General features: G+C 39.5%; 4 protein-coding genes and 1 long non-coding RNA gene across 7 annotated transcripts; 3 read left to right on the forward strand and 2 right to left on the reverse strand.

Moving 5' to 3' along the window:
- Positions 1-3,471: 3,471 nt before the first annotated feature.
- LOC143748885 (globoside alpha-1,3-N-acetylgalactosaminyltransferase 1-like) lies at positions 3,472-27,884 on the reverse strand. 3 transcript variants are annotated; one of them, XM_077241147.1, is made up of 8 exons: positions 27,810-27,884; positions 27,508-27,604; positions 21,240-21,281; positions 20,724-20,750; positions 15,340-15,387; positions 8,669-8,698; positions 8,422-8,559; positions 3,472-5,570 (listed from the first exon to the last, which is right to left on the reverse strand). In XM_077241147.1, exons 2-8 carry the CDS (start codon positions 27,567-27,569, stop codon positions 4,880-4,882), a joined length of 1,038 nt encoding a protein of 345 aa, XP_077097262.1. In that variant the 5' UTR covers positions 27,570-27,604; positions 27,810-27,884; the 3' UTR covers positions 3,472-4,879. The 3 variants fall into 3 exon arrangements, with proteins under 3 accessions (XP_077097262.1, XP_077097261.1, XP_077097263.1); XM_077241146.1 differs by lacking the exon at positions 27,810-27,884 and having other exon boundaries at positions 27,508-27,635; XM_077241148.1 differs by lacking the exons at positions 15,340-15,387; positions 27,810-27,884 and having other exon boundaries at positions 27,508-27,615.
- Positions 27,885-28,124: 240 nt separating this feature from the next.
- On the forward strand, positions 28,125-43,129 carry LOC143748888 (uncharacterized). Its single transcript, XR_013206846.1, has 2 exons — positions 28,125-28,244; positions 39,467-43,129. It is a non-coding gene; the product is annotated as an uncharacterized LOC143748888 (long non-coding RNA).
- Positions 32,713-33,626, forward strand: LOC143748529 (uncharacterized). Its single transcript, XM_077240546.1, has 6 exons — positions 32,713-32,813; positions 32,880-32,941; positions 33,025-33,078; positions 33,163-33,231; positions 33,360-33,501; positions 33,596-33,626. The coding sequence occupies exons 1-6, from the start codon at positions 32,747-32,749 to the stop codon at positions 33,601-33,603; spliced, it is 402 nt and encodes a 133-aa protein (XP_077096661.1). The 5' UTR covers positions 32,713-32,746; the 3' UTR covers positions 33,604-33,626.
- On the reverse strand, positions 40,386-54,534 carry LOC143748887 (globoside alpha-1,3-N-acetylgalactosaminyltransferase 1-like). The gene is made up of 7 exons (XM_077241149.1): positions 54,424-54,534; positions 49,331-49,366; positions 48,944-48,970; positions 48,144-48,191; positions 43,854-43,883; positions 43,610-43,747; positions 40,386-42,038 (listed from the first exon to the last, which is right to left on the reverse strand). The coding sequence occupies exons 1-7, from the start codon at positions 54,483-54,485 to the stop codon at positions 41,348-41,350; spliced, it is 1,032 nt and encodes a 343-aa protein (XP_077097264.1). The 5' UTR covers positions 54,486-54,534; the 3' UTR covers positions 40,386-41,347.
- A 47,618-nt stretch (positions 54,535-102,152) lies between these two features.
- gbgt1l1 (globoside alpha-1,3-N-acetylgalactosaminyltransferase 1, like 1) lies at positions 102,153-105,260 on the forward strand. Its single transcript, XM_077241150.1, has 3 exons — positions 102,153-102,170; positions 102,349-102,483; positions 103,017-105,260. Exons 2-3 carry the CDS (start codon positions 102,368-102,370, stop codon positions 103,705-103,707), a joined length of 807 nt encoding a protein of 268 aa, XP_077097265.1. The 5' UTR covers positions 102,153-102,170; positions 102,349-102,367; the 3' UTR covers positions 103,708-105,260.
- The last annotated feature ends 6,384 nt before the right edge of the window (positions 105,261-111,644 follow it).

A 111,644-nucleotide genomic window follows, 5' to 3' on the forward strand; every position in this document is an offset into this window, starting at 1 on the left:
GAGAAGAATAGGTTTCCTCTTTCTTCTATTCTTTGTGTTTGTGGCAGGAAGTAGATGGTGGCGATCCTGTTGCAAAGCGTAGGTGTAATCCGTGAGAAGTTTCTTCCGGGTGGTAAGTGATTGTGTGGCTCGCAGCTATGGAAGATGAATTGGTAGCACAATTAAAAGCAGGTAATGAAAAGCTTCAGCAAGAGGTAAGGGGGGAGATTCGGTATTGGTCGGAGGATGAGAGGGGGGACCCAAATAGAATTAAGGCGTTTCGTGATCTGTATGGTGTACAGGGGCAACAGCATACAGGGGCTAATGGTGTTCTAGTGACCTCAGAGCTGAATGAACTGCGGGACATGTTAATCAAATTATTTACAGACGGTGTCAGTGGCCTGGCCATTTTGCCAGGGATTGTGAAGGGGAGCGTAGACCTTCTCGGGTTTCGCCGGCTCGTGCAGATTTAGCTCCATTAAGGGGTGGGCAGTTTCAGTTTGAACAACCGTCGGAAAAGTTCTGCCCGCTAAGCTGCAGGGCCGCAGCTTGGTCGTGGAATGGACAGTCTCATTCGTTTTTCGTTGTATAGCCGTCAAGGCAGAGAACTTGTGCATCACTCGTTTCTCGTTGTATAGCCGTCAAGGCAGAGAACTTGTAGCAAGTGTCTCATTTGTTTCTTGTTATGTAGCCGTCATGTCAGAGAACTTGTGCATCACTCGTTTCTCGTTGTAAAGCCGTCAAGGCAGAGAACTTGAATTAAGTGTTTCATTTATTTCTTGTTGTGTAGCCGTCATGGCAGAGAACTTGTGCATCACTCGTTTCTCGTTGTATAGCCGTCAAGGCAGAGAACTTGTAGCAAGTGTTTCATTTATTTCTTGTTGTGTAGCCGTCATGGCAGAGAACTTGTGCATCACTCGTTTCTCGTTGTATAGCCGTCAAGGCAGAGAACTTGTAGCAAGTGTCTCATTTGTTTCTTGTTATGTAGCCGTCATGGCAGAGAACTTGTGCATCACCCGTTTCTCGTTGTATAGCCGTCAAGGCAGAGAACTTGCATTAAGTGTTTCATTTATTTCTTGTTGTGTAGCCGTCATGGCAGAGAACTTGTGCATCACTCGTTTCTCATTGTATAGCCGTCAAGGCAGAGAACTTGTAGCAAGTGTTTCATTTATTTCTTGTTGTGTAGCCGTCATGGCAGAGAACTTGTGCATCACTCGTTTCTCGTTATATAGCCGTCAAGGCAGAGAACTTGTAGCAAGTGTCTCATTTGTTTCTTGTTATGTAGCCGTCATGGCAGAGAACTTGTGCATCACTCGTTTCTCGTTGTATAGCCGTCAAGGCAGAGAACTTGTAGCAAGTGTCTCATTTGTTTCTTGTTATGTAGCCGTCATGACAGAGAACTTGTGCATCACTCATTTCTCGTTGTATAGCCGTCAAGGCAGAGAACTTGTAGCAAGTGTCTCATTTGTTTCTTGTTGTGTAGCCGTCATGGCAGAGAACTTGTGCATCTCTCGTTGTATAGCCGTCAAGGCAGAAAACTTGTAGCAAGTGTCTCATTTGTTTCTTGTTGTGTAGCCGTCATGGCAGAGAACTTGTGCATTTTTCGTTGTATAGCCGTCAAGGCAGAGAACTTGTAGCAAGTGTCTCCTCTGTTTCTTGTTGTATAGCCGTCAGGGCAGAGGACTTGTGTATCACTTGTTTCTCATTGTGTAGCCGTCATGGGCTAGTGGCCTATCGTCGGGACGACGATACAAAAGGCTGGGGTGGATTGTGACATAATCAGTTAAGTGATTGACAGTTGTGGTGTCCTATCAGGGGACAGTATGATCTATTTAATACGGGTTGGCTGTATCCGGAGATACGTCACGTCTTTGCTCCGCCCCGCGTGCGTCATTCACTCGAGTCTTAGCTGTCCATCAGCACTTTTCCGACGGTGCACGTTTTCAGTTCGGAGTGAGTGTCTGTTCACCCTTCAGTTAATCGGCGGTCTTGATGATTGGTGTAAACAGTAGCCAGAGGGAATTATATGTGAGGAATATTCTCTTGTGGTGTGGGTCTTCTCTCTCATTCTCCAGACCCTTCTTCGCTCTCGTCTTCAGCACAAGCTTCCTCCTGTTTTTGCAGTGAATTGCGCTTAGTATAACCTGAGTGCATTTGAGAACCACGTGTTTATGCTGCGATCGCGCCGTGGGCCAGCAGCAGGATTTGTATCGTCTACTTCCTTTCCTTTGAGAGTAATCGCAAAGTTATAACCTGACTGTCATTTGGATGAGAGCCAGTATGTGGGTGTGTGTGCTGCTGCATAAGCTCGATTTTTCTGTACGTCTTTTCTTTAGTTCTATCGTGTAGCTATTGTTTAGATTTTGCGTTATCTAAGGGTCTGTCGTCATCGACCTTGATGATTGTATATTTTTATTTTCTCTTGTTTGTGATATTTTCTGTGGTTATTTTGGGTTTTTTTACTAAACTCAGTGTATTTGTTTTCTCAGGAACTGAGGTGGCCAGGCGGAAGGACCTTCTTGTGCATGGTGATAGTGGTGTTGCAGTGGGTGACACTTTTTGAGGTGCCTGTGTGTGATCTAGTGCACGGTGACGTGTGTGTGCGTGAGTAGGATTGCGCTTTTGGAAAAGCCATTAAGTGGTCCTTCCGCCGGCAGACTCAGCCTGGTGGATTGGTATAATTGTTTGTTTGTTTGTATAACCTGTGAATTAAGATTTGTAGATCTTTTTGCTGCTCCTCCTACCCTCGTGGGTAGAGGACTGCTGATGTGGTCATTATATATTGCCCGCTGTGATTACCTCTCTTGTTAATTGCCATTATTTGTGCATGTAGCGTTGTGTGCTCCTTTTTTTAAACAAGAACATACTATTTTTAACTATCTTTTATACGTTAATAAAAACTATTTTTGTAAATTGTTTTGTACATGTCTCTGACCTTCCTGACACACACGAACCTGTGTGACCTAGTTCAAACTGCTGGGTTATTTTGATATTCCCTGATTTATTCAGGGTGGCGTAGTCGACAATTATCAAGATAAGATAAAGTACATCCTATACCGCCTATTGCCACATATAGTTTGTTCTTCCTTCCTTACAATGAATGTTCAGAATGTGGAAGGTGGGACTGTGTGGTCAGACAGTTGGCAAATACAGCTGTCCTGCATGCATGTACATTTGCCTATTTTTGTTTTGTTTTGCTGTTCTTGCTTTCAAACCTCTTAGCGAATGAATATGTTTGTTGAACATTCCCCTAAATAATTGCTGTTGGTAATTCACTGGATCCATAAGCTACGGGTTATCAATTTTCACCTCTATTTAGGAACGTTTATGGAGTGTACTGTATGCTTGTTGCTGCAACTCATTACTCAGCAAGATTAAAATAAAAAAAATAATAAATAAACGTTTGACTTCCCATTAACCGCAGTATTGCTGCTCAATTTAAATAAAGCCACAAATTGGCATCATAACAATAATCTGTGAATATAGACGCACTGCAAAGACTGCAAACAGCATAATTTATTTAATCTACTTGTCATCAGATACAAATTTCATTGAAACGAAAGTAACAAAATAATGTGGGCGTGGTCTGTGTGTGTCGCGAAATGAAAACACATTAAATCTTCCCTTAAAGGGCATCTGAAACATACAGCGGAGCTGCGACAGAGTAAACAACAGAGCCCTAATATGATACAAACATTTATAAATAACGTGGAAAGCATTTAAATCTGCTTAGTGAAAAATTCGATGTGACGAATCTGTCGCCGTTAACATCTGCTAGAAATCCAGGTAAAACTATCTGCGTGCACGCGCGTTCCCCCAGTTAACATGATCCCCAGTTGATCCGTAGAACAGCTGTTCTGACCTGGTTCTGACGGAACACCATACCCATCAGAATGGGATACCTTCGGTTAATGCGCATGCGCAGCAGTGAAATTTGTGGAATTGTGCATGCGTTAAATTTAAACCATCATTTCAGCGTACCTAAGATTACAAGCGGTAAATGTTGGTGTATTATATCGCATTTTATAATATCATATTATAACTGTATTTTTTTATTATTATACCTGGGGCTATCAAAACAGCATACCCCTGTAGAAACCTTTGTTTATTAACTGAAAGTAACTGTATAATTTAACGTATTAATTATAAAAAGGAATTAATTAAAGAGTTGTTAAAATAATAAACTAACCAGAAATTAGCAAAAAGTGTAAGAAAAATTATAAAATCAAAAAGAAATGCATTTCAGTGATGATTGACATTTTAATGATTGTCCAATTACGGGAGGTATGTTGAAGTCCCCGCAGCAGTACAACTTTGTGTAAAAATTAAGATCGTCATAGAGGATTGAAAAAGAGACATTTATATGATCTATTTTCTTTGAATTTGGTGAGTAGCCTATCCCTTTGCCCCGGGTGCTTTCTACCTTCACCCACTAAAAAAAGACTAACAGCTACTGAACAGTCAAGCACTGGTAAAAGGGGTCTAGCAACGCCCCTGCACATACATCAGAGACCGAACACATATACAGACATGTATGACATAACTCAAACCCAGAGTGATAAAAATGAAAATAAATGTGAAGCAATCTCCTGCAAGGTACATATATTTGTAATTTGTTATACACAATAAGAATTACATCAGCTTTTTTTATATAAATAGAATAAATAGAAAACAAAAATTTCACCATTTTTTTTTTTAGATGTAAAGTGCCTTCTTTGCCGCCTCCTTCACCTATGCAAGTGCTAATAACTGAGTTTTAACCAGCATTTGAGATTAGTAGACTGCTCTTTATGGCACTTTAGTGAAGAAAAAATAAGTCTGATAATATATATTTCAATCAAAAATGTTGTGTAGCTGATGGAAAAATATGTTGCTTTTTGCATGTTTCAGTTAACAGCTGCTATGGGTTTGGTCGAACAGCAGCGTAGTTCTTAATAACTTGAGAAAAGCGAATGATTTTGACCTCGTTTGTGTGTGGTTTAAAGTCCTGCCAAAGATATTCGGGTGAGAGCACCTTGCTGGGTTTGTTATAAAGGAAGTACTTGTTCAAATGAGACTCCTCCTGCCATGCTGCCTCGATGGATTTAGATGCATCAATGTCCAGCTGCTCCCGGCAGGTTTTAGCAATCTCATGTACGTCTTTCACTAAGCCACCGATCACAGCCCCACCATAATAATAATCACCCTCAGCAGAAGGAATAAAAGCTTGAGACTCTGGTCTGCGCTCATATGGGTATTGTTCACGAGGTGTTTGATAATAACCAGGATGTATCACACCTACCAGACGACCCAAAGTCTCCACCCCCCAGTGACCATAGAACTTCGTATCCACATCAAGGCTGAAAACATAGTCGGCTTCATTGAACAATCGACTTTCAATCAGTTTCTCCAGTCTTGCCATCCTGCTCAAAGTGATCTCCTGCCATCTGTTAGAACTAGGCACTGTCAACACAGTCAGATGATGTTCTTCACTCAGTTTCACTGCAGGAACCTGTTCTGGTTGATCAGTGAACACATAATAATGCACACGAAATCCAACAAAGTAATTCTGCTCTGCAGTCTCAAGGAAATCTTTAAGAAACTTGGTGTATCTGAAAAAGAGAGAGGGAGAGTGACAAAAATGTAAAGTAATAAACTGGCAAAATGTTTGAATTTGTTAACCCCTTTTGGTAATTTATTAACAAAGACCATAAGATGAACTCAAATATACTGTACATTCAGAACCATACAAAACATTAGTTAAGAGGTCTCCAATCCTGCTCCCGGATGGCCACTTTCCTGCAGAGTTAAAGGACAATTCCGGCCAAAAATGAACCTATATGGCTAAATAACACATGGGTACCGAGTCGACCGTTTTCTGGGATGCGTTTTCATGATAATCGAATGTACCCAGTTTTAACGTTAGTTTCAGTTTAACCACAGATTAGCTTATAACGCTAGTGTATGGGGCATCGAATAAGTAAAAATAAAAATCGTGAACGCCGTGCTACGTGAGCTGAACAGTGACTATCGACCAGTACCTAGCACGGCGTTCGTGCCTTGTTAGTGGTATTAACTAGCGATTTTTCTTTTTACTTATTCAATGCCTCATGCACTAGCATTATAAGCTTATAGTGCTACAGATATAAGTCGACCAACATTACTTCTCTTATAATAGCTTTGGATTGGCCATGCCGTGGTTTCCCACGTACACTTATTTTAAGTAACATTAAATTAAAACAGAGGTAAGACACAGCCTTTGAGGAGTTTGAGGTCCTTCAACATTATGGGCTGATCTGAGTTACAGAATCGCCCTGAGCCTCTCGCTGCATTTCTATTAGTACCATTAGTACTATTAGTAGCATTTCTCAGACCAAGACATAAACTTCTTTCACATGGAAACATTTGCTAACAATGGGAATTTGCATTTGTAGTTTACACATTTTGAGAGCATGAGGCCATTTGCCTGGAAGACACACCCTCCTCTGTAAGCAAGATATTTCTAAACTCAACATGTATAGAGTTGTATTATAATTCATTAATTATAATATTTAATATTTATAATATTTATTAATTATAATAATATAAAATTATAATTCATTATAATTCGTTCACATTAAAGCAACACTATGTAGTTTTTCAACATTCATAATATATTTCCAAGACCCTTGAGATGGTACATCGACTAACAATAGGTTGAATAACACGTCTGCCATAGCCTGTCAGTGTCTGTATCGCTTTTACTGGCACTACATTACTTCGGGGTTCGGGTAGAAACCCGAGCACAAAAAGAACTACAAAATTCGACTGCTTTATGGCATACCTCACTTCCCCCACCACCCCCCACTTCCTCAAATTCTGACGTGAGAGCCTAACTAGCGTTATTTTGCCGTCTGTATGTTGTTGTCATGGCCGAAGCAGCAACTAAAACGAAGAAGGCAAAGGTTTTGTCGGAGGAGACTAGAAGGAGAAAAAGGGAGAGTGACAAAATAAAAGGCTGGACGTGGATCAATATTGGTCCAGCGTTCGCTCGCTGGCGTGAGCTAAAGGAGGAGGAGGGGTGCCCGACCGATGCTGACCTGGTGTTATGGTACAAGTCTAACCTTTGTACAGCCTAATGTTTGAGTAGTGTATTACGATGAAGCCCCTTTTCTTAGGACAAATAAAAAAATCATAAGTAAGCCTATGTCTAAATGAAGTGTACAAGTTTGGTAGGGGCTACATTCTTGCAAGTAAATAATACATGATTAGACGGACAAAATAATCTTTCAAGATAACTATCCTAATGTCTGCAGGCTGATAGTCACGTTTGTTTATTTATTTTTCTGCTGAAAGTGTCTTGCCTCAGACTATAATGCAAATCGATTTTTAAAATTTGCAGATTCATCTATGGTAGCTTGATATTATAATATTGACGATATATGGCTATTACCTACCACACAAACATTGAATTGAATTAGCATATCCGTTATGTAAAACAGTAGACAATAGGCTACTATAATTATGCTAGCTTGTAAACGTGAGCTACGCGATCTTAAGGCGTTTGAAAAAAATAAAACCCATGAAATTATATTCATATGACTTGCTGAAATGTATGCCAATGTACCTGGGATGAAGACATTTCACACGCAATGCTGGCAGTCTGCCCAAGACGTGAGAACTCGCGAGAACTCAAGACGATATCGGCTTGTCAACAAATACACGTGTATACCCTGGTGTAACAATGACAGATTTTACGACCGTAGTAGAAGACAATACTGTTTTCCAACTGTAGGGGGACCCCGAGAGCAAAAGTTACATTAACCATATAGTGTTGCTTTAACCATATAGATTTTTGGGTGAATTTCAGGTGATCTCAGCATGAGAGAGAGAAGAAACGGGGGAATGGGGGGTCAAGGGAAAGATATCTAGATTAGGATGATGCTTAGGTGAGACTTGCGTCTCGAATGGTGAAGCTAAATTCACAAGAGAGAGTTTAAATGTTAATTTCCAGAAAGGTTCTTTGTCTTCTCTGGGAGTGGTCGTTCCTCAGCCAGACTGCCCAGCATTTTCTAATTTCTCAATTCTTACACCATGTAAGTGGTGTTTCATCTATTATTTGTCAACTTTTACATCCGTCTTTGTATTTTGCATTCAACTCCATTGGATCCTCAAACTGTCATCAAAACCTCATAACTCCGCCCTGCCTCTATCGTGAATGAAGTGCCTCATGCAGTTAGGAGTTTGGACCGTCTCTGCTTGTTTGCAATATATATAAAGGCAAAGTTTGAATTTGAGGAGCTGAGAAGAGAGTATCTTAGTCTAGCATTTGCCTTTGAGTCATAGCCAGTAGTCTTAATTAGCCCTTGTGTAGCACTATGTAATTTTGGCCAAATTACAGAAAAAATGTCTGGTTACCTAATAGCATTGCTGAAAGGGCATTCAAGTCAGTAAAGATCAGAGATAAGAGAAATATAAACTCACTTTCCAAGAGCGAAGACTGTAGTTGCTATGGTGATGTTTTGTTGTTTGTAGATTGAATCAATCAACGTGGGATCAAAAGTTCCTTCCCAAACAATTGGGGCCAACCATGGGGTCAAGGGAACAACTTTGCCATCTGGGCTGTTTTAAAGAAAGAAATTCACACACACATGCATGAAATACAAATCCAATTGTATTGTAGTATAAAAGAAACATATATGTATAAAAAAAAAACTGTTTATGTTCTTACCCCACAACACTGGGCTGATTGTATGAAAGCCTTTACAAAAAACAAACAAAAAAACAGTTGTGATGTCTTGAAAATTATCTCCTACACACAAAGCTTGTTATTCTTCATTATTTTAGACTGTGTTTTGACTCCCACCTACTTTTCAAACGTCTGTTGTAGATGTGTCTTATGGGCTGAACATGGATCTAAACATCTAAAGCTCTTAATTGACTTTATTATTGTTAAAAATCATCATGCATTACACCAAAAACAGTTCCCCTGGTTACCTGTCAACTTCTGCATTCAATTAAAAAAAATCTGACGATAACATTCAAAGCTCTTTACAGTTTTGCCCAAGTATACCTCAGCACCTTCCCACACCACCCCGATCTCATGGCAATTCGTACACATTTTTTTCAAAAAAAAGTGCCTAAATCATATGAATTCCTACGACCTCACTCATACGATTTTTTGCTAAGTCGTACATATTTTACGAGTTGCCCAATTCGTACGAATCACCTACCCCTGATCCCCCGTCAATACCTATACCATGGGGTTTAGACAAATCGTACGAATTCGTATGAATTAGCCACCTTTTACCCACTCGTACAAATTCGTACGAATTGGTGGTGAGATAATGTTGCCCTCACACTTTTGTCCTCTGTCTGTAGCCACTCATTCTGAATAGCATATTGGCGTGCGGTCCATATAAGCTGGGAATGCTCTGCATACCCAAGCCATTCATGGACTTATTAGTTATAACATTATAAATTACTATAATTTGATCCCTTTTTGTTAGGTGTATCATAAAGCATACATGATAAAATATTAGCAATGCATATGTAACTCTCAGTCATTTATTTATTTAAATACATCTGGATATAAAGCAAATAAGTACAGCAGCACCCTCACAAATAAGACCTCAATGCTAAAACGTGTAAATTACTTTACACCTCTCACATTATAAAAAATCCTGAACATTATAGAAAAGCAGAATGTATGGCTGAGCTTTGTATATATAAGGTATCATAATGCAATAAAAAATATATAAAATTATCTTTTCCATAATTTGCATAATTTGTTGGATGAGCAGAATAATCATCCAACTTCTTCCATTATGTTGCTGCGTATGAATAACAATAGTGGTTTGTATATATATATATATATTTTTTTGTTTGTTTGTATTTTTGTTGTTGTTGTTATTCTCATTTAATTTCAAGTTATGTACAGGAGTACAGAGTCAAAATAACAGAAATCATGACAAATGTCCACATAGATATTGACCTGTAGGTGTGTACTCTCACTTCTGTAATATCAACCTAATGAAAATGTTTATGAAACCTACTAAACCTGCTTTCAATGTGTATTTAATCTGTCCTCTTTCTTTACCACTACCAGTTCTCTCCAACAATAACAGGTTTTTTTTCAAGACCCGATCTCCTCTGGGGCCTATGAAACGCTCTGCTTCGGGCAGGGGAGTGCTCTCACTCAAAAATCCAAGTAACTATAGTATTACTTATAGCGTAGAGTTTGAATGCTTTTGTTATCAATGTATGGCTAAGCGCTTGATTGATTCTCGATTCACCAGCAGGTCTCCAGATCATCCTAAAGCTTCGGTGGCAGAATGTAATGGCTATTGTGAACGCTTGTATTCCTTTTCTGGCCTGCTTTCTGACATCTTTCTTTCCCTGTAGGAAGCCGAACGAGTTTCTTTGAAGAAAGAACATTCAAGGAAAACTTACCTACCCTCTCCCTAGATATAATATATAATTAAACGCTTTGTTGAATGCAATTAGCTGCCTTGTATATTTTTTACTGTTGACCAAACTTCTTTCTTGACTTAAACTGAGCAGCTTTAATTGATATTCACTTGTTGTGCAGGTTTAGGCTATGTGAATGTATTTTCACATAACATAACATTAGGATGTTAGTAATTATGACCATAGAAGCACGAGAAAAATATATACAGTAAATACTGTAAATGTATTATACCTTATGGGAGCAGCCCCCCTTCTCTACAAAATTAAACACACAAAAAATTGATTCAATTCAAAGGGCTTTATTGACAAAGTTTTGGATCTGTAAGATTTTTTATGTTTTTAAAAGAAAATTATTCTGCTCACCAAAGTTGTATTTATTTGATTAAAAAAAAACCCACAGTAATATTGTGAAATATTACAATTTAAAACAACTGTTTCTACATGAATATATATATATATATATATAGAGAGAGAGAGAGAGAGAGAGAGAGAGAGAGAGAGAGAGAGAGAGAGAGAGAGAGAGAGAGAGAGAGAGATAAAGTGGAATTTATTCTTGTGATCAAAGCTGAATTTTCAGCATAATTACTCTAGTCTTCAGTGTCACATGATCCTTCAGAAATCATTTTAATATGATCAATGTTAAAAAAAAGTTATTTACATTTTTATTTCAGGATTATTTGATGCATAGAAAGTTCAAAACAACAGCATTTATCTTAAATGGAAAGCTTTTGTAACATTAAACACTACTGTTCAAAATTGTGGGGTCACAGTAGGAATTTCTATTTTTTATTTGTTATAAATAAATATGTTATAAATATAAAAACTCCACATTAATTTTTTAACCGCTCTATGTTCATTAAGTTTCTTTGTGTGATCTGCGCTCATTTGTTTCCATTTCTCGTCATAAGGCTACGCGATCCTCAACAGCATATCCGTATTAAGGCTGATTCTGATTCTTCTGCGTCGGACCTACGCCGGCGCCTCTACGCCGTAGCCTACGCTTTGGTTTTAATTTATACTTCTGCGTCGTTGTCCTTGTTGACGCACGCAGCGGGAGCATGTGAAACCCGAGGAAGCGGTTTGAGCAAACCAATCACAGCGCTTGCGTCCGCGTAGAATTGACGCGTTGTTACATTTTTGGAGAGGTGCACGTCAGGGTACGCCGAAGGGTACGCGCGCTACGCACAGCCTACGGCGTAGCTACGGCGTTAGTTCGACGCAGAAGTATAAATTGGGCTTTACCAGTCAGCGGCTGTTACGGATAGGTTGTCACTTGGCAGTCAGAATGTCGGCAGATATTTTTTTTAACGATAATTATTTAAAAATTAAAATACATTTTAAATGTACAAATATTTTAAGTAAACAACAATAGTCCAAGTTCAGGAAACGTTTTTAATAAAACTTTAAAAAAGAATTCTGCATCTATTTTAGGTTTAGGCTACGCCAGTGATATATATATATATATATATATATATATATATATATATATATATATATATATAATGAAAGATGTAAGCAGATCTGTAACTTCCGAGGATAATACTCGTAGTCTATGCGTTTGTTAAAGTCGTCAATTTGCATTATTTTTAACTTATTTTTTAAAAATAATAATTATATTTTTATTATACTTATGTTTATTTGAATTATATTGTACTTAGCCTATATTTTATTTATAATAGGCTTCTATCATTTATTATATTATACTTATTTTTAAATTCTTTATAAAAAACAAACACTTCTGGTTTACATTTGAATTGGCGCCTGCAATAGTGTTTCTTATTTGTCGTCTCTGATTTAGATTCGTGTCCTAAGCCGATGCACCGTACCGTTAAAAGGTGAAGTATGTCATTTCATATTTTGCAAACCACCCTTTCGCGAGTCACTCAACTCGACAGCTTTTACGGGTGCTTGTGAGGCATCAACAGGTAAATGTGGCTACACAGCTAAATGTTTCCTATATTTGAGCATTTATTGAAAGTAGCCTTACTTAATAATATATAATAATATATAATATAATAAATGATAGAAGCCTATTAAAAATAAAATATAGGCCAAGTACAATATAATTCGAATAAACATAAGTATAATAAAAAAATATATATTTTTTTTAAATAAGTTAAAAATAATGCAAATTGACAACTTTAACAAACGCATAGACTAGGAGTATTATCTTCGGAAGTGGAATAATGCCAAAAATGACAAAACTCTCATAACACATGGCTACACAGCTAAATTTTTCCTATATTTGAGCATTTATTGAAAGTATGCTACTTTCAATAAATGCTCAAATATAGGAAACATGTAGCTGTGTAGCCATGTGTTATGAGAGTAAACAACTGAGCAGCTAACACCGTGTCCTAAACAGACGCGATGCCAAAAGATTCTAGCGACAAATGTAAAATTGAGGGGGAAAAAAGAGATATAAAAATTAATAAAAACCCACAGCCAATCAAAACAGCGTGTGGGCGGAGTCTCGCGGCAAGTGCACAGCACCAGAGAGTAAAGAAGGCTCGTTATACTCGTTTTGGACGACACATGGACAGTTGCAACTTGCGGACAGCACGGACGCGGACTAAGGCCGGAGACACACTGGCTGCGTGGCGTGTCCGTTTTTATTTCGGCTCCCATGTTAACAGGTTAGAGCTTGCACACTGCCTGCGTGACACGCGCGTCTCATGCCGCGCGGAAAACGCGTGCATGCTAGAAATAGAACCGACGCCTATTTTTCACGCAACACGCAAGCGTGTTGGAAGCGTTTCCAGGCAAAATAGAATAGGAAAAGATGTTTAACTGTTATTTTGTACACGAATACATATTAATAAATTACATTTTTGGCAAATTTAGATATAAATATAGGCCTAATTTAAAAATAAATAAATAAATAGGCCTAATTATCAATTTTCAAATATTGCACCTGTCAATACAGAACGACATATTCTGTAGTCTAATTTGCTGTCAATACTGCTGTGCTGGCAGTGTCTTTATCAGTAGGCTTTATATTTATGCTTAACACGAAGTATAGGGCTTGCACAAATCTCTCCCATATATGTCGAACAAGGGTGATGCGTGTCAGCAGCGCCGCGTCAGACATCGCTTCTGATGTGCAAAGACACAGAAAACGCGACGCAGCCGCCACGCAGCTGACGGTACTGATCCACTTTTGCGACATGACTGAAGCGTGGTGTCGCACACCTCTCCACATTTGTAAGTTGATGGGCGTTCCTCAAGTTTACAGTTATGAGCGTGGTTTTGACCCAGCGGCCAGTCTAGAACAAAGGCCCCTCGAGAGACTAGCCTACTTCTATTGGATAGACGCGTCGCGTTTGACGGATTCATTTGCATAAAGATGGGCATCGGCCAGCTTTTTGACGCGCAGCATTTTTCCCAAATGAAGCGCCGCCTTCCCGTGATGCTTTGTGGGCGCTTTAAAGTTGTGTGACGTCACCCATAGGAATAAAGCGGAGTGCGGTGCGACTGAAGTGTCGCACGGACAAGTGGATCAGTACCGTGACACGCAACAGAAACGCCACGCTCACGCCACGCAGCCAGTGTGTCTCCGGCCTTATTTATACCGTCTGCTGAGGTCCGCTTGGTGAATGCGTTCCACGCATGCGCAGTAGATCGGCTTTTCCAGCGCTTTCGCGGTTTCAACCTATAGTGACCGCGCATAATTAACCCTAGCTTAAAGGAGAACTCCGGCGCGAAATGAACCTGGGGTGTAATAACACATTGGTAGGCTACCGAGTCGACTGTTCTCTGGGAATTGTTTTCATGATAATCGAGTGTAAAGAGTTTTATCTCTAAAAACTGTTTAGCTTATAACGCTAGTATATGGGGCATATAATAAGTAAAAAGAGATCGCTAGTTAATACCACTAACAAGGCTCAAAATAGCCCCACACTAACACACATTCTTTATTTTTGCTGTATCAAAAACGTACCGAACCGTGACACCACTGTATCGTATCAAACGAACCGTGAATTTTGTTAACCGTTACACCCCTATTAAAAATATACAAGAACAATAAAGACTTTATTGAATAATATTTTATTATTTTAAAAAGTTTAGGAGTCTTTAAATCAATAATGTCTCATATCTTTATGTACTAGTAATTCTATACAATAATAGGTCAAATGCAGCAAGTCAAAAGACCAACTGGACCTTCTTTGCCAGTTTGCACACATTTCTTTGAAGGATTGCAAAAATATCGTCTGAATATCGATATCGAGATATTGAAAAAAAATGTAGAGATATTAATTTTGTCAATATCTCCCACCCCTAAATGCAAGTAGTCCGCGTCCGTGCTGTCCGCAGCTGTCCATGTACGCGTCCAAACTGGAGTATAACCGAGCCATAACACTGTCTAGAGCGAACACGCTTATTATAAATCCATCCAACGTGTAGCTACCAGATCCTTTTTGACATAACATGACACCCAGCAGACCAATATATATCGCCACTGATATACAGAATACAATACCATTTACATATATAATAGTAGCATAAAGTAAAACTTAAAAAGTAAAATGAAAAAACAGAATTTTGTTAACGTTAAAACAGAATTTAGGAAAAATTAAAACAGATTCCCTTGTCCTGTTTCAATTTACAAAGTGTTAAGACAATCTAGATTAATGGCTTCCTCAAATCCTAACATTTCCTCTACAACTCCCATACCCCTGATTTTGTACTTTTGTTTGTGGGCAGTTCCTTTGTAATCTTGTTTTGATGTTGCAGTTTTAAAGCGGTAGTTAAAGGAAGCCACCACATAAACAAAACTTCTGCTAAATAAAATCCAATGACTGCCATTACATACAATAAAGAAGTGTGTGAGTTGAGTGGATTGCATTTCCTGGGCTCTGAATAAAATCCTGTTTCCAACACACAAGTCACAAAAAATTAGAGCAAAACTGTAGAATGAAGTGTTTTACTCACCCATGTGGTGATTGCAACAGAGATTTTTCCATGTGCTCTTTTATTACTCTAAGAAATAGGAGATACAGCATTGAATTCTAAATTAACAGTTTGTGTGTTTTTATTAGCATGTGGATGCTTGTGTGTGCAGGCTTACTCCACAGTATGCACCATTAGCAATTGCAATAGCCTAATTCATGCATCTGCCAGATTGAAGAACATGTGTGATTTAGCTACAAACACATAACAACTAACATGTAACCTACCTCATTAAACCTCTATGGTCCAAATTCAGTGGAAAGAGTACTGAAAATTTGTATTTCAGAACAAGTACTGTTACATTGCTAAAATAATACTCAAATATAGCAGCAGCCGCAGCAATGACAGGCCCAAGCCAGTGGGGTAAAGTTACTGACTATTTAAACAGAACAGTGTAATTTTTTTTTTTTATGTTAGGTGTTAGGCTGACTATTTTATTATTATATTTTATTAAGGCTATAATGAACAGGCTGTGATGTCAAGATTGCAATGCTGGAATGCACAATATGTGTGTGTGTGTGTGTGTGTGTGTGTGTGTGTGTGTGTGTGTGTGTGTGTGTGTGGCGATCGAACAATGGAGACATAAAAACATACTCCGTTATTTTCAAACTATAAACTCTTGTCAAACTGTAACCTACAACTGTCACTCAACCAAAATCTCTCACACACACACACACACACACACACACACACACACACACACACACACACACACACACACACACACACACACACACACACACACACACACACACACACACACACACACAACACACACACACACACACACACCGTTTAAAAGCAAAAAATATTTATCCAACCCCATTTAAAAACAGTCTGTCGGTGCCTTCTTTTGGACATTCATCATATTGCATTAGTTTTCATTTCTTGTCCTCAAACAGAGCACCAATCTGTTTATTTTTTAAGTTACACATGCTACATTGATTAAAAAATAAAAATCAAATGTGTTTTTAGTGGTAGTATTATTTTATACAGAAATCAATTATTTATAATTCAGATGAGAATAAAGTTAGTGTCAGTTAAAATTGTAAGGAAAACAAATATATTGATCTGAAATATAGCACATTAATTTTAAATTTATTCAGGATCAATTACCAAACATACATTAATTTAAAGCAACCAATACATTTAAAATATATGGGTAATATGCATATTTTGTAATAAAAAAAGATTTATATCCAAAAAGACAAGGCCTTAAACTTTATCAAGGGTTAAACTCCTGTCACTGTAAAGTAAATCCCTTTCACACAGCTCGTTGATCCCGGGAAATTGCCAGAACGCCTTCTGTGTGAACGCAAACACGACCCGGGGTTGATGCCGGGATCGATGCCGGGTTGGGGACCTAGTAACATTGCCGGGATCAGTCCCGGAACGCGCGCTGTGTGAACAAAAGCCGAAATCAAGGCCGTGTTGTAATGATGACGCTGAAGTGAAGTGAAAGCAGGCTAGTGAAGCGGTACGTAATGTGCTAGTTTATGATCGAATCAGAGAAAAAAATGCACAAGCGTGGTTTCTCGAGAATGGGATTTTTACGGGTTGTGTGTGAACACACTCTCTGATTCCGGAAAATCACTGGCAGTGTGAATGAAACAAAATCAAACAAACCCAGGTCGAATCCCGTGTAGGGTCTGGACCCATCAGACACACACTAATTATTCATTATATACAAAGGTTTATGAAACCTCCAAAACTAACATCCCAAATGACAGGAACACAAGGGCAGAAACAGTGTCATGTTACAGGGCATGATAAGGAGATTTTACGACCTCCGAGGAATGTGGCCACGTGCACAAGAGAGAGACAGAAACCCTCTTTAAAACAGACTTTGCTGCATTAATCATAGACTAACTGATCTATAAATGAACATGCATAAAACTGTGAAAGAAACAGTGTAAATGGTTTACTGTCTTGTGTACTATTATGTATATATTATGGTATGTACCTTGGTATACAACCAACTAACGATCAATGTAACCTCACCTGAATCATGACTCCTACCTAATCCTCATTTAATGACTCACACTTTGATGTACATCCCCTTCTTCTAGAATGCAGTGTGGATGTGTTATATCTATCTGAGCATTAATGAAGGTATAACCACGCTTGGGACAAAGGCTCGTAAATTAACTAAATCAACCTTCCCACTCGGACATTTCACCTTGCTTATTGGTCCAGTCAACCCTTAGGGGTTGGATCTTTCTCAGGCTTTATTAGAGATAGTCCACATGTGACCTCCCTCTCTTAGTTTTTCATCCAGCCGCAACACTGTTTCTGGTGATACTGGGGAACCCCCTCCCCCTCCAAGGGGGCCCCAGGGCCCAGCAGGCCTCGATCCAACCAGATATGGGCTCATGCAGGAGAGAGAAGACTCTCTCACAAAGAACCAATGACAATCTCAGGAGTTTTGGAACAACGACTCCAACCAACAATGACTCCAATCACCCACTCTTCCGACTAACTCACTTCTCCTGGGTGCTCGGTGTGGCCTCAACAGGGCCCCAGGCCTTGACCAAACCAGCCATGTGCTCCTGGAGAAAGATAACTTTCAAACAACTTCCACTTGCCACTGCCGGAACCCTCAACGACTTCAATTTTTAACAACTTCAAGAATTGTTCACACTACAAATGCAAGTATTCAATTCAATGAAATGGGAAAATGAAATGCGGTTGGTTCTTCTCATAGTTAGATGGATTTTCTCCATCGTTACATCATTCCTTCTCTCACTCCTTTTTCCTACACCTGTATTTATGCATGTTTTTTTAGTTTATTCATGTTTATGATTTAGTTAATAAAACTTATGCACTTTATGTATTTGGTTCTGATTTACTGCTTGCAGCAAAGTCTCTTTTACGATCTTGATCTTGCTACATGCTACAAAGCGCTGTACATGCTAAGAAATAATTATTCTTCTGTGGCCTTCGGAAGATACCCTTTTCTTAGAATAAATTAATAATCAAAAGAGTTCGTTGGACGAACTGAGTAATTGATTGTAATATTAATTTAGCCATGTCAAGTGAATCCAATTAACTGACCCAAATATTCATAATTAATCATAACAAGTTATTATTGATTATTAATATTTCCTAGAGCTAAGTTCCTTATACCCGGGTCACTTTATCCGTGTATTTTCCAGAATCTCTGTGTGAAAGGGGCTTAACAGACACAATCTCACACACGCTCACACACACACATACACACACAAACACAGAGAGAGTGAGACTGGTGGAGTGAGGGGGAGGGGAAGGACAGACAGAGGGAGACAGAGACAGAAAACTTTTTTTAAAATCCTAACTGACTGAAAGTAGACTTTCATCATGTTTAAATATACATGGAAATGCAGTGTGTAATAAATTGAAATCATTGGAAATTATCAATGGAAATCATCTATGGAAAACACTTTTAACAGCGAAAAAAGATGTATCCAACCACATTTATACATAGATTGTGCCATCTAGTGTTTTATAGTATAAAACACTAGATGGCACAATATACCTACTTTTAATAAGACACATTCGGTTTACTTTTTTGACATGCCTTTAATCCCTCACCATAGCAAAACTGTTTAAGATATTCAATGTCCGTTAACAATTTAGCATCTTTAATGTATTTTCATTATGTTGAAAAAGTTTGGTGTGAATAAAATAAACCACCTAGGAGGAGTAGCTAAAAACTAATATAAAAAAATATCCATTCAAACCAAAATATCGGACTTCCTGTTGGTCGTAGCCAATGACTGTAAATTAGAAAGTTGTCCAGCTCGATGAGAACAATATACTGTACATACTGATTTTTGTTACTGTAGGTAAAACTAACCCCCCCACTTTTGTCAAAAGCATTTTGAAAGTGACACACTTCCTGCTGCCAGTTGGTGGCGCTATAACTTTGACTCACAATAGTCACATCTATGTGATCGGCCTCTTACACCGAACACACTGCTGAAGTTTCATCAAGATTAGTTAATATATGCTGAAGATATATAATACACTTCCTGTTTCTCGTTTCTCGGCATGAATTCATTTTCTCACCACGGCCAAACCTTTTGAGATCTCAAAAATCTGCCTGCAATTTAGCATCCTCAATGTCTTGACTTCATGCACACCGAGTTTGGTGGCAACCAGATGAATTCCCTAGGAGGAGGATTTAAAATTTCATAGCATGCGTTTCCAAACAACCCTAAATAGCCGACTTCCTGTTGGGCTGGCGTAAAAAGTAAGAGTACGAAAATTGTTCGGCCCAATGAGATCTATATGTGTACCGAGTTTCATATTATTGTATGCAAGCGTGTTTGATTTATGGACCAAGTTTTCGGACCCTGTTCAAGGGGGCGCTGTTGAGCCCCCCTCCCACGGGTACCAGCTTCAGCCCGGCCCTGATGGCTGCGGATTCTGAGCTGTGTGCAAAGTTTCATGAGTTTTCAAGCACGTTAAGAGCCCCAAAAGTGCCTGAAAGGTTGACAGAATAATAATAATAATAATAATAAATAATCCTTACGAAAACAATTGGTCCTGCCTCCTTTCAGGGCTTAGGCCCTAATAATCCTTACGAAAACAATTGGTCCTGCGCCCTTTCAAGGCTTGGGCCCTAATTACAAGTAAAAGTACTAGTGTCAAAAAAGTACTTAAAGGAACACGCCAATGTTTTTTGAAATAGGGGTTATTCACCGTCTCACCTACAAACGCATTTTTGCAAAACGCATTTTTTTCTCAGTGCTTGCATTGTCTTAGTTTGGCAGCGCAGACGCCATCTTAGCTTAGCAAAATGAATGGAATCCTTTGTGGCCAGATAGCATGTCGTGAGTAAAAGTGATAAAAAAACAACTAATTACTTCTTGTGGCCTGCTTATTCACAATGAGTACAAATAGCAATGTAGATTAAGACTAGGGAATTTCCTTGGCAGATATTGACTTGGGACTATATTGGGGTGAAGCATACACGAAGCACCATATGTTTTGAGGCCTGACAAAACACTTTGCTAGAATTTGTAAAACGGCATTTTTCCATCTTAAAAATATCTCTACTCTCAGTGTCAAATGCAGAAAAGTTTATTCATGCATTCATGACCCCCAAGGGTAAATTCATGTAATGCCTTACAGGTCATTTGAGTAATCAAGCAAAAGTGTTCAATAACCAGAGAGAAGCAGAGATAAAATGCGTAGTATAAAATGAGGATGTTTTTTTTTTTTAACATAGTCACTTTGCCATGTTGACAGTAAGTTTGAACTCGCACTATAGTGAAGGCCATGTGCATATAAATGTATGTATTCTTCTGAATGCGCTTTTGTATGTGTACGTTTATGATTTGAACATGTTTTTCAGTGAGTGTATAAAGAGTGGCAGTACTTACTTAACGCAGAATTTTTGCTCTTTATACCTGAAACAGATTATACATTTATACAAACAGGTTATAATGCTGAAATACTGCATGGTCACAATAAATTCCCCTATAAATCAGGAATAATGGATTACTTTTAATTATCTCTTTCATTATCATTATTATTTATTTAAGTCTCTCATGAGGATGAATGGCTGAATTACGTAATAGTATTTCAACACTGTTGTTTCCTGATGAACGGTGCTATAGAGGCTCTTTTAGGCGCTATTTATTGACTTTAAAGACTCACCAGATGGCGCCATTTATCAATTTACCGAGAATGAGAAAAAAACCAGCATCACAAAAATTATATATATTTTTTAATTAAATAAAGTAAACCGGCAAGTGTAACGTTCAAAGTTAAATTTATTTTGATTAAAACGATTGACTGCCTTTATAAAGGCTAATAACTGGTTATGTTTTAGAGGTATTTTCTAAAGATTGTTTTTATGATAGTTATCACACACAGCTTAAAAATAGGATACTTACCTGTGTGAGGTGGTGGTATAGGTGTAGACAAAATAAGTAATACTGTGAGGAAAAACAATAACAGATCATGAATGTGAAGCAGATCATAGAAATTTTCTCAATTGAATGATCAGATTTAATACACAGATACACATAATCCAGATACAAATAATACTTATTTCAATGTAACTCTAATCAATGAATGGGCAAACCCATAAAAAATAGGATGTAACTGACAAGCTAGTAATGTAACAAGTGACATTTACAACAATTACTTCATACTTTCTCTTTCACTTCCAAATCATTTCAAGATTGCTGTGATTAGCACAATATTTTTTTATAGATTTTTATAGTTTTTTTTTCACAATAAAACCGCCAAACCCCAAGTGTTAAATTAACAAGGGAGGTTTGCAGTCAGTCTAATGTTTCAGTATGCTGGAAAACATCTCATTGGCGAAATGTTCAACGCTCTACATGAGCTCATCCCTGTAAGACTGAAAAACTGGCAGAACTGTAAGGGAGGGCTACTCTCTGAGAAAACAAAGGAAATTACCATTTGAACTCACTCTCGTGCACCATTCGAGACGCAAGTCTCACCTCAGAATAATTCTAATCTACATCTCTTTCACTCCACCCCCACTCTCTCACTCTCATGATGAATAAATTTTCATTTATGGAGTCAGATGAAATAACGAGTTAATACACATGAGAAAATGTATTGAATTTAATAAAAAATACTTTGCCGCGAGAAAAGACAGTAACACGTAAAGACCTTCCGTGCTGGTCGGATGCCTGACCTTGGGCCGATCGAGCGCGAGTTTCCCTGACAACATATGATCCGTGTTTAGAGAGAATGTCATAGTATTTAGATCACAAATAATTGATCTAAATCCATTACATGAAAATTGCCTCTCAACTGGGCCATTACTTTCAGACCCAAAAAAACATTAAAAAAAAAAATGTAATTAATTACATAGCATACCCACTCAGTAAGATGCCAAGCAACACCACAAAAAAGGATTTGATCGCATTGTTTTTTAACAGTTGGGTCCTCATTCACATTAGGAGGTGAACTTAACTGTTAGAAAATTCAGCAGAAATACTTCTCTTAGGGAGAGAAGTGTGTTGCTATGGTGTTGTTTAGGTAAGGACAGTCTAAACTACCTGAGACTCAAACACCTAATCAAACTGCCTTTGACATTTCAACAGCCAATGATTATCAGAATAGCTCAGCACTTTATAATAACACACAAAGAGCCTCCACAGGTCACGGTAAGGGTCTATGGTCGGACCATAGTTTGGGGGCCCCCTAGTGGCGGCGGGGCCCTAAGCAGCCGCTTAGTTCGCGTAGGGAGGGCCGGCTCTGGCTATATATTATCCTACAGTAGGCCTACAGGGAAATTTAATGTCAGAGCGGGATTTGAGCAAACGCCGTTTTACCGGTAAACATGTGGGGGATGGGTGCGATATTCGAATAATCAACAAATATTATTTTTGCTTGAAATGCCAACCCTTAAAGGGATTGTTCACCCAGAAATTAAAATTCTGTCAGTATTTTCTCACCCTCATGTTGTTCCAACCCCGTAAGACCTTCGTTCATCTTCGGAACACAAATTAAGATATTTTTGATGAAATACTAGTCCATAGGGTTCTTCAGGGATTGAAACCTGCCAGCCCCGAAAAGTCATTAAAGACATTGTTAAAATAGTCCAAGTGACTACAGTGACTCAATCTTAAGTTTATCAAGCGACGAGAATACTATTTGTGCGCAAAAACAAACAAAAATAACGACTTTATTTCAACTATTCATTTCCTTCTGTTGTTGTACGTTGTTGCATCACCCACATGACCAGCGTCGGGCAATAGTCAGCCTACGTGTGACGTAGCTTAAAGTTTACTGACTAGAGGCCCATAGAGAAGGAAATGAATAGTTGAAATAAAGTCGTTATTTTTGTTTGTGTTTGCGCACAAATAGTATTCTCGTCGCTTAATAAACTTAAGATTGAGCCACTGTAGTCACTTCGACTATTTTAACAATGTCTTTAATAACTTTTCGGGGCTGGCAAGTTTCAATCCCTGAAGAAGCCTATGGACTAGTATGGAGGAGTGATCCAGCTCTCAGATTTCATCAAAAATATCTTAATTTGTGTTCCGAAGATGAACGAAGGTCTTACGGGTTGGAACAATATGAGGGTGAGTAAATACTGACAGAATTTTCATTTTTGGGTGAACTATCCCTTTAATATTTGGTGGTTTAAATGCCTTTTTGAGGTCTCTGTAGGCGAGTTTTCATTACAGATTTGCGCAAAACTTTTGCGATTTTTTTTCTAAATGTCGACAAAAAACTATTGCAAAATGACGGCGTTTCCATTTACCGATGTTATGCGACTAAACCGTCATTTTTTCCTCTTGCGATAATCATTCCAAAAATCATGGCGATGGATGTTGGTAGGTTTACGTATATCCCAGCCGCTGCACAGGCCATTATTATTAATGGAAGGAGACGTGTGTGTTATCCAAGCATTAGCAATGGCAAGGAAAGACTCTTATACTTTGAGAGTTTCTCCAGAAGCAGTTTTAACATTAAGTGACATGGGCATTTGACGCACAGAAGCCAATGGCACATGTCACTATGCGTATTGGCACATCCGGTCTCCATTGGCATGTGCCAGTGGATAGTGACAAGTGTCACTGACATTATTGGCATGTTCCAGTGGATAGTGACATGTGTCACTGACATTATTGGCATGTGCCAGTGGATAGTGACATGTGTCACTGACATTATTGGCATGTGCCAGTGGATAGTGACATGTGTCACTGACATTATTGGCATGTGCCAGTGGATAGTGACATGTGTCACTGACATTATTGGCATGTTCCAGTGGATAGTGACATGTGTCACTGACATTATTGGCATGTGCCAGTGGATAGTGACATGCATCACTGACATTATTGGCATGTGCCAGTGGATAGTGACATGTGTCTCTGACATTATCGCGGAACACTGACACGGAACAGGTTTCCGTCTTGTGACCCCTCAGTAGTGACTGACAGATGAGCTGAGCAGCTACTGACGTAATTGTGAAACAAATGCCTATAATATAAATAGCCTATTTTAGTGATCTTTTTTAAATAGATGTCAATTAATTATTTCATCAGTATTTTTGAAATACTGGCTTATATGCATCTCAGATAGGCTACTGATGTGTCACAAACTGTCATGTTTGGGAGAAACAAATACTGACTTTAAAACGTTTAATTGACATCTATTTAAAAAAGATCACTAAAATAGGCTATTTATATAGGCGTTTGTTTCACAATTACGTCAGTAGCTGCTCAGCTCATCTGTCAGTCACTACTGAGGGGTCACAAGACGGAAACCTGTTCCGTGTCAGTGTTCCGAGATAATGTCAGAGACACATGTCACTATTTTCTTTTACTGTCTATCAGGGGCGTCATGCAAGCCAAAATTCTGGGGGGGCACAATCTGAGGCAATAGTTTTCCGACGGTTAGACTAGGCTAGCTATCGATAACGTTACACTGACACAACTTAAGTTAATGCTCTGAATTCGCAGCTAACATCAAATCCATAGCTTTTTGATCAAGTTAAAATTTCCAGGTCAACCACAAATAATCCCACTACCTTTTAATACCATCCGATAACTAATTCAATGCCGATTTGTTGCTTTGCCCACTTACCACTTCAAAAAACATTGCCAGCTCAATGTGCGAGACGAGTGAGTTGCTTGAACATACACAGCAAAGATTCTAGAGCGCTGATTTGATATACACAGACACCATATTAGGAAAAAGGGGCAGGCTGATGCTGACCGATTTATTACACATCCAGAAGAATCAGGCATGTGATTGGCTAAGGACAAAAAAACAGGAAAATATACCGATTTTGTTTTATTAACATTAATTAATAAATGTTTTATTAACATTATTTCTCCCAATAGATAGTAAATAGATAGTTTTAATTGTCATCATTTACTCTCTCAAGTTGTTTTAAACCTGAATAAGTTTCTTTCTTCTGTTGAAGTTATTTGGAAGAATGTGGTTAACCAAACAGTTGATGTACCCCAGTGATTTCCATAGTATATTTTTTGCTATAGAAGTCAATGGGGACCAGCAACCGTCTGGTTACCCCCATTCTTCAAAATATCTTTTTTTTTTGTGTTCAGCACAAGAAATAAATTAATATAGGTTTGGAACAATATTACAGTGAATAAATAATGACAGAATTTTTATTTTTGGGTGAACGATCCCTTTAGGCCGTGTGTCCACCAAAGCGGTTTTAGCCGGCTGAAAACGCTGGACGCTCTGCTGAAAACGCCTAGCCTTGGGCGCTTGAGAGCGTTTTGGCAGCGCTGCGTTTTTCAGTTGAGACGATTCGTTGCTATGATACAGAATATCCACAGCACAGTTTACTTGTAACTGATTTCGCAGATAATTTTGTTTCATACTAAAAATTTATTTTTCATCCATTTTGTTCGGTTAGCTCTGCTGGTAGACGTCGTTGTACAGAAAGAATGTTGTGACAGTTGGTCGTGTGGTATTTGTCCCGCCCCTCCTCCACTGTGATTGGACGGCTGTGTAAAAAGTGACAGTGATGAGCGCAGCGTTTTACCCAAAGTTGAACATTTTTCAACTCTCGGCGACCAGTAAAAAACGCCGGGCGCTCAGCTCTTGAGCGTTAAATACTCGCTCAGCGCCTCGTTACGCTCATGGCGTTTAAAAAACGCGGCGCTCCCATTGAAAACAATTGGAATTTTACGCCAGCTGCGTGAAAAAACGCTTTGGTGGACACACGGCCTTAAGGTCAAGGGGCTGCATGTTTATTATTAGGGCTACTGTCTCTTTAAGACCTGTACGCGACGCGTCTAATATACACGCATTTGACAAAGAGATTTCTCTCAATTTCCTCGGTTTTCCTTCTGTTTAGACATAATCAACTTTCCTTATGTATTTGTGTGTAACCTTGTGTGTATTTGAAAGTATTAGCGAAATAAGACTCGAAAGATAACTTAATAACCAGGCGCTGTTAGACAGGCTTTTTAGTGCATGTGCGCGTAGGGTGTTTTCGCTCAATAAAGCGCATGTTAGAACAGCGCATCTGCAGTGAATGACATGTTTAACCGGCAAGGCTTTAAAGCACATGCAAATAATTAACTTTTGTGAACTCACTGAACTGATGTGTCCCGTTCCTCTGCGTTAACATTTGATGTGAGTATTTGTCGCGTTGTACACAAATGCTGTTGAGACGGAGGCGCCAGAACTGCAACTGATAGAATTCACGATATACATATTTCTACAAAAGCAGTCAGCATGTTTGGAGCAAGGATCATAGCGCAAATTTGAACTATATCGATATATCTAATATGGTCTAATTCCATATCACATTTAAAAATATATAGATATATTTTTTTATATCGATATACCCCCATAATAGTAATAAAGTTGTGACAAAAAAATTATCAGGGAGGAAAAATCTGAGGGGGCACGTGCCCCCTCACTTTGAATGGGCATGACGCCACTGCTGTCTATGGTCACTATCCACTGGCACATAATGTCAGTGACACATGTCACTGGCACATGCCAATGGAGACCGGATGTGCCAATACGCATAGTGACATGTGCCATTGCGTTTGTCTTTTATTAAAGAGATCTGTCTCGTATTCTGTCCAAACAGACCGCGTCATCTAGGTAACTGTAAATGCACAAAAACTGTTTCCATTGCAGTTTTGAGAAATATTTATTTTTCGAACTGCCTGAAAAACCACCTCATGCGAGCGTAAAAACTTCTTTTGTGACAAATGGGAGTTTTTGCGAAATTGACGTGTTTCCCTTGGCGTATTTTCAATTTGCAATTTCAATTTGGCAAGTTGAATGGTAATGTGAAAGTCTTTTAGCGCTGCTTTCCCTTTCAGAGCGGTCACATTCGTACCGGAGAACTGTCACGTCTGTAACATTGTTTTTTCCTCATAAATGCAAACACGAAAAATAAAATAAGATGAATATTTTATGTTCTGTGGAGAGCCAACCCTTCTTCATCCGGTGGGTAGTATTACTCTTGGTTTGCGCAGTAATACACAAAATTAGCCTACTAAAAAATATGTTGCCACCTGAAACTTAGAAATTATAAAATAATTTTGTTCACACATGTGTACTATTTCCCTCATCTAAATTATAAAACAGTTTCATTACTGATATGTTGTAGTTGATTCATTTAAGATCCAAACACTAAGGTAACAGCAAGCCAGCTACAAATTACTAACTACTACGTACCCAGTTATTGAGAGGACAGCCAACACGACAAGAAAGGTACTCGCATTTTGAAGGAGTTTCATTGTAGCCAGGCTTTGTGTCCTATTCACTTCAAGAACTGAATGTCCGGAAGAGAAAGCAAACAAGAGAGTGATAATGGGAGGAGTGCTGATGATTGACTAACTTCAGTTGTGTTAACAACAGAATACAATCCTGTTGTTGTAGAGCCAGGTGAGATTTATGCATTGTTGTTTTGCAGAATACATAATAATGTACATAATACATTGAGAATAAATTAGTATGCATTGCAGATAACTCTTTACCAAACACTTTTTCTCAATATCTCCAGAGAATGTCTAATATGGGGAGAGCGTTCATTCAGTAAACTTCCGGCTTCTGAACTGGTTGTAGTTCCACTCTGGTTCCATATGAGGGCGCTCACAGGACGAGTGCAGAATGAATGGAGGTCAATGGAGCTATACCCCTAAAAATCCACTTTTCTCAGGATATAATTTTTTGTCTAGTAATTTGAATGTTGTATTCGAAAGGAGATGCAAATAAATTACTCATTGTTGGGTGTTAGATTTTTTAGAGTCACTCATTTGCTTTAAAAAGTCTTTTAAAATGTCAATGACGTCATACACATCGTTCCACCAGAGATATATACAGCAATCATTCAGTCACTTTGGTAAGAGACTATTTGCTTTGGTGCGTTCGCGCTCTGCACTTTCTTTTCATCGACAACACCGCTGACACAGGTAAATACACGCGCTGGAAGAGTTTTTGCTTTGTTGTTTTTAAAGACCACGCCGAAAATACACACACACATTCTGATCCTGCTTCCGATGCCACGATGCTATCAAGCGGTATCCTTGGTCATAATCAGTCCTTAACTGATCAATCAGCGTTCATTAGCAGAATGCTAGCGTGTAATGGGGCAACAACAACTCAACCTGTAAGAAATCGAAAGGACATGAGTACTCGTTCATTCAACTTTGGACCTAACCCATGTTGAACTTGCAAAATCTACAATCAAATCTGAGATTTCTCAACGGCAATCGGATGAAAGAGACAAATTTTGCCGTCTAGCTCCATAGACTTCCGTTCATGTTGCACTCAGGGCGATTGTTTGTACATAGTATCAAGATATTAATCTCAGGATTAGGGCCTATAGTTTTTTTAATAGAATGTGATTTTTTTATTCAAAATGCATCAGAGGTTAATTACAAAGTGTGTACACAAAGGGGGTCACAATTTTAAGTTTAAACAAATTAATTTCTTAGTTCTTATAAGTCTTAGTTTCTTGAATTATACTGTATATTGATTAACCGCCTTAAATTTAGCTCATTAGCAGGTAAAATAAAGACGCAATCAGCATATGCAGTCACGAAATTACATCTAGATATTTTAAAGGTTGTAGAGAGGCAAGAAAAGACTCAAGAATGATTTAAGAATGTATGTATGTATATGTGTGTGTCATTTGTGCAATAACAAAAAGACCCCCTTTTTCATCAGTTGCTGCACAGACAAAATGGCTGTAGAGAGAGAGAGAGAGAGATTTGAATAAGAAACATTTGTTTAACATGTTCAACTGAAATATATATCTCTGATTTAACACTTATACACTGTTGGAGTTGTAGAGAGAGAAAGCCGAACAATATTCATGTTACTGGCGTCTACTCCCAAACTCCAAATTTGTAAATAGGTATGAGCAATACCCACCAATTGAATGGTCTCCCTTCTTTCCTCAATTGTTTGTCAATTTTTCTTTTAAATTCTTCCACTTCACTGATATAGTTATCAGAGAACAATCACTGTTGTGTTAACGAAATATCACTTACAAAAGGGTGCACTGGGCATTGCGCAAAAATAACCCAGATAGCATGGTGACATTGATACAATGTTGACTCAGTGTTGATGCGTCAACGATATTTGCATTAAATTAACGTTACAAAGTTATGTTGCTTTAGTATCACTCTTGCACCCTCAGTTAATGGTGAAGCAATGTTGAGGTTTCAACCAAAAATCAACTGTAATAGTATTGATTCAACATTACAAAGTGATATTTTATCAACATCATTTTTGCACCCTCATCTAATGTTGAAATAATGTTGAGATTTCAACCAAGAATCAATGGTAATAGTACTGATTCAACATTACAAAGTGATATTTTATCAACATCACTTTTGCCCCTCAGTTAATGTTGAAACTATGTTGAACAAAAAATCAATGGTAATGCTATTGAATCAACATTACTCTATGATTGATTCAACGTCACTGATGCAGAATCAATTTTGAAATTAACAAAAATAATCAATGGTAATATTGTTGAATCAACGTTGACACTATTTTATTTATAAGTGATACACTATGATGTTGAATCTACATCACTGCTGTTGAATCAGCTCTGAAATTCACAAAAATAATCAATGATAACATTGTTGAATCAACATTACACTTATGATGTTGAATCTAAATCACTGCTGTTGAATTAACACTGAAATTAACAAAAAATAATCTTTGGTAATATGGTATGATCAATGTTACAATGAGATGTTGATTCTAAATACATTTTGTTGAAACACTGAAAAGGAATGAAAAGGAATCAAACAATATTGCCATCTGATGTATACCAAGTTAATGTTGAAACAACATTAACATTTCAACTACACTTCAGTGGTGCGTCAACAAATTCCTGACCATTTCAAAATTTGGCAAAAACCTTTTAAAATATAAATGACACCTTTTCAGCAGTTGAGTCAATTTATTTTATTCAGTCAATCAATGACAAAAATATATTAAAATATTATTCTTTAAAAAAGAAATGGGGAGAAATAGGACAAAGCATTTCAACCTTTAAAAATTAAATGGGCTTCAGAAATCTGATGTCAACCTCAGGTGGTCCAACGGTTCAGGTTTTTTAAAAATGTGTCTTGCATCAGACTACTACCTCTTTTCCTTTGGGTTCTCTGAAATCTGAAAAAGAAAGCATGATGTTACTCAAGAACGAGTCAAGTCAGTTGTCATACATACAGTCACATTCAAGAATGTTAATATACTAAAGACAATACGATTCACTTTTTTTTTAAGTTGCTGAACAAAATATTCTAACTACGATTATAGTATCGTTAAATTCTGTTTATTTAAATTATTTTTCTAAAATCTATTAATGCTTCAATATCAAAAGAAAGCACTATGGCAGGGGTGTCCGATTTTATCTCCAGCCCTAATTAAACACACCTGAAGCAGCTAATCAAAGTCATTAGGATCAATGAAAACTTCCAGGCAGGTACTGGAGCTAAGGGGCTTTTACACTGGGCTCGTTTGCTGCGGGCCGAGACCGGGCGCGATGAGTTTGTTGCAAGAATAGGAAACAGTATGATGATGCTAGAGCTGTTGGGAAGTTGGTGGTTAAGGCGGAGGCTTTGGTCCCTAGAGGAAACAATCAGGGAGTCAAGGGAGTAGTATATGGAATGTTTGCTGGCTTGTCTGAGAAGGAATTCTTAGAAAATGTTAAGAGGGCCCAAGTAACTGATGTGATAAGATTTAAGCGTAGAGATGGAGCCGGGGATCCACCCATCCTCTTAACGTTTAAAGATGGTGTACTACCACAGAGAGTGTTCCTTGGGAGTATATGGTGTATCATGTGAGGGAGTACATTAACTTGCGCTGCTATAATTGTCAGAAGTTTGGACATGTTGCTGGATCGTGTCGGGGCAAAAGAAAGTGTGCAAAGTGTGGTGGAGATCATATCATACAAAATTGTAAGGCAGAGAGTGCCTCTGAATCCTAAGTGCCCTAACTGTAATGGGGATCATGCAGCAGGGTTTCATGGTTGTGAGCACTTTGTCCAAGCTAGGCGGGTGCAGGTTGTGAAGGATCAGAACAAAGTAACATATGCAGAGGCGGTTCAAAGAGTGACTAGAAAGTGGAAATGGAAGCTCTGGGGAAAGGCCGGTGCTAGGATGCCAGGTCTCTGTGCCAAATCTACCATCTGAATCTTCATCTGACATGTTCATTTTTAGTAAGGAGTCATTTCTGTCTTTTTTTTCTGATGTGTTGGTGTGAGCTAAGAAAGCAACTAACCGGTCAGATGTCATTAGGTTAGTGGTGGGTGCAGCTGAAAGGTACCTGAGTATAAAGCAGTTGCCAGAAAAGTTACATCACTACATGATGGAGAGTCAGTGTATAGACAGGTCACAGTTGTTGAAGACTAGCAGTATGGAGGACGTTAGTGAGGTGGATGATAAGGATCCTCATTAACATTTTAATGTGGTATATTCTTCAATGGAATGCCCGGAGTCTGATTGGAAATGGTCAGGAGTTCAAAAGATTTGTAGATGATTTTAAAGAAGCACCAGCTTTGATATGTATCCAAGAGACATGGATAAAGCCCTGTCTACATTTTGTAATTCCAGGTTATGAATGTTTGAGATTAGTTAGGCCTGATAGACCAGGGGCCTGTACCATGAAGGTAGCTGAACAAACTCGGGGTTACAGGATTAGTTTTGAGTTGACAAAACCGAACCGATGCAATCAGGCTTTATTGGTACCATGACGCAGCTCATCAACTTTCTCTGTCAACTCAGGCTTTGATCTTAACTTATGATTAATCCACGAGCGCGTGCACATAAAAGAGTGACGTCGGCACTGAACAACCAATCGCGTTCGAAATGGATAGAGCGAGAGCTATATATTTTTCCGCGCAGGAGCAAGAGATAATTATTCAAAAATATGAAGAATATAAAAGTGTTTTTCAAGCACGCAGTAACACTGTATCTGCTGCCAAAGCAAGAGAAGATTCTTGGAGGAAGATTGCTGATTGCGTTAATGCGTAAGTTAAACAATTAATGTACAATGATGTAATCATATTAAAAATGTATTAAATGCTAAAATAAACATGTGTGTATTCGTGTTGATATACATGCATGCATGCATACTGTACATACGTGTGTGTAGATGTATGTAAAATGTGAATGTATAGGCTATTCCTAAGAAAGATTGATATTCATATATTTTTAGATGCAACCCCAACTCCAAACGTTCTTGGCAGCAGATCAAGACAAAATATAAAAATATAATTCAAAGTGGTGAGTATTTACCACAACCTTTTATTATTTTTGTGAACATTTATTCATAAAAACTTGTTTGCAGCAAACAGAAAAAATGTGAAATCAGGAAAACTGGAGGAGGGCCACCTCCTCAAAATTACACTGTGGCCGAGGATTTGGCGCTGAGTAATAATAAGGGACGGCCGATTATGGATGGCATTGCAAGTGCTGTACAGTCTGACCCTGGTGCTGGCTCCTCGAAGCAAGTGACACTGGGTATGTGTGTGCAATGCATTACTAATGTTTTAAAAAGGGTTAAATTTGGCTGACTCTGTTCTGCAGTAGAGGGAAATACAGTGTCCCTGTTGAAGCCAGCACACATGCACACAGTCTCCCACACAGAGGTCAGTATATGCAGCAGAAAGAACACCATGAACATAGCCTGCTTTATAACAGTTATGCTTTATATTTGCCTTTTATTTATTAGGGTGAACCAAATGATGAAGACACTCTGTCTGTGTGTTCTGAGACAGTTGCTGAGGTGAATGCACTGGGCTTTTTATCACGGCACACATTTGAATGTCATAATTAAGTGACTGGCCCTTACACATCTCTTTTATTGTAGGATTTTTCACAACCTGCCCCAGAAACTGAAGCCTCTACCTCAATGGGCTACAGAAGGAATGTGAACAAGGTAATGCTTTAAACCCTTGACATAAATTACAGTCAGTCCTATGTTTGTAGATAGTCATGCCTCTTTTTGTGATTTGATCAACCTCCAGAAAACTTGTAATGATCATGTTTGTGGTGGAATTGTTTCAGGTGGAAACAGACTCAGTCAGGGCCCTTTATAAAAGGAGCCTAGAACTAGACTGTGAGCTAAAGGAGCTAGACTGTGAGCTGAGGAGGCTCCAAATTAAAAAAATTAAATTGGAGATCAAACAGCTGGAAAAAACAGATCTCCGTTTGTGAACTTTTTTTTAAACAAGTAACGCTTTAGTATGAACACTATGAATGTCTATTAATGTAATTTTCTTGCTCTCTTTCTTCCTCCCTAGCCACATGACCAATAAAACAGTTTGAGTCCTATCTGCAGTGTCAGTGTGCTTTTATTAAGTAAAATATTGTGTTGTGATCGCATCTCTGACAGCTGCCCCAGCTGGGTGGTCAAGTGTGATGGGGTCAATTTCATCAGGGAGAAGCTGGTTTTGTGGTGGTTCTCGCTCCTTTCTGATAGTGGCTATATTATGCAGAATGGCACATGCAGCCACTATCTGTGATGCCCGCTCTGGTGACACTCTTAAACGCCTAAGACAGTTGAAACGTGCCTTTAGGATGCCAAAGGTCATCTCGATCTTGACCCTGGTTTTACTGAGGGCCACATCGAAGCGGTTTTGTGGCCCTGTCTGGGGGTCAGGATAGGGCGTTAGCAAAAACCTCTGGCATGCATAACCTCTATCTCCTACCAACAGGCCATCAAAAAGCCCTGTCATAGAACAGAAAAGGGGAAAAAATTGTAAGTTTTGCCATTAAAATAAAAAATGTAAAGTGTACTGTACCAAATTTAACTTGCCTTCCTCAAAGCGCTGACACAAAATAGACTCACGGAAAATGCGTGAGTCATGCACTGAGCCAGGCCATTTGGAATCCAAGCTTGTGATCATGCATTCATTATAACAAGTCATCTGCAGATGAAATGCACAGTAAATCATTGTCCTATCTGTTAGTTACTATTTATTTAAAGATTGATCTCAATGCAAATAAAAATAATTTCACATAGGGTATAGTAGCCCTACCTGAACATTAAGGCTGTGAAAGGACTTTCTGTTCACATAATCTGCCTCATGTTCTCCTAGAGCTGTGGAGATTGCAACATGTGTGCAGTCTATTGCTCCTATGACTCTAGGGAATCCTATCATAGGAATTAAACATATATATTTAAAACATTTCTTAACAGGTAGCTACTGCAGAGTATTGTATAATAGATTTCTAAGTGTGAAATTTTTTTTTTGAAGAAAAAAAAAATTGTGTGAAAGGCTACATTTGTTCATGTGATGTCATCCTATCAATATATCTTACCGGCAATTTTATAAAAGCCCTCTTTTATGGACATGGTGGATAAATGTCCAGGGAACACAATGAAGCTATTTATGTACCCCTGCAGAGCGAGGACCACCTTGCGAATTGTTCGACAGACCGTGTTTTTCCCTAGATTCTCTGCATCACCGACCGCATACAAGTATGTACCACTTGCAAAAAACCGCAACGCAATACATACCATTTGCGGTACAGTAAGTGCATGGCTTCGACGAGTCACATTTGTTATGTGCGGCTCAAGAAGTTCGCAAAAATAAGACATTCCTTCCGCGGAAAATCTGTATCTTTCATACAAGTAAATATCAGGAAAGTCAAAGGGATTTTGTCTGTCCCTAAAAACTCTTTCTCTACGAAGTGCTCGTCTAACAATTTGCGCGGAGATGTCCACGGGGTTTGGGAGAAAGGGTGAAGCCATTGCAACAGAGAACAGACGCTGGAAATCAGTTACGTCACCTACATGTTTCTTTGCTCACAGCTGATTGGTCAAACTTCAGTCTGAGCTCTCGAATCCAGAACTTAACCTGCCCCGGAGCAGGCTAGCCGTGCAGCGTAAGATACCATGGCAACGAACACCGATTAAAGCCGAGCTGCTTTCATAGTACCTAAAACCCAGAGTTGGCGGAAACTAAGCTGAAACATAGCTGGCTAGCCACCTAAACCGGCTTCATGGTACAGGCCCCAGGTGGGGGTGGTGCAACCTTTGTTAAGACTGGGGTGCAATATAGAAAAGTTGACATTAGCTCTGATATTAAGTGTTGGCTGTGGGGGTTTGGAGCAGTCTCAGTTCAATTACTGTGATAAATTATTGTAACCCCTGTCAACCTTTGGTATTATTAGATTTTGATGAGATAATAGAGAAGGTAAGGTGTCCTGTTATATGGATTGGAGATTTTAATGCGCACAATCCAATATGGGGGAGTGACCACAGGGATAAAAATGGTGTTATAGTAGAAGAATTTTTGGACAAGTATGAGTTGGTAGTGTTAAATGATGGAAGGCCGAATAGGTATAATATTGGGAGAAATACCTGCAGCCATATAGACTTATCAATTGCATCATCAAATTTAAAATGTTTTTCTCATCTCAGGTTTTTCCATGAGAAGGAAAGCAAAAGAAAAGCTTATAATTAGAATAAATCAAGAGGAAATAGAGGAAGTCAATGATCTTAAATTCTTAGGTGTAATTTTTGACCCCAAACTTAAATTCGATAAACATGTTAAACTATGCAAAACTGTATAGACTAATTTGAACTGTTTTAGAATGATTAGACATTACATACCCCTCAAGGCAGCTCAACTGTTAATGCACGCCATGATATTTTCCCATCTTTCTTATTGTGTTACTGTATGGAGCCAGGCTTCACTGTCAACTGTTAAACCCATTATTTCACTATATAAACAAGCACTGAAAATAATGGATCAAAAACAAACAAAATGGCATCATTGTATAATACTGAAAAAGTATAATTTGATTAGTTATGATAGTTTTATTAAGTTCTCTTTTATCAAATTGATTTTTAAATGTGTGAATAATCTCTCTCCAGCTGAACTTTGTCCATATGTGACAAAAACAAATACTAATAGAATCACCACTAGGGGATCAGCAAATGGCAACTACAGGGTAGCACAGCCCAAAACCACTTTCGGTCAGTCATCTTTCTCTGTAAAAGGGATACATTTTTGGAATGTCCTACCGACAGAAATAAAAAGACAAATCAATCTGAAACCATTTAATTAAAATGTGAAACACTGGCTGAAACAAAACCAAATCTGTGATCATTGATCATGCCACTGTGCAGACGCACTTATAAATGGACATGTACTTAAGGATAGAGAAATAGATACACACACACACAGACAGACAGACAGACAGACATATATATATATGTATATAATGTAATGTTGTGTTTTTGTTGTTGTTTCTGTTGTTTGTTTCTGTTCTCTTGGTAATGGTGATGTATGTAGCCTAACCAGGGACAGGGGTTGCAAATTAGCTTCGGCTAGAAACCCTATATGCAACACATCTGTTCAAGTTACTGTAACCTGTTACAATGTGTCTCTTTTGCATTGTCCCTGACAAAAAACAAACAAACAAAAAAGACAAAATATCCATTTTGAGGGGAACTATACCTTTTAGGTAAATGAAAATTACATTTTGTCATCACTTACCCACTCTTTTAGGTTTTTCCAAATATTTATGAGCTTCTTTCTTCTGTTGAACACAAAAGAAGATATTTTAAAGAGTGTTGGTAACCAGACAGTTGACGGCACCCATTGACTTCCATGGTATTGTTGATACCATGATACACAATGGTCGTATTGTTTTACCTACTGTGGAAGTCAATGGCAACAGTCTACGGTGGCCCAGTAGTGCACAACACAACAAAATTTAAAAAGCAAACATAAGTTCAGAACACAACGAAATTAAGCCACAACACAACGAAATGAATCAACAACACAACGGAAATGAGCCACAACAAACGGAAAATGTACAACACAATGTAAATAAGCTACAACACAATGGAAAATGTACAACAGAACGAAATAAAGCCGCAACACAATGGAAATGTTCCCGACCACTAGAGGGCTCTCGGAGAGCTGTAAAGTTAGTTTTCCTTGCCATAATGACAAAAAAACCTCCTAAACCCATTTAAGGGTAAAAGTTTTATTTATGTTCAACAAATAAAAAACAGATACAATACAAATGAACAAATGATAAAGCTTGTTGCTGTAATTTATAGTAACATCTACAGATTTACTGAGAAGTCTTGTTTTAAATATTATTCTTTTGAAGTGTTGATGCTTAATGTAAATGATAAATCACTTTTGAGATTTGTGCTTGGTACTGTATACAGGCCACCAGGGCACCATAAGACTTAATCAAAGAATTTGCACCAGTACCAGATACACGTCAGCAGCGTCTTACGTCATCAGCGTCACTGCGGACTCGTGAACGCGGATCCCCAACAGAACCGGAAGACAATACAATGCTGAATAAAGTCGTAGTTTTTCTTAGGGGGGGCTCCCCCGAACCCCCCTAAAGGGACAGAGGTCCAACCACCACAGATTTACCAAAAATCCTGTGTCAAACACTGGTATAGCTTGTTTTAGGATTCATCATTGTGGAGTAGTTCGATTGTATTTTACAATTAGTAGTTATTTCATCTATTAACTCACTGATTCCTTCTCACTCATTCCATTGCATTAGTGGTTTTAATAGGAGTTGGTATACATATTCAGGGGCGTGAAAAGATCAGTTGTGTTTATGATTATATGTAGTGGACCAGTCTGGGCCGAAATGCCTGGGCCGATTTTTAGTCCCAGTCCCAGTGGCTATGATTAAACCGCTTGTTTAAAAAACGCTACTTGATCCTGCAGAATTAGTCAATTACAGGCTGATCCCGAATCTACCTTTCCTGTCAAAGATTTTTTAGAATTTTTTTTTAGAAAGAAATGGTATCTGCAAGGATTTTCAGTCAGGATTTAGACCGTTTCATAGTACTGATACAACTCTCATTAGAGTCACAAATGATTTGCTCTTATCATCCGATCGTGGTTGTATCTCTCTATTAGTGTTACTCGATCTTAGTGCTGCATTTGACTATATCGACAAGAACATTATTTTAAATAGACTCGAAAATTATGTTGGCAATAGTGGAATTGCACTAGCATGGTTTAAGTCATACTTATCTGACCGTTATCAGTTTGTAGCAGTAAATGAAGAGATGTCTTATCAGTCAAAAGTTCAGTATGATGTACCACAAGGCTCAGTAATAGGACCGTTGCCTTATCACTCTGTACATGCTACCCTTAGGAGATATCATTAGGAAGCATGGCATTAGTTCTCACTGTTATGCTGATGATACTCAGCTCTATATTTCTTCACGTCCTGACGAAACTTACCAATCCACAAAATTAACGGAATGCATAGCTGATATAAATAACTGGATGACTAGTAATTTCCTACTACTTAATTCTGAAAAAACTGAAATCCTAATTATTGGACAAAAAAATTCCACACGTAAAAACCTAGAATACTGTCTAACACTTGATGGCTGCTCTGTCAAGTCCTTGTCGTCGGTTAGGAACCTGGGTGTGCTCTTTGATACCAACCTTTCATTTGAAAGTCACGTGTCTAGTATCTGTAAAACCACATTATTTATATAATAGATCTAAATTACGTCATATGCTCTCAATTAAAAAGGCAGAACAATTAGTTCATGCGTTCATGACATCAAGAATAGATTATTGTAATGCTCTACTGGGTGGCTGCCCTGCACGTTTAATAAATAAACTACAGCTGGTCCAAAATGCAGCTGCTAGAGTTCTTACCAGAACCAGGAAGTATGACCATATTTGCCCGGTTCTGTCAACACTGCATTGGCTACCTTAAATATCGTATAAATTTTAAAATATTGCTGATTACTTACAAAGCATTAAATGGTTTAGCTCCCCAGTACTTGAAAGAGCTCTTAACGCATTATAGTCCTTCACATCTATTGCGATCTCAAAATTCTGGCCAGTTGATAATTCACAGAATATCAAAATCGACTGCTGGCGGTAGATCCTTTTCCTATTTAGCACCAAAACTTTGGAACAATCTTCCTAACATTGTCCGGTAAGCAGACATAGTCTGTCAGTTCAAATCTAGACTAAAAACACATTTCTTTGGCTTAGCATACACATAAAACATTATAGACTTCTAATTCAATGTTAGGCTGCATAGTTTAGATCAGCCGGAACTGGGAAGACTTCCCATAAATCCTGATGTACTTAGTACATCATAAGAAGGATGGCGTTTACGTTAATATTAGTCTCTCTGTTTATCCCGAGGTTTACCGCAGTCCGCCGGATCCAGGCCATATCCAGATCTGATGAAGGACCATCGCATGGACGACAACGCATCCCTGAAGTGCCAGCCTTATCAGCACTGTGAAGGCCTCATGCACACCTCATCAAACTCGTCTCCATACCGTTGTGATGACTCTCACCCCCAACCAGATGGACTGGATAAATATTGTGAAAGTTCTGATCCAATCTGACTTCTGACCTATAATACTGCCTAAATCATAATCATACACTGTTCGTTCATTGGCCAAAGGAGGACTGGCCCCCGACTGAGCCTAGGTTCTCCCAAGGTTTTTTTCTCCATTCTGTCACCTCATGGAGTTTCGGTTCTTTGCCACTGTCGCCTTTTTCACCTTTCTTTGCCTTTGTCGCCATTGGCTTTTGGCTTGCTTAGTTGGGGACATTTAATTTTATATTTAAAGCTTATATGTAAAGCTGCTTTGAAATAATCTGTATTGTAAAAAGCACTATATAAAGGAAGGTAACTTGACTTGACTTGTAGACTGTCAGTACTACTGTCATAAGACTATTAGGTTATGGTTAGGTGTTGGGGTTTGGGTTCGGGTAAGGAGAATAAGTTGACTTGTAGTTGCCAAGTTACTTATAGTCAGGAGAATATCTTTTGGGGGACCATCAAAAAAAAGTGTTATCAGATATTAAGCAGACAGTCAACTAATACTCTAATGACAGTTAGTTGACAGGCAAAGTTAATTAGTAGAATATCTAAAGTGGACTATCGTAATTACCATTTTTTTTATGTGAACTTTGATCTCTTTAATGGATCACAGTGACATTCCTTCCACATACATCCGAGACAGAACATATATGACCATACTGACATAATAGTGTAAGGGGATTTACAGTCAAAGAACCAGATATGATGAATGAATAGCCGGAGTCAGAATTATAATAAATTGAAGAAAAGTTTTACTGAAGATAGTTTGCAGTTTCATCAGGCAGAAGTCAGCTTCAAGACTCACACAGAGTTCGTAGGCCACCCCGCTTACAGGTACAAAGATCACAGCATTACCCTTCACCAAGGTCTAAGCTACATCCTTGCTTCAGGTTGAATTATTCTCATTGGCTTAGAAATAGATAAACATAGTAATTTTCCACACACATACAGATAGACTGAGGCATATCTCCATCGAATTAGGCAGCTGACACTTGGACCCTGAAGTTAGGTACGTTGCAGATTTGGGTTGCTGGGCCTGTCCAGAACAACAACTCAGTCTATTTCCAATAATGCCAGTGGTTCCTTAACCTGTTACCAAAAAGACTAACAGACACACACACCGAGACACAGCTTTGTCAAGATTAGATTTAACCAGGCTTTAACTATAAACAGGAGAGTATTCTCAAAACATCAAGATTTAACAAAGTAAAATCTCACAAGCCTAGAGAAGTCATTCAACTCATGTGATATTTAGAAGGAAAAATATGGATTAATACCTTAATTATAATCACTCATTAGATATAGATTGAATCAGCAGTGGATTTCAAAATTCATCCCCTTCAGTAGTCTAGGACAAAACCAAAACCCAGAGTGATAAAAATAAATATGGAGTAATCTCCTGCAAAGTATAAATATATGTAATGTATTATTCACAATAAGAATTACATCATTCCCAATGTAAGATAAGGTTTAAGTTTTTTTTTAAATATATAAAAAAGAAAACCATGCAAATCTTTCACCAGTTTTTTTAGATGCAAAGTGTCTTTCCTTTGCCTCCCCCTTCACCTATATACAAGTGCTGATAACTGAGTTTTAACCTGATAATATATATATTTTAATCACAAATGTTATGTAGCTGATGTAAAAATATTTGTCAGGTTTTGCTTTTTGCATGTTTCAGTTAACAGCTGCTATGGGTTTGGTCGAACAGCAGCGTAGTTCTTAATAACTTGAGAATAGCGAACGATTTTGACCTCGTTTGGGTGAGCTATAAAGTCCTGCCACAGATATTCGGGTGAGAGCAGCTTGGTGGGTTTGTTATAAAGGAAGTACTTGTTCAAATGAGACTCCTCCTGCCATGCTGCCTCGATGGATTTAGATGCATCAATGTCCAGCTGCTCCCGGCAGGTTTTAGCAATCTCGTGTACGTCTTTCACTAAGCCACCGATCACAGCCCCACCATAATAATAATCACCCTCAGCAGAAGGAATAAAAGCTTGAGACTCTGGTCTGCGCTCATATGGGAAGTGTTCACGAGGTGTTCGATAATAACCAGGATGTATCGCACCTACCAGACGACCCAAAGTCTCCACCCCCCAGTGACCATAGAACTTCGTATCCACATCAAGGCTGAAAACATAGTCGGCTTCATTGAACAATCGACTCTCAATCAGTTTCTCCAGTCTTGCCATCCTGCTCAAAGTGATCTCCTGCCATCTGTTAGAACTAGGGACTGTCAACACCGTCAGATGATGTTCTTCACTCAGTTTCACTGCAGGAACCTGTTCTGGTTGATCAGTAAACAAATAATAATGCACACGAAATCCAACAAAGTAATTCTGCTCTGCAGTCTCAAGGAAATCTTTAAGAAACTGCGTATACCTGAAAAACAGAAAGGGAGAGTGACAAAAATGTAAAGTAATAAACTGGCAAAAAAAAACACGCATCTGTCACACCACGGTCTGTCTAGCAGAGGGGCCTTCCACATCTCCCTCCTAATTCACTGCTCATTATTGGTTCAATTAAATCACCTGTTTCTAGCTTGTTATGGCGCTTTTCCACTGCATGGTACAGTACGGCACGCTTTGGCGCTTTTCCACTGCATGGTACGGTACGGCTCTTCTTGGTACGGGTCGCTTTAAATGGTACTACATCTGTTGAGGTTCCAAGCGTACTGTACCGATACTAAAATGTGACGTGAAAACACTGCAGATCCCTGGTTGGTCAGACAGACAGAATCGTCACTAACAGCGTAATTTGTATTTGCGAGACACCAAACCCGCTAGATTTAAATAGCCAGTAACAGCCACCGCTGTAGCACCTGTTTTAAAACTACTTGCTTGACTTGCTTGAAGAAATAAGAAAAAAAACTTCCAAAAAAGAAAATGGCTGAATCGTGGTCAGTGTACAAAGAGCAGACATTCCTCTCGTTGGTTGCCGAGGAGTGGATAAACTATAACGATCAGTCTATAATCCCACCCACTTTGAAGCGGCACTAACTGCAGTGGAAAAGCAAACCGAGGTAAAGTGAACCGAACCGAGCCGAGTCATACCACGCAGTGGAAAAGCGAAGCGAGCCGAACTGTACTGAGCCGTAGGCCTACCATGCAGTGGAAACGCGCCAGAGTGTTAACAGGTGTATATTTACAGACCTGCATTTGCTTGTACCTTAGTTCAGTCTTGAAGTTCTCTTGAGAAAAAGTTCTCAAGGTTTTTTTCTCCATTCTGTCCCCTGATGGAGTTTTGGTTCCTTGCCACTGTTGCCTTGGCTTTCAGCTTGCTTAGTTGGGGATATTTAATATTCAACAATATTATTGATCTGGCTTACTTAAGGTGGACGATGACTCAATTTTCTTCTAGAAACAAACTTTGTTGTATTGTTTTCATGTTATCACTGTGAAGCTGCTTTGATACAATATGTACTGTAAAAAGCGCTATATAAATAAAGGTGACTTGACTAGAAACTGTCTAAATCGAGGGGTTGAGGTTGAGGGGTGGTGTTACTGCACTAGATAAACAGGTTTATAGATTGTCGCTGGTGGGTAGAAACCTTGTATCTAGGCCTAAATTTTTCGTCTATTATTTGTCACCTTTTACATCTGTCTGTGTATTTTGCATCCAACTCCATTGGATCCTCAAACTGTCATCAAAACCTCATAACTCTGCCCTGCCTCTAACACAAATGAAGCGCTAGTTTGTAGTTTGGACCGTCTCTGCTTGTTTGCAATATATATAAAGGCTAATGTTTTATGAATTTGAGAAGAGTGTCTAGCATTAGTCAAAGCCAGTACTGTCTTAATTAGCCCGTGTGTAGCACTTTGCCTTTAATAAAATGTGATTTTGGCCAGATTACAGAAAGAATGATAGCATTGCTGAAAGGTCATTCTTTGCTATTTAATATTGTTTAAATTTAAAGTCAATTAAGATCAGAGATAGGAGGGATATGAACTCACTTTCCAAGAGCGAAGACTGTAGTTGCTATGGTGATGTTTTGTTGTTTGTAGATTGAATCAATCAACGTGGGATCAAAAGTTCCTTCCCAAACAATTGGGGCCAACCATGGGGTCAAGGGAACAACTTTGCCATCTGGGCTGTTTAAAAGAAAGAAATTCACACACATATGCATGAAATCCAAATGCATATTAGTATAAAAGAAAAATATATTTAGGCTATAAAAAAAACTGTTTATGTTCTTACCCCACTACACTGGGCTGATTGTATGAAAGCCTGCACAAAAACAAAACAAAATCAGTTGTGATGTCTTGCAATTATCTCCTACACGCAAAGCTTGTTATTCCTCATTATTTTAGACTGTGTTTTGACTTTTCAAACGTCTGTTGTAGAAGATGTGTCTTACAGTGGGCTGAACATGGATCTAAACATCTAAAGCTCTTAATTGACTTTATAATTGTTAAAGTCCCCGTGAACCGGAAGTTGCACCGACTTCTCCAGTGTTGTGACATATTTCTGAGAGAAACGGAATACTAAATGAGGCAAAATAGTGGGCGTGGCTTTTTTTCCAACTAGCACCTGATTGGATCTAGAAAAGTAGGTGTTTCATTCAAACACACAGGCAGCCTGTCTACTGTCAGTTGGAGGGGCGTGGTCACGGATGTTAAGCAGACACCCAAACCGTCAAACCTATGTCATCAGGGAAGGTCCTCCAATGCGGAGGGGAAATTTCAGATTTTGATTAAAGATTACGAAGCCAAAATTTTTTTTTGTGTGGATTGACTTGCATGGATGAATTGTTCACCACAAAACGATCAATTTAGGCAAACAAAATAAGTATGGTCAATTTTGAATTCATGGGGACTTTAAAGGTGCTGTCTGTAAGAATGACTAGTGGTGGAAATAGGTACTGCAGTCCAAATTCAAAATATCAGAGATAGTTGTTTCCCTTCCTCCTCAAACTCCACGCTCAAACGAGTAGCCAGTTTGAAGACACTCAACAGGAACGAGCGAAATTGACAACGAAAGCCGAGGAGACTTACAGATTGTAAGTTAATGAGTTGATTTATCCGCGTTTTAATATGTTGTCGTTCATGGATATTGAGGCTTTTTAGGTTGTGTGGAATTGGCAATCTCTGACCAAGTATGGCAAGCAGTTTTAACTCATTTTCAGGATATGAATTCTTGATATCAACAATTCAATTTTCACTAGTTAAAATGATAATTCTTGATATCAACAATTGAATTTCAACTAGTAAAAGCTATAATTCTTGATATCTGTAATTGTATTTTCACTATAGTGAAATGTCACCATAGGGTGCCATTCAAAATCAATTGTTGATATCAAGAATTGATTTCTTACTAGTTGAAATTCCAATTTCACATATCAGAAATTCTTACTAGTAAAACCCTTTATTTTGGATATCAAGAATTCAATTGTCACTAGTTGAAATGTCTTTTCTTGATATCAACAATTGAATTGCTACTAGTAACAATTTTCATTTTTGATATCAATAATTCCATTTCCACTAGTGACAATGCTAATTTCTGATATCATGAATGCAATTGTTACTAGTTAGAACGCCATTTTAGATATTAGAAATTATATTGATATCAGAAATAAATTCAGATATCAAAAATTTAAATTTTTACTAGTAGCTATTCAATTGTTGATATCAAGAAGACATTTTTACTAGTAACCATGTAATTCTTGATATCAGGAATTCAAATTTTTACTAGTAACAATGTAATTATTGATATCAAAAATTATATTTATGCTAGTAAGAAATACAAAGCTGATATCTATGGCAAGCCGGTTTAGCTTTTTTTTTAGCTACCCAGCCTTACTCGTCGTAATTACATTTTTACTAGTAAGAATTCAATTAGAGAGCTCTACAATTCAATTCTTACTAGTAGCAATTACAATTAGAGAGCTCTCTAATTGAATTTTTACTAGTAATAATCTGACTGCCATGGGTTGGTACGCGGCGTTTGAGCCAGTGCTGCAGCGGGCGCATGCGCAGTAATCCCATACGGAGTACTGATGATGCTGCTGCCAAGAGACCGAGAAATTTTGGAAATTTCTTTTAGAGGTGTGTGCTCGCCCGCTTTAAATGAGGCTGCTAGCTTCCGCACAGAGAGCGTGCGCTCTCGCGGAAGCCACACTGTCATCGTTATAGAGTCGATAACTGTGCCCAGAAAGACCACACTCTGGCTGGGGATCAGTTTGCTCTTGATTAGATTGATTTTGAAACCCAGACATTTCAATTGGCTAGGAGGTCTTCGGTGGCCCAACATCTAGCACGACGCTGGGTCGCGGGCCCTGGCAAAGCTAGGTCCGTGGTGCTTCGGAGGTCCTGGAAGGCCTCGGGGTCCGGGCCAGTCTTGTCCGTCGATTGGAGGATTTTGGCCTGCAGCATGGCCATCGTGTGCAGGGCCGAAGCAGCCCGGAGGCGGAATAAGCGCATCCGGCGAGGACTGAAGTGTTTCAGCACGGTTTAGTTGGATGAACCTCTCTATTTCGCCAGCTAACAGCAGTGTTCGGGCAAAGATGAGCGGCCACGGCCTCTTCAAGGGGCGGCCATGGCCTCTTCGAGGGGCGACTACGACTCATAGGCCTTTTCCGCCGCGCCGTCCACAGAGGAGAGCGTTGCGGAAACCGAAGAACCCACTCGTGCAGAGTATGGAGCTAGCCACCCCTTAGTCAGTTCTCCGTGCACCTCCGGAAAAAACGGTGCAGGTCTGTGACGAGGGGCCTGTTGGCGACCCGTCAAGAACCAGCCGTCCACGAGGAGGCTCCTCGGGCGAGGCCCACTCGAGCTCGAAGCCCGAGACGGCCTTCGTAAGGATCCGAAGCATCTCCGTGTCCAAGTAAGTCCAGTGGCTGGGACGCTGGCGACAGACTGAGAAGCGATGGTGAGGTCAAGAGAGCCCGGCCATTCCTCCTCAGATGCGGCGGTGGAGAGGCTGTCGTCGTGTCCCTCGACGGCTCTGCCGAAGGAGACAAGGCCCGCCACGTGGGTGGGGGAGCGCTGATCTCCCTCGAAAATGTCCGGAGGGTGTTTGAGCCGGTGAAAGTGAGGCGCGCAGGGACGTGGCTGGCGTGTGCTCGCCAACCTCCATGCTCTCAGGCTGCCATTGGCTGCGGCGTTTCTCCTTCCTCGGCCGAAGAAGAGCCGGGAAAGGAAGAGCTGGAGCAGCGTCAGGGTCTCGTGTGAGAGCTAGCCGTGTCCGCAGCACAGAGATAGGTCCTTCGGCCTCGTGCAGATAGCATCCGCACGTGGCACAAGAGGAGCGAGGCATTTGGAACAACGCTTCTTAAAAGCAATGAAAAGGATATGCGTCGACGCCGGATAACCACAGGTGAACGGCGGGAGGAGAAAACGACTGAGAATTGAAGGCGTGGTCCGTGAAGTGCTGCTCGCTCAGGCTGAAAGGGTTTGTTTGACGGCGAAGGCTTTCAGAGGTTTCAGAGACGTGATGTTGTCGCTGAAGGAGTGAAATCTGCCATAATGGCGTTTTTAGGGGACTAATATAGACTAAGGCCGTGCCCCGCACCCGCGCCATTGGATATGCAGTTGCCGCAGCACAGCCAATGAGTGAGCCAGACACTCACTGTGCTAGCTGTGCAGCTGCAAAATGCGTTTTCTGCCAACTGGCACCCCGGGTGTTGAAATACTATTGGGTGAACTGGCAGTGGGCGAGATCACACAGACCAAAACAAAAACCGACTGACAAAACGGAACGTGTAAAATAATAGTAAAATAACTGGCTGAAGAAGTGTTTTTCAGAGAAACAAGTATATGAACTAAGCATGTTTTCTAAATATCTGCAAACATATTATGGAATGTTTATGCTTACACACAGAACCTTTAAAACTCCTTTTAAACACCTTTTAAAGCAGGGCATTACACCAAAACCAGTCCCCCTTACCTGTCAACTTCTGCATTTAATTGAAAAATCTAACGATATCTTTCAAAGCTCTTTACAGTTTTGCCCATCAATACCTCAGCACCTTCTCACACACTTCAGTCCACTGTAGCCACTCTTTCTGAATTGCACATATACAATACCATTTACATATATAAAATTAGCACACACACGCACACGCGCACACAATGCAAAACAGATTTTTGGTAAAGTTAAAACTGAATTTAGACAGAATCAAAATCCTGTTTCAATTTACAAAGTGTTAAGACAATCTAGATCATTGACTTCCTCAAATCCTAACATTTCCTCTACAACTCCCATACCCCTGATTTTTGCACTTTTGATTGTAGGCATTTACTTTGTAATCTTGGTTTGATGTTACGGTTTTAAAACGGTAGTTAAAGGAAGCCACCACATAAACAAAACTTCTCCAAAATAAAGTTCAGTGACTGCCATTACATAACATACAGAAATGTATGTGTGAGTCTAATGGATTGCATTTTCTGCTCTGTTCTTGTAAAAATAAAATAAGTAAAATAAAATCCTGTTTCAAACAGACAAGTCAATAAATTAGAGCAAAACTGATGAAGGAAGTGTTTTACTCACCCTTGTGGTGATTGCAACAGAGAAGTTTCCTGGTGCTCTTTTTCTATTCTAAGAAATAAGAGATAAAGCAGTGAATTATTGATCTGTAATAAAACTTCTTTTGTGTTTGTGTTTTTTTATTAGCATGTGGATGAATGTGTGTGCAGGCTTACTGCACAGTATGCATCATTAGCAATTGCAATAATGCATGCATCTGCCGGATAGAAGAACATGTGTGATTTAGCTACAAACACATTACAACTAACATGTTACCTACCTCATTAAACCTCTATGGTCCAAATTCAGTGGTGGAAAGGGTACTGAAAATTTGTACTTAAGTACAAGTACTGTTACATTGCTAAAATAATACTCAATTACAAGTAAAGGTACTTGTGTCAAAAAAAGTAACTAAGAAAAAGTACAAAGTACTTTTCTCAAAAACTACTCAAGAGTAATCATTTTTTAAAGATGAAATGTCTTAATATGTATTCCACTTGGTCCACATAAAATGTAAATCTATGATCTTTTCCCACCTTTTCTCTCATCCTCTTTGCTAAGCCTGCATCACACCGTTACTTGATCACATATTGATCTCAAGTTTGGTATGGAGTACTGCAAGGCTTAGTTAAGCATAAAATACATAGTAAAAAATAAATAAGGACTTTTTTTTACATAGTCATTTGCATGCTGACAGTAAGTTCGAACTCTCACTATAGTATGGCTACGTGCATTTAAATGTATGCTTCTGAATGCGCTTTTGTATGTGCAAGTATGATTTGAGCATGTGTTTCAGTGAGTGTATAAAGAGTGGAAGTACTTACTTAAGGCAGAATCTTTGCTCTATAAATCTGAAACAGATATAAGGTTAGAGTGCTGAAATACTGCATTGTCACAATACATTACCCTATAATTCAGGAATAAGGGATTACTCTTACACTATTAATATTTTTTTTTCGTCTTACTTTGCCACTGATTTGTGTCAGTGATCGTTCTATTATGTTATGAATGGTGAATGAACTGCTTGTTGTAGGCTGATTTATAGAAATTAATTCAATAACTAGGATTAATGAGTAATGTAACCAATGTGCAGCAGAGTAGGCTATCCCATTCATGTCTAAAAGTAGGCTAATAACTGGTTATGTTATAGAGGTATTTGCTCACAATGTTTTGATGGGTGTAGTTATCACACACAGTTGAAAAACACTTACCTTTGTGAGGTGGAGGAGTAGACCAAATATATAAGTCTGTGAGGAAACACAATAACAGATCATGAATGATAAAGTGAAGAAGATCATATATTTTCTCAACTGAATTATCCGATTTAAGACACAGATTTACATAATACTGTCACAGTAGTTTGATTAGGTTTTGCAGTGATCTATACTATAGTAAACATACATTATTGTATAGAAAAGTTTGTAAGGGTTGAATCTCTCCCTATAAATACCCAGGGGACCAACAGAAAGACTGTGGGTGTGACGATGATCGGCTGGAGTGGCTCCACTTCCGAACTGCCTTTCCTTGGACTGATTACGCACATACCTGTTTTCCATTGATCACTCTCACACACCTGCATCTAGTTCCACACGCAGCTCCACACACTCACTGAACACTGTTGTGTACATCTCCGAGCGTTTCCTAGTCTAGTCTGTTCCTGTCGGTGTATTCGACCCAAGCTGTACCTGTTCCTCGATTGTCTGCTGCCTGCCTTTTGACCCATTGCCTGTTTCCTGGATTCCGTCTCGTCTGCCGCCTGCCTCTGTCATCCCGCCTGGTTATCGGATCCTGAGTATTGCCTTGTCTCCTAGGCTGTGTCTGCTGTCTGTGACCATTGCCTGTCTGACTACCCTGTAAATAAACTCACGCTGCGTTTGGATCTACCTGTGTCTGGTTGTTCATGACAGTGGGGTGAATCTTCAGGAGCTACTGTTGTCATCATTACTTATTTCAATGTAACTCTAATCAACTAATCGACAAACCCAAATCGATAAGATATGAAAAATAGTGAGGATATAACTGTCAAGCTAGAAATGTAAAAAGTGACTTTTACAATAATTACTTCACATTCTTTCACTTCCAAATAATTTCAAGATTGCTGTAGTATATGGTTCAGCACCTGTTTCAATAGGATCCGGGCCTTACTAAAACAAGTTTTTTTGTTGTTTTTTTACACAATAAAACTGCAAAACCCCAAGTGTTAAATTACACTGGTAGTTTTGCTGTCTGTCTAATGTTTCAGCCTGCTGGATCTGTGTTTACAGAGAATTCTTGGAGTAGTAATGCAAAAAAAAATTAATAAATGCATTGATATTGATAATTGATAAACACAAATGATAAAGTAAACTTTCTCACATACTTCCAATCTATTACATGAAAATTGCCTCTCAAATGGGCCCAAATATATTTCAAAAAGTAATAATATACCCACTCAGTAAGATGCCAATCAACACCATAAAAACAGGATTTAATCGCATTGGTTTTATTAACTTAGAAATTGCAGGAGATGTACTACTCTATTAGGGGGTGGAGTCTGTTGCTGTGGTGGTGTTGTTTAGGTAAACAGTCTAAACAATCTGAGACTCAAACAACCAATCAAGGTACCCTTGACATTTCAACAGCCAATGAATAATCAGAATAACTCAGCACATTATAACCCCTAGAACCTCCACACCATATCTAAAAACAGATTCTGCAAACAATACAGGCCACTATAAGGCCTTGGCGGTGGCCACTGCCCTTTTAGCCGCAGACTTGAGGGTCTTGTATCTGTCTAGGTCAGCGGGTTGTCGCGTTCGGAACCAGTTCTTGTTGGCCATCTTCTTTGCCTTGTTCGCCACTTGCACTTCTTCAGTCCACCACCAGACTACTTTGTCGATAAATCTTCTTTCTGGTTTCGTCTTACCAAGGACCTCAGTGATGGTGTGGATTTGGTTGGTAATCTCACTCCACATGGCTTCTGCTGGTTGACAGGGATTGATGTTGTGGTCGCCAAAGGCTGCTGTCAGCTGGCTCTTGTGTTCACTTCAGCGTATGAGAACAGAGGACCTGCGAGAGACATCCCTCCGTCTTCCATATGCTCTACTTCTATTGGATAGACGCCTCACGTTCAACGGACTTCATTTGCATACAGATGGGCATCGGCCAGATTCTTGACGCGCAACAATTTTCAAAATGAAGCGCCGCCTTCCCGGAATGCTTTGCAGGCGTGACAAAGTCGCGTGACGTCACCCATAGGAGTGAAAGCGGAGCGTGGCGCGACAGAAGTGACGCACGGACAAGTGGATCAGCACCGTGACGCAGAACCATAAAACGGCCACGACGCCGTAGGAGTGACGGCGTAGCTACGCCGTGGAGTTGACGCAGAAGCATAATGAGGCCTTTAGAGTGAACTCACAAGATTTTTCCGTACAGTCTTGTGCACTTAGCCTACTTCCTGTCACATGCACACACTCTCAAGTGGCCAAGACCGTGGGTATTTGGAAAGGCCCAAAGAGTTGAGGCCCAAAGATCTACATGACACATACTGGCCATTAATACACTTTTATGATCAACAAATCGACAAATTTTTGATGCCATTTTTTAAATATTAAAAAATGCATACCAGCAACTGACAGCCTGTGTCATGACAGCTATACACTAATAAAACAATGTTGTTTGACCAAAAAAATAAAAATAAATCCCTGACAGGTAAAAGAAAACCCACTCATTATTAGAGTTGTCAAATCTTGGTCACAGATCAGAACATTCAGAAGGAAGGTCTCTCAAGTACAATCAGAGCTTGCCAATCCTATCCACAATGCGTTTACATGCACGTTCTGGCTGACTTTTCCATTAGTTGACATGACATGGTTAAATTCAGAACAGATGGTAATATCATATATTAAGTTGGGTGTCCACCTTAGAGATAATACCTATAGCCTATTTATAATGAAACAATCAAATTTAAAAATATGATATTAATATAAAATATTTGTGATACTACTGTAAATCTATGTTAATTAATTATGGGATCTCCATCAATGCTTTCATAATCTTTACTTTTTAAATTAATTTTGTTTCTGTATTTTTAAAATAGGCCTACATTTTTATATTAACATTTTAATTACAGTATATTTATCAAATTTATATTTAATAAAAAATATTTATTTTATTTATCTAAATAATCAGAAAATAGTAGCTACATACCTTACTATAAAGTCAACATTTTGAACAAGTATTAACTTAGATATTATTAAATTTATTTTAATAATTTTATCTAAAGTAGCCTATTTTAATCAATACTGAGTGCCTTTTGTCCCATGCTGGTGAGCCAACTCATCCATTTATAAGATTTTGAAACAAAATGAATCACTTTTATGATTTATTTTCGCACAACTTTTGTTGCTCCATTAATATTCAATACAAATTTTTTTTTTCTGTAATCATGCACTTTGGGAGGAGTGAACAGCAAATTGTTTCCATGTGACAGGAACGTTTTGACATCACTTAAATTGACATTATATTTAACAATACTGTTTTTTTATTATTATATTTTGTGTCAAATTAATGCAGCCTTGGTGAGCAGAAGAGACTTCTTTTAAAAACATTTTGACTGGTAAATATAAAATGCTTACCAAGGCTGCATTTATTTGAGTAAAAATACAATAAAAACAGTAATATTGTGATATATTTTTACATTTCTGTATGTCTGTTGCTGTTCATGTCAGTCCAACATGATTTCTACTGTATGAAACTGAGGAGTTCAGACATCACCAAAGTGAATTTGGAGGATATCACGTTCATTCTGGGTTAAATAGAGGAGGGTAACAGAATTCGGTGACCTTTAAAGGAGTGGTTGATTGCGATTTCACTTTTTTCATTTTAAATAGTGCGTGTTGCTGTTGGTGCATGAACAGTATCTGCAAAGTTGCTGCACTGAAAGTTCAATGTAAGCAGAGATATCGATTTTTAAAATTCAGGAAGTTTAATGCCTACAAAAACGACTCGAATGAGACTACAACGAGATACTCCCGGGTTTTATACGTAACTAACCCATAACCAACCCTCCCTCCGGAATATTCAAAAAAGGGGGCATGGCCATGTTTCTGCTGCTTTGTCGAAGAGGAAGAGTTATAGTGGAGAGCAGTAGCCATGGCGTCGAAAGTGTGTTATTTTCACCCAGCTGTCAGGTCTTCCGTGTTCGGGCTTCCTACGGATGCTGTAGTTCGTCAACGATGGCTACAATTTATGTTTGATTATGTTCCTGAAAATTACAATCGTAATTTAGCGCTCTGTGCTGCGCATTTTACGGAAGAGAGCTTCCAGAATCTCCACGAATTCAATACAGGTGTTCTGACGATTCATACTACCCATCGAGATGTGCTACTTACTGGTTATGCGCATGTGCAGACTCATTTTTCTTCTGCTTACCACGCCCATAAATCTATGCATCCTTGCTGTGGAGACTTGTAGGAAACTTTGACAGGTCAAAGATGAATATTTGATGATAATTTTTACTTTTCACTCCGTTTTAAAAATAAAAACAGTACAGTATACTGTACTCTTAACTTCGAATTTTATTATAATTATATTTCATATAATAATGTAATTTTTACTTATATCAAAAGTGATAATTGCTATATGAACTATAGTTCATTTAAAACATCAAAATATGCTCCCCATACACCTACCCTGATTTAAATGAAATAAAGATGTCATAATATTGTGAGATTTACACAATTATGGAAACAATAGAGAATGTATCAACATTCTCTGCGATCGATTCGCGCTTGGGTAGCATTTTTTTTGAGAAGGCAGCACAAATCGACAGACTCTGCTATCGATTCGCGCTACGGTAGCATTTTTCGACAAGGCAGCACAAATCGTCAGAACACCGGTTCCATCGTGAGAGCGGCTCGGCCAGATACATTTTGGGCACTGCGGCATATTAAATATTACAAATAGTTTTTCCGCGTGAGAGATACAATGTGTGGCGGGAGTGCGTGACTAAAGACCGTAATGAGTGACTGAGAGCCCTACAAAGCATACAATCTGATTTTGTTGCAGAAGTAAGAACTTCTAATGTGACATTGACGAAAATGTCTGGAAGATATCAGACTACCCTTGAATATTTCAGTCTGCAACAGGTTCAAAGAAATGAAATTTAATACTGTGCATAGAGTATTTCTCAACTTATGAAAAAAGACTCAAGTGCTTCTAGACACTTAATTAAGAGTTTGCATTAATACTGAGGTATTATCACACCAATTCACAAACCAAATAGAGTCTCAAACCAACAAATAGTGATAGAGTAATTACATACCCACTCAGTACCATAGCAAAGACTACAAGAGTCATGAAAACAAGATTCCAATGGTGTGGCATTATTCCAGTTTACTTGTGTCCACAATGACATGAAGTTATAGACTAAACTGGAAGTTAAGCGAGAGGAATAAACCAAGAGGGATTTAGAACAAGGAGGAGTGTGTTGCCATGGTGATTTCAGATTTAAAATAGTCACCATGGTGGGGCCCTGGATAAGAGCACAGGTAAATAATGCTCAAATAGCAAACACTCTCTGACAATCTCAAAGCCATTAGTTGAGAAAAACATTATAATAAGCCCCAAAGTTTTCAGAGGGACAGGACTATTAAAACTCTTTTTAACTATTTGAGCATATAAGTGAAACTCATGAATATTCATTATGGATTTTAACGCACTGGATGTAGTAAACAAAATAAAAATGTGTGAATTCTCTCGAATATTTGTTGAGTTAAGGTGAAACCAACCTCAGGAGTCAAGAGATAGCCTTATAGAAAAAGAGAACAAAGATCCAAACCAGTTTTAAAACCAGTTTGAAATTTAAAACCATGTATTACGAGAAGCAACGCCGTTGTAAGGCCATCTAATTCGATCCAATGGCGGTACTCGATTAGAGTCTTGACAAATGTTCTAGAACAAAGAGGAAAGCCCTGAGCTCTCGTTGCATTTTCCTTATATAGCCAGACCTTATTTGATATGTAAAACTTGAGTTTAGTGAAAATTTACTGTATTCCCCCACCATTACTGGGGGTAGAAGTTGACCATCTGCTAAGAATAGTGGAAATTAGCATTCATGAATTTACACGTTTGGGAGTGCCTAGAGACCACATTCCTTTGTGTGCCAGTTATTCCTAAACTCTTAAAAACCTTATTACATTTTGTTTTACTTCTTTGGGAATGAGAAATTATGTTCCAGTCACCCTGAGACCTTTAAAATACTAAACAATCCTTAAAGATAATCACATTCGCATTTAAACCATTTATATTCTTGTGTGAGTTTTTAGTGTTACTGACTGAGAGAGAGAGAAAATGTAGATAAGGTGCTCAGAGGAAGGGGGGTGCGGGGTGTGTGTGTGTGAGATGTTCAAATGTTAATGTGCAAACAAGGTCCTTTGTCTTATAGACCTGTGGTGAGGTTGAGTCCATCAACCAGTTCTTCCAGTCTTACACCGTTTATATGCAAATATGATGTGTTAGAGGAAGAACCTCTATATGTTATTAAATGGCGATGTGATTTATTTACTTAAAAAAAAAATTTTTTACATCCTGCTCAATGATATCCAAACAATGTTGATATTGAAGGATATGGAAACACATTACATTGTAACATTACAAACTAAAAACAAATATAATTCTTTTGTTTTTAAAATGACTAAAGGCTAAACTAAAAATGAAAATAAAAACAAAAGCACAAACCAATTATATTAGCCTGCATTTGATTAGGCTACCCCATTATAATGGTCACTTTCATAAAAATATACTTGTAGGTTTAAAATTCCATATATGGCACATTTATTGTCTCCAACAACAAATATTTTAGCAATAGCCTATGTATATTTTAGTCAGAATTATTGCGCTACTATTCTATTGTGCTCTTCTGTTTGGCGTGCATGCGCGCGGCGACGCTCATTAACGGAAGCTTGAATTTTAGCGGAGATTCACTTGCAGAAGCTCGTCCTCTCCTGACAGTGAAATGGACATATTTGTTTGATTTTCTAACATTTACAGATGGAGAATATACCTGTGAAATGTAAGTTAAGCACTGAGGAAAGCACCACGTCTCAAACGCATAAACAGCGCAAGTAACATTATTTATCTGTCAGTCAGCAACAGTTTCTGTCAGAGCATCTGACAGGGCAAGCTGCTTTAAACTTGTTAACTATATCTTACCAGTTATTTTAAAGCGCTTAATATAAGCTTGTGTCATGTTTAGGACAAATTGTAGGCTACCATGTACTTTCACTGCAGGAGTTCACACTGCGTCCTCCGCTATTTTTCAGATGTGCTCGTAACAAACTACTGTTTATAATATAAACGCTATTGCCTAATTCCATATCGTGGGGATAAAAAATATCGATATATTGTACAAACTCGATACACCGCCCAGCCCTACGTACATGAAATCAGATGTAGTAATTTATGCGTATTTGGCGTGCTGTCCGGAAGAGGGCTCGAAGCTCGGAATTTGGCCCGAACCCAGAGTACTCCTTCTTTTTGACTGGGATAGAAAACCAGCCAAGAGTGAGGTTAAAAGGTGGTGGAGGGATGCTGTGAAACTGTCATGGGACAGAGGTAAGACCATAAGGAAGTGAAGATTTTGTTACCGTCCACCACTGTAGCTGACAAAAGTAACTGTCATTTTAACCCTCCCAGTTGACACGAGTGGCTGCACAATAGAAGCGCACAAAATATCACTTGTAAGTCTTTAATTTAAGAACTCATTTTACAAAATTCAGGGAGTTAAAAACAGAAAGCATTTACGTGACAAGACAAAGAACTGAACAGAACAAGGAGTATAAATACACAGGAGATTATGAGGTAAACTAATCAGACACACGAGGAAAACTGGGTCATTAAACTGGGAAAATGTTGTGCATTAAAATTGGCCTCTTTGCCTCTGTCGTGCATTACAATAATTTAATGCATAGCTGGATTATCCCTTACATATAATACGTTATTTAAATGATTAACGCATTTATACATTTATTGATAAGTTATATTTGTTTTCAAGGTGACCAGATGACCTTGATGACTACTTCTCCTCACAAGGATTAACAAGGATTTTTCTAACTCTGCTGCTCTGTGCTTCACTGAAACCTGGCTGAGTGAAGCCATACCGGACAACGCAATACATCTGCCGGGCTTCCAGCTGTTCCGAGCGGATCGCATCGCGGAGCTAACGGGGAAGACGAGCGGTGGTGGATTGTGTTTCTACATTAACGAAAATTGGTGTTCAGATATAACAACACTGAACAAGATATGCTCTCCTAACTTAGAGACCCATTTCATTAATTGCAAACCTATCTACTCGCCTCGGGAGTTTTCCTCTTTCATTCTCGTGAATGTTTACATCCCTCCAGATGCGTGTGTGAGCGCGGCGCTACAACAGCTGGCTGAACAAATATCTGAAACGGAACAAAGGCACCCGGACTCTCTTCTAATAATTATTGGGGATTTTAACAAAGCAAATCTTTCCCGTGAACTACCAAAATACAGACAGTACGTTACATGTCCCACCAGAGACAGTAATATACTGGACCACTGTTACACCTGTTACGAGCCTGGCTCAAAGCAAGCTACAGAGTAGGGAAAGGCCACACACACGGAATATAGTATATTTATTAAATTAATAGAATGTTAACAGAATAAACTTTGCTCAGCCAGTACTGAAGTTGGCTTTGAAAAAGAAATAAAAATATAAGCAATCGGAAATAAATAAACAAAACAAAATCATAAACGGTGCGGGAGAAATGCAACGGAGGCTGGTTCTCCTCCCGGTCTCATCTGAAGCATCTTTAAAGGCCCAGACCAGGAACTGATTAGCACAAACTCCAAACACCTGTGCCCAGCTCACCTGTAGGAGACAGACACAGCCAGGAGGAGGAGCCAGGCAAGGCCGTGACACCCCCCTCCTTACGACAGAGGCCTCTCAAAGAGAGACTCTGGAAAAATTACACACTCCTTTTCTTTCCCCATATAAGAATAAACATCAGATATAAACAAAAAAAAATACTCAACTTTGTCTAGGGGTTATGGCTTGGACACTCCTCCCAAGCCGGCAAAGCAGATGCAAAATGGTCACTTGAGTCCAATAGGCCCCCCACCCCTCCACTCAATCCCTCCCTCAAACCCAAGGCTCCAGCAAGTCCCGGTACCTGGAAAGCCAAATTTAAGGAGACTAGGCAGAGAAAGAGATACAAGAGAGAGAGACAGCCAGGACAAGACACTGACTCACTCCGGCTCACACGGGGCACGGGACAAGGCGTCAGCCATGACGTTGTCCACACCTCGAATGTGCCGGATCAGTAAGCTATACGGTTGTAAAAATAACACCAAGCGCATAAGGCGCTGACTTGGGCTCTTTAGAGAATATAAGAACGTTAATGGGTTGTGATCAGAATAAATGGTAACCGGAACAGCACCCCCACTTAAATAAACATCAAAGTGTTGTAATCCCCATATTAAAGCCAGTGTTTCTTTTTCGATGGTCGAGTAATTTAACTGGTGACGGTTAAACTTTTTTGAAAAGAAACACACTGGCCGGTCTACCCCTTGCTCATCTCCCTGCAGGAGTACGGCCCCAGCACCCACGTGGCTAGCGTCGACCTGCATCTGGAATGACTGGTCCATGCGGGGAGCCCTTAACACAGGAGCAGATGTTAACAACAACTTCACATTATCAAATGCGGCCTGACAAATCGCAGTCCAATCAAATTTAATACGGCCCTTCAAAAGGTCAGTCAATGGGGCGACAACAGTGGAAAAGTTAGCACAAAACCCACGATAATACCCCACCATTCCTAAAAAGCGTCGGAGCTCAGGTTTGGTAGCCACCACCTTAGCGTGCACAGGCCTCACCTGGCCCTCCCCCACCACCTTCCCCAAATAAACAACTGTCGCCTGGGCAAACTCGCATTTAGCGAGGTTTACAGTGAGGCGAGCTTCAACTAACCGTTTAAAAAGAGCCTGGATACGCTCAAGATGTTCAGACCACCCGTCACTATACACAACCACATCGTCCAAATAAACAGCACAGCCCTGTAAATGTGGCGGGCGCATTTCGTAACCCAAAGCTCATCACAGAGTACGAATACAGGCCAGACGGCGTTATGAAGGCTGAAACCTCCTGAGCCCGAGGTGTCAAAGGAACCTGATAGTAGCCTTTAAGTAAATCAAACTTACTTACAAACCTGGCCGAACCTACCCTGTCAACACAGTCTTCAACCCTTGGGAGCGGAAAAGAATCTGGCTTTGTGATGTTATTTAACTTCCGATAATCGGTACAAAATCTATACGTCCCGTCAGGTTTACTAACTAGAATGCAAGGCGAAGCCCAACTAGAATAAGAGGGTTCTGCCAAACCATTATTCAGAAGATACTTCACCTCTGCCTCTAGGTCAGAGATGCTCACAAGTCTCTGAGCTAGAGTCCAAGTCAAGTCTCAAGTCTTTGAGCTAGAGTCCAAGTCAAGTCTCAAGTCTTTGAGCTAAAGTCCAAGTCAAGTCTCAAGTCTTTGAGCTAAAGTCCAAGTCAAGTCTCAAGTCTCTTGTGGTTATAATAAGTGTTGCATCACGTACAGCGACCCATCCAGGCTGCTTAGAACACTGCATAGCTATTAAGGAATTCAAAGCATGTAATATGTTATTATGACTCCTTTATCTAATAGCATACAATATCAGCTTTGATTTAGGTATATAATCAGTGTAAACAGGCTATTTCAACATGACAAAAACACCAAGAATACTTTACTTTTAAGTTAATATCTGTATCTGTAAAAATTGAGGTTCTGAAGAAAAAGGACTCTCATGTCTGTTGCTGAATTATAATGAAAGGCCTTGGCTCCTATTGTGCTGGCTCTGTGGAGCCATTAGACCAAATATAGAAAATGTTATAGCCTACCTCACAGCACTAAAATTGACATAGTGCAAAACATCACAGTAGCTAAATGCAAAACACTATTGCAACCAAATGATGTGAAATACATGGTTCATATATTTGTGGCGGCCCGCCACACATTGATTTTCGATTTATTTTTTTATTTTTACTAAGCCTATTTAAAATCGTATTTGATTGCAGAGCGCCGTAGCGCATTCGCGCAGCACTACCTCTCGCACGTCTCTCTCTCTCTCTCTCTCGTACACCCACCTCTCGCGCTCTGGAACACCATGAGGTGCACGCGCGCAGATACCCCATATTTTGCATTGAGCGCTTCTTTTGTTTGGCCCGTCTTGTTTGAAGTTTTTAAACCCAAAGCTGACGATGAATGGCACAGCAACGGCCGGTGCAGTCGACATGTTTGTTTGTTGTCCTCTCATGTGTGGCCGCGCGCGCGCACGTAGTACGTGTTATGTAGGCAGGTTTTAGGTAACGGGTCAGAGGGAGGGGAATAACAGCGTGCTCATCAGACGTTTCCTAAAAATAAACATTGTTCACGAGTCCCGCAGCTCGAGTCCGAGTCGAGTCTGAAGTCTTTCGAGGACGAGTCTCAAGTCGAGTCTGAAGTCACTGTGTGTGCGACTTAAGTCGCACTCGAGTCCGAGTCTCAAACTCGAGTCCCCATCTCTGCTCTAGGTGCTGCTGTTTCTCGAGTGACACCCGATAGAACCTCTGCCTTATCGGCTCAGAATCACCCACATCGATGTCGTGCTTGATCAAATGAGTACACGACGGTGTGTCTGAAAATAAAGCAGGAAAGTTAAAAATCAACGACTCAACTGCTAATGCCCTCTCCTTGGACAAATGCCCAAGTATCGTGTCCAAATCAGACAACTTCTCTGAGTTCTTCAACCGAGGCTGGAGCACACAGTCGTCTGGGCTAACCACATCCTCATCACCACACGCTGCCACCATGTGGGGAGAGACGCTAGATATCCCAGCAACTGTAGCCAAAGCAACTGACTTAACCTGATCACCAGTCTCGGCTGCCCCAGAAACCGAAGACCTACTGTAATAGGGTTTCAAAAGATTAATGTGACAGAGTTGCGTATTACGCCTACGGTCAGGAGTTGAAACTAGATAATTCAGGTCTGAAACCTGCCGAACTACCGTATAGGGACCTGAGTATCTAGCAAGAAAGGGAGAACCGGCTATCGGCAACAGCGCCAGAACCTGATCTCCAGGACTGAACACTCTCGGCTCAGCCCGCCGGTCATACCAACTCTTCATTTTCTTCTGAGCCTTAGTCAGATTTTCTACAGCCATCTCACAAGCTAAGAACAATTTCCGGCGGAAGCCGTTCACATACTCCAACAAGTTAGGATGACTTTCAGGACACTTCAGCTTATCCTGCAGGACAGCTAAAGGCCCACGAACTCTATGGCCGAACACCAAATCATTAGGTGAGAAACCTGTACTTTCCTGTGTTACCTCACGTGCTGCAAGCAACAGCCACGGAAGCCCTTCCTCCCAGTCTTTACTGAGCTGAACACAATAACCTCTTAGCAGTGACTTGAGCGTCTGGTGAAAACGCTCCAGAGCGCCTTGGCTCTGGGCGTGATAAGCGCTACTTAGCTGATGTTTAACACGCAGCTGCTCAAGCACTTCTGAAAACATACGTGATGTAAAATTAGAGCCTCTGTCACTCTGAATAATCTGAGGGATGCCGAAGATGGAAATAAACTGAGAGAGCGCCTTCACCACCGACTTGGTAGAAATTGAACGTAACGCATAGTCAGCGGGGTAACGGGTGGCCTGACACATCACAGTCAAAAGGTAAACACACCCCGACTTCGATGGAGGCAATGGTCCAACACAGTCGATTAGCAAATGCTCAAATGGGTTCCCTAAAGCCGGAATAGGGTAAAGTGGAGCTGGCTTGATCACCTGATTAGGCTTTCCCGTTATCTGACATGTATGACAGGTCTTAATGAAGCATGCCACATCCTTCTTTAGGCAAGGCCAATAGAAGTACTTCATAAGTCTGTCATACATTTTCCGCACACCCAAATGGCCCGCTATATCACCATGAGCCGTCTGTAGTATCAAGTCTCTAAACTTCACCGGCACTACTATCTGGAAAACAGGATCCTCAAACATCTCTTTAGTCTGAGGCATCCACTTACGAACCAACAGCCCATCTTGAACAAAATAACCCCTCGCTGCACTATCTCGCTCCTCAAGAGGCAAAACCCCAGCAAACAGTTCACTCAATGTTGAATCCTCCTTCTGAGCTACAACAAAATCACTAAATGACACGGAAGATGGCACATTGGGCAAAACAATAGGCTGTAAATCAGGCTTACAAATTTTCTCTAGAACCTCAGTTCCAGAGGCACGGTTCATGGCACGTGTTACTGCACAGGCAGTAAACACCTCAGGTAAGCTCTGCAGGCTACAATCAGTACCTGATGGGATAGATGGAACACTCTTAACCACCACAGGAGGTGGTACATCACGCCAAACACGCTCTCCAGCCAAGTTATTACCCAAGATGAGATGTACACCATCTATAGGCAACGAATGGCGCACGGCAATGACAACTTCACCCCGAACCAGGTCTGACTGTAGCTCAATCCTATGCAGAGGAACAGTTACAACCTGCAACCCAATTCCCCTCACCAAAACATTACCCATGCTGGACTCACTAGAAAGAGGCAAAACAGACTCTAGAAGAAAAGATTCACAAGCCCCCGTATCTCTAAGAATTTTAACTGGCACCTTTGCAGAACTGCCCACCAATGATACTAAACCATCTGTAATGAAAGGAGAGTAATCATTAACATTGGCTTCAATTACATCAGACCCGCTATACGGGCTAGATCCCACAAGGCTGTCCGCGGACAAGTTAGAGGAGGCCACACCCCTTTCAGGTTTGGACCTAATCTCTGTGTGGATGAACTCAGACCGTGCGCGCACATCCGAAACGGCAAGAGCAACAGGTCTTGCCGCGCCAGATTTGCTCCTCTGGCCCCTTGCTCTCAAGACCGGACACTCGTTCTTCCAATGCCCCTTCTCTGAGCAGTAATGATAAGCATCCGGATCTGCCTTACCACGAGACTGTTCTTTGGCAACAGACTGACTAGCGGGAGTATTAGAAAATACTGAACGTTCACTGTAACGTCCAAAGCGCTGCCCCTTCCTGAATTGTGTTCTTTAAAATTTTGCCTGTGCGTTAAAACGTATTCATCAGATAAAACTGCCGCATCTGCTGCTGTTTTTACCTTCCGCTCATTAATATATACCGCAATTCGATCAGGGAGGATGTTTCTAAATTGCTCTAAAACAATTAAATTACACAACTCTTCAAAGGTAGAAACGCCTACTGCAGCACACCAACGATTGAAATGACAATTCAGCTCTCTTACTACCTCTGTATAAGTCTGCTTTTCTCCCTTCTTTCAATTACAAAATCGCAGTCTATATGCTTCTGGAACTAACTCATATACTTTAAGCACAGCATCTTTCACACTTTTATAAATCCTTCTTTCAGGCACCGATAAAGCAATAAATGCCTCCTGCGCTTTTCCAACTAGAACGCTCTGGAGTAACAATGTTCGTTCAGGATCACTCCAACCACGATCATCTGCCACACTTTCAAACAGTGAAAAGAACACATCCGGATCTTTCTCACTAAACCTTGGAAGCAATCTGGCCATATTAGAGATATCAGGAGTGCGCGCTGGTCCAGTCGGAACATCGCCACCGGTATCACCCGTAATTTTCCCTTCTGCAATCAACCTAAGCCGTTCTAAGGCAATTTCTCTATCACTTTTGATTTTATCAAATTCTAGTTGACGTTCAGCTTCTCTCTCTCTACGTTCGGCTTCACGTTCAGCTTCTTTCTCTCTACGTTCGGCTTCACGTTCAGCTTCTCTCTCTCTACGTTCAGCTTCTCTCTCTCTTTGTTGCATTTCTAACAACTCTTTTTGTTGTTCAAAGGTAAGACCAAAATTACTGCGAGACTCACCCAATGTTGCCAAAGGCGTTGAAGCACCTTCAGGATCCAACTCATCCATTGAAGCTATTGATGGGAGAATTTTTCTTTCAGCCAATTTAGTTCTGACAGCCTGCCTTATCTGCACCAATTTCGCATTTTTCTTCAAGCCCAATTCAAAATTATAATGTTCACTAACGTCGCACAACTGCTCCTTAGTCAACGTATCTAAAACCTGATCTGATGGAGCAGCGAAAAATGTATCCAAAGTATCCATTTATTTACTCTGCCCTTTTCTTTAACCCCTAAACAAAAAAAACAAAAAATTATTATTTTTTTAAGCACATTTATCAATGTAAGTGCGGCCACCACACTGCAGCTACGAGACAAAACAAACGGAGCTGCCCTGCACACTTCGATCCACTTCATGCATACCCCAAGAACAGAGATTTTTAATACACGATATCAGCGGGACCTAACTTCCCCGACAAAATGTCGTTAAAGCAGGCATCCACGACTGTGTCCTCTGCCCAGGGTATAGCACAAAAACAAAAAACTAAAATAACAAACAAGCGTTAAGCACTTTGCAGGGGTTCGTAAAGCTCCAATGACTACACCAATTAATTATTAATTATTTTGTCTCGCAAACACAGCGCAGCCCGCACCCACCCAACAATGAACCACCTCCTAATACTGTAACCTGGCTGTATTTAAACAAGCCCAGGCACAAACGAACCAAATTTTGTCTCCCGCACCGACGTACTGCAAAAAAAATTTCAAAACCTAATTAACTGATCCGCGTGTCTTTCCCAATAACCATGCGTTAAATGCCCAATCAACCTTACTGCGCCGGATCAGCGTAGGATCCGAATACAGTTTACAAATTTGGCACACTAATCAAAACGACCTACAATTCAACTACTCAAACCCAATTGAGAAATGCAAAAAAACGCATATTTACCGATCGATGGTTCAAAATCCCGGACGAGCCCCCAAATCTGTTACGAGCCTGGCTCAAAGCAAGCAACAGAGTAGGGAAAGGCCACACACACGGAATAGGAATATAGTATATTTATTAAATTAATAGAATGTTAACAGAATAAACTTTGCTCAGCCAGTACTGAAGTTGGCTTTGAAAAAGAAATAAAAATATAAGCAATCGGAAATAAATAAACAAAACAAAATCATAAACGGTGCGGGAGAAATGCAACGGAGGCTGGTTCTCCTCCCGGTCTCATCTGAAGCATCTTTAAAGGCCCAGACCAGGAACTGATTAGCACAAACTCCAAACACCTGTGCCCAGCTCACCTGTAGGAGACAGACACAGCCAGGAGGAGGAGCCAGGCAAGGCCGTGACACACCACAATAAGGAATGCGTATCACTCCGGTTCACGAGCAGCTTTAGGGCTCTCTGATCACTGTTTGGTTCATCTTATTCCGACCTACAGGCAGAAACTGAGATCAGCTAAACCTGTGTTAAGGACTGTTAAAAGATGGACTAATGAAGCAGAGCAGGATCTACAGGCCTGCTTTGATTGCACTGATTGGACTGTTTTTGAAGCTGCTACCACCGATCTGGATGAGCTCACAGATACTGTAACATCATATATAAGTTTCTGTGAGGATACATGCATTCCTACCAGGACATTCTTATCATTCACTAATGATAAACCATGGTTTACTGGGAAACTCAAACAGCTTCGTCATGCCAAAGAGGATGCTTACAGAAGATAAAATCTTGTATAACCAGGCCAGAAACAGAATGACAAAGGAGATCAGAGTTGCTAAAAGAAGCTACTCTGAAAAACTGAAAAAACAGTTTTCATCCAACGACCCATTATCAGTCTGGAATGGCCTGAGGAACATCACCAACTACAAGTCACCATCCCCCCAATCTGTGGACAATCAACACCTGGCTGACGATTTAAATTCATTTTATTGCACGTTTGAAAAGCCCTCATTCACACCACACACCGGCTCTAACCTGCACTTCACACATTCACCATCACCTCCTGCACTCCCACTCCCCCCTCCTGCCATCCAACCGGAGCTTAAGGTCTGTGTGGAGGACGTGATCCGAGTCTTCAAAAAACAGAAGACTAGGAAAGCCTCAGGACAAGACGGCATCTCATCTGCTTGTTTAAAAGCCTGTGCTGACCAACTGGCCCCGGTCTTCACACAGATCTTCAATAGATCATTGGAGCAATGTGAAGTTCCCTGCTGCTTCAAACGCTCCACTATCATTCCCTGTCCCCAAAAAAAATAAAAATCACTGGACTTAATGACTACAGACCTGTCGCTCTCACGTCTGTGGTCATGAAGTCGTTTGAAAGACTGGTGCTGGCCCACCTGAAGGACATCACTGGACCCCTGCTGGATCCCTTTCAGTTTGCTTACAGAGCAAACAGATCTGTGGATGATCCAGTCAACATGGGACTGCATTATATCCTGCAACATCTCGACAGACCTGGGACTTATGCAAGGATCCTCTTTGTGGACTTCAGTTCGGCCTTCAATACCATCATGCCTGATCTTCTCACAGCCAAACTGACCCAGCTCTCCATACCATCCTCGATCTGTCAGTGGATCTCCAGCTTCCTGACGGACCGGCAGCAGCGAGTGAGACTGGGGAAACGCACATCCAGGACTCTCACCACCAGCACTGGCGCGCCTCAAGGGTGCGTTCTCTCCCCACTGCTCTTCTCCCTGTACACTAATGACTGCTCTTCTAAAGACCCCTCTGTCAAGCTCCTGAAATTTGCAGACGACACCACTGTCATCGGTCTCATCCGGAACGGTGACGAGTCTGCTTACAGACTGGAGGTTGAACAGCTGGCTGTCTGGTGCAGTTACAACAACCTTGAGCTGAACACGCTCAAAACAGTGGAGATGATCGTGGACTTCAGGAGGAACAGCTCAGCACTCCCCTCACTCACCATCATGAACAGCACTGTGGAAGCAGTGGAGTCATTCAGGTTCCTGGGCACTACCATCTCTCAGGATCTGAAGTGGGACAATCACATTGACTCATTTGTAAAAAAAGCCCAGCAGAGACTGTACTTCCTTTGCCAGCTGAGGAAGTTCAACTTGCCACAGGAGCTGCTGATTCAGTTCTACTCAGCCGTCATTGAGTCTGACTTATGCACATCCATCACTGTCTGGTTTGGTTCAGCTACCAAATCAGTCATCAGGAGACTACAACGGACAGTCCGGACTGCGGAGAGGATCATTGGTGCCCCCCTGCCATCCCTCCAGGACCTGTACTCTTCCAGAGTGAGGAAGAGAACAGGTAAAATCATCACAGACTCCACTCACCCTGGACACCACCTGTTTGAACTGTTACTGTCAAGACGTAGACTTAGATCACTGGCCACAAGAACATCTCGGCACAGGAACAGTTTCTTCCCACAGGTCATTTCCCTTCTGAACAGTTAACACACCTCCCAAGGCATATGCCTTTAAGTGCAATACTCCCACTATTTAGTGCAATATCCTACAACTCAGGTGATACTTATACTTATATTTAGATTAATTTATTATATTCAAAACACTTTAAATATGTTCATAATCTGTAAATCTGGAAATGTCTATTCTGACTAAACCCAACTGTGATACTTTTATCCTAATATATTTATATTTTTATTCTTCTAATTTGTAGTATTATGTTTCATGTTTCTTGTTGTATTTGTATAGTCCACTGGAAGCCTCAGCACCAAAACAAATTCCTTGTGTGTGCAAGCACACTTGGCAATAAAGCTCTTTCTGATTCTGATTCTTTCTGATTACTGATTTGTGCCACCATTGTGAGGAGAAGAATGTGGAGGAGAAAGGAAAGACAACACCTTGGGTAAAAAAAAGAAAGAAGCTATTTTTTAAATAAAGAAGTCCACCATAGGGCTCTGATCATTCTGGGGCCCCTGTACATGGCCTGTCTTTGCAAGAGTAGGAAATTTATGCATCATGGGTATTGGGTATACAGGTCCTTCTCAAAAAATTAGCATATTGTGTTAAAGTTAATTATTTTCCATAATGTAATGATAAAAATTAAACTTTCATATATTTTAGATTCATTGCACACCAACTGAAATATTTCAGGTCTTTTATTGTTTTAATACTGATGATTTTGGCATACAGCTCATGAAAACCAAAATTCCTGTCTCAAAAAATTAGCATATCATGAAAAGGGTCTCTAAACAAGCTATTAACCTAATAATCTGAATCAACTAATTAATTAATAAACACCTGCAAAAGATTCCTGAGGCTTTTAAAAACTCCCAGCCTGTTTCATTACTCAAAACCGCAATCATGGGTAAGACTGCCGACCTGACTGCTGTCCAGAAGGCCTTCATTGACACCCTCAAGCAAGAGGGTAATACAGAAAGAAATTTCTGAAAAAATAGGCTGTTCCCAGAGTGCTGTATCAAGGCACCTCAGTGGGAAGTCTGTGAGAAGGAAAAAGTGTGGCAAAAAACGCTGCACAACAAGAAGAGGTGACCGGACCCTGAGGAAGATTGTGGAGAAGGACCGATTCCAGACCTTGGGGACCTGCGGAAGCAGTGGACTGAGTCAGGAGTAGAAACATCCAGAGCCACCGTGCACAGGCGTGTGCAGGAAATGGGCTACAGATGCCGCATTCCCCAGGTCAAGCCACTTTTGAACCAGAAACAGCGGCAGAAGCGCCTGACCTGGGCTACAGAGAAGCAGCACTGGACTGTTGCTCAGTTTTGCATGTCATTCGGAAATCAAGGTGCCAGAGTCTGGAGGAAGACTGGGGAGAAGGAAATGCCAAAATGCCTGAAGTCCAGTGTCAAGTACCTACAGTCAGTGATGGTCTGGGGTGCCATGTCAGCCGCTGGTGTTAGTGCACTGTGTTTTATCAAGGGCAGGGCCAATGCAGCTAGCTATCAGGAGATTTTGGAGCACTTCATGCTTCCATCTGCTGAAAAGCTTTATGGAGATGAAGATTTCATTTTTCAGCACGACCTTGCACCTGCTCACAGTGCCAAAACCACTGGTAAATGGTTTACTGACCATGGTATTACTGTGCTCAATTGGCCTGCCAACTCTCCTGACCTGAACCCCATATAGAATCTGTGGGATATTGTGAAGAGAAAGTTGAGAGACGCAAGACCCAACACTCTGGATGAGCTTAAGGCCGCTATCGAATCATCCTGGGCCTCCATAACACCTCAGCAGTGCCACAGGCTGATTGCCTCCATGCCACGCCGCATTGAAGCAGTCATTTCTGCAAAAGGATTCCCGACCAAGTATTGACTATTGTGTGCATAACTGAACATAATTATTTGAAGGTTGACTTTTTTTTTTGTATTAAAAACACTTCTTTTATTGGTCGGATGAAATATGCTAATTTTTTGAGACAGGAATTTTGGGTTTTCATGAGCTGTATGCCAAAATCATCAGTATTAAAACAATAAAACACCTGAAATATTTCAGTTGGTGTGCAATGAATCTAAAATATATGAAAGTTTAATTTTTATCATTACATTTTGGAAAATAATGAACTTTATCACAATATGCTAATTTTTTGAGAAGGATCTGTATGTGTATCATTGTTACGTTCCTGTATTGTGTGTGTGTTCTTTTGTGTTTCTCTTCCCGCTCTCTCGGTTACTTTCGCTTTGGCAGGTACCCGTGATTGGCCAAGTGACTTGTCAATCATTGTTAGCACTGACGTCATCACTTCTCGCTGTCGCCAATGGGAACAGGCCACCTCGGGAATAAGAGGGCACGCCAGATATCATCATCATCATCACTTTATTTATAAAGCACTTTCACATCAGCAGCAGCTGAACAAAGTGCTGTACATAAAGGCAGCAAAACATCAACCAAAACAAAAATAACAGTCACAATATCATAAAATTATAAACTGGGGTTGAAAATCTACTCAATAAAACTATATAAAAATAAAACAATTAAAAGGCAAATACTAACAGATAGGATCAAGTCTCAGTTTGGGTTAAAGGCCAGAGTGTAGAAGTGAGTTTTAAGAAGAGTTTTAAAAATTGGTATTGAGGAAGCCTGACGAATGGTCAAAGGTAAGGCATTCCATAATTTAGGAGCACAAACAGAGAAGGCCCTCTCTCCTCTGTGCTTCTGCTTGAATCTGGGGACGACCAGGAGCAACTGGTCAGCCGACCGGGAGGGAGTGTAGCGGTTGAGTAGCTGAGTTAAATAAGACGGGGCAAGGCCATTTAAAACTTTAAAAGTAAAGAAGAGGATTTTAAAATGGACTCTAAAATGCACAGGCAGCCAGTGAATTGAAGCCAAGACGGGAGTGATGTGTTCTCTCTTCCGGGTTCCAGTCAAAACCCGTGCAGCAGCATTCTGGACTAGCTGCAGACGTGCGAGTAGGGATTGACTGAGTCCAAAATAAAGGGAATTACAGTAATCCAACCGTAAAGAAATAAAGGCATGGATTACGGTTTCTAACTGCTGCCTGGAAAGGAAAGGTTTCACCTTTACCAACTTCCTTAGATGAAAAAAACTTAATTTGACTGTGGCATTGATTTGGCTATCCAGTTTAAAATCACTGTCCAGTCTAAAACCAAGATTTAAAACTGTCGGTTTAAGATACGAGGCTAGAGGACCCAGCTCAACAGGGGGAGGTCTAATATGAGCCACCAGGTCCAAACATTATCACCTCTGTTTTCTTTTCATTAAGATATCTCCATCCAGGCTCAGCTCGCTGAGACTCAGGCCACGCTGCTTTCTGTTTTGCGATTTCGTATACTCTGTTAAGACTATTGTCCCTGTTCGATCTGTGTGATATTGAATTAATGTATGAGTGAACTCTTCCTGTGTTCGTTCCTCTGGTTTTATGTAACTGTACAGCAGACCGCTGAAAGTTACTAGTGCAGAGAGAGAGATAGACAGGTAAGCATGTCACGTGACATACACTGCAACACGCAGGGGTTTTCGTTCTGTCTAAATACATTAGGTTAGGGGCGAGTGCCACTCCCTGTATTTTTGTTTTCTGATAGTTAGTGGAGATTAGGTAGGGCGTCTTGGACGCTGAAGATTATTGTTTTCTTCTTTATTTTCTCAGTTAGGATTAGAGGTTATTTAACAGCTAAACTTCGTTTGGTTTTGTTACTTTCTTTTCTTTGGCGCCGTCTACGTCTATCTTTTTCTCTTTTTGATGATCCACTTATCTTACAGAAATTCTGTATCCCTTATGTATCTATTAATATATGTTTGTCATAGATTGGTTCACTTCACTTTTGCCATTTACCTTGTTATACTGAATAAAGGTGTTGGCTTTTTGCACAGTAAGTTGGATTCTTGGGTCTTTTGTACAAACCATGGCTTATATATGTCCCTCTTTAATGTCGCATTTAAATGTTGGACTCCCAAACCCCTAGGCTAATTCGGGGGTCGTAACAATTGCGGGCTCGTCCTATTTTTATTTTATATTTTAAACACCTATCATAAGACATTGAGAGGAATATGTATGGACTGTGGTTGTATTGGTAGCAAAGTGATTTATGCTAAGACTCCGTATTTTCCAGGGTAGCCTGATGCGTGGTATTTTGTTGACTGTGGTTTGGTTCGAAAAGTTGATGGTTTTGTTTAATCTACAGTCGTTTGTTGAGCATCCTTCCTTAGAGCAGTTTGATCATTGTCGAAAAGATGACTTACTGAAGATTGCGGACCACTATAAAATGTCTGTGGGGAGGCAAGCTCTTAAGAAAAATATTAAGAGTGCTATATTCGAGAGGTTGGTTGACATAAAACATTTTTTGAGACCTGGTGTAAATACTCGAGAGACCGGGTCACTTGGTGCTGGCGTGCGGTTTTCTAGTGAGGGGGTATCGGACGAAGAGCGGAGCGAGACAGTTGCCGAGGTGGATGTCGGGGCTGATACTAAGGCCGTCTTGCCGCCTTTTGATCCGTCCTCCCCTGCTTCTGTTGGGTCTGGGAACGGGCGTTTGAGGGTCCGTCTGGCTCGTTTACAGTATGAGGCACAAGAAAGGGCCCAGGCGCGTCAGGCTGAGTTGGACTTGAGGCTCGAAATGCACAGGCTCGAGGTAGAAGCTGAGAAGGAGGTGAAGCTGCGACAGCTGGAGCTAGAGGCACAGAAGGTGGCCTCTGGGTCGGCTGAGCGGTCACCCCGTATTGAGGCTTCTGTGGCGGTATCTCTGGGAGATCATTCTCCAACCTTCGATGTTAACAAACATATTGCTCTAGTTCCCTCCATTTAGGGAAACGGAGGTGGGTACGTATTTCAGTGCATTTGAGCATATCGCATCTTCCCTCCGCTGGCCTAAAGATGTGTGGTCCCTTTTGCTTCAATGCAAATTAATTGGGTAAGACTCAGGAGGTCTGCTCAACACTGTCGTTAGAGGAAAGCTTACAATACGATACAGTGAAGTCTGCTATTCTCCGTGCATATGAGCTGGTTCCTGAAGCTTATAGGCAGCGATTTAGAAATCATCAGAAACCTGCCAGTCAGACTTCTGTGGAATTTGCTCGCGAAAAGGGAAATCTTTTTGATAAATGGTGTAATGCGAGTAAATTGACAGATTTTAATTCGTTACGAGAGTTGCTTTTGTTAGAAGAATTTAAAAATTGTTTACCAGAACGTGTTGTTGTATAGCCTACTTGAACGAACAAAAAGTAATTTCTTTGTCGCAAGCAGCGGTGCTTGCAGATGAATTTGTGCTTACGCACAAAACGGTGTTCAGTTCAGCTCGTCCTGAGAAAAATTCTTCGGTTCAGTCTACTCATCCTCAGCCGTCTCGTGCGAAATCTTCTTCCCCACGTCCAAAAGAGGTAAGGGAATGTTTTTACGGTCACAAGCAGGGACATGTAATTGCAGATTGTTTCACACTGAAGCGCAAGCAGCAGCAACAACCGTCTAAAAGTGTGGGGTTTGTTAATTCCGTTATTGAGAATACTGATGATATTTCTGGTATGGGCTGTGTTGATTCTGGTTATAGTCCGTTTGTGCTTAAGGGATTCATTTCATTGACTGGTAAACCTGAAGATCAACATGAGATTCAGATGTTGCGTGATACGGGCGCAGCGCACTCATTTATGGTAGAAGATGCTTTACCTTTGTCTGAACAGTCATTTTGTGGCTCGAGTATTTTAGTTCAGGGAATCGAAATGGGTTTCGTAAAAGCACCGTTACATCGCGTAGCTACATTTAAAAAGTGACCTTGTAACTGGTACTCCAACCGACACGAAACGTCCATCTCTCCCCATTAAAGGTATTTCTTTTATTCTTGGTAATGATTTGGCCGGGGGTAAAGTGATGCCTGTGTTGGAAGTTATGGATCAGCCGAACTTTGTTTCTTGTGACGAGTTGTCAGTGAGTTATACTGATACCTTTCCTGCGTGCGTTTTGACGCGCGCTCAGTCAAAGAGAGTGGATGATGTCGTTGACCTATCCGAATCGTTTATGGTTCCCGTATCTGCTGGTGTTAAGGTGTTACCGTCGGAATATACAAGCTTTGCTAAGAGACACATTAACTCGGACATTTTGAGGCTAGACAGTAATACTTTGAATTTGCCTATGTCTCGTCAACGGATTATTGTTGCGCAAAAGGAGGATAAATCTTTGGCCAAATGTTTTGCCTCAGTGGTCTCTCCAGACCAGATCAGTCAGGAGAAGGTAATCTATTTTGTGGACGATAATTTGTTGATGCGTAAATGGTGTCCAAATACTGAAAAGGATGGTGAATGGAATTTAGTGTGCCAGATTGTTATTCCATCTCGTTATCGTCAGCATGTGTTGTGTTTGGCACATGATCATGTGTTGTCAGGTCATCTGGGTATCACAAAGACTTATAATAGGATTCTGAAACATTTCTTTTGGCCTGGGTTAAAGCGGGATGTTGTGCAATTCTGTCGTACTTGTGATACTTGCCAGTGCATGGGGAAACCCAATCAAGTAATTCCCCCTGCTCCGCTCTGTCCTATTCCGATTATTGGAGAACCTTTTGAACATGTGATTATCGATTGTGTTGGACCTTTACCTAAATCAAAAGTCGGGTAATTTATTCCTGTTAACGATAATGTGCACAGCTACTCGATTTCCAGAGGCAATACCAATTCGAAAATTGACTGCTTCCGTTATCATCAAAGCACTGATTAAGTTCTTCGCTACGTTTGGTTTACCGAAAATCATACAAACAGATCAGGGGATAAACTTTGTCTAAGATTTTTAATCAGGTCTTGCAATCACTTTCCATTACTCATCGTATGGCAAGTGCATACCATCCGGGGAGTCAGGGTTCACTTGAGCGATTCCATCAGACGCTTAAGTCAATGTTGGGGAAATACTGCAAGGACACTGGGAAAGATTGGGATGAGGGAGTTCCGTTGATGTTGTTTGCGGTTCGTGAGACTGTCCAGGAGTCGCTTGGATTCAGTCCTGCGGAGATCGTCTTTGGACATAATGTTAGGGGTCCATTTAAGCTCCTAAAAGAAAACCTATTGGGAATTGATGTAAGTCCTAAGACTAATGTGCTGAATTACGTCAGTCGTTTCAGAGAGCGTTTGCATAATGCGTGGGCACAGGCGAAGGAGTCACTTACAGCCGCATAGAAAGTTATGAAGCGTCGATATGACACCAAAGCTGTTCCTCGTTCTTTTAATGCCGGTGACCAAGTGCTCGTATTACTGGCCACTTTAGGATCAGCTTTGTCGCCCGTTTTTCGGGTCCCTATGTAGTGCAAAAGAAATTGAGTGAAATTTCTACTCCTGATAGGAAACACAAATCACGGGTCTGTCATATTAATATGTTGAAAGCATCTAATTCTAGGGAGAGATCTTCGGAGAAAACTGAGGAAAATCTGTACCTATGGTTTCGTCTGTTGCAGTAGTCAGCGAGGTTTTATCTTCAGTAGGAACAGGGGCGGACGAAGATGGTCTCGTGCTGCGTAATGCACCGCAGCAGTGTATTAGGCTGAGAAATTCGGAATTGTTGAAGTTGCCTTATTTAGTTCATCTATCAGAAGCTCAGAGACAGGATGTTATCCAGGTGATTGAAAATGTTCCTACTCTTTTTCAATGACACATCTACTAAGACTTCGGTGTTACAACATGACATTGATGCATAGCTGTCAACCCTCCCGTTTTTTCCGGGTTTCTCACGTATTTTAGCTCTTTTCCCGCTGTCTTCCCGTTTTAGTATTTTCCCGTAAAATATCACGTATTTTTACGCTCTGATTGTGTGAGACGTACAAGCTCGGGCAGTTTCGGCTTGAAATCTCACGGTTATGGTCACAGCCCTAACACACACACAGACACACTCTGTCTCTCTCTACCTCACACACACACACACACACACACACACACACACACACACACACACACACACACACACACACACTGTCTCTTTCTCTCTCTCTCTCATATATACACACAAACACTATATGTAGGCCTATGTAGTTATAAACTCTTTAGACTGTTAATGATTAGTGCTTTTTAAAAAGTTTGTGGGTAAGAATCGTGTAAAAAAATCCCTTATTTTGGGGATGGATTCCGGGAAATCTCCCTTATTTTCAATGTTCAATGTTGACAGCTATGCATTGATGTTAGGGATTCTCCCCCTATCAAACAACATGCGTACCGTGTTAATGCATGCAAGCGAGCTATTATGAGAGAAGTTGACTATTTAACAGAAAATGGTTTAGCTATTCCTAGTTACAGTCCGTGGAGTTCGCCGTGTGTACTCGTTCCTAAATCAGATGGAACTTTCCGTTTTTGCACGGATTATCGGAAAGTTAATGCGGTTACGATGCCAGATTGCTATCCTCTTCCTCGGATGGAGGATTGCATTGATAACCTTGGTTCTGCACGTTTCGTTACTAAATTAGATTTATTAAAAGGCTATTGGCAGGTGCCTTTAACTAATAGTGCATCGCAGATCTCTGCATTTGTGACACCTGATCACCTTATGCAATACAAAGTTATGGCGTTCGGTTTGCGTAACGCACAAATTGTAATGCGTACTTGGATGACTTGGTGGTATACTCTTCAGAATGGTCAGAACATCTATCTTTGTTGCACACTGTCTTTGAACAGTTGGAAAAGCTACGTTAACACTGAACCTAGCCAAATGCGAATTTGCCCAAGCAACGGTGACTTATCTTGGTAAGGAGGTTGGTCAGGGGCAGGTTTGACCTGTAGCCGCTAAGGTTTCTGCTATTAATGAATTTTCCATTCCTGTGACCAGACGCGAGTTACGCCGCTTTTTGGAAATGGCAGGATACTATCGTAGTTTCTGTCGAAACTTTTCTAGTGTGGTGCATCCCCTCACGAGTTTGAGTCCATCTAAATCATTTGTTTGGTCAGCTGAGTGTCAACATTCGTTTGATAGTGTGAAAGCTTTGTTGTGTAGTATAGTCTTAGCAGCTCCGGATTTTGCTTTGCCTTTTAAACTGGAGGTCGATGCAAGTGCCTTAGGTGCTGGTGCAGACCGTGCAGTACTCCTTCAAGAGGATAAAAACAGCATTGAACATCCTGTGTGTTATTTCTCTCGAAAATTTAATAAACATCAGTTTAATTATTCGACCATTGAGAAGGAGGCTTTGGCATCACTGTTGGCACTGCAATACTTTGAGGTTTACATAGGCTCCAGTCCTCTCCCTGTTATCGTGTATACGGGTCATAATCCGTTAGTTTTTCTTTCACGTATGTACAACCAAAATCAGTGGCTCATGTGCTGGTCTCTGATTGTGCAGAATTATAATTTGGAAATCCGTCACAAGAAAGGAACAGAAAATGTTGTGGCTGATGCCCTTTCTAGGTGTGGTTAGTTCTTGACTTGGGTTAGGTTTAGGTATGTATGATATATGTACTTGTTTTTTTTTTATTGTTCTGATTTTAACAAACTATAATCATTATAGGTTTGTTCTTATGGAGAGGGGTGTTACGTTCCTGTATTGTGTGTGTGTGTGTGTGTTCTTTTGTCTTTCTCTTCCCGCTCTCTCGGTTACTTTCGCTTTGGCCAGGTACCCGTGATTGGCCAAGTGACCTGTCAATCATTGTTAGCACTGACGTCATCACTTCTCACTGTCGCCAATGGGAACAGGCCACCTGGGGAATAAGAGGGCACGCCAGAAATCTCCATCCAGGCTCAGCTCGCTGAGACTCAGGCCACGCAGCTTTCTGTTTTGCGATTTCGTAGACTCTATTAAGACTATTGTCCCTGTTCGATCTGTGTGATATTGAATTAATGTATGAGTGAACTCTTGCTGTGTTCGTTCCTCTGGTTTTATGTAGGCTAACTGTACAGCAGACAGCTGAAAGTTACTAGTGCGGAGAGAGAGATAGACAGGTAAGCATGTCACGTGACATACACTGCAACACGCAGGGGTTTTCGTTCTGTCTAAATACATTAGGTTAGGGGCGAGTGTCACTCCCTGTATTTTTGTTTTCTGATAGTTAGTGGAGATTAGGTAGGGCGTCTTGGACGCTGAAGATTATTGTTTTCTTCTTTATTTTCTCAGTTAGGATTAGAGGTTATTTAACTGCTAGACTTCGTTTGGTTTTGTTACTTTCTTTTCTTTGGCGCCGTCTACGGCTATCTTTTTCTCTTTTTGATGATCCACTTATCTTACAGAAATTCTGTATCCCTTATGTATCTATTAATCTATGTTTGTCATAGATTGGTTCACTTCACTTTTGCCATTTACCTTGTTATACTGAATAAAGGTGTTGGCTTTTTGCACAGTAAGTAGGATTCTTGGGTCTTTTGTACAAACCATGGCTTATATATGTCCCTCTTTAATGTCGCATTTAAATGTTGGAGTCCCGATCCCCTAGGCTAATTCGGTGGTCGTAACACTCATATTCACCCCTGAAAATGATTATCTTTTTTGATACAGATCCAGTGTGATATGTATGAGAGCCCGACCCCAAGAAATTCTACAGCTGTGCAGCGTGCCAACTTCAAGTTTTCCCTCCCCTCACTTTTACTTTTTGTAAAGAGTTTTAATATATGAAATAATTTCTAAAAAATTGCTTTCAGTCCACTTGCTTTAAATATTTGTAAATAGTTGTAATATTTTAAATCATTTTGAAATATTTGCTTTCCCTCTCTTTGCTCTTAATATTTGTAAACCGTTGTAACATTTGAAATAATTTTGAAATTTTAAAATATTTCATTATAAATTATTGCAATGGTTTTATTTAAAACCAGTAGGAGCTCTAGCTCCTCCCATTTGGCTCAGCAGCGAGAATCTATTTTTACATAATCTCAGGATAAAAAACAAATTACGAAAAAAACAAACAATTACGCAAAAAATAATGTGATCATCAAACAGCATATAAATCAAAACTAACAAATATAGCGTACCGAATGAAATGTCGATCTCACGAAGGGAAAGCGACTTTGAAGGTTTGGGGGTGTTGATGGACTCGATCTAACTTACTCGATTTGTGTTTGATTATCGTTCTGAATCCGATCCGGACGTTGTTTTTAACAAAAAAATGTATGAAATTTATACCTACATTCAAGTGTTGATTAAAAAAAGAATGCCTGAAGCTAGAAAAGTTTTTTTTAAATGGAAAGATTTAAAGTACAGTATATTTCTCAAGTATAAAAAAGTAATACCTTAATATGAACATATAGCTTACTTAAAGGGACTATGTGTAGTTTTGTGTAGTTCTCTGGTGTTGTTCGTCGAGCTACACAATAGCCAATCAGAAAATAGCACTATTGTATCTGGGTAAGTTTTAACACAAAAACCAATGAAAAAAAATTTACACGGTTCTAATGGTGTATGGGTTGACTACATTTTTCTACGTTTTTTTTCTAGCAGTGAAAAAAAAAACTTACAAACATTAGCTATAAACAGAATTAAAGTAGTAGTAAAGAGTAGAGAGCCGTGGAATTGCTCAGTTAGCTTCAGACTGATAAATGCATTTACCTAACACACTGTAGCCCAATGTCAAAACGTTTTTATGTAATTATATTATTAGTATAATAATATACTAAAAATATATATTACCCACGGCAATGGATCTATTATTAGGGGTGGCCCACCCCTAATAATAGATTCATTGCCACTGAGTAGCTGACGGATGTATTCCGTCAAAATGGCTGACACGCGGCTAGGGGTCACGTGACTGGGAGATCCCTATTGGCGCGGACGAGCCGTGGGGCCGCCATCTTAAACCGGTCATCCGCTGCGCTCAGTGTAATCATTTTGGCAGGTGCAATGAGCTGCCAGCATTTAATTAATCATATCTCACTGAATACCAAACTGATTTTTACACGGGTTTTTTTGCAGCAAAGGTCATACACGTAGCTACGATACAGGACACATTGAATATTTTGTTCACAAAATACAACTAATAGTACGGTAATGTTAAATGTTAAATCTTACTTGTGTTACGATCCCTGGTCTAGGTCAGGGTGTATCATAAACAACAAAACCAATTCCTTTAGTTAGCTTGACCAATCCTAAAGGAGAAGGAGACAGCAGCAACAACAGCAGAAACAACATAGCTGCATTACGTCACAACCGTAACACCCCCACCCTTAAAATTAGAAATTATTATTTGTAACCACCAAAACAATTCTTAATCCCCAAATTAACATGGCGCACGTGACAAGGCATCAGCAAGTATATTTTCACACCCCTTCTTGTGCCGAATTTCCAAGTTAAAATCTTGTATCAACAAAGACCAGCGCATCAGTCTTTGATTCGAATTTGACATTCGAAAAAGGAAAACCAGGGGATTATGATCAGTATACACCAGGATAGGGACATTACAAGCATCAAGATAAATTTCGAAATGCTGAAGTGCAAGCAACAGCGCAAGAGCCTCTTTCTCGATTGTGCTATAATGTTGCTGCGATTTCGTAAATTTCCTTGAAAAATAACATACCGGGTGATCAATTCCCACAGCATCCTCCTGAATAAGGACTGCCCCTGCTCCCACCTCACTCGCATCCACTTCCAATTTAAATGGTTGTGAAAAATTCGGAGCTGATAGAACTGGGGCACTACACAGCAGCGTTTTAACCGCATCAAAAGCTGACTGACACTTTGAAGTCCACTCAAACACTCTAGATTGACTCAGTAAGTTGGTAAGGGGTGATGCAACTTCAGCAAAGTTCTTGCAAAAAGCACGGTAATACCCGGTCATTCCCAAGAAGCGGCGCAACTCTCGTTTCGTTTTAGGAGCGGGAAAATCAATAATACACTCAACTTTTGTATTAACAGGACGCACTTGCCCTTGACCCACACATTTCCCAAGGTATGTCACAACAGCTTTACCAAACTCACATTTAGCAAGATTTAATGTAAGCGATGCATCACTTAATCGATGAAAAACTGAATACAGATTTGTTAGATGCTGCTCCCAGTCAGATGAACAAACGACAATGTCATCCAGGTATGCCTCACAGTTTCCTAACCCAGCCAGCACTATCCTCATCAGGCGTTGGAAAGTGGCGGGTGCATTTCGCATCCCGAAAGCCATCCTCTTGTATTCTAGGAAGTGATCAGGTGTAACAAAGGCAGAGATTTCTGAAGCCCTGGCGGTCAAAGGTACCTGCCAGTAACCTTTTAACAGGTCGAGCTTAGTCACAAACTTTGCAGCGCCAACCCTATCAATGCAATCATCCATCCTTGGTAAAGGATAGGAATCGGGTTTCGTTATGGAATTTACCTTGCGGTAATCGGTACAGAATCGAAATTTGCCATCTGACTTAGGCACCAACAGACAGGGTGAGCTCCATGAACTGGAACTTGGCACAGCAAAGCCATGTTCTAACAAATATGCAGTCTCTTCTTGCATTATTTCTCTCTTGATGGGGTTTACACGATAGGAATTCTGCTTGATAGAAGAGCAATCACCCACATCAATATCATGCTCCAACACTGAAGTTTGACTTGGCACATCAGAAAAAAGAGCAGGGAATTTTTTAATGAGCGCAATAACATCACTTTGACAAGCTTCACTCAAGTAACACAGATGGGACTTTAAATCCACTAAAAGCTTTGAATTGTCCAACCGAGCACACGATACATCTCGCATTCGCAGCCCATCATCCTCAGGACAGTATACGGCTGCCATAGCAGGAGAGATGGAATCAGTGTTTTTTTGCATATTCTGAACGTCATCCTTTTGAACTACATCCCTCATTACATAGGCTTTTAGCATATTAATGTGACACACTCGGGTCTTTCGTTTTCTATCAGGAGTATTAATGACATAATCAGTGTCACTTAATTTCTGCTTGATGGTGTAGGGACCTGAGAACTTTGCCTGCAATGGCGACCCTGGAAGAGGAAGAAAGACAAGCACCAAATCATCTTCCTGAAAACTTCGAAAGACACTCTTTTTATCGAAGCGGGTCTTCATTTTAACCTGAGTGCGGCCTAACTCCGAAAGTGCCACTTCACGAGCTCGGTGTAGGCGTTCTCTGAACGAATTCACATACTCAAGTACGCTAGTTTGGGGGGTTGTCTCTGCCAGCAACTGTTCACGAAACAGTTTTAACGGGCCCCGCACAGTGTGCCCAAACACTAATTCGGCAGGACTAAAACCTAAGGATTCCTGAACGGTCTCTCGTACCGCAAACATGACCAAGGGAATGCCCTCATCCCAATCTTTCCCAGTTTCAAAACAGTACGTACGCAACATACTTTTCAGGGTCTGATGAAAGCGTTCCAGTGCTCCCTGTGACTCTGGATGGTAAGCACTAGAAAGTTTATGCTTTACTGACAAACAGTCCAGAACCTGAGAAAACAGCTTGGAGGTGAAATTTGTACCTTGATCCGACTGTATCACTCTAGGAATACCAAATGTAGAGAAAAATTTGACTAGCTCTTTAGTCACATTCTTAGCCCTAATGGTACGCATAGGAATCGCCTCAGGATACCGCGTAGCAGCACACATTAGAGTCAGCAAATACTGATATCCAGACTTAGTCTTGGGTAATGGACCGACGCAATCAATAATAATTCTCTCAAATGGCTCCAACACAATTGGAATAGGATGGAGATCTGCACTAGGAATTCCCTGATTAGGTTTACCAGTTAGCTGGCACACATGACAAGAACGGCAGTACTCTGAAACCGTTTTTTTCAAGCCAGGCCAGTAAAAATAGTGAAGGATGCGACTAAAAGTCTTGTTTACTCCCAGGTGGCCAGAGAGAGCATGATCATGGGCTAAATACAAAATCTGTTCACGATAATTATGAGGAACCACTACCTGAAAAACAGTCTTCCAGCTCAGATCCTTCTCTGATGGAGACCACTTACGCATAAGCACTCCATCCTCCCAAACATAAGCCACATCCTTATCTGCTACTTTATCTTTTTGTACAGCCTCAGTGAGACATTTGACCAGAGACGGGTCAGCTTTCTGCGCAGCCGCCAGCTGTTCTTTGCCGGTTCCACACATAGACTCAAACTGGACTGGAACATCCTGGTCGAAATCACACCCCTTAGGAGAAACATCCTGCACACATTCCTCTCTGTCAACTTTATCAGTCATAAATGTTTCAGACACATCTAAAACATCATCTAACTTCCTAGCCTGAGCACGGGTTACCGCACAAGCAGTAAAAACAGAAGGAAACTGTTGGCACACATCAACCCGCTCACAAAACCCAGACACCTCTGGCTTGTCCACAACAATGGGCTGAGGAAACACCTTACCACCAGCAATATCGTTGCCTAATATCAAACCTACTCCTTCTATCGGAAGCTGAGCACGTACTCCCAAACATACAACTCCAGTGAACAAATCAGATTGGAGATAAACAGAGTGCAAGGGAACTTTAACACAACCGAGTTCAATGCCACGGATTAGCACGCTAGATCCGCAGTATGACCGTTCTGAGAAATCGAGTGCGCTCTCCACAATAAAAGATTGAACCGAACCAGTATCTCGCAAGATCGTAATCGGCTTCAAGTGTCCCTGTTCACCTGAGAGAGATACTGAACCGTTCATAATAAATGGGCAGTATAAGTTTGTATGCGGATTAATAGTGTTCCACGCAGAGGGCGCAATATGAACTAGAGCAACTCCCTTTGGTTTCTCAGATGGTTTATTCTGATTCCAGCGCTTACAATCTGCAATCAAATGACCCGGCTGACGACAGAAAAAACACACGCGCCTCTCTCCCTCACGAGCCACATTTGTATTACGAAACACACTCGAGGCTGCCTCTCTGTTCTCTCGTTTTCCCTTACCCTTAAAAAAACCCTTGAATCGTTTCTTACAGGAAATTCAACAGATGAATCATGTTTCTCTCTACACACAGACGGAGTAAAAACAGTTTTGTGCGTGAGCACAAATTCATCTACCAAAACAGCGCCATTAGTCACGGATAAGACCTTCTGCTCATTCAGATACACAACAATGTCCTCTGAAACACAACTTTTAAAGTCCTCTAGCAACAAAAGTTCACGGAATTGCTCAAATGTTGTAACTCTGCTTGCAGCACACCATTTGTCAAACAACATAGTTTTCTCGCGAGCAAACTCGCCAAATGTTTGACTGGAAATTTTCTGATGGTTTCTGAATTTCTGACGATAAGCTTCAGGTACTAATTCGTATGCTCTCAAAACAGCAGCTTTCACAGTATCGTAATTCAAACTTTGTTCAATAGGTAAAGATGTGCACACTTCCTGAGCTTTACCCACTAATTTACATTGCAATAACAGCGACCACAACTCTTTTGGCCAATGTAATGTAGCTGCTATGCGCTCAAAAGCGACAAAATACGAGTCTACCTCCGTCTCCCTGAAAGGAGGAACAAGTGTAACGTATTTACTCACATCAAAGCTGGTCACAGATGCACCAACAGAGGAGGTAATGGGTAGACTTTGATTCGGTGCAGGTGAAACTGGCAAACGAGGAGATGGTGGTCTAGATCTGGGCACAGGCACAGGCACATTAGGTGGCAATTTGGCTTGTAGTTCCAACCTGCGTAAATTAAATTTGCTATCAGCCTCTAACTCCCGAGTCCGAAAGTGAAGAAGCTGTGCATCATAATCCTGTTTTTTTAACTGCAAGTCCAACTCTTTCAATTTAATAGCTAGCATAGGATCAAATCGGGAATGACTAGGATCTATGCTAGGAAAAGAAAAGGTATCTCCATCAACTACTGCCTCAGCCCCCGTCCCAGTTACTCCTTCCACAGATTCATCAGGCAAAATTCTAGCCTCCACCAATTTGCTATTCAACTTCTCTTTAACAACTTGTTTTCGCCCCTCCCTAGGAACAACAATATTAAAGAAATCTGCAATTTGTAACAAATCAGCTTTACGACATTTATTAAATTCCTCCATGGTAGGAGACAACGTAAATGACGTTAAATCAAATTCCATGCTACACTCCTCAAATTCGTCCCGCACCCAAGGAAAATTACCAGGCAAGAAATGCATGTGAAACTAATATCAATTACCTTCATTGATATGCAACGGACGAGCCCCCAATTTATGTTACGATCCCTGGTCTAGGTCAGGGTGTAACATATACAACAAAACCAATTCCTTTAGTTAGCTTGAGTTTATTGCTATTTTCTTGCCCTCCGAGTTGTTTTCAGGGCCGCATTGTGTTGACATTCATAAAACAATATCTTGAAAATACAGAATTAAATAATCAAACAAGCAGGGGAAAAGATTGGAAGCAAGATCTTCAGGGGTGAGCTAATGCCAAAAAAATAAACCAAACAGAACTAACTTTCCCACGAAAACTACCTTTCCTGTGAATCAAGAAAAAGAAACAAAACATACAATGAAATACCCTATCTCCTTAACTAGCACAATAACCAGGAGAAAAATAACGGCCTTTCGGCCTACAAAGAAAACAAGGCACTCACCCCCTACGGCTTCTCAAATTAATTATAAACATACAGATACGATCACGGGCACTGATGTGCTGGGTACAGATCACACAGTATCAAAGTAGTTACACAACACTCTGCTAACACAAGCTAAGAGCACATAAATCACACAATCGGGCTACATTTTCACCGGCTGACAAACACACAGTACAACACCGGGGCAATCAAAGAGGCAGAGAGCACGCTCTACAGGAATTCCAGGGAATTTATAGTCCAAGCCTCTTCTCTGATCCAACCACCCATAGCATTGCATTAGATCCAGGACCAATCCTAAAGGAGAAGGAGACAGCAGCAACAACAGCAGAAACAACATAGCTGCATTACGTCACAACCGTAACACTTATGTAAAGTAATCCCCGAGTGATGGTCAACTGATTTTAGCAGGAATATGCTGCACAGTGCTCTGGCATCTACTGCTGCTATGCAACGCAAATAGGAGTATGACCGGTTTAAGATGGCGGCCGCATTTCTTGCGACACAGCGGCCAATAGGGCATCTAGTCTCTATATGATGTCTATGTGTTAGACGATGAAAATGTAAATCAGACACAATTTAAAACCGAATAAGAAATATAATAGGCCTACTATGATCGAAAGTTACAAATACCTGCTGAAGCTGTTGTACCTTTTTTTAGTGCTGGCTGGGGTTGTTTTACTTCCTTTTTTTTTATTTATTTTTTTAAGAATTTTGATATATCCATTTTACTAACTTACACATCAACAAACTGCCTGGCTCCTAAATATCTAATTTCATTGGCTTGCTTTAAATATTTGTAAATAGTTGTAATATTTTAAATCATTTTGAAATATTTGCTTTCCCTCTCTTTGCTCTTAATATTTGTAAACCGTTGTAACATTTGAAATAATTTGAAATATTAAAATATTTCATTATAAATTATTGCAATGGTTTTATTTAAAACCAGTAGGAGCTCTAGCTCCTCCCATTTGGCTCTGCAGCGAGAATCTATTTTTACATAATCTCAGGATAAAAAAACAAATTACGAATTAAACAAACAATTACGCAAAAAATAATGTGATCATCAAACAGCATATAAATCAAAACTAACAAATATAGCGTACCGAATGAAATGTCGATCTCACGAAGGGAAAGCGACTTTGAAGCTTTGGGGGTGTTGATGGACTCGATCTAACTTACTCCATTTGTGTTTGATTATCGTTCTGAATCCGATCCGGACGTTGTTTTTAACAAAAAAATGTATGAAATTTATACCTACATTCAAGTGTTGATTAAAAAAAGAATGCCTGAAGCTAGAAAAGTTTTTTTTTTAAATGGAAAGATTTAAAGTACAGTATATTTCTCAAGTATAAAAAAGTAATACCTTAATAGGAACATATAGCTTACTTAAAGGGACTATGTGTAGTTTTGTTAGGCATTTTATTGTCTAAAATCAATATTTTTATTCATAAATATGTCCTCAATGGTGTACAAATACCTCTGCCAATTATCTGACTCATCCTCGTAAATGAAAAATGTATTATCTTTATATAGGCTGTGATGGGTAGGTCCACGGAGGCTTCCATGTTCCGCCATCTTGAAAAACTATAATAGCAGAGAGGGTCAAAAAGTACTAGGCCAATGCGTTTCCACAATGCGTTTTTGTTCAGAGCCAGCCTCACACGTAACTGAAAACAGCAGAAAAGGAGGAGCAGAGCAGTGAGAGGCGCTTGTCACTGCCCCGGCAAGTTTAAAAGGCTGCATAATCCACTGTTATTTTTAATGGCGGACCATACATATGCCGAGCCTCAGGAGAAGAAATCCTCGTTGCCAAAAAAAGTCCAAAATTGAACGTAAAAGGAAACGTGACCAGAGATTACAAAAAACAAGAGTCGTTAATGCAGGAGAAAGCTTGATGATTGATGAACATATGATTGTTCTTGCATTGTTTGTCATAGCTTTTTAGTACATAACAGCTACCGTAGATGCAACACGCATTTGAAAAAGCGAGGCGCTGGAGAGCACAATTCGTATGAATGCTAAATACAATTTCACCGCTAGATGGGAGAAATTCCTACACAATGTCCCTTTAAAGTGCAAAATAATATATAAATAGTTAACTATAAGTATACTGTTATGTTCAGTTAAAGAAAACTTACAAGTACTAACTAGTATTTTTTTTTTTTAGAGTATTCAAAGTGTACTTTCATAAACTAAAAAATGTGCTACAAGTATTTTAGGAAACTATCAGTATACCTGTAAGTTCACTTGTAGTATAGTTGCAGTACATATGAAAAACTTAGTTGTAAACTAGTTGTATAATCAAAGTTGACTACTTTCAGACTTGAAGTATACTTTTATATGATACAAATGGACCAATTTAGTCCCAAGTCGTATTAAAACAGTACACAGAACCAGTTCTTAAACTTTGCGATAGGTGCCTAATTTGTACGGTTATACAGTTTTATTTCAACACTTGCTCTATACTGCATAAATGCAGAAACATGCTTAAAAGCAGGATGTGCTGAAGGAACAGTCATTGGCTGTTGCATTATGTCTGTTTTTAACCGTAGCTGTGTTTGTAAAGCCCCACCTTAGCCAGGCTTTTGTTTGACTTTCAAATCTCTCCCATAACATCACAACAAACTCTTCTTGTCAGATATTTTGACTCATTTTCCAGTTCAATCCATCAAGTGAATACAGACACAAGACACAGCTGCATGATACGACCAATAATGCGACTCCGTCAGAGTGTTAGTTTCTTCCTTTTTGGCATGTTTGTTGGCTTATCACTGAGTGGGTATGTAAATTTTTTTTGGAAATCTGTAGCTGATATTCTCACACTTGTTTTGAATCCATTTACTAAATGTAATTTTCATACTTTTGTAGTGAAATTAGTGACTAACGCAAAATGCGTTTCAATAGACTGGTTTAAGTTCAGATCTCCCTAAACAAACACAAAACCTGTTCCAATGAAACTTTAAAGCCTATGTGATGTTCATATGTTCTCAGTATTTGGGAAAACAAATATATGACCAATCGACCTGATGGAACATTTGAAAAGACATTCATAGGTAGGCCTGGACGATAAATTGTCCAAGAAATTATTGCGATAAACGATAACATTGATAATAAACGATAATATTTGTCGTTCTGAGACCATTTTCATCTAAAATAATGATAATAGCATAATAATGCAGGTACACCTTTTCAAAGATCAATAAACTTGTATTTCTAAAGACTATTTAAATGAACAAAACAACCAAAAACAATAAAAGCAATGGACTCTGTCTCTATTAACAAAAAATGCACTTACCAATGTGTGACTTCCGTTCACACTGAGAATCATATGCATCATGTACTGTGTGAGCATGCGTCTCATAGGAGTATGTGCGCGAGTTTGTGTGTGTGTGTGTGTGTGCGCTCGCGTCTCATATGAGTATGTGAGTGGAGAATTTTGTGTGTGCGTATGTATTTGTTTGAGCATTCAGCAGTATACATGTATGTTTGACTATTTAATATATGTGTATGCAAGTGTTTCATATATGTGTGCGCAGGGGCGGTTATAGGGTGAGTGGATATCCGGGGCTTACCCCAGAGAAATCCATATGTATGTGTCAGGATACATGGAATAAACTTTAAATAAAATGTTTTATATTTGTTTGTTTTTTATTGTTTTTTTTTTGTTTTTTTAACAAGGTAAATCTTTCTGGCTTATTTAAATTAAAAGTCACAATGTCACACAGAGTTAAACTGAAACATCAATCCACCCTCATCACCCATTCTTCATGCACATATTACATTTTATAGGCTACATATTTTTACATTATACATATACACTCACATACATAATACACACACAAGCGCCAAGTATAATTATAAACACATTGCTCTATACACTTATATTTTTGAAGGAGCACTTGCACATGCATTTTACACAGCATTTACAATTAGCATATATAATCGTATGAGACTAATGTATCAAATTTGGAATACAGAAATATGAAATATTGATAAAATTAGAATGGTACATTGCCACTAGATGGCGGCAAGTCACTGCCTTAATGAGTGAGTCGGTTTATTCAATCGATTCGATCAAAATAGATGATTCATTTAGAAAAAAAGTAAGAAATGTTTTTTGAATGGCGGGGTCAGTGAATCTTCTACAAGCAAATTCATTCAGTAAACACCGTGATGCTTTGTTTGAAACCATTTTCATTAGCGAAATATTTTCTTTACTTTTATAATCTTTTTTATTGAATTGTTGCCCTGACACCTGCAGGCCATGCTAACCAAATATATATATATATATATATATATAAAGTGTGTGTGTGTGCGCGCGCGCGCGTGTGTCCTATAGACCGTGCTGCGCAACCATTACTGTTAGACCATAGACATCATATTATAGATAGACGCCCTATCGACCGCTACTGCCTATAGGACGTCCCGCCATTTGGAGCAGCCATTTTGACGGAATAGAAAATGCTATACCGCCGCTAATAATACAGCACGCTGAAAAACTATTTGTAATATATTTAATATGCCACAGCGCCCAAACTCTGGCCGCGCCGCTCTCACTGTGGAACCGGCAGGAATCAAGCGCGTCTCCTCTGGTGTTGTTCGTCGAGCTACACAATAGCCAATCAGAAAATAGCACTATTGTATCTGGGTAAGATTTAACACAAAAACCAATGAAAAAAAATGTACACGGTCTAATTGTGTATGGGTTGACTACATTTTTCTACGTTTTTTTTCTAGCAGTGAAAAAAAACCTACAAACATTAGCTATAAACAGAATTAAAGTACTAGTAAAGAGTAGAGAGCCGTGGAATTGCTGAGTTAGCTTCAGACTGGTAAATGCATTTACCTAACACACTGTAGCCCAATGTCAAAACGTTTTTATGTAATTATATTATTAGTATAATAATATACTAAAAATATATATTACCCACGGCAATGGATCTATTATTAGGGGTGGCCCACCCCTAATAATAGATTCATTGCCACTGAGTAGCTGACGGATGTATTCCGTCAAAATGGCTGACACCCGGCTAGGGGTCACGTGACTGGAAGATCCCTATTGGCGCGGACGAGCCGTGGGGCTGCAATCTTAAACCGGTCATCCGCTCCTCTCAGTGTAATCTGTTTGGCAGGTGCAATGAGCTGCCAGCATTTAATTAATCATATCTCACTGAATACCAAACTGATTTTCACACGGGTTTTTTTGCAGCAAAGGTCATACACGTAGCTACGATACAGGACACATTGAATATTTTGTTCAAAAAATACAACTAATAGTACGGTAATGTTAAATGTTAAATCTTACTTGTGTAAAGTAATCCCCGAGTGATGGTCCACCGATTTTAGCAGGAATATGCTGCACAGTGCTCTGGCATCTACTGCTGCTATGCAACGCAAATAGGAGTATGACCGGTTTAAGATGGCGGCCGCATTTCTTGCGACACAGCGGCCAATAGGGCATCTAGTCTCTATATGATGTCTATGTGTTAGACGATGAAAATGTAAATAAGACACAATTTAAAACCGAATAAGAAATATAATAGGCCTACTATGATCGAAAGTTACAAATACCTGCTGAAGCTGTTGTACCTTTTTTTAGTGCTGGCTGGGGTTGTTTTACTTCCTTTTTTTTTGCTTTTTTTTTTTAGAATTTTGATATATCCAATTTAATAACTTACACATCAACAAACTGCCTGGCTCCTAAATATCTAATTTCATTGGCTGCTGGATCGTACAGACGCTGAACTTCTCATCGATGGTTGGCCAGTTTACATGTCAGTCAGAAGCACTAGCCTGAGTGAGTGGTTCTTTTCGGTTGTGACAAGGTAACGTGTATATTGACCATAGACAGGGATATTGACGGACACTGTAGCTGTGGGAGTCGAGAGATGTAAATGTAATTAATTAAATTCTAATAAAAATTATTTTAATGCGCATGAAAATTCAGCGATGGTGCGGACAATGCATGGTAATAAAAACATTCGGGGCTTTACTGAAAACATTCGGGGCTCCAGCCCCCTTAGCCCACCCCTAGCGCCGCCCCTCTGTGTGCGTGAATGAAGTTTGATTTAAAGGTGAACTATGCAGGTTTTTTACCTCAACCGATCAGCTTCGGAGTCATTGGAATGGTTAGGCTATGTTACTCTTTTCGGGTTGAATGGTGGTCGTTTCGCACCCCCCTATCGCATGTGAGCGGAAAAAAACACACTTGCAACTTTGAGCCGGCTGGCCACCGGCCGCAGCATCAGGAAGTGTCGCGTGATATCAGGTCTCGCGATGTAACGAAATTGCTTTACGGCAAAAAAGATCTGATAAAATTCTGATAAAATGAGCATCAAACAGAAATAACGCGGCGCCGTATACATGTGGTGTATTGCACATACAATACAGACTGCCGACAGATAAACAGGGCGCGCGCAGGTCTTAAAGGGACCACACCTTATTTCCACTCGTTACAGCTTCTATCCTACTGAACAGGTACTGGTGTACAGGGGAGGGGATCCGGCCGTGAGTGCAGAGCCATCTCTGCGTGAGTGCTATTTACGACAGTACAAGTACTTCACAGCGACTCTAGGGGTAGCTGTTTGACAAAAACGGAATTCCTACTTAGTGCTGCTTTAAGCCCTAGCTTGACGGCGCCTCATATGAGGGTGAGAGCGCGCACGCGCGCGAGAGAGGGATGCACTACTGCGCTTTGCAATCAAATACGATTGTAAATAGGCTCAGTAAAAAATAAATAATAATAATTGAAAAAAAACATTCGAAAATCAATGTGTGGCGGTCAGCGTTGATATTGTCATCCATTCTCTTTGGTTTTGAGAGAGAGAGAGAGCGAGAGAGAGAGAGAGAGAGAGAGAGAGAGAGAGAGAGAGACGAGGAAAACAAGACAAGCATGCAAATGGAAATTATCGCGGGCGGAAAAATTATCGAGCTCATTTTTCATATTGATTATCGCGACAGACCTATTCATAGGTGTGTTTAATGGGAAATTGTGGATGCTCTTAAGTAAAACAAATATGCTTTATAAAGCCAGGTATTAAAAGCCAAGAGGTTCCTGCTGAAAGTAAGACATTGGTCTTTTTTATTGGTTTAAAATAGCTGACGAGAAGTGAGTTTTCAGAGTGTTTATTTTATTTATTTCATTTGTTTTTCTACTACTGTTGAGCTAGTGGGGGATTTTCCATGCCCACTCTCATGTATATGTATGTATGCATGTATGAATGTAGCCTATAGGCTAAATAATTACAGCTGAAATATTAGTTGTAATTTTAAGTTGATATGGACTCTAAAGTGTAAAATATTCATGGCATGTGCCAAAAATGTAAAAGTTTTAAAGGCTCAAAATGTGTGTTATATTGTTGAACACAACGTCTAAAGACGACACCACAAGGGAATGGAAGTCCTTTTTAAAAGAGCCTGTCCTGTTTGATCAGCTGACCAGTCTGAAGCATAATTTGTTACTTTTATTTCTCTGTAAATATTTTATTTATATAGATTTCCTTCTTTCCCAATTTATGATAAAGGAAATCTAGGCTACTATTTAGTTTGAGCTCCTGAGGTTGACAAACTTGAAAGTTCAGCACCTCCTTCCAGACCATTGACAAGGGAAAATCTTAAACCCTATAGGCTAATAAAACCTTCTACTAAAAAGATTGTGAGGGTGTCTACACACATTTCCAAAAGATCTTTGCTTATGTGATTATGTCTTCTCTCACAGGCTCATTTTATTGAGTTACACTTCCAGTTGGTTTAGGTAAGTAGTCTGTGTATACTGTAGCCTATATACATTATGTTTTCAGTCTAAAACATGAGATTAAATTGTCACATGTAACGGCTTTAGTTCTTACCAGTCCAATTATTGTAACACCGTGTCCTAACTATACGCGACAAAAGGTATCTTTTCCTTGTTAATCATAGTTTTTGTCCTAACCAGCCGCGACGGCGACGATCCTATTTTAGAAATGATTTCTATTTTTCTGCTACGTCGCGCTGGAACAAACAAAGTGTGGCAATGATAATTATGTAGCTAGTATCTCTATAATAAATATAATCTATCATTTAGTGCTCCCAGCTTTGTAGCTGTAAAAGCAACAATGGATAATTCCCCTCAGATCTTGAAATTAAACCAAAACCTTTTATCGCGTCGCGACACGGTGTTCTTCGACGTCGCGGCTGAAACAACAAACACAAAGTGTGGCAATGATATGGGGGTAGAATTGTTCCATTATTCCAAATAAATAGATTATGATCCACAAATAAATGTAAAGAGATTCACAAAAATATATCAAATTCACAAATAAATAGATTAAGATCCACAAATAAATGTAAAGAGTTTCACAAAAAAAAATATAAAACTCACAAATAAATAAAACTAGCTTTGCGAATAAAAATCTATATTTACAAATGTGTTTTATGCCACAACTTGGCCTGGCATTTATTTGTGAACCGTTTTTTGTGCATTTGTAAATCCCCTCACGCATTTGTGAATTGGTTCCTACGCATTTGTAAATCCCCTCACGCATTTGTGAATCGGTTCCTACGCATTTGTAAATCCCCTCACGCATTTGTGAATTGGTTCCTACGCATTTGTAAATCCCCTCACACATTTGTGAATCGGTTCCTACGCATTTGTAAATCCCCTCACGCATTTGTGAATTGGTTCCTACGCATTTGTAAATCCCCTCACGCATTTGTGAATCGGTTCCTACGCATTTGTAAATCCCCTCACGCATTTGTGAATCGGTTCCTGCGTGTATTTGTAAATCCCCTCGCATTTGTGGATTTTGAAACACTTCTAGCGTCGACTTGCAGACAAATCCATAAATAAGTGGACTCCACCCACCCTTTACCTAAGCCTTTACCACTCCGGTAGAGAGGGGGTTATGATGCTCGGGATCTGTGATGATCATTTGTGTGTTATCCTAAGTTAATAATAAAGAATAATAAATATAAAGAAGCCTTAAACTCCAACAATCTTTTGGAAACGGGGTGTTTTAACCACACAAATAGCTATTTTGAATGAAGCTCCCATTACAGCTGCTTTCAGGGGTGCAAATATCTGCAAAATTAATCAGATCCAGTTCTCGCCCCGAGTGTAAAGCCTAACGTGATTGGTTGTAGCGAGAACGTGCTACGATTGGTCAGCTCAATGTGGCCGTTATCTGATTGGCTTAGGTAAAGGGTGGGTGGAGTCCACTTATTTGTGGATTTATCTGCACGTCGACGCTAGTGTTTCAAAATCCACAAATGCGTGAGGGGATTTACAAATGCACAGGAACCGATTCACAAATAAATGCCAGGCAGAGTTGTGTTTGTGATATAAACAACATTTGTAAATATATTTTTTATTTGTAAATCTCATTCTATTAATTTGTGAGTTTTATAATTCTTAGTTTAAGTCTTTATGTAGCGCCCCCCTTAGCGTGTCTTAGCTAATTTATTGAAGTGCGCTCCCCGAATTCCTATTTGGCGAAAGATCTCTCTTTCTGTTTTAAATTAATGCACCAATGTAAATAACTAACTTCTTATTATATGTTTATTTTTATTCCTAATAGTACTTTACTTAATTTGTAATAACCACACAATGTCTGTATAGCTAAAATAAAGTAAAATATTAACTATATGTCTCTATCTCACATGCTAATTAAAATGAACACTCACTTTAATAACCGTTTTGGTATAACACCTACTAAAATTACAATACTACCCTAAGTATACTATTACTTTAACTGGAAAGGAATTATGTTACTTTAGCACAAATAATGATGTCCACTCTAAACCAAATTATTATAGACTAAATTATAATATTTACTTTAAATATATCACTCGTATATATATATATATAAAACCAAAAATATCTTCACCAAAGACAATCTTCACAGGAAATATTTATGAACAATTTACTTAAATATAAAATATTCACAAATATACAATTAGATTCAAATAAACAATTCAAATAATCACAATTCTCAATCACATTAAATTCCCCAAATTAAACCAATTGAAATTCTAAATCTAATGCCGGCAAATGACTAAATGGCCATCAAAATGAATAAACAAAATGAATACCCTGATAGTCAGATGAATACGTAGCAGGCCTGTTGTGTAGCTTGAGATCGTTGAGACCTAAAACACAATGGTCGCTTCACGCCTCGGCGCCACAAACAAAACAAAACTCACACAACAAACTGATGAGTCACCGGGTCGTCCTTCACCGCTCCGGATCACGATGCGTCCAATGCTCGACAACCTGGAAGAATCCCTCCGAACCTTCACAGTCTCCTCCTCGACGATTAGCTTTTCAGGCGATGCACTCCACACGGCAACCGAGCAGGCTACTCGCTGGCAAAGTCCTTTTAGCTCGCTCGTGGTAATTAGCCGTCCACACTTTCTCCTCGTGGTGCTAACTATAACCGCAAAGTTCACGACATGAACTATCACACTGTAACGTATATAAGTGTCTGTAACTCACTCTTCGCGCAGTATACAATGTCACTTATCGTAACGAACCTTAAACTTGGTGTTTTACCAACGTTTTACTCGTATCTCTCACAGCACAATCTTCACATGTCTCTTCTTCTCTTTTTTTTTCGTTCCCCCCCTCTCGCGTTCCTCTCCCGCTTCCTCTCGACCTCTAACCCTGACTCATGATTGGATCTCTCACAGGTAAGTGCATTTTCAAACTAAATATATTAACACATATAAACATAATATAAACACTTGTATCAAAGGTGGAATATATATTACAATGAACTAATCAAAATAAAATATTGGCTTATGGAAATACTTTTTTTTCCCATGGGGCTACATCCCCCCCCTTACTAAATGTCTACATGTCCTCATAAGACATAAGACATAACCCACCTAGACGATGGATTAACTTTTGTTCCAAGTAGAACTACCAGTTCCTAAACCTAGTTTTTGCCTATTGTAATAGTCACTCCTCTATGAACTATAGTAATAGGTTGCTCACTGGCCTTTCCAGGTTCATCATATGTTAATCTCAACACTGGTTTTATTTTTCTCTTCTCCGTTACCCTGGTGCTAGGTACTCTAACGTCTTTCCTAGAGCTCAGACTCTCTCCAGGTGCTTTAACAGAATTTCTTCCAGCATCCAGGTCTATTTCGGAATCATCTGGATCCAAATCTCTCTCTGCTTCTTGACTTTCATCATCTCCTTCGTCAGAATCCAGTTCTTCAGCTGATTGCACAGCATTAGGTTCTCTGTCCTCTTCATACTGCGAACGTACTGAGATTCCATCACGAGTTTCTCTCCTCTTCAGTAGACGGTCCACATACTCCTTGTATGGTCTAGTAGAATATTCATACTCCAATTCAGATGATGAATCAGTTACCTCTGGTATTTCCTCTCTTTTATTCACGTTCTTTTGACTTTGTCTTGTTCTGTTTGAACGTGCTCTAGGTCTCACGCTGGTTTCTTCACACCCTTGTTCCACTGGAATCCTCACCGATTGTCCAATTGGTAAGATATGATCTCGATGTAGGGTTCTTTCCCTACCTCTTCCTTCCTCAGGTTTCACCCGGAATACAGGTAAATTCGGCATCTGTCCAACCACTACATGAGGTATGGAACTCCATCGGCTTTCCAACTTATGTTTCCCTTGTAGTCCTAGATTCTTCAACAGAACTCTGTCTCCTTCCTGAATTTTCTGAAACTTGACCTTCTGATCATAGGCTCTCTTGTTCTTCAGATGAGTCTTGTCTGCAGCTTGACCAGCCAGTTCATACGCTCTTTGCAAATCACGTTTCAGACTAGAGCCCGACCGATATATCGGCGGGCCGATATTATCGGCCGATTTTAGGCATTTTCCTAACTATCGGTATCGGCATTTATAATGGCCGATAAATGAATATTTTAAAAAATGCGGGTACGGTGATTCATGTAAGGGTGGCGCTGCCAATAAAGCACCTAAAAGCTGTCACAAGAACTGGCAAAAATAATGATTATGAATACAACAAATATAGCAAAGAGACATTTTAATTGTTTATTAATAAACAAGTGTTTTCAGTCAGTATAAGCCAAAGATGAAGTTGACGATGCTGACTCGCGATCTTCAGTGAGCGCGCGCCAGAGAGAAATGCACATTTCATACGATTACATGAGTCTGTCTGTCTTTCGTTTTGAATTGTTCTGTTTAAAAGTAGACATTTCAATATAGATATATTTCAATTCTCAGGTCTATACGCTGAGTTTCGGTTCATGAGACGAGCTCCAGTTCACCCGCAGGCGCCTCCGTGTCGAGGTTATCTATCGTCTGCTAAATTTACTTCTTATAAATTAAATCCAGGCAAATGGCTGATGAAACATTGATTAAAATTAAGATACAATTAATACAAAACGAAATTCACTTTGAAACGAAAGGTTTTGTGCTTTCTGTTTGATGTCTATGTGAAAGTTTCAAAGCATTAGTGCCGCTTTCAGAGCGCTCACGTCCGTAGTGCTGAACTGTCGCGTCTGTAACATTGTTTTTTCCTCATAAATGCAGACACGAAAAATAAAATAAAATAAAATAAAATGAATATTTTATGTAGCCTGTGGAGACTGAGAGCCAACCCTTCTTCATCCGGTGGGTAGTAGCCTACTTGTGATTTGCGCAGTGTAATTCACAGAATTGATTTCTCTGCTACAAGCCTCTGTCACGTATTGTGTGAGCTTGTGACTATTGCAAGCGCGCAGCTGAGAAGTCCTGATTATATTGTCTGGTATATTTAGGCCTTCTTCTTATTTATTAAGGCAATTGGTTGATGAAACATTGATTAAAATGCGTGGCGCGAGCGATCTCCGACAGTAAACTGATTCTGCTTTGTCTAGGGTAAACAGCTGTTGCGACGCGAGCAGTAACGGCCGCGTCCGGTGTAGACACCGTGTTAAAGCTCATTCTGCCTGATAACGCTACGTTACAACATCAAGCAATATTCCAAAAATGTATATAATTATAACACTTTATATAGGGCCATTTTGCATTAAGAGTAGCCTAGTTTCACGTTTAGTACATTTTGCTTACTAATTATTTAAAATAGTATAAAAGTACTGTACATATGTAATTAAAAACGTTTTCATTATGATATTATTCATTTTACTTTAGTAAAAAGATCTGAGTTCTTCCTCCACTGGTAGAGATTAGAGGAATTAAGAGTAAAAATAGAAGATAATAAGGTTTTGTCAGTGACACTTTTTATATATTTATTGATGCAAGTTATGACTAAATTAAAAGACAAAGTCGTCGTTAGTGAAGATTATGCAACAGTATTTAGAATATAATATAATATAACATGCAATGCAAACTAGTTTGGTTACAGCTCAGCTGTATAATTCTCATTCTATCATTCCCCCTGCCTCCATTACATATCTGTGTCACACAAGTGTTTGATTACCACATTTGAGTGATCATTGCAAAACGTGTTTATAAAATATATTTATTCTGTTTATAGCTACTGTGTAAAGTACCCATCAAAAGTTTGTACACACCAATAGGAAAGTGTCCAAACTTTTGACTGGTATACTGTACTATAATACACATAAATAATATTGCTACTGTATTATAATATACACATAAATAATATCGGCCGATATATCGGTATCGGGCTTTTTTTACTCCCTAATATCGGTATCGGCATCGGCCCCCAAAAATCCATATCGGTCGGGCTCTATTTCAGACAGTCAACATACTGGAAATGTTTCCTCTCGTCAGCTCCATCTTTCGACGTTTCGAAACACAGGTCTACCGGCAGTCTCGCCTCTCTACCGAACATCAAGTAGTAAGGTGAGTATCCTGTGGCATCACTTCGGGTACTGTTGTACGCATGTACTAACGAAGCTACATGTTGACTCCAGGATCTTTTTTTCTCTTGTCCTAGCGTAGCCAACATCGAGAGCAGTGTACGGTTAAACCGCTCCGGCTGTGGGTCTCCTTGAGGGTGATACGGAGTCGTCCGTGACTTCCGTATGCCTAAGGTTTTCAACAGTTCCTTTATCAGTTTCGACTCAAAGTCTCTTCCCTGATCCGAATGAATCCTAACAGGTAATCCATAGTGAACAAAGTACTTTTGAACTAAGATCTTAGCCACTGTCAGTGCTTTCTGATTCTTTGCAGGAAAAGCTTGTGCGTATCTGGTATAGTGGTCCGTCACAACCAGAACATTACCAATGCCTCCAGCATCGGGCTCCATTGACAAGAAGTCAATACACACCAGATCCATAGGACCACTGCTTGTGATTTGATGTAGAGAAGCGCTTTTCTTGGCAGGTGTTTTGCGCGTCACACACATTCCACAATTCCTCACATATTCTTCTGTGTCATGAGCCATTTTGGGCCAGTAGAATCTTGCTCTCAGGAGTTGAGTTACTCTCTCCACGCCTAAATGTCCCATGTCATCATGAAGGGAATGCAACACAGTGTCTCTGAACTCAGTAGGCAACACAAGCTGTAGTGCCTCCTCAGCAGCTCTCTTGCTTACTCTGTACAGAAGTCCATCTCTCATCACCAGTCTATCCACTTCTCTTTTCATCAACCTTGTCTCTGGGTTTAAGTCTTTAGTACTCGGCCAGACTCCCTGCTTCACTGCATCCATCACACATCCAATCACATCATCCATCCTCTGAGCTTTCATCAAATCTGCTTTAGATAGCTGCTCCAGTGAACTGAGATGTAGCTGAGATGGGAAAGCATACACTTCGGGAATACAGTCTGGTGAAGCTCCTAATTGTTCCACATATCTGGGGGACGAATTCTGCTCTATATTCACTTCCACCCTCCGACATATGGATTTCACTATGCTCTGAGCCATGCCATCCCACTCCTCTCCTTCAGGTAAGTTGCGAGACAACAAGTCGGCGTCAATGTTTGCTCTTCCAGGCCTGTACTTGACGTCAAAATCATAGGTGGCTAAGGCTGCAAGCCATCCCGGACGAGCCCCCATTTTATGTAGCGCCCCCCTTAGCGTGTCTTAGCTAATTTATTGAAGTGCGCTCCCCGAATTCCTATTTGGCGAAAGATCTCTTTCTGTTTTAAATTAATGCACCAATGTAAATAACTAACTTCTTATTATATGTTTATTTTTATTCCTAATAGTACTTTACTTAATTTGTAATAACCACACAATGTCTGTATAGCTAAAATAAAGTAAAATATTAACTATATGTCTCTATCTCACATGCTAATTAAAATGAACACTCACTTTAATAACCGTTTTGGTATAACACCTACTAAAATTACAATACTACCCTAAGTATACTATTACTTTAACTGGAAAGGAATTATGTTACTTTAGCACAAATAATGATGTCCACTCTAAACCAAATTATTATAGACTAAATTATATTATTTACTTTAAATATATCACTCGTATAAATATATATAAAACCAAAAATATCTTCACCAAAGACAATCTTCACAGGAAATATTTATGAACGATTTACTTAAATATAAAATATTCACAAATATACAATTAGATTCAAATAAACAATTCAAATAATCACAATTCTCAATCACATTAAATTCCCCAAATTAAACCAATTGAAATTCTAAATCTAATGCCGGCAAATGACTAAATGGCCATCAAAATGAATAAACAAAATGAATACCCTGATAGTCAGATGAATACGTAGCAGGCCTGTTGTGTAGCTTGAGATCGTTGAGACCTAAAACACAATGGTCGCTTCACGCCTCGGCGCCACAAACAAAACAAAACTCACACAACAAACTGATGAGTCACCGGGTCGTCCTTCACCGCTCCGGATCACGATGCGTCCAATGCTCGACAACCTGGAAGAATCCCTCCGAACCTTCACAGTCTCCTCCTCGACGATTAGCTTTTCAGGCGATGCACTCCACACGGCAACCGAGCAGGCTACTCGCTGGCAAAGTCCTTTTAGCTCGCTCGTGGTAATTAGCCGTCCACACTTTCTCTTCGTGGTGATAACTATAACCGCAAAGTTCACGACATGAACTATCACACTGTAACGTATATAAGTGTCTGTAACTCACTCTTCGCGCAGTATACAATGTCACTTATCGTAACGAACCTTAAACTTGGTGTTTTACCAACGTTTTACTCGTATCTCTCACAGCACAATCTTCACATGTCTCTTCTTCTCTTTTTTTTTCGTTCCCCCCTCTCGCGTTCCTCTCCCGCTCCCTCTCGACCTCTAACCCTGACTCATGATTGGATCTCTCACAGGTAAGTGCATTTTCAAACTAAATATATTAACACATATAAACATAATATAAACACTTATATCAAAGGTGGAATATATATTACAATGAACTAATCAAAATAAAATATTGGCTTATGGAAATACTTTTTTTTCCATGGGGCTACATTTACATTTATTTGCGGATCTTAATCTATTTATTTGTGAATTTGATATATTTTTGTGAATCTCTTTACATTTTTTTGTGGATCATAATCTATTTATTTGGAATAATGGAACAATTCTACCCCAATACAATGATAATTTCAGGTACTGTTTATGTGCTTTATTTAATGTTAAAAGCATGCAATGTGACTTTGAATGTCATTTAGTGCTCCCAGCTTTGTAGCTGTAAAAGGTGGTCTTCGCAATTCTTATCCAAGAATAAAATACCAAATACATGACAAGCCTGAGCTTTGACTATTCCTTATTATAAAAATATGTTATAAGTCTAACTATCGAGATTTTAACTATGGAACTTTTTGTACACCACACAAACCACTGAAATCCGTTGATAAATGTAAACGTTATTTTTGTTTTTATCCAGAATAACCGCAGCTCACCCATTTAGGCTAACTTAGCCTACTTGCATTTGTTTACAGCGTAGTCTTGCCCTCAGCAATATGGCGGACGTGTTGATGTATCGCAGCAACGTTCCAAAGCGTCTGTATAATTATGTCAATGGATCAGTGATTTTGAGCATCTCGCAGTCGCGTGGCGTCTAGTGTGGACAAAATAATTATTTGTCGTTTGAATATTATCGCATCGCGTCTGTTTAGGACTGTGTGTGTAAGCAGACATCCCTAGTCTCCCGCATATTGATAGCGGCTCCCTGATGCCCGCAAATTAGTTCAAATCTCCGAGAATCTAGTCGCGAGCTCCAAACCGTGTAGCGCGCGAACGACAGAGAGGGAGAGAGCGAAAGACCACATTCTACTACGCATGCTCCAAAATCTTTTACATGTTCGATACGTATCATGCCTTGTGTCACGTATAAAGACTACACAAAACCTCGTCTCTGTAGTTCGATTACAGTGCTGTGATAAGGTATTTTGTGCTGTACAGTCTATTCCTGTATAATTATGTTTTGGTTTGCAGAAATCAACAAACAGGCGAAAGAGGGTAAGTATTCAATGCATAGGCTACACTTCTCTCTTCAACCTACATAAAAATCTCATGTGCTCACTATTGCATAATAAGACTTGACAGAATTCACAATACCCTTACCTGTGTGTGTGTGTGTGTGTGTGTGTGTGTGTGTGCGTGCGTGCGTGCGTGTCTGTGTGTGTTTAATACACAGTGGGACAGACATTATTTCTATGACGCCATGGTTAGCCCCAGTTGTTTGGGAAGGAACCTTTGACTCCATACTAACTGATTCTATCTTCAAACAACAAAACATCACTATAGCGACTACTGTCTTCGCTTTGGGAAAGTAATAAAGTTACTTCTCAAACTCTCAAAATATTTTTTTTTCTCTTTGTCTATCATTTAACATTCTTGGGTGACTTTGTGATGTCTTTAGATTTTGGTATGGAAGTATTTTGGGCCAAATCACACCTCATATTCACATTCTCATGCTGGCTTCCTGTTACTACAATGGGACCAAATTTGCATCACCATTGTAAAACTTGTTCACTTTGTTTGGAGCATGATTGCATTTACACATAGCCACAACTAAATGCGACGACATAGAAAACGCCATTTGATCTACACACACAGAGTCAAATCTATGTCTCTGATACTGCATTTTTGTGAGGCAGAATCATAGAGATGTAGATTTGAGATGTCTGGTTTTTTTCAGCTGCCATTACTCCAGTCTTCAGCATCACATGGTATGGTCTAACAGAAATCATTATAATATGTTGATTTGTTACTGAAGAAATATTTCTGTTATTTTAAATGTTGAAAAAGCATACACGCATAAAATTTATATTTTTTCAATATCTGTTCCTCACTCTTTTTCAGATACACACGTTTCCTCAAAGATTTTCTGGAGTCAGCAGAGGAGCATTACTTTGTTGGATTTCGAGTGCATTACTACTTGTTTACGGATCAACTAGAAGCAGTTCCTGAAGTAAAGATGGGTGAAAATCATCATTTGACAATTCGGAGGGTTCAGAGTTTGGACAGATGGCAGGACATAAGTATGGGCAGGATGGAAATACTAGAAAAACTAATAAAGAACGAACTGGCAAATGAAGCTGACTATATTTTCTGCCTGGACGTGGATGCAAAGTTCTATGGCCGCTGGGGGGCGGAGTCTTTGGGTCGTCTGGTCAGTGTGATACATCCTTGGTTCTTTGATTATCCAAGAGATCAATTCCCATATGAGCGTAGACCAGAGTCTCAAGCATTCATTGCAGCTGGGGAAGGTGATTATTATTACACTGCTGCTGCATTTGGTGGCTCATTGGCTGATGTACATCATCTCACCAAAACCTGCTGGGAACAGTTGAACATTGATGCTGCAAACTCCATTGAGGCGATATGGCACGAGGAGTCTCACTTGAACAAGTATTTCCTTTATAACAAACCCAGTAAACTGCTCTCTCCTGAATATCTGTGGCGGGACATCAGTATCAGTGCAGGCCAAGTAAAAATAATTCGCTTCTCTCACGTAGCTAAAAACAATGCAGAAGTTCGTCCAAACCTTTAGCAAGTTTTATTTAACATCATGCTTCACAAAAAAGCATAATTTCTTTTTGAGACATAAAAAGTTTGTCTGACATAAACTGGTCAAACTGGTTTAAGAAAGCATTGTACACGATTTGTAGATAACAAATCTGACTCAAAAACACATTGCAAGCACATTAGGGTTCCACAGGGAAATTAGTTTTGAATTTCACTGATTATATTTAATACCTTTGTTAAATCCTGGTGAAATAATGTGGCATAATATTTTTCAGATGTCTGAATAATAAGTTAATAAAGATGCTATGTGTGTAATTTAAAGTTTCTTGTGAGCTGTGAATCAGTAATGACTAGATGTACTCAAATGTACATCTAACAATATTTCAGCTACATTGCATATCATATTTGTAATTTCCTAGCAAGAAAATATCAACATTTGTTGTGGCAAAAATTCTATTAAACATCATCACTGCGTAAGAGACACTCAGAGTCAAATTAATAAAAAGAAAAGTATTTATTCTTGCAAGAATAGGTTCAGTCTAGTACACAGAAGTTACGCTGTGCAAGAGAGTGACACACAACAGGAAGATATGAGACAGCCTTTATACTGTTTTCAAGGTTCCTCCTCACCCGCTGTACCTTTCACCCACCCAGATAAGGTCCTTACTGCTGTTCAGTTTCTACTTAAAGACACAAACTGGTACTGAAATAAACTGGGCAATACTGACCGTCACTAAGGTCAGAGGTCCTGTCCCATATGTTCCTGAAACGTCACGCACAAGCACGTACACACATATACTTTTATACATTGAATAGGTTCTTTCTCTTATGATACCTGTTTGGGATCAATGACTATTAACATTTCTACTACACATTCTTAAAACAACATTCATTTACCTGAAAAGCAAATGGCATAAAATATTAATTATTGCTTTTTTGCATTTTGCCTTGGTCTGTTTGCAAGATATTTTTGCCCCCCACTTGTTTTAACCCAAACTTCATTTAATGTTGTATTTGTTTATTATCCAGTGGATAAGACACAATCAAGTCTCATTTACTTCAAAATACCAAAACACACATTACCTTTATCATACACACACAAACAGTAACACTTGTAAAAATGGTTACGCATCTTGTATTTCTTTAGCCATTAATGTATGAAAAATGTAACTACTGCTTATTTTAAGAATTGATAAATAATACATATTTTAAGTTTAAGCATGTGTTCGAAAACATTTCAAATTTATTGAATATCCCACAAGCTGTAATTTTGCCAGTGTCTGTTTCCTCACATGTGTTGCATTTGCAAAGTTTGTACTGCAATATTAATTAAATACCACAATATATCTGTGTGCACTGTACAGTCCTGAGATTGTATTGCAACTTGCTGCTCCTGTAATTCAATCCTTTTATTTGCCCGCCTGGTCTATACCTACTGGGCAGTTACAGAAAACCTTAGAATGTCTGTTAGCCAATCAGAATAAATAATTTAACAGCATTATGGCGTAGATAACCTAGTGAAAAATAAATATACTGAATTGTATTTAAAATACATGTATTAAATAAGTATACTAAAAATAGATGGACCTGTCTGTACTCTGTACTAACTGAAAATACACTCTAAATATAGTTATTTCATGCTTTCATCTATCACAAAATTAGTGCACTACAAATTAATTTGTGTATACCTTTACAAATGTTCCATCTACAACATATTTGAAACTTTGATTATGAAAGGGATTATCATACTGATGTTCTCTGAGCAAAAACATTTAAAAAAAAAAGACCTACACACACACACCCATTTGTATATATAATATATACCCACCCATAGGTATATAATATAAACTAACGGGACGAAACCTTTGAAAGAGGATGCCCTCTTCATAACCCAAATGACATGTCCATGCTCACTCAGCCCAAAAACTATAGTCTCTGTAAGGTTTGAATTAGGCAACTCATCTTATGATCCTGTAGATCAGGGGTATTAAACTCAGTTCCTGGAGGCCCACAGCCCCTGCAGAGTTTAGCTTCAACCCTAATTAAACACCTGATTCGGCTAATCAAGTCCTTCGGGCTTATTTGAAAACCATAGATTTGTGTTTGAGCAGGGTTGGAACTGAAATTTGCAGGGCTGTGGCCCTCCAGGAACTGAATTTGTAGATGTATGAGGAATTGAGGATACAAAATCATTGTTTATGAGAAACAAAATGGGCTTACCTCAAGGCTCAATCTTAGGCCACTTGCTTTTATTTTGTTTATAAATGATTTACCATGGTGTCCAGATGTTGAATGTCAGCTTTATGCTGAAGATACATTAATTTATACATCTGCTAAGTCATCTGCCAAGGTTGCTGCAATTTTAAATGAACAAATGGAAAGGATATCTATGGCTCCAGGAAAATCATCTTACTTTAAATGTAAAGCAAACTGTTTTTATGTGCTTTTGTAATAGAAAGCAAAAAGTAAAAGTAACAATTAGGGTTCATAATGAAGAAATAGAGGAGGTAGATGAGTTAAATTTTTTAGGTATTGTTCTAGATTCACAAATTAAATTTGATAAAAAATAAAAAAAGCTTTCAAAAATGGTAAGGATTAACCGACATTGGTTTAAACTTTTTAGACAATACATCTCAATTGAGGCAGCTCATCTTTTTATGCATGCATTGATTTTTTCCCGCATTTCACACTGTATTACAGTTGGGATTCAAACAAGTGATTCCTAACTAAAAAACTTGAGATGTTGTATAATCGGGCTCTAAAAATAATGGATTAAAAGCCAAATCAATGGCATCACCTCCATATTAAAAAAAAATGTATATGCTTAGTTTTACAAATTAAAAAAAAAATGTCATACATAAAATTTCTTTTTAAATGTTTGCACAATAAGGAAGCATCTGTTCTATGTAAATTGATAGAGGGACAGGATGATACAAGTAGAATCAGCAGGTGTGAATTGTAGGATTGGTTTCCGTAGAACTACACAAGAGCAAAGATCTGTACAGGGGCTCCAAACTCTGAGTCTGAAACATGTTGCCAAATGAGTTTAAAGCAGTATGTGAAATAAAGTATTTTACATCGAAGGTAAAGTGGTGATTTAAAATAAACCAATACTGCAGGCATATATTTAAATTTAATAAATGTTTGTTTTAATTAGTTATTCATGCCAGGGTTGGAAGCATCCTTAAAATAGGTACAGGTCATTTATGTATTTGTATGTGTATTAGCTTTATTCTAAGGGATTCATTTTTTTTTTTTTTTTTTTTTTTTTTTAGAAAAGCCTTTCTAGGGACCCGAGATGCAAATTAGCTTATAAAGGCTACTCTCGATGTGGAATACAGGTTTTTCAGTTTTCGACTGGAATCATGTTGTTTTTTTATAATGTCCTTATATTAATAGACTAATAAATAAAAATGAAGGGCATATTAATGTTTGTCTGTGGGGATTGTTTGTAGGCTATATTGTCGTGTCATTGAAATAAACAAGGCTGCTGTATGAGTTCTCACGGAAGACTATGGCACAAGAGACAATATCACATCCTGTGTATTGTCCTGTATTGATATTTGTTAGTTCCTTCGCCCTTTAAACATAGGCCAAAATATAGGCTTCAGTATGTTTGTTCAGCGACGGGGCAGTTTTTGTAGCTGCATCTTTGATAAGTCAATCTCTTCTCACCTTACATTCACGGGCTGTGAAATGTAATTCACCAACAATCGGTTTTGCTGTACTTTTGCTAAACAAACGAAAATGCAAGAGTGCACACTATTAAGAATCTGTGTTGCGGATTTGACACTTTTCTCAGAAACCTTTAGAGTCTAGAATCTTATTGCAGCTAAAGACACAAGTCTCACCATGTTTTTTTTTTTTAGATGAGACTTTCTTTTCTTGTGCAAATGGTTGCAAAGCTGCTTTACATAAATATAGAAAGTAGTTACAAAAGTAAAGACATGTAATTATGACAAATAAAGAAAACAACATATAGCCCGTTTGAAATGGCCTACAATTTTCCCATTAATGGTAGGCTATACTTTATGGCCCGTTGCACTTTGAAATGTGAACTGTCTGTCAAAATATTATAGATTATTAAACAAATTATTACAATTATCCTGTCCGGTCCTAAAAAAAATTGGGGGGGGGGGGGGGGGGTAAACATGTCTACTCTGTAGCATGTCAGTAAAAGGCCGATTCTTAACCCGTGCCATTATTTATAAAGATTATTGTATTTGAAGCACACAATAAGTATGTCATTAGCACACTTAAAATTTACTTGGAATGACATTGCAATGTGTTTTAAAATCACCAAAAGTAAAGAATAGTATGACCTTAGTTTGTTATCAGTATAATATTAATGTATATGTTCAACACTCTTACAGTGTAATTGAATTGCAGCTGTAATGTTACTAAAATAAATTTTAAGTTTCTGCTGAGTTAATTCTGCATTTCAAAACTTAAATAGAAGATAGATATTTAAAGTGTAGTTATAGGTAGCCACTTGGAATAGTTCCACTTTAGGCTATTTACTACAATTTATAACTACATAATCTGATAGGCCTGTGAATTAGAAACAGGACTGATTCACATTTCTAGCACAACAAACGTGGCTTGGGGCTTTTACTGGGAATTTAGAAACATGATACAAAAGTGAACAATTAACGTTGCGTTCAGAACTGAGGTGAAGGCGCTCACAGGTGGTGAACAGTCGGAACTAGGCACTATTGTAACTACTATCTCCTTATGTAGACAAATGCCATTTTTAACAAAGTTTGATTTGATTAATAAGCTTGTTGGCTTGCAACTCACAAAAACAGGACTTCAATGGGCACAACTCTGATTTTCCTATTTCCACAGGTATAAAACTATATAGCTCATGCCATGCCATGTATTTGTTTTTTTGTTGTTGTTGTTGCGGTTGTTTTTTGTATTTACAATGCAATAGCAAAAGCATGGAAATGTGCAATCAACGTGGCCGATATTTCCCCAAATCTAGCAGGAGAGGGCGCTGTCGAACGCAGAGTGAACCTAGGTCAAATCTGTAAGTGAGATTACTGCTTAAACGTCTTGGTGACTACAGATCCTGCTGATATCCTGCCGACTAAATCTCCACGTCAGAAATATCAGATATATTAGATCCGACCCCAGACGCCAATCCCTGCTAGAAGAAGATACAAGCCTTCAATAAGCCTGAAAGTTTGACTGAGAAAGCCAGGGAAGAGCAGAAGCATATACGCGGCATATATTCTCCTATAAAGGTTAGCCCTATCTAGGCCTACATTTTTTAAAGGCAGGAACACACCAAGCCGACGCCGACGAAATAGCGCTAATGAAAGCCGACTGTGTTGTCGCCTCGTGTCGGGGTAAAAAGCTGTAGCCTACTTGAACACACCGAGAGAACTACTGCCGACTGTTAGCTAGAATGCGCGTTCTGCGCCTGCGTGAGCCAACTGTCTATTTCTGCAGATATATTCATCTCAAGCGGCAACCTCCCTGTATTTTTCTATTACTATGATTCATCTATATTCGACATTCAAAAAGAGAAACCGACGCTGCAGATAACGTTACACAAACCATAAACAAATCAGTGCGTGCTTACCGTTTTGAATATCAATCCTATTAAACACTTTCTTTATTCCACTCCACTCCACTCATGTTAATATTTAAATATTTGCCAAGGAACACTCATGCAACATGACGTAACATAACAGCAGCCTTCTATCTGTAGGCCTACCGTTTTGACTTCTGCTCTCTGTTTTGCTACTATTCTCGTGCAATGACTCGTTCACCAAGCTGAACAGCCAATCAGAGTTCTCTCTCTCACCGACGGCCCGACGCGATACAACATGTCGAATCGGCTGTTACAAAGCCGACGAGGAATAATTTCAGCCGACGGTGCGGAACACACTGAGAAAACTTAGTCGGCCGACGCACAAAAACTGCCCGACGGCCGACCGTCGGCTTGTTGTGTTCCTGCTTTAAAACTTAAAAAAAAAAAAAAAGGTAAAATAGTTTGCTTTCAACAAAGCTTCAAAACAAAGCTTTGACTATATATTATTATTAAACCCAAAAGATTCACTAAAACACTTATACCGTATTATTTTGGGAATCTGTACTTTACTTGAGTTCTGTTAAAACTACTTGTACTTTTTCCTACTACATTTACCATTACAGTTTCACTTAAAGCTGCAGTAGGGAGTTTTGAGAAAATGTTGACTTAGCCTGAAAATTTGAAGAAGCACAATTTACAGGTCCAACCCCCTTGCTCTCTGCTGCACTACAGCCCTCCCTCCACAGCTCCTCCCCCACAGCGAAGCCTGCCGTGAACGCGCAGGCTAGTAAGCAGGACACCGATGACGGCGGATTATAAACAGTTATGGAACATTCACTAATAGGGACGAAACATCTACAATATGCTTTACATTGACTATGGCCTGCCCATACTTTGACTACAAACTTGGTCCTCAAATCCTTATGTATTTTGCAATACATGTAACTTTATAAGGTCGCACTCTTTCTATAAGTTATAAATAGCTACTAAGATAACGTTAAAGGATTAGTTCACTTTAAAAAAAAACTTTTGCTGATAATTTACTCACCCCCATGTCATCCAAGATGTCCATGTCTTTCTTTCTTCAGTCGAAAAAGAAATTAAGGTTTTTGATGAAAACATTCCAGGCTTTTTATCCATATAATGGACTTCAATAGGACACAAACGTTTCAAGGACCAAATGACAGTTTCAGCGCAGCTTCAAAGGGCTTTAAACGATACCAGACAATGAATAAGGGTCTTAGCGAAACGATCGGTCATTTCAAAAATAAATAAAAAACTTTAAGTTCTATAAGCACAAATGCTCGCCTTGCTCTGTTCTGTGATGCACGTTCGTGATCCTGTTCGAACTCATTCATCCAAATGAACGAATTTTTTTTAGAGTCATTTTGTTCGTTGAATGAACGAAATGACTCGAAAAAAGTTTCGTTCATTTGGATGAACGAGTTCGAACAGCAGAGTCACGAACGACGGTACGCACTCGTGCTGTGCAAGAGAGGGGTAATCAGCGCGTACACGAGCGTGACCGACACTGCTTAGACATTCCTCCTGGCTCTGATTGGTTGTTTCTGACCGGGAGCGGTGTATTTCTGCAAATGGCAGTAGGACCACAGGGAGGAGCCAGAGGAGCTGGATTTTTTTCAAAGATTATCTGTCTCATATTCTACTTTCAGGACATAATGACAGTTTTAACAAATATTTGTTTACAAAAGCTACCTACTGGAGCTTTAAAGGGGTGGTAAAACGAATTTTTTCGAAGGCTTGATTGTGTATGTGGGGTGCACTGTAACACGTGTTCATGCTTTGTTTTTAAAAAAATGCATTATTTTTCATATATTTTACCTTTATTCTACACTGCTCTGCCCCTCCTTGAAAAACGGTCTGATGGTTTCCTGGTTCTATGAAGCCAGTCCCTCAAAACTACACAATGGGCTTAGATGTGTTGTGATTCGCTAACCGTCTAGTGCATGTTTTCCGGAAACGTCACGCCCCTTACCTTTAAAGGTAGTTTGTGCTTTGGTGTATTATAAACAATGCCGTCAATAAAACCAATCGGACCCGGGGAAACGTTAGTGAAGATGATCGAGCAGAACCTGTTCAAGAACGGCTGTTAAACGACATTTCAGAAAGGTTGGTTTTTTGTTGTTCTCTCATTACTTTTTAGATCCACTGTTATTTAATTGTACTAATTATTATAGAATTACAAAAAAATAAGCTTCATAAACAAGAATTTCATATAATCGTTCTAACAAATTATACAGTCCTCAAAGGGATTTTTTTGAGTAAAGAATGTCGTAAAGTAGGAATGTCGTGTAGTCCAAAACCGGCTGTTTGCTGTAGTCCTCAGAAATTGAATTTTTTAAAAGCAAATATCTCCCTTTGCTTTGAACTTTGAAACTTGTAACTTTGCAGATGTTGTT

The sequence above is a fragment of the Siphateles boraxobius genome, unplaced genomic scaffold (genome assembly GCF_051911475.1).
Source record: "Siphateles boraxobius isolate OS27281-9 unplaced genomic scaffold, OSU_SipBor_1 24, whole genome shotgun sequence".
Taxonomy (NCBI): Eukaryota; Metazoa; Chordata; class Actinopteri; order Cypriniformes; family Leuciscidae; genus Siphateles; species Siphateles boraxobius.

Excerpts from the sequence above, each read along its gene's own strand:
- LOC143748885 (XM_077241147.1), bottom strand. The coding sequence starts at position 27,569 with ATGAAACTCCTTCAAAATGCGAGTACCTTTCTTGTCGTGTTGGCTGTC. Across the intron at positions 8,560-8,668 it reads AATCAGCCCAGTGTTGTGGG|CCCAGATGGCAAAGTTGTTC; the intron begins GTAAGAACATAA and ends TCTTTAAAACAG. Across the intron at positions 5,571-8,421 it reads ACAGTCTTCGCTCTTGGAAA|ATACACCAAGTTTCTTAAAG; the intron begins GTGAGTTTATAT and ends TCTCTTTTTCAG.
- LOC143748887 (XM_077241149.1), bottom strand. The coding sequence starts at position 54,485 with ATGCCACACCATTGGAATCTTGTTTTCATGACTCTTGTAGTCTTTGCT. Across the intron at positions 49,367-54,423 it reads TTTGCTATGGTACTGAGTGG|ACTTATATATTTGGTCTACT; the intron begins GTATGTAATTAC and ends GTTTCCTCACAG. Across the intron at positions 48,971-49,330 it reads TACTCCTCCACCTCACAAAG|ATTTATAGAGCAAAGATTCT; the intron begins GTAAGTGTTTTT and ends TATCTGTTTCAG.
- gbgt1l1 (XM_077241150.1), top strand. The coding sequence starts at position 102,368 with ATGACGCCATGGTTAGCCCCAGTTGTTTGGGAAGGAACCTTTGACTCC. Across the intron at positions 102,484-103,016 it reads ACTGTCTTCGCTTTGGGAAA|ATACACACGTTTCCTCAAAG; the intron begins GTAATAAAGTTA and ends ACTCTTTTTCAG.
- LOC143748529 (XM_077240546.1), top strand. The coding sequence starts at position 32,747 with ATGGATGGCATTGCAAGTGCTGTACAGTCTGACCCTGGTGCTGGCTCC. Across the intron at positions 32,942-33,024 it reads ACACAGTCTCCCACACAGAG|GGTGAACCAAATGATGAAGA; the intron begins GTCAGTATATGC and ends TTTATTTATTAG. Across the intron at positions 33,232-33,359 it reads ACAGAAGGAATGTGAACAAG|GTGGAAACAGACTCAGTCAG; the intron begins GTAATGCTTTAA and ends GAATTGTTTCAG.